This window comes from Drosophila novamexicana, unplaced genomic scaffold (assembly GCF_003285875.2).
Source record: "Drosophila novamexicana strain 15010-1031.04,08,12 unplaced genomic scaffold, DnovRS2.1 tig00000739-arrow-arrow-pilon, whole genome shotgun sequence".
Lineage (NCBI taxonomy): Eukaryota > Metazoa > Arthropoda > Insecta > Diptera > Drosophilidae > Drosophila > Drosophila novamexicana.
The window spans coordinates 2,652,378-2,785,085 of record NW_020824819.1 but is presented as its reverse complement, the minus strand read 5'-3'; the positions used below and the strand labels follow the sequence as shown (position 1 = coordinate 2,785,085).

Here is a 132,708-nt window from a genome sequence, read left to right as displayed (position 1 = left end):
TGTCAAGCATTTTAACTGTGGCAATTTCTTGCCATGTGTGGGCGTGGTCGTGAGTGTGTGGGCGGTGGGCGCTGGCAAACTTTTGCTGTCTTGCATATTTTGTGCAGATTAATTAAATTGGTGGCATGGTGCTGCTGGCAAAGCCTGCGAGTATTTTAAGTATTTTGGGCAAGTGTATTAGGAATAAAGAGCAATTTTATATATTTAATGAGAAAACAAGCTGCGTTCAGGCAACTAAATACTTTTATGAGGTGTTATGCAAATAAATTGCTATGACCGCAATCGTAATTTGAGCTGTTTTATAGATAATTTGATACGACTTACTTTGAACAAGCTACAGCTGCTAATGGTATTTTTTACTTTTTACAAATTATTAAGTCAAATACTTTAACAAAGGAAAAGTTTTGTGTTTTGCATGATAATTGTTGGTAGATAATATTTCTATTACCTCTCCATTGAAATGGTTTCAAAATGAATGGCAAATATCCATCTACACATTTTTGAATTTTTTTTATTTTTGTTAACTAACTAATCTAACATTAATTTTTAAGTCCAATACGTCGTTTTTGCTATTCGATTTTTGCTTATATCAATCCAAGTATCCGGTTTGGGATATCGATGGGATGGATCCTGCGAAGTATCCGTCGTCATCTTCTGCAAAGCCTTCTTGCCAGTATATTTGGGTGAGCAGAGAGGCGGGCCACATAGCTGGTGGACTGCTGTCGCAGAAGGTCGCCCAACAAGGGTCCCTTGCCAAGGCCCGGCTACGGATGTAGGGTGCCCTAGTACTTAGACTAAGCAGCTTGGCTTGGCAGACACTCAGTTCTCTCCAATGCGATTTTGCTGCCGTTGCGGCTTGCATAGCGCAAACTATATTTCGTTTATCTGACCCAGAGACAATATTTTAAATGTAACATGTTGCTATTGAATAATTCGATTCAGTATTTCTAATTATTTTATCTTTATGAATAAAACTGTCTATGAACGTCAACACAATAAGAGGCTGGCTTAACAAAATTCCACCTGCAAATATGGAAAATTCTTGGGAAAAAAACCATGTTTAGTGCAATCGGTTTCAAAACCTGTTCTTAAAACATTATATTATATTTTATATGTACAGGTGTGTGAGTTAACAACATGAATTCAATGAATGCAAGTTCCCGCCAAAGACAATATTAATATCCATTAAGTATTTACTCCATTTTTTGTTTAATTATTATTGTTTTTTAATTTTTTCACAAAGAGAAATAGTTTTACACGTGTATTTATTAAATAAAAATTATTATTATATTTATTAACAGGCTTGGTTACCTTGCGACCTCAAAAACTTTCTCTTAAGTCTTCAATTATGCTTAAGAAGTGTCCTTACATACACAGCATTTTCTTCGTAGTCTATAGTGTCGCCGCTAACAGCAAAAGAGAAAAGCAACTGCGCCTGCATTTCCCCTGCGCATGCTAACAGTAACAGTAGCTAACATTTCCGCAAGTTAACAGTATTTGCTCTTTACTGTTAAGGATACTCCAGTGACGTGGCTTAAGAGTTCTGTAATGTAATGTCATAAGTGTTAACAGTTGTAAGCGGCATCTGTTAAGAGTTGGCCCGAAAATTGACGGCTGCAATTGCAACTGATAAATGCATTAACATACAGCTACAGTTGCAATTGTAGTTATCAATCTGCTGACTGCAATAACATTTAATTGTAAAATGTTAAAATATATTTTTGTAAGAGATTACTTTACATTTTTTAAATCAGTAATAATTTTGAAAAATACCATTTTGTAGGCATTAAAATAAAACAACACTCGAATTTTTTTTAAAGGCATAAAATTGAATTAATGGCACATTCAGACTTTTCTGTTGTTGTGGAAAATGTTGTAAATACCTAAGAAATACATAAAATAAAGTTTTCAAATAGAGGCATTGCCTTGGTAAGATAATTGATGGAAAATCTGTATTAAAAAAGAGTTTGGAGAACAGAGATTCAGATTAAGCGATTTCACGTGGAATCGGCCCAGATTAATTGGCAGCAATAAGTCTGACCAAAAACTGTTTTATTGTTTTGTGTGTTAGATTTTAAATATTTAAGGCAACAAGCTAATTGCAGTGCTTTTTAATTGCTTGCCAGGGTCGTGTTCCCCATAATTATGACCCACAAAATCCTTTTCAGTTGCACGGAACCGCATATCCCTTTGCATGCACACAGGCGCCAATTGTCTAGCCGCTGGCGTTTGCTAGCAATTAAATATTTGCACTTCAGGACACATTTTACACCATTCAAGTGCCCGGCCAAAGCTCAAGAATAAGAACAACGCTTAGTACTGCAAAAACAATGGATTTTCCGGCAGAACTAATGCCACAATGCGCAGCGGAAAAACCCAAACTGAAAAGGATCTTGTCGACGACTAACAACGAGTTATCCTCTTATGGGTCTGGTCTAATATTTGTCCCTTCTCATTAAGATAGATCGGATCCTGCTATGTATTAACCGGGGGGAACCATGGCTCAAATGAGCCCCAGTTTTGTCTCAAAAAGAACGCGGCGTGGGCTTAAAAAATATTTATGCCTAGTATTAATTTAAATGTATTTAAATAGTTTGCACTCTTCGCACTTTTTCATCACATTATTATTATTTATGTCACTGTCACGAATTTCACGCAGTGAATTTCTGTTCAAAATTCGTTTCGATTATAGATTTTTATACCCTGAACCCATTAAAAATGGGTATAAGGGTATATTGTATTTGTGCGAAAGCCAAATGTATGTAACAGGCAGAAGGAAGCATCTCCGACCCCATAAAGTATATATATTCTTGATCAGCATCAATAGCCGAGTCGATCTAGCCAAGTCCGTCTGTCTGTCCGTCCGTCCATCCGTATGTATAAACGCAAGGATCTCGGAACCTATAAGAGCTAGAGACTTGAAATTTTAGATGTAGATGCTCCTAGTTCCCGCGCAGATCGAGTTAGTTTCCGATAATCGATAACTTACTCCGTTTCCAAGCAATCGATAAAAATCGATATCGATATTCTGTTTTTTGGGCAGTTTTGGTAAATAATAAGAGCTAGAGTCACCAAACTTGACATATAGCTTCTAAAATAGAATATATATATGCATTTGATGTTGGAAGAAGAGGGTTCAGGGTATCCCCCAGTCGGGAGCTCCCGACTAGACCTCTTACTTTTTAATTATAGTTCAACGAATACTCAACCTTAACATTATTTTCTTGCTTCTTTTTATGCATTCTATATATTGTTCACATTTAAAATCTTTGCCAGTACTCTTATTTCTTTTCAATAATGTGCTGATCTGTGCTAAGACAAATAATTGGAGCAAATGCCAAAAAGAAATTGTTAAAGAAAGAAATACTTCCAACCTAGAAACGTGGTCAGAAGGATGAATAATCCGTCATCTCAAAACATAAGCACAAAACTTTATATTAGGCGAATAAGCCATATTTAGGAAGGTACCAAATTATTACATATAAACAAAAAGTTATAAATATTGCTATTGCAAATAAAAATGTTTTGTTTATTATTGTACAACTCACGCTGATAAAAGTTGCTAAAAGTGAAAAGTAACAGAAAATTAGCAAAAATAAAAGTAACTTAAACCGAAAAAAAAAAAAAAAAAAAAAAAAAATTATTGTACGCCTGTATAGGTTAAGCTTTTAATATATCTGTCAATAAGTCTCTTTACTCACGCATTGAAAATGGTTAAAAAGGGTATGTTTTGTGCAAATGTATGTAACAGGAAGAAGGTATTAAGTGTATATATTCTTGATCAATATCAATAGCCGGATCGACCTCGCCCTGTCTGTCCATCTGTTCGCCTGTCTATAAGAGCTCGGAAAATGTTGAATGTAGGTCTTCCTTCGATAACGTGCCCAGTTTCCAAGCAATCGATAAAAATCGATATCGAAAACCTGATTTTGAGCTAATCTTCTGGGTAGGAACACCAAATTTGGATTGTAGCTCCTATATAAGTATATTTAGTTCTTTCATTTCACAGTTATTGAAGATATTCAACTATTAAGATTCCTTGTTTGCGTTTGGTGTTCGGAGGAAGAAGGTGCAGGATAACCCCTAGTTGGGCACACCCGACCAGAGCACTCTTACTTGTTGTATAACAAACTGATGCCATTTGGAACTGAAGATAATATATGTGTCAGCCAAGTAGTATCCATTGTTTTAGTCGTCCTCTTTGGCACGTTGAACTGCATTTCAGTTTAAGCATCAAATAAATTTGGCTTTCACCTAGAACTGAACGGTTTTCACTTCCGCTGTCGCTGCATTTTGGGAGCAGCTCATAAGTATGCTGTCTTTCTTTTCGCCTGTTGCTTTGAACAGCCTCAGACTGCGCCTAAATTATAGGCACAGCCGCTGCGACACTCAATAAATTATCAGTAAGGAGTCGTAAAAACAGGATGCTTAATTGCTGTTGGTAGCCATGAGACGACTGAGCTTGTGCCGATGCCACCGAGCTGATAATGCCATGTGGAGAGAGATGGGTTGATGGGTCGCTGGAGCTTGAAATATTGTGACAAAATCGGTTCGGTTCGGTTCGCTTCGCTTGGCGTAGCGCATAAACAGAGCTGAGCTCAGAGCTCGCATTCGCAGCTGTGTTTACCTTAAAATTTTGGTTTTCAATAATATTTGTCTTGGCTTCTGTTTGTGTGCGCTGCTTGTCCATATGTCTTTCTCCAAAAATATCAAATGCAAAACTCTGGTTACACACAGGGAGACACTTTCACATGCGATGGCAAAAATGGCGATGCTTGCCTTATCTTTGCTGCGACAGCCATATTTACCTGCCCGCCTGCCAAATATATATAGGTGCGCATGTGAATGTTAGCTACTTGAGCTTAAGGCAAACATCCGTGCATTTTTTGCATCTATAGATATGGCTTGGCAGGCGCAGTTCGGCAAACAACTGCATTAGGCGACTTTTCAATGCCCTACACTGACTGTGAGATACATGTGTGACATGTGTGGGACGAGTATGCCAAATATGTGTGATCTGTTTTCCCGATAATATCCGTAAGTGCAGCGATCTTCTGCTTTCCGCACTCGATCTCCAGTCGAGCTGCCTGTAATTAGCAGCCGCGAGTACTCTTGCATCCTGGTCGACGTCATGGTCCATTTGTAGCCTTGCCTGCAAGCTCTGCCTCCTGCCTGCCTGCCAAATGCCACATTAGCTGCCCTTGCCCTGCCAGCCACAATTTGGTTTGGAGTACGTCTGCGTGAGAGTACCCCCTGCCATTGTATGAGTTTTTATACGATTTGCTATTTTTTCCGGATTTTTGTTTGCCATTGTTGCCGCTCGTCTGCGGCATTGGTCCCACTCTGGTCCGCGCCTTACCTATTTTGCTCGCTCGTTGCGTATAAAAGTGACGCCAAATTTCTTTGGCGTCAGCCAATGCACAACACTCACACACCCACACACTCGCACACACTCGCACACAGATACGGACTCCCACACAAATGTGTTTCCCCCACAAGCCCAACGCTGCATTCATTGCTGCTGTTGTTGTTGTCTGACTCCTCGCGTTGGTTGTGTGTCATGTCTCTGACTTTTTCGTAGTTCGATTTTTCGGTTACGGCGTACAAATTTAAAAAATAAAAATAAATGTTTGTAAGTGTGTGTGTGTGCGCGCAGTTTGTCAGTTTCGCACAGCCCCGCCCCTTGATTCCACCTGAGTTTTGTGCAACAAAAGTTTTGCCTCCGTGCATATTGGTAATTTATTGGCATAAAATGCCAGCAACGCGTAAACAATGCACACAAATTTGTTGCTTCCTTGCCTTGGACAGCTAACAGTTGAATATATATATTGGCAATATATATATATTTGTTCGATTTTTGGATATAACTTTTTCATCCATATCCCGCCTGCAACCTACTTAAATATATCCGTACTATAACTCCTAGTCAAAATTTTATTTTTAAGTATAAGCGAATTTAGAAACGAGAAAGAAAGGCTATCTTCGGCAGGCCGAAGATCTAATACCCTTCATAATGCTTATAGTGCCCGTATCTAAGAAGCATAGGGAAAATAGTTAATGCCGAGTTTGGGCTAGATATCTTGATAAACAAAATGTTTTTTTATACAACAACTTAATTTTCGACCGATCGTTCCTATGGCAGCTATATGATATAGTAGTCCGATCCAGCTGGTTTTCACATATGTGCTGCGTACAACAGAAAGGCGGACTTCTGCAAAATTGCATTAAGATAGCTTTAAGACTGAGAGACTAGTTCGTATAGAAACAGACAGACGGACATGGCTCTATTGACTCGGCTGTTGATGCTGATCAAGAATATTTATACTTTATGGGGTCGGAGATGCGTTACACATTTCACGACAAAATTATAATGCTCTCTGCAAGGGTATAAAAATAGTTGGACTCCGCCCATGTCAGTCTCTTGTTCATTCCACCTTTCACTCGCATTTATCCTTAAACAAATGTGAATTCTATGAAAAAGGTATTAAATGAATTTTCCCTAAGGTCTTTGAATATGATTTTCAGACAATTCGATTGTAAATAAAATAACTTTCATACAAGCATGATCCACCAATTTTCCATAGTTGCAAAAGAAATTTTCAAATTCGCTTTGAAAATAATTTTGAAGCCAATCGGTCATAACTGAAAACTGCCCAAAGTCGCATTTTCCATCGAGAAAGTTTAGATTCTGCGAAAATTCAATTGTATTGAAACCTGAAAATGTACCCTCCAATTTCTTGAGCCCCATTCCCACCAAGAAGGACTGGAATTTCCGAAAAGTGTGAAACACCCCTCAAATGAATTTGAGCACAGAAAATGTCATGCAACTGTTTTTCACGATTCTTCCACACTTGCGGGTGGAAATTCTAAATAAAGGCTTGACGTGCACATTCACCACATAAGGTTACAATAACCAAGCAGTCAGTCAGTCAGTCAGCTTGTTTGTTTGTCCTTCATGACTGACTGATTGACTGACGTACATTTGATCAAGATCGTTTAAGAAACACAGAAGTTATCAAATAACACTTCTGGTTCGATTGGCAAGCCTCGTGGCAGCACCTTCGAAGCTTAAGAGCTTCTGTGCACACATACATTCATATTCTATAAATATACTTTCAATTTACTTCAGAGTTCTTTTGGTACGGCTGTGAGGTATGAGACGATGGCAAAAAGTTCGGCCGGTTGAAGGTAGTTGCAAGTTCGACATCGGCAAAGGGATTTATTAACAAGTAAGAGGCTCTAGTCGGAAGCTCCCGACTAGGGGATACCCTGAACCTTCTTCTTAAAACATCAAATATATATATATATATTCTATTTTAGAAGCTATATGTCAAGATTGGTGGCTCTAGCTCTTATCATTTACCAAAGTTGCCCAAAAAACATGATATCGATATTGATTTTTATCGATTGCTTGGAAACGGAGTAAGTTATCGATTATCGGAAGCAAACTCGATCTGCGCAGGCACTAGGAGGACCTACATCTAAAATTTCAAGTCTCTAGCTCTTATAGGTTTTGAGATCCTTGCGTTCATACATACGGACGGACTGACGGACGGACAGACAGACAGGCATGGCTAGATCGACTCGGCTATTGATGCTATTCAAGAATATATATACTTTATGGGGTCGGAGATGCTTCCTTCTGCCTGTTACATACATTTGGCTTTCGCACAAATACAATATACCCTTATACCCATTTTTAATGGGTTCAGGGTATAAAAAAACTTAAAGATATGTATATGGTAGAAAAAGGTTCAGGGTATCCCCTAGTAGAACACTCCCGACTCTAAGCACTCGTTCTTGTTTTTATAGTTATTTACTTTAACTTCATTTTAGACTAAGACTTCTACCAGCGAAGCCAAGTGCAAGGACAATATGTATACACATATGTGTTCAATGTGGCTAAAAATATGTTTTTGTGTTGGCTAGCACCTCAGCATAAAATTCATTTCCCGTATATTTGAACGTCGCTCAAATGTCAGAGGATGTGGAAGTGTTTTTTACACGTCGCCACAACGAATTGACAAGCCCTTCCGCATGCGTACATGCATCCTGTTCTTTTGGCCCCTTAACCGACCCATTGAACTCCATCACAGCCGCAGACTTATACTAGGTTGGCCTTCCCGCTGTGGAAGTTCAATATTTCCGTTAAATGCAGTTCGTCCGGCGATTTCCTACTCGATTCACATTTGACACATTACGATGGGGCCACGCGGTACGTGATGTTATTTTCACATTCTCTTCACAATATGCTCAATATATTCGCTCGAAGGTCCGACTGTCCGTTTGAGCGTATTCTGATGCCAGAGACTATCGCCGTTTAAGATAAGCTGTTGAAAATTTATTGGCCACACCCAAATTTATAAAGAGCTAAAGTCAAACAGTCGATTACGGATTAACAGGGTTTCAGCTCCAAACTCACAACATGTATTTCTTCCACATGTTTTCAGGTTTTCAACACACAGATTCATGCAGATTCATGAGTATCAGAAATTGAATTGGAATTTAAAACAAACGATCGGAATCAAATATCTGTGTTAGACTGTATAAGAAACGATTTCGGAAAATGCCGCTCAAAGTTTAAGGAACAAAAGTTTATTTTTCGGTTGTAAAGATTCCCCCCACAATATTCGATAAACCGTCAAGATACCAGGATTTTTTACAAGCAGAAATAGCGTGAATAAAACATAGATGTTGAGCACAAAACCTGTCACGGGCAAGGCCGGAATATACCCGGAATATACCCTAGTACTAAATATATAGAGCTAAGATATAGTAATGGAGAAATTTAGTAGCCTGTTCGGCAAGCTATGTTCCTACTCATAGCTGGGCGTGGTCAGTAAGTCCTCGAAGGTATCCCAAGAGCAAATATTTGAATAGGAGCAGGACTGCAATTTACTCCCAAAAAGGTCTATTCAAGAATTATTTATATAGATCTTTGGCAGTTACCTGCTCGATTAGTCGGTCATGGTTCATACGATTGGATGTGCATGTATGCGACTGTCTATGACTGAACCTATAAATAATTAGCCATTCGGTGGCACAATCAACAAAACAGTCCATTTACATGCGCTAAAAAGCAGGGCACACAAAGCACAAAAGCATTGCCTACTTAATGGCGCTCGAAGGGGCATGGCGCTAAATGGTCGCTTTTGGGGCTGATGGGGCTGATGCTGGGGCCATCAGAACTGAAATTGTTTTAATTGAAATGGAAAACGCGTAAATTTAAGTGCTGTGCGTGCGTGTGTGTGTTTTTCTAACCCAAATTGCAATGGACACCGAAGCGGACCGGGCCAAAGGGTGCATGTGTGAAGGAGCAACAACGAGCAAAGTGTTTATTAACTTTGGCTGTTTGATCCACTTTGCATGTCAGGTCCTTGCCATTGTTGTTGTTTCTCTGTTTAAGGATATTTGCCATCTGCTCTGTGGCAGGCAGCATCAGCAGAAGTGCCACAAAAAGAGCCCCACACGAACGCAAGCCATGAATGAACACCAGAACACATCAGAGCGAGATAGAGTGAGAGAGCGAGAGAGTGAAAGAGGGAGATGTCCTGAATGTGCGAGCCAGCACAGAAAAGATAATTCAAATGTAATTTACAAAAGCACTCGTTTGATTTGTTACTTGTGCAGACGGTTCGCCCAGCATCTGCATCAATGCATCTCGGCGCGCCTACATCTGGCCGGGATTAGGAGTCGAGCCCTCAAATTCGTTGCCGCCGAGGGTGGCAGCAAATGCAAGTACATAGCCCAAAGTTGGGTCTGTTTTTTGTTTGGTTTTGCTATTGCTCCAATAATTATCTGCTAATTAGATTTACCTGGCTTCCTATGCTGCAGCCGGCTAATTAAGCGCGCAAGCTTTAAAAATGTTGGGCCAAATGAAAGCTCGATATTTACCCAACAATTGAAAGGAACCCAATTTAAATGCGAGCAGGTCAAACAAGATTCCTAAACTATATTAGCCAAATTAACGTCATTTCATTCCTTAAACAAAACACACCTTTAATGAAGGACATGCCTTAAATATGCACAGAAATATTGTTGGTTATGGATAACTTGTCTCGCAGCTTTTAGATAGTCGCGAGTGCCCCACCAAAAACTGTCTCCAAAAGACATTCTAAACATTGCCCTTGCTGCGGAACTAGGTTTGCGGCTTCTCCCTTAGTCCCACAGTATGTGATATACTCCCATGTTTTTAGTCCGATCCTTATGATCCTTACCAATATAGCATCAAAATGAGGGAAATTCTAAGCCACAAGACTATTCCTCTTAATATACGTTTTTTTTTTAATTTTTGCGCAAGAAAAGGAGGATCCAAAAAAATAAACATTCTGGTATGAGCTTACTTAACGAGAGTCTATTGCCAAGCTTGGTGTCTGTAGCTTTCAAAACCTTTGAGTTATCGATTCTTATCGATTTCGTGGAAACAGGTTAGTTATCAATTTTTAGAAACAAACGCGAACTTTACATTTTCAAGTCTCTAGTCTCTAGCTTTTATGATAGATAGATAGATAAATAGATAGATAGATAGATAGCTAGATAGATAGATAGATAGATAGATAGATAGATAGATAAATAGATAGATAAATATATAGATAGATTGATAGATAGATAGATAGATAGATTGATAGATAGATAGATTGATAGATAGATAGATATATTGATAGATAGATAGATAGATAGGTAGATAGATAGATAGATAGATAGATAGATGGATAGATAGATAGGTAGATAGATGGATAGATAGATAGGTAGATAGATAGATAGATAGATAGATAGATAGATAAGTAGATAGATTGATAGATAGATTGATAGATAAAAAGATAGGTAGATAGATAGATAGGTAGATAGATTGATAGATAGGTAGATAGATAGATAGATAGATATGTAAGTAAATAGATAAATAGATATATAGGAAGATAGATAGATAGATATATAGATAGACAGATAGATATATATATATATATATATATATATATATATATATATATATATATATATATACAGACATTTCGAAATCCTTTCGACTAATGATGCTAGGCATATACTATATAAATATCTATACTTTTTGGGATCCGAGATGCTTCCTTCTGCCTGCCACATTTATATAAATGAACCCTGTTTAAAATTCATATATAAATGTTATATATAAGATAAAATAAATAAAAGCCGAATATTTAATGCAGAATTATGCGCTCAGTAAAATTGTGCATAATTTAAGACTCCTAGTGTAATACGATACAATAATTTAATCTTTAAATCGTTGAAAGTATTTTTGTTGTTGTTGAAGTGTATGCAAATGACTTTACATTTTATATTGGGACATATTTTCAAGATAAATTTATTTTGAATAAAATATTATTATTGTCATAATATTAAATCCAAACTAACATTTTTAAACAGCTTTGGTTTCTGTCACTGCGAATCCGAATTCTGGCTGGTTCGTTGCGTTTAGTGAAAGTTAAATAATGTATTGGCTTATGTTCCTTTCTATATAAACATAATTCAGCTTCACGCAAGGCACGAATGTTTCATGCCGCTAAGTTGAAAGGGAAGCCGGACAAAATGAGACAACACCTGCCCACGTGAAACATGATGGCAAGAGGCCAACTGGTAGCTAGATGGGGGCTGCAGTTGCCAAGCTCAAGTGGTGTAAGCTTGGCAAGAACTTTGCCTTGCATTGGTGTGCCGTCTGACTGACTTACTGAATGACTGACATTTGAATTACGAGAAGCTTCAAATGGCAAAGAGAGAGAGAGAGAGAGAGAGAGAGATAGAGAGAGAGAGAGAGAGTCGGTAGCTCAACCAACGAACTCTCAACACAAACTCAACAAAGTGACACGACTTGAATTGGCTGCCAAGCGTGAACGCATACAAGTTGGAGTCGGTCGAGCCAGGACTTGGCCAAGAAAGAGAAAATAATAAAAAAAAAATTGCCAGCTGCATTAGGAAGGGGCCTGCTTAGTCAAAAGTTGAAGTCCTTTTTGCAGTTTGCCTATTTACTTGGTCGAAACTAAGTGAAAAGTCTTACAGTGAACTTTGAGAAGCCTCCAATCAAATTGCAGTAAACAAGGCATAATTTATGTGCCACATTGCCAATCAACCGCTTTAAGCTGCAGCATTTAATTCCAATCGAAGAATCATACAAAACAAAATGTTTTAAAACAATGCAGCTTCAACCATTTTGAGCACTTTCCCGACAGGTCGACGATATTACCAGACAGCGCAGGGCGAGGACTGGGAGAGTCCAGATGGAACAGCAACAGCTCTTGGAATCTCTCCAACAGCATTGTTGGTAATTGCAGATTTATGGCCCAAAATATGTCGACAGCTCTAGTCAACACAATAAAAAGCAACAATCGCAATAAAGAGCTGGGCATTATTTTATGAGATATATTCAGCATACTTAGATCCATGCATAGTTAATCGCGCTCATCAGGAACTTTTGTATCTTAAAGGGTGCTTTGATTGATTGATATTATCCAGATAATGTTGAAATGGAAGATACAACCATGAATTCGACAAAACGTTTCGAAAACTTATGTTCGAAAATGTGTAAATCCCCTTTTGAGGGATGAGATACTGGCACGACTGATTATAATGAAAATATGGAGGGGGGCGATTACTGCACGACTTATTAAAACGATGAAAAATGAATACACCACGTTCATGATGATGAAAAACTTACGTTACCTGAAAAGAAGAGAACCTAGAGTATGCATAGCGAATTTTGAGGATTGCTTTCTTCTACGATGAATAATTACCGAAAAACAATTCCGATGAAGAAAAAAAACTGTGTATATGATGTTCAGATTTCAGTCTTATTTCAGACCAAAGTCTTAAAGTGTTTTTTTTTTTTTTTGTTAATGATCCCATGAAGCATATTCCTTTGTGTGTCCGATTTGAACTACTTCCAGAGAGACTACCAGAGAGACTACCATAGAGACGAACAGACTGCTAGGAGTATCCTTATCCCTATCGTTTTTATACCCTGAACCAATTAACAATGGGTATATTGTGTTTGTGAGAAAGCCAAATGTATGTAACAGGCAGAAGGAAGCATCTCCGACCCCATAAAGTATATATATTCTTGATGAGCATCAATAGCCGAGTCGATCTAGCCATGTCCGTCTGTCTGTCCGTCCGTCCGTCCGTCCGTATGTATGAGTCAAAGGATCTGAAATTTTAGATGTAGATGCTCCTAGTTCCCGCGCAGATCGAGTTTGTTTCCGATAATCGATAACTTACTCCGTTTCCAAGCAATCGATAAAAATCGATATCGATATCCTGTTTCTTGGACAATTTTGGTAAATAATAAGAGCTAGAGTCACCCAACTTGACATATAGCTTCTAAAATAGAATATATATATGCATTTGATGTTGGAAGAAGAGGGTTCAGGGTATCCCCTGGTCGGGAGCTCTCGACTAAAACCTCTTACTTGCTTCACATTGGAACCGATTGTGACATGAGAAAATCTTTGTTTGATGTCCAGAAAATTGACTAACCTTGCAGGCATGTAGTACTACACGATATGATTATATTGTATCAACCAAACACGTCCCCTTTCAAATACTTTTTCTTTTGACCGATTGCTTCAACGGGCTCGACAGGCTCTAACCTCGATTATCTGTTTTGTCTTGTGTCTTTGTCCATAGGCAAATCCAGAAGGTTCGCTATTTCTATCTGTTCCTGTTAAGAGCTTAGCATGTGAGTCGAGAGTACGAACAATTGATATCTTTATTATATAGTACACATATTTAATGAATATAATTTTGGATAATTAAGGTAGCTCTTGACCTATGTTGGCACGTTGTTGACCCAACTCGCCAGCTCACACCGACAGGGAAAACTATTTCGAACTCATGGCCGATGAACCTGTTGAGCCCACAATGTCTTTATCCAGTTCCGGCACAGCTCCAAATATGGGCTCCACAGCCTATAAAATGCTGGTCAAATGGAGGTCAAAGGAGTTCTACTGAAATTACAATTACGTGCCGTCCTGCTACCATAGAGCATTACGGGCACAGCATGTTGATCGGGCTGAGTTGCTCACCTCAGCAGAACTACGTGCAGCACTTTGCTCCTGGCATTAATTAAACTAGACCCTGCTGGATGGATGGCTGGATGGTGGCCACGTTGTGTTATCTATAGCTCCACTGGGCAAGGCGCAGTAGCGCGGTTTTTAATTAAGAATTGCGGATGAGGGCAGCGCTTATAAGCTCGCCTTTATGAAAGTGGCACGTGGCGCCGTTTAACATCGATCTGTTTAAGTATAGCTGCACACAAAACGTATACAAATACGAATACGAATAGAAATCAATCTGCATATTGAACATTTGCAAAACTACCAGAAATATGCACATAACTTGTGCTTGGTGGCCAGCAAATATAAGAGCCGCCAGTTCGGGACGCAGAGTCCTTGTCGTTTCTCTTGGTCGGCTGCTGCACAAAGCAAAAACTTCGCCCTGGGTCCTAGCAGCTTTCGGTTGTTGTTGTTGTTGTTGTTCAACAACATGCAAAGGCAAATTGAAAAACTAATTTTCAACAACAAAAGCAATGCGCAAGGCGCTGCTCCAAAAATGGCTTGCATAAAATTTCCATAATACAATTTCGATAATTTCACAAGTCACAAAAAAAATGCAGCTCCCCTTGCAGCTGACAGACAAACTTGGCGCTAAAAAAAAAGAAGCAATTCCCAGTCCTAGGCCCTGACAGCCCATCAAAATCGATTAACATATAGTCGGCGGGATTGCAACAATTGCAGGACTAACAAGAATTGGGCTTGATGAGGCTCGCCCTCAACAGGGCGAAAGTCCTTGATGGTACCTTCGCTGGCCACTCCGCCCTTGCCTGGCCCAGGTCAGGATTAGTTGTGTGTTAATATATTTACTCTACATAAGAACGTCAATCTTGAGTACCCTTTAAATGATGTATGCCGCTCTTTTAAATGTCAAACAGAGAAGCTTGCGAGATATATGCAACATCCACAGGACCTTATACAAACGGAGCTGGAACCGCAGACGCTAAACTTTAACTTATGTACGTCAGACATTTTTCTTGAAACTTTTTTCACATGCCAACTTAGCTTCTGGCTTTGTTTTTTCTTGACATATGACAAATGACGTCAGCGCATCCTTTGGCCATGCCACGCCCACGGGCGTGACACAAACTAACCCAAACGCTGCGTATAAATTATGTGTGCATATATTCAAAACTTTCGGCAATGCAGGGATTGATTATCACGATTGAAATGCGTTGAGCAATATCCAAAAGTCAAATCCCAAGTGGCGAGGTCGACGTCTAATATCCTTCTTGCGCTTGAACTCATATGCTTATCTACTTGCTCATGTGTTGAACTATTGATTCAATCAGAACAGGAAAAAAGGAATTGTTTTAGTTTATGAGGACTTGATCCATATTTCGCCGGCCAGCTGATACACTCTTTGGGTCTCCACTCGCATCCAAACCCATGCCTAGATACTCTGCCGAAACACTTTGGGATATCAAACACTTGATCAGAGTTCACCTGGTGTGAATGGCCCGTTCCGATTGAGTACCTTCTCTTGTGACACTTCCGTATGTATGCTGCAGCTTGATGTCACACAGAATTTTCCCCAGGGCCTTTGATACGAGTTCAAGAAACAATATGGCTCGGCTTACTACTCCTTCGAGTCTGCACGTCCTTTCATCTAATAACAATTTAAATGTCTGGATAAGAGTGCCGCTTTAAGTTTGAGTTATGTTTTCAGATGCTCACATTCATGCAATTGAGAGAACTTTTACAAGCTCAATCGGTTCGGACAGCTGATCCTCTCCAGGAATACTTGGGAGCCGAACTTCCTGTTCGCAGTCTCGACTCAATCGCAATGTTGACTAGCTTAACAATTAAGCCAGTGTCCTCTACCGTCTTTATTTCGCAAGGATCATACCTTGGATATCCTATATCCTATAATCAATACTATCCGAAATGTGTGTTAGTATAATAAAGAAGTTTACACATATCTAAATCTTTAGTCATACGCGTTATTTACAAATTTGAGTTTGGTGAAGATCAGTCAGAAACACCGAAGTTCTTAAGAATGTAATGCTTTTGGGTGGGGCTGAGGTAAGAAATGCAAGTGAACAGCTTGTGATGTGCGGCAGAAGCATGCTAGTTCCATGAACTCTTGCTTTGGCGCAGGATAACAGGATAACTTAAGAAACACACGCTTCCTATCTCAATGTAGCCCCTTATACTAGCTAACCTGAGCACAAAGTGTGGTGAAAGCGAACGGCAAAGCAGGTAGAAGCCAGGTACCAACCAGTTAAGTTATCATAGAAATGAGATATTCGTTAGATTAATCTACATAAATAAGCACAAGGATATAAGCCCGGCCAATATAAAGGCAGACGCACCAAGTCCAAAAGGACCGACTACAAGGTTGCAGTCAGAGGCCGCGAGCATGTAATCAAGAATGAAATGCACGCCAAACAAGCAAGTGTGCCCGACTAGCAGATACTCTGTACACAGCTCGGTGGCTTAGGCTGTGGCAACATGAAAATCTCTTAACATTCCAATTATCCGTTTGCAATTTTTGCCAGTTTTGAAAGGAATACAAGGCATATAAACATTTATATAGACGTGAGATCTTATACAAATGGGAAATTAAAGAGATATGCGGAGGGTCGACTTCATTTTCGGTGGGCACAGGGCATACAAATAAAACCCAACCGCCGAGGCAGGCCACAAAGTACGAGGGAGATGCAACAAAAACAAGACTCGAGCCATGGACCTTATCGCTGGGAGAGAGGCGCTTGCATAGTTCGAATCGACCGGAGGAGTCCTAAGTGCAGCGTCTCAGCTAAAGGCCTACCCGACGAATTTCATTATCAATTGGAGCCCAAGGCCAGAATGCTGGAGCTGACCCGATTTAAAGTTCAAGCTAATGAGTTTGTCGGACTCGGCGGGGGCTGCCACCAAAATGTCAATTGGCGCATGCCTTGGGGCAAAGTAATTATGTTTGATGACTTGGCGCTCGGTTATGCTGCGCAGCACTAAAAGCAAAAGCAAATCAACCGGATGGACGGAGGCGACGGAGTCGTGCTCAAACAGATATAAGTAATATTGTCAAAAGCCAAAGCCCCACAAAGAGTATATAAATCCGTAATATTTCAGCATTAATCGTTGCTCTTCAGCTGGCTTTTCGCTCTTTGAAACGTCTGAAGCTGGCGGCTTGTTAATGCTGATCGTCCTGACTCGCTCACTTGCTCAGAGAGCAAAAGGGAAAGAGAGAGTCACATCATTATCTCGTCAGTCCTTATCTCGCTCCCACCACAGGCAACTGCTTTGACTTCCTCTCAGTGCTCTCAATTCTCTCTCAGAAATGTCAACAGATCGTTTAAATGTATTGGTGGTGTGTCCGTCCAGGGTACTTTTTGCGTCGGCCCTTTACGCACACTTACACAAGTTTGTATATGAATACAAGCATTTATGCATTTGTGTGCCTGTTGTTTACCTGAGTGAGAGCAAGACACACGATGCACATGCATGCACACAAATGTCAATGGGCTGTAAGGAATTTAAAAGAAATATACATATATTTGAGCTCTCGAGGATCGGCGTTCACAACAGAAAATTTGTCAACCATTTTCTATTTGAGTTCATTCAAAGCGTCTATCTAATGTATGCCTCGTGCAACCAATGACCTAGTCTAAATCAAATAACTAATGTTTAGTCACAGCCCACAAGGGGTTTTCAGGCTGACTGTAAAGTTATTCTTGTTTTTCAAGTTGCATTTCCAAATAACATTTTGCGGTCCTAGAAACTACTCCTTTTTGTTAGAATCACGCCACCTGGCTTTCAGTAGGAGAAACTGCCTGCAAAGCAGTTAACAAATATGTTTATGGCACACTAAATTTTAAAACATAGAACAAACAAAAAAGATAGAAATACAACATCGAAAAATTTAACATAGTCAAAATTATCAATTGTGGATAAATAGTTATGCTTCACAAAATCAAGCAGGTAGAGAGCGCCACCTATCGTGCCAAAGTGAATTTTGTATACCAGAAACATAGCACAACACACTTACTACCATACAATTAAAGCGCCATCAATAGGTATCATCACCACATATGTGGAGAGTACACTTTCTCTACAATGGAACGTAAGCACCACTTGTTTTCGACAGAAATGTCACGCAAGCAGTGTGCTAAGCGCACAGTGTGCAAAGAGAAACACATTAAATATATTTTTAGTTAAGTCTAAACAGCTAATTTGTAATAATTTTAAATTCAAATTATAAATGTTTGTGGCAGTCCCGCTCAAAAGGTATCATTAACTCTATGTCAGGCTTCCCATATAATAATAATAATAACATATTTCTATTATTAGCTATCTCACAAAACGTGATCGTTAAATAGCGCCATCTATCGATCTTGGGAAAACATAGCTTAGAATATAGAACGTTGAGCATAGACATCAACTTTTTTAAATCATCAAAGAACTGAACGACAAAGAACCATATTTTGCTTACATCGCAACAAATCTAGAGAAAACAAATCTACAGTAATACAAGCAGTGCGCGTTTGTGTGGAAGCACGTACTTGGTAGCAGATGCTATCAACATGCTCCCTAGACACGAACCTCTGTATATTTAATGAGGCCATATATGTGTATCCACATCAGTATATACAGACACCATTGCCAAATGTGGTACAAATGTACCAAAACGGTTACTCTTGGTAGCTCGGATCTGGTTTTTTCAACAATGGATGGTTTTTCATTTTAATAAAGATCTTTTATAATTACTATTTTGTAGTAAAATGTTTTAATGGTAGGCCTTATTTTATATATGAAAGGAGAAAATATGAAGTCAAATGTGGTACACAATTCCTTGTTGAATTGTATAACAATTATTGTACATGCAAATGTACCATATTTGTACTATATGTACCATCGGGTCAGTAGAAGCGGCAGCAGCATCTGCAGGTTTTGTAACTTCCAGATAAATTACTTTTTTCACATGTTTTTTTGAGTGCATTAACTTTCACACTTTTTGTCAGATTGCCGGAAAAAAATGCATGGGCAGCACTGGCCGGCTGCCATGGCAACAATTGGAAAATGCAAACAATATGTTTCTATGTCATGCGTTTACCACAGTTTTTGTACAAGTTGCATGCGAAAATGCAGAGGATGTTTGAGAAGGGCAACGAAAATAGCTTAAGTGCAGCTGGCAGCATACAGGAGATCGCCGGTCGCTTGGCGGAGGAGCAGGAACGCCTGCGCCAAGTGGAGGCAGCCATCACTGCGCCCAAGGAGCGCACATTGTTCGTTCTGGGCAGCAAAGGTGTGGTAAGTGGTCGATGTGCAACATGATGCGATTTAGATAACCGAGAAGGGGATCTGTGCACAGGGCAAATCGACGGCTATAAACAAGTTTTTTGACCGGGATGAGCACACGACGCGCCCGACGGTGGCCCTGGAATACAGTTATGGTCGCCGCACGGGCACCGGCAGATCCCCCCAGGTGCTGAACGTGTGGGAGCTGGGATCACTGGACAACGCGGAACAGCTGCTGGAGGTGCCCATGCGCACACATGGACTGCAGCAGCTGTCCGTCTTCGTCGTAATCGATCTGTCCCAGCCGCAGCGTGTCTGGGCGGACCTGGAGTGCGCCTATAAGGGACTGCGGGATACGGCCCAGCGGCTGATGCAGCTGGCAGCGCCACAGCTGCGTGAGGATATGGAGCGACGCTCCTTGGAACGTGTGAAGCACGTCAAACAGGACTTGGGCACACTGGACTTGCTGCCCTTTCCCGTTGTGCTCGTGGGCGGCAAATACGACGTCTTCATGGACTTCGAGCCGGCCCTGAAGAAGCACATTTGTCGCTGCCTCCGCTCCATGGCGCATCTTGTCGGGGGCGCCGTGTTGTTCTATTCCCAGAGTGTGCCAAAACTGGCCAAGGTGCTTCGAGACACCATCAGCCATCTGGGCTTTGGCAGTCCCACCAATCCGTTTCGCGCACATGTCACCGACTACAATGAAGCCCTCTCCATTTGGTTCGGCACGGATAGTTGGAGCCAGATCGGCATTGGAGAGTCTGATCGCTTGAGTGTGGAGCGCATTGGCGCGACATTGAGCTTGGAGGTGCCACAATTGCAGCTGGAGAAACAGAAGCAGGAATTGCCACAGGATCCGGCCAGAGATGTCGGCTTTAGAGAATCGCTAATCGATGATATGCGTGCACACAAGGACGAGGAGCTAGCCGCCATTATGAGGGATCTGACACTACGCGGAAAATTTGAAAGTGTGCACAGCTAAATATAGATATGACTTACTCACCTATCTCAGATGTAGTTTTGTAGGATTAAAGACTTTTTAGGACACATTCAAGGTTGTAGAGAACAATTGTTTTTATTATCGGATACGGAGTGTCGGAGAGTCTGGCCAAAGCCAGTTATGGAACCTTCATTCCCTGTTCTCGCTTGATCTTTGGAAACTAAAGCGGCTTGAATTGGGAAGGATTATGGGCCAGTCTAATGGTATCTTTCGTAGCCCAAACACCACTAGTACATAGACTAGTTATAGTCGGTTCTAGCAGTGATATCCGGTCGAAAATGAACCTGTCGTCAATACAATCTTGGCCCACATTATCTACTCAAATAAATCGACAATTTCTTCGAAGTGTTATGTATATTTAGAAAAGTTGTGTCGTTTAGTTCAGATCAAGTTCAATTGAACGGGTCATTAAAATGAACTACTGAACTTATTCAGTGGTTCGTGAACTAAATCGGTCATTTAGTTCAGTCGTTCAGCTATATAGTCGGTCATGAACGATACATTCTTGATACTCGTTCAGTCGGTCATGCAAGTTGTATGCAACTCAGCAGTTCAGCCGTTCCTGAACGATACATTGTTTTGAGATGTTCAGTTCTTAATATACATAAAAGATAGCGGGATTTTAATTTCACTTTTGATTTGACTGCATAACTGAACTAAGCGAATAGTTCATGACCGACTGAATAGCTGAGCCGAGGTCATCGTTCATGACCGACTGAATAGCTGAACGAGTGAACTAAATGACCGATTTAGTTCACGGCCAGAAAATGAACAAATGAACTTATTCAGCAAATTGAACTAGAAATCCCAGCTCTAATATTTAGTAACGGTTAGTTACGTTCTAAAAATCATATTTATTATTTATTTTCCGACCTATAACAATTAATATTTTATTATATTAAAAGCATATATTTTTCGTTTCTCCGATCAAGTCTTTTCCGCCAAATATACCTCATTAAAAAAAGTTGTATGTCGATAATTTTAAAATCGAGAGACTTGGGAAACTTTTAAGTTATAGGATATTGTTGCTTGTATTCACAATATAAATATGAATATTTGAATAAGGCTGTATTCATTAATGATTAGTTAATCCTAGCTGTCCGATTTCGATGTGTGTAAAGTCAAGACGCATTTTACATTTCTCAATGTTTAGTAGGCCAATACATTAGTAATAATAATCTTTGCGCTAACTTTCATATCATAGAGGAATTTTGTAAAATATCTAGAGCATGGAACCGCCCATCGCCCCGGCCAGAGTCGTTAAAGTCCTAGGTCGCGTGGGGGCACGTGGCCTTATGACTGCGGTGCGTGTGGAGTTGTTAAGGTTTCCGCGCATTCAAATGCTCAGAGCCGTTAAAGGTAAGTGATTTAAAAATGCATGCTTTATGTTAATGTTGTTGCCCAATTTTGCCCTATTGCAAGGTCCTGTTCGGTTGGGTGACATAATCAACATTGAAGAAGCTTTAGAAGATGTTCGGCGACCAATGTAATTTAACAATTTGTTTATATTTACATAGTTTTTGGTGAATAGACGACAAAATTTATAAAGTAAACAATATTCCAAATTATTTAAAAGTGGCGCTTTCACATTTGAAAAAGCTTGGCAGCATCGTCAGACAGAGCTGCATTTTTGCTAGGCATTCACAGCTCAGCTCATTGTACCGTTACCGCTACCGTTGCATGCCGAAGAAGTTGCTGCTGTCAAAAGCTCTTTCGAAATTCGAACAACGCTCAGCTGAGCGCGCTTAACGCAAAAGTGCTCCCCTCAATCCGGTCTCCCAGCTCCCGTGCGAAGCAAGCCCGTGTCAGCGTCGACGTCGGGTACGTTGTGTTTTATTCGCTGTTTCGTTTTCGGCTTTGGTTTCGGCTTTGGTTTCGGTTTCTGCTCAGTTGTTGGTGCGCGCTCGCCTATAGCGGTTGTTGCGTTGTGGAGGGCGGCCGACGCCAGTGTTGTGTGTTTTACATACATACATTTATGTGTGCATGTGTGAGTTTGTGTTGGTGCTGTCATTGGTGTACATTTCGACAAAACTAAAACTCCGCCAATCGACTTCAGCTAACAAATTATTAAAATAAATGTGCTAATGCGACCACAAGCAGAAGCAGAAGCAAAAGTAAAATAATAATTAAAACAGCCCGAGATTTATCGGCAGCGCCTTTTCGCACAACTCCGTTTCGGACCGTGAAGTTTTACGTTGGTGTTGTGTAATCGGACCAAGTGTACTGGAGTTAAAGCTGTGCATGCCTTTTTTGTGTGTATTTGCACTGTACGATTGCCCGAAACAGCAGCACACACACACACACACACACATACATCTGCATACGCAGGTCGGCGGTGTGTTTCAAATATCTTAAAGCTTTTTGAGCTTGGTAAAATTTTTGCGCGTGAACTTCAACTTTAACGCGGAGCCAAAAACAAATTAACGAGTAAAAACTCAAGCTGAAGCAAAGTCACAAAGTCCATTAAAACAGGTGAGTTGGCTTTTAAACAGGCAATTATTTATAGGCATACATTTGTGTTCCACAAGCAAAAATCTGCTCCAATTATTCGCGCTCCTCTCCATGACACATTTTTTGGTGCCAGAAAAGAAGCCAAAAGCCAAAAAAAAAGAAAAAAATGCCGTACTATTGATTTTCCTTTGCAGGTCTGCGTTGGCGCTTTTATTTCTGCCAATTTCGTGTGCACGCAAACTTACATACATACACACGCATGTACATGTATGTAAATACTTATGTACGTACATCTGCATGTGCTTGTAAGTTTCATCAACAACGAAACATTTTTTGCTGCTCCGTTTCCGTTTACATGAAACCTTAAACGGGGCTTTTTTCTGCATTTGCTTTTCTGTTACACGTTTTCTCTCTGTGTACTTGTGTGCGTGCGTGTGTGTGTGCGTGTGCGTGTGGCTTTTTTACCATATGGTCGGGATTATCGCTCGTTTGCTTTGCACACTGCATCCCCTGAATATTTACTGGTTCGTTCGGGCTTCCGCGACCTTTCCCATTGTCTGATGCTGGTCATGGGATTGCCGTCAACTAGCTTGCCATGACCTGATTAGGTAAGGTTAGTGCGCGGGCGGGATCCCACTCCGGAGGTACGCAGCTTTATCTTGCTAGCATATAAGTAGAATAAGAAGAACTCTCTGCATTTAGCTAGTATTTTTCTTTTTTATACCCTGAACCCATTGAAAATGGGTAGAACGGGCATATTGTATTTGTGCAAAATGTAAATGTATGTAACAGGCAGAAGGAAGCTTCTCCGACCCCATAAAGTATATATATTCTTGATCAGCATCAATAGCGGAGTCGATCTAGCTATGTTCGTCTGTCTGTCCGTCCGTCTGAACGCAAGGATATCGGAACCTATAAGAGCTGGAGACTTGAAATTTTAGATATAGGTCCTCCTAGTGCCTGCGCAGATCGAGTTTGCTTCCGATAATCGATAACTTACTCCGTTTCCAAGCAATCGATAAAAATCGATATCGATATCCTGTTTTTTGGGAAATTTTGGTAAATAATAAGAGCTCGAGTCACCAAACTTGACATATAGCTTCTAAAATAGAATATATATATGCATTTGATATTGGAAGAAGAGGGTTCAGGGTATCCCCTAGTCGGCAGCTCCCGACTAGAGCTTCTTACTTGTTTAATTTTAGATTATGCAAATGTACAGTTGGTCTGCTTAGTCGCAAAAAGTTAGTCATGAAATGAGTTGGACTTCTTATTAACCCCTTCGTATCGTTATTTTTTATAGATTGAGTAGAATTTCAGCTTGCCAATTCATAAATAGATTTATTCGCAATTCGTTCTAAAATATTTGTAATCTAAGTAACCTGAGCTCGACTAAATGTGTTTTATATTGCATTAGCGTGCATTCCCCGGCCTTGGTCGCTGTAAGTTTTGAGCTCAATGTTTTAGATATAACTTTAGTTACCGCCTGTGGAAAATTTAAATCTACCCGTATTATCTATAACTTCGTGAATATTGAAAAATATACAGAGTCTCTTGAATGAAACACCAGTTTCCTCCCATGTCTGATGTCTTGTGAAAGTCTGGAAAAGCGAACAATAAATTTTCGTTCGTTCAAATTTCGACCCGCAATTTCCATTCAAGAGACGTTAATTTTGCAACAAATATTCACAGATTTTTAATCCGATCGGATTGTAAACCACTGTTTCGGGTGGAATTTTTCGAAATCTCTGAAACAGGTATTCATTATTAATGAGATAATTAGGAATCAAAGAAAAAACCTTAAAAATGTGCAATAAACTTATGATCCACTTTTTTATTAACAACAAGTTTAAGGTTAATCGGATAATTAAAAATATATCTTACAACTGTTTTCCGTTGTTTTTCCACACATGCGGGTGGAATTGCGCAAAACCGCGTCTTAGTGTTCAACCCCTTCACAATAGGTAACCAAGTGCGCTGAGCACCTGGTCACGGATTAGTCAGTCAGCCAGTTAGTCAGGAGAAACATTTATATTTATAAAGATTAAAATGTGTGCAATATATATAAGGTATTGAATCGGTTGCGATTTCAAACTTATTTAAAAACTCGAGTGTTTTGTAATGAGTCTCAAAACTCGCTCAGATACATTGACCTTAGTGTCGGAAATGATAAATAATGCATCGCAACCGATTTACACTAATTAAATCGCCAACCGTGTTTAAAAGAAAACAAAAAAGCAAAAAAATTGCTAATTTAAGCACACAAAAAGTTTTTACTGATGATTAATTAAATATTAAAAGCCTTGACAATCAATAAAACTTGTTGCACAGGATTATGAAATTCATTTGAAGCCCGATTGGAAAACAAACGAGAAAGAAAGGCTATCTTTGGCACGCCGAAGATCTAATACCCTTGCAGACCCAACCTTTTCATAATACTTATAGTGCTGTTCCCGTATCTAAGAAGCACAGGGAAAAGAGTTAACGCCGATGTTTAAGATATCTTGAAAAAAACTGAAAAGTGTTCCATGCAAGAACCTACTTTTCGACCGATCGTTCGTATGGCAGCTATATGATATAGTGGTCCGATCCAGCTGGTTCCGAAGTTCTTCTGCCAAGTTTTATAAAGAAAGCTTAAAACCGAGAGATTAGTTCGTATAGAAACAGACAGACGGACATGGCTCCATCGACTCGGCTGTTGATGCTGATCAAGAATATATATACTTTATGGGGTCGGAGTTGTCTCCTTCTATGCATTACACATTTCACGACAAAATTATAATGCCCTCTGCAGGGGTATAAAAAATGTGCATTCAAGACTTTTCCAATTTTAGCGGCCTACATAGCCGGGCCAAATTCCCGATTTCCCTTCCGCGGGAAAAATTAAAGAGACCCACGACTAAAATAATGTATCACATAGTTATTTGAATCCATGTAAATCCATAAAATATGGATACTAGAGCATGTTGAGCATTTGCTTGTGGTCCTTGGCAATTCCATTGCTAGATTACAGTCTAAACTTAGTATGAGTTTTAAGTAAGGGCTAATAAATGAATGAATTATTGCTGTTCAAATGTTAATTCCGCATTTTATGCATAACAGGCGAAGTTTCGGCTAGCTTTGACAATCCTAAAAGTCTAGTTTTGTCAATAATATAACATAAAATTTGAAGTTTAAACTTGAAGGCGATTTCAGCCCTGTTTTCATGTACAATTTTTGTGCACTTCAGGCGTGACTACATAACCCCAACTGTTAGTTTGTGGACTCGAAATCACAGTCAAACGAAGAAAACAAGAAGAATTTCTGGCAAGTAAAGAGCAGAAGAGTGGCTCGACAATCACTGAAGCGTCAAGCACAGCTCTGATTGAAGCTAGGCATTGCACTCCAAGTGTGTGCGTGTATCTTTGAGATACATGCACTCGCTCACTGCCTCTACGCTCTGTGCTCTATGGTCATAAATGAGCAGCCAAGCACGACAGCAGTCGCTGCGACAACCACAACCCCTCATTTAGCCGGGTTCTGGGAAGGCAACACAACTCTGTCGAGGCCTCCCCACTGTCGTGGGGCTTACTAGATGCGGAGGTGGGGTATGTGGTTGGGTGTGTGCCTCTCATAAGGTGTACACAACTTGTACTTAGTATCGCAATCAACGCTACTCGACGGACGACTTGTCAATTAATAAAGCCAATTAGATTTTCTAGCGTCTTGCACAAGTTTTTAATGGAGGTCATTGAAGCTCCTGCAGGTGCATCGGCAAAAGGTAGTCTTCTATAAATTTAGAATCTCACAATTCGAAGCAGAAGCAAATAGTTTGAAAGTCGTTAAATTAGTTCAACAACATTTGAGAATTGTGGCGGCAAAATGCATCTTGTTTCTAATAGGCTCTTAGCATTTAATTTTCATAATTTGAGGTATTAAATACTTAGAAATACACTCGTTTTTGTCGACCAATAATAAATAAATATATAATAAATCAATTGAAGAGCACAATGAACCACTGATAAGTCGAGACTGTCCTCTTATTCGAAGCTAACTTCTGATTGTAATATGGATTCCAAATATTAAATTCAAAATCATTTTGTTATTTGGGGCGAACGGATCCAGGAAATACATATTTAGATGAATTTGTTGATTTAGTCCTCATTTCAAAATCACGGACTTGTCAATTTTTGAACATAATTAGCTCAACATGTAAATTAAGCTGCGAAGGATACCCAAGACTTCTAGCATAACTGCACAGATACTACCGCCTGCTGTCATTGTGGCTTTAGAAGAAGTCTATCAGATTGTCAGGGAAATATAGGAAACTAACACGAATGCTTCACAGCAGCTAATCCAACAGGCTACCATCGATAGGTAGATAATTAACATTGACAAGCGTTGATAACTTTGCAGAATATATTTGCTTATTGACTGATCAGAGTTCGACTCATAAACTGGATAGCTCGGCAGTCGTTTATTGGTGGTGGTTGCCGTTTATGGGCTAGAAATATGCCAGTTAGCTGCAAATAGTTAGCTAATGGGACTAGCTCGAAGTTAAATTGGGCCAGCAGGGTAACGAAAACGAAGGAACTGTCAACAACAGGCGACAACTAGCAGGAGACGGCACGAAGGTTTGTTGTAGTTCTTTACGACTCGTGCTCGGCACGTTTTTGCATGACTTCCGTCTGCGGCACACCCACCAACCACCACCCACCACCCACCAACCACCCCAGGACGGGGCTAACAACCCCAAGTTAAAGGCGCGTCCACCGATTGTTCGACTTGACGTGTGGCGCATTATCCTTTAACGTCGCTTGTGTGTGTGTGTGTGTGTGTGTGTGTGCCCCGGTACAAGTGCAGCTTTTTGTGGTTTCGAGAAAGTATGGAATCGACGCGCGTGCCAGCCATATTTCCCGTGGGAATCTTTAGGATTTCATGGCTTGGGCGTGCGAAAATATGTTGCATATCCCAAACTCTGGCCAGGTTGTGATCTTAATCAAGAATCAGAAATTGTATGGAACTGAAGGTGTCACTGCCTGTATATTATTATAATGCACTCCCCTGTTTCACAAGAATCTATATATATCGGTTTATTAATCCGTCTTCTTCTATTTAACGATATTTCAGAAATTTTAAGGGCTAGCTTCAGCCAACAACAAATTTTGGTACAGCATAGACCAATCGAAATATTTAATTTAATTCTATTCCTCACAAATAACGTTTAAATTTTAGAATAACAAATAAATATCTTTATATATAGTAGGTATGTGTAGTTTTTATATTTTTTGACATAATCCACCAATTATTTACTTCTGGGTATCTGCCTGCCTCAAGACATATGTTTAATTTAAATTGGGAGATAGCAGGACTTAATAATGGTAATACCTACACTTATGTTTCTTTATCGGGTCTGAAATGCCTTCATCAATAACAACATTCTTAATCATAATTTTTAACTTGCAAGATAGCTTTAAACCATGATTTGGGCTAAATTGACTTCTTTATTAATAGTAAAATAATGTCGAGGGCCTCTGAACGATGAAAGTTATCTCAATGGGCTTCAATAGATCCTCTGCGACGCATCATTGAATTCAGGTCCATTAGATAATTGCGTCATTTCGAGTTTTTCTTTTCTCTGCTGACTTAATACTCTTTCAGCGTTTGTTATTTTATTTTCAAGAACATCTTTGAATACAAGAATAATCAACTTTCTATATATGCTTGTGCACAATTTAAGTGACATACGACTTATATTATTTTAGTAGTAGTAATTGCAATGTGTTTTAAAGAAGCACCTTAAGTGCGATTAAAAATAAGCATAAAATAACATTCATAGCAAACTGGGCGATTGTAAAGGAAATGACCTGGGCGTGGGCTACATGGCTGTAAGAAAATGTGTGTCTGTGCTTCTACAAGTGTGTGTGTTTAGTGTGTGTGTGTGTGTGTGTGTGTGCAGAGGCTTGCTAGCAAACGACGTGGGTGTCGGGGTTAGGCCAATAACTTTAGTCACCTTTATAGCCGTCATTTATCTTGCGGCATGCTCGCCAAAAGTACAATCAATGTAAGCACGGTTCGGGGCTCTGCCGCGCCTCCATGATATTGATTCACGTGGGCCATGAAAATGTTATGGGAACTACGACTGGAATTGAGACTGCGACGACGGCAAAGTGCAAATCTATTTTTTACGCAATCGTGTGATAAGCCCATTAATCTTATAATCATTTTAGTTGAAATGCAATTAATGCAGGAAGTACGGGTAACAAGGTTAGAATCGTATTTACTGCCTAAGTTATCTTCAGTCAGAAGAACTATTGGGATAACCATATATTGTCACTCATTGGAAATTCAATTTAAATAAGTTCATTTACCTCAGGAACAGCTTTATATACCGTAATCTCAAAGTATACACATCAAAATCCACAGATCTGGGGAGCATTTGTCTCTTCTGTTTAGTCGACGATTGTCATTTAAATTTGAATGTCCCAAAAATCATGAATTTACAGCTGAAGTAATCGTAATTCCTACTATAGATCCACAGCTAGCGGTTTGATTTACTCGTGCTATTCTCCACTATAAATCAGAACAAGGGGCTCTAGTCGGTAGCTCCCCATTAGGGTTAAGCTGGCCGGTACGAGCTCGTTTCAAAATTAAAGTTCCCTCAAATGGGCTCGATCTAGCTGTAAAATGAAAGATACTGTGGTGACTCTAGTTGACTCTGTTGAAACCTAAGATATTAAAAAAGATTAATCAAGAACAGGATTTCGATATCGGATTTCATTATTATTCAGGGGCTTACTTCCACGGTAATCTATGCCACAAGTGGAATATAGTACTGTGAGCCAAGGCAATGCGTTTAACCTCAAGAAAGACGCTTCTCCATGCTTATCCAGCATCCCCTTGGTACCGCGCGAATAAAGGTTGCACAGACATTACATTCCCGCCTTGTTAGGAGGTGAGGCCAACCAGAAACTTCAGCTAGTCTGTTGATACAACACCTGGTTACTACGCAACTTCACGCCGCGCAAGGCCCTACCTGTGTATTTGGATATAAACCTCAACCAACACCTTACTCCCATTCTTCCTAATAGAAAGTTATTGTTGAATATGAGAAATATGCGGATTTAACTTTTTTATCAAGCAAAATTTCGATTAAAAATCTCAAGCTTGAAAAATCTTTTTATTGTGGCTCTTTTTCAAATTTTTGTCGATGTAAATATGCGCGACTAGAGCACTGTTCCTTCTTTAAAGACATCGAATGGGACCAAATTTAAAATCAACAATCTCTTAGAAAACTGAATATATCACAATGCAGTTCTCTTGCTCCAATTTTAAAGGTTTTACGTTTAAGCAGTAATAATTATTTAATATTCATAATCACAAGACAACTATTTTCGTTTGCTAAGATTAAGGAGAATAATATACATTTGTTGATTGTCTATGAAAGTCCTACTAGCTAGAAATCTTCCATTCTCACATATATGTACATATTTAAAAGTGCCTAAAAGTATGCATTGGTGTTTAAATTAATATTTCCCCAACAAGAACTTTGCGTCTCTTATATTCTTCTTTAGAGAGGTTTCATTTGACATTCTCCAGTAGCAAATGTTCATAGGAGGCTTATATATTTTTGTAAACAGTAAAATAAACAAGAAATACGTCTATGTTAACTGAAAAAAACTGAATGCTGCCTCGCCATAATAGAATTTTTAGCTAGATGTGACAATTTGCACGTTGTAATGGGGTGGATTAGAGGTCCAGGTCCCACTTACAGGATAAAAACCCACTTAAAACACGATGTCTGATAGTTCACACGCCTCGGTGTCGCCCCTAATTAAATGCCAGATAATGCCGGCCTGCGCTACGGAAGGTTTTTTATGCAATCTATCGTTAACTGCCTCTAAGCTGTTAAATTGTTTTTAATTGCATTAAATACTAGTGCAGGCACTTGAAAATTTCGCGGGCGAACGCAGTTTTTTATTTACTTTCGAACATTGTCGGGGATTCTGCAACCCTTAGCTAATTGCCTGGGCGATGGGTGTGAAATGTGAAATAGTTGAATTCGCCACCACCCAAGAAGTGAGAGCTAAGTAAATAACAATTATCTATATATAAATATATATAATTTAATAAATTGGCATTAGTCCCATATTCTATATATGCTAGCAAATGAACGGGTCTGCAAATTGTAATATCTTTAAATTGACATATGGTTTTGCGATTAAAGTTCATTGAACCGCGTTCACAAGCCAAGCTTTAACTGTTAAAGAACTCTTTGGCATAAGACTCAGAAACAGCCGGAGAGAGCTTTGAAAGCCACTCAAGCTGTGCTGCTCAGACTCCGTGCGTCTCAAGAAGCACTCAGAGAACCTGCTGCATGCTTGCCCGTTAATCTTGGCGTATATGTGCATGTATGCATGCACACACATGCATGCATATGCACACATGTATGTGTCGTATGGAAAACAAATTGTGAACACGAGACCAGCGATGCTTTACGACCCTAATGACTGTGAGAACTTTTTGTAATTGTCGCGCTTTTGAGTACCTACAATGTCGCAGGCATTGCCGAGCTCTTAAGTCACATGGTATATCTAAGAGCATGTTTATAATTGTCTCAGTATTTACAATTGTTTTTGCTTTGTTTTCTACGAATCTAAATATCTCTCTTCTCTCTCTTTTCAGAGCTCTACGGTTAACCTTTCAGATCTAGGTAAGTCTCGTAACTCTTTCATAGTTAAATTTCAGCAAAAGAGAAACAAGTGCCTACCATACGAGCTTTATAAAATAGTCTTTGGTACAAATGTTCTTCATGTTTTCAGGTATATGTATGTATATACTGCCACAAAGATTTTTTGTAAATAAAAGTGATAAGTTCTAAACGGGTGAATAGAAAATATCAAAGTCTTTTAGGTTCGTTATGCATATAATGCAAAGCATTTTATTGTGCTTATTCATGTTTTTATCTACTTTATATTGTGCAATTCGCGGTCTGCATTTGCGTACGTATTTTGATTGAATTCCTGATTAGTTTAACATGTGGCTTTTGTCTAGCCATCGACATTGGTTTCTCAGCTTGTGGCCATTGCAAAACCCATTCACATTCGTGGCGTTGTGAGAGTAGCTTATCTTTTGTCCATCCAACGGGTAGCTGTAGGTGTGTAGGGGGTCGCATTAGGTATTAGGAGCACCCAGTTTTCTTTAGAAATAGAACACCAAAGCGACTGACAACTGCAGTGCAATTTAGTTGGCTTTTTACTAGCTCGGCTCTTAGCTGGCTTTTTCTGGACTTTTTGCTTAGATGTTTGATTGATGCAAACGCTAATCAAAATCGGTGCTTTGCAGTATTCTTGCTACTAAATTTTTATACCCATTAGATGCTTAATCAAAATTCGTTGCTTTGTATAGCTCTATGATTTGCAGCAACATTTTTACCTGTCTGTACCCAGCTACCTAGCCTATCTCCACTCATTTCTGCGCACATACAAACACACATACATGTATACAAATGTGCATTGTACATATCTTTAAGCCGATGCATTGCAATTTTTCGCACGTTCCAATACTGAGAGCCATGAGTCGCTCTCTCACGCTCTCAGATGGTTTCGACCTTTCCATTGTATAAGCACAACAACAGTTTAATGGATTTGTCTCTCTTTGGTTTTTTATCTATTTTTCTCTTTTCGCAACGACCTTGTCTTATTGCTTTGTTCGATCGATCATTCGATATTATTGTCGATTGGAATTCATGTTGGGCACTTTAACATTACAAGTCGATCAGTTGAATTGTTGATCATTTGGCTTAGTTAATCAGCTACTGTCATTCCATTGCATAATAATATTTGTTAACATCGATCCCTAAAAGTGTTTAGTCTTTGATGTATCACTCTTTCTATTTTCTCTTACATCATTAAAATTCTCTTCGGTTCGTATTCATTTGCTGCCAGTGTCAACTATTCAGACCCGGAGTTATAGCTGTATGTGCTCGTAAGCAAAACTGGCAGCTGCAGACCTAACAACTGGTTATGAATGCCCTACATTTCAAACATAAGGGCATATGTGTAATTGGAAGAGTCTATATACATAAATCGTCGCAAGTCGCGTAATATTTTCAAAAACCTTCTTATTTTGGATGAATTATTTTTTAACTGGTAGCATCATCAACCGACTGAAATTGCAAATGTTTTTTGATATCTCTAATTTTGTATCTAAAAATATAAAAATGATCGATAATAGTTATTTTGGTTATAAATTTAGAAGCAACTGAAATTTGTTTAGAATTACATTAAACTTATTCCTTGTGTGCTATTTATTTATGAGTCTTTTTTTGGTGTAACTTGTGCTCTTGATAAAATATCTTCACAAAACGTTGAGTTGTCGATATATGGAATACAACGGTACAATTTGATCAATGCACTTTGTATAAGTTCTTAAATAAACACATGCATACAAAGCCAATTCTAAAGGTTTTTTGTTTTGTAAATTTAACCAAGTTTTCCTACATAATTATTAGGTAATTGTTGGTGATCGCGCACAAGGTAGCGCATTTGGGAATTTAGCTGGCCGATGCCTTTCGGCTGACTCCACAAAATCTACGGCTGAACAAAGCGCGTCGCAATTTTATCGGTGTCGCTCTCGGTCCCGAGGTAACTGTCGTTGTTGGTAGTAAATAATACAATGGCACTGAGGAAACTCACGCACACAAGCGCGCTAAGAGCGTACGGCACTAACACATGCTCACACATATCTATATATATATATATATATATGGATGTGTGCATGTGTACACAGATGCACACAGTCGCCCTGTGTACAAAGCCAACAGCTGTCAGCAACACGCTCTTGTTCTCTTGTCTTGTTCTCTCCCTCTCTTTTTCTCTCACTCTCTGGGCAATTGAGTTTCGAACCAGTCGGTACCGCGCCAGTACAGTAGACCAATCTGAGCCGTCGAATCGAGCAAACCTCTCTGGATAGCGCGTCAACCGTTGACCGTCACGTTCGTCAGTCTGCAGAGTCCACTGGTGCTACGTAGAGCCCATGTCCGCGTAACTTTTAATGCCAAGTCGGGGGGGTTACGTTTTTCTGGTACTGGTTGTTTTAGTGGTTCGGAATCGTGGTGTTTCACAATCATATTCGCTGCCGTGAAATCTGTTAAGTGCTATGTTAAAAATCAATGTATGAAACACGCTAAGAAAAATCGGTACATATTATATAATGCCCGAAACCGGTTTGGTGGCCTAAACAAAAATAGTTGACCGTGCCAAATGATAGCCTAAACAGTATATTTACTGCTGGATTTAACTGCGCCTGGATAGAAACCGAACAGTCCACCAAAACATGATACTTTAATGGTATGTTTTGCCAAAATGTCAAACGATAATACAAACAAAGCTACGTAAACTCGCAACAACACCTTCAAAGCTTATGTTACATATACACATGTGGATGGTACGGACACTGAAAGACTTTCGATTCAATCCGAAAACAAGTTTTTGCATGAAATGTAATCATTTGCATACAATTCTTGGATTCTTAAGTCACATTTATTGCTGTCGCTCGGTACAGGTTTTCGGATTGTCTCGTGTGATTTGGCAAACTTTGACGTTTCTGACATGCATTGAAATAATAGTTAAAAGGCTGAAGTATAAGTAAATTGCTAGATCTTAACTGAAATTTCATCAAGAAAGTATTTCTATAACGAACAGGAAGTAAGTACAAAGAACTAAGATGGCCGCTAAGAATCTTTGCAGAACACACTTAAGCACATACTTGTAGACTTATGTTTGTGGATATGGCTTCTTTCTCTTTTGACATACAGCTGACAGCTGTCTAAACTGACTGGGTATTGCTAATACAGAGGCTGACACGGTTTAGTTTCTGAAAATATATGGGTATTGCTTTACCAATGACGATTCGATATAATGAATCTGGAAAATTGCAACTATCAGGCATCAAAGACACTTGCAATTAGCAGCCTCATTACGGATTTAAATATACATATATATATATAAGATTAGTATCTAGTATTGCCATCTTTCGCACGTATATAAAGATGATTCATTGCAAAGATGTGTCTGACTAAAAGCAGCTTTTTGTTTGGTTCGGGCTTCGTATGACCGTCACCTAAGTAAACATAATGATTTGTTGCAATGTCGAAACATAAATATTGAAATGTAAACTTTTCTCTAGTGAATTTTATTGTAATTAATGCTGTGAATTCAGTGGCTATGAATAATATTAAATGAGTTATAAACTAATGAAATTAGCGAGGGATAAGGTCTCCTTAACAATAGATGACGGAGCTCTCACCCACTCAATATTATTTCTACATTTTCTCCGAATCCATAATCATTTTCACTATTTTTTTTGACAGTACAGTAATTCATAGTTTTAATATATATAAAGAAGTAGGCAAGTGTTGTATTAACATTAACATCTTGATTCCGGATACCGCCCATGTGGAAGAATCTTGAAACTGAAGAACAAGCTTTCGTTCATTAAACCTTTGGTTAGCATTTTCCAATCAAATAAATTTTAACGAAAATCCCTGAAAGTTACCTTGAAGCGAATCCGATACGAAACAAAAAAGTTGCATGCAACAGATTTCCCCTACATTTCCACGGTTGCGGGTGAAATTTACAAAACCAGTGAAAGACGAAACTTAAAATTCGCCAAACAAAGTTTTATTCATGTTAAATGAATTTTCATAAAGATTCTTATAAATAATTAGTACCCAACACATCCCCCACCAAATCTCTGACTTCACAAAGAAGGGATGGAATTTCCAATGAACTTGAACAAAGATATTTGAAAGTGAGTTGATGCCGATCAGAGGGTAAACAGAAAAGTTTCATGCAAACGTTGCGATTTTCCCACACTTGTGGGTGGAATTTCCCAAAACAACGCCTTTGCGTGTACCTCCGTATATTATATATACATATGTATATACAATATATATTTCCAGTATTTTTAAAAGATAAAGCTTTAAATGAATCATTGGTCAAACTGCCTCAACTATCCGAATTGAATATCTTGTCTGTCGGAGTAGTGCAGTCGCTCTTAACAAGCTTAACGATTGGAGTAGAAAATGTTGGGGCTACAAATTCACAGCCGAAACTCAAGAAACACAAAGAGCTTTCAGCCCGGCCAGAGTCGCACCAAAACCGGTAACAAGCCACGGCAAAAAGTAAGAACATCAGGCCAACAAAAACACAAAAAAAAAAAATACAACAACTGTTTGTGCCTGGTGCAATCGCTTGAAGGAAACCAGTTTCTGTCGGCAAAGCGACGCCACTTTTCTCACTTGCCTTTCGATTATGCCAAACTGCATTCTTATGGATCTGGCTGCTGTTGGCTTTTCCGTACTGAACATCGTGCTCGTCTTCGGCGTAAGTTTGGACTCGTGGGGCGCTGTTGCAGTCGGCATGGGGCTCTGTTGCCGGCATACATACGACTTTCGTTAAATTTTTTCATGCAGTCGATTAACAACAGGTAACTCAGATGATGATGACGCTGATGGCGGTGTCAGAGCTTAATCGCAGTAATTGTAGCTGCGTAGTCATCGTCTGAGACATGTTTCTAACATCTGTCAGAGAATCTTATATTTACGATACCTCACATTATTACGAAGCTTAATTATAAACTACATTGGAGACGTCATAGGTTTGAATTGTTTGGAAAAGAAATTTTAATCTTACAGGGAATCCAGTAAAGTGTAGCCCAGATCGATCATCTGATTTTTATTTGCGTGAAATGAAATTGATTTACGAATATCCCACTTATACAAATATCCCACTTGTACGAATATCCCACTTATACGAATATCCCACTTAGAATATCCCACATCTTAAGTACACACTGACACTTAGATCGAGTTGTAAAAAAGCTCTGAGTCAGTGTTCGAGCTTAAAAAAAGAAAACAGTTTAATTTAAGACTTTTTGATTCATGATTCATTTTCAGCTCTTTTTAGAGCGCGTTATGCAAATCACAGAATTGTTGCCGGGCTCTGCTAAAAATGTAACTAGATAGTCAAATGTAATAGCTTTTCTTGGAGGATCCGAGCAACTCATTCACGTGTGGAGTGTAAAAAGGTTTTCCTTACCTGTCACCATTCTCAGTGTGGCTTACTTAGTGGGTTCTTTTCCAGCTAACTGGGAGCACACATGTCGGGCTTCCGCCCGTAAATAGATTTCGGCTCTGTTTGCACGTCGCGCCACTTTATCGATTGCCACGTTGGACTCACCTGCTAGGTAAATCATATATTTAGGCGCCTGGCTGAGTGGCAACATCTGTTGCGAGTGGCAGAAGTTGTTTGTGCCAAATAAACAAATTGTTGGAGGGAGCTAAGCATTGGAACTGCGAGCGATAAAACTGTCACACTCTCGCGCACAATTAAATTGATTTGGTTCTAAAAGCCAAAATGCCCCACGGCCCAAAACCGCCCACCGCCCACCGCCCATAGCTAGCTTCCCGCTAACAATAACAATCAGAGCAGAGAATGGGGCTCAAAGCACCTGAAATAGCAGTGAAAAGTGTCAAGCTTCGTTGGCTTCGAATATATATATACGCTGGCTGTCACGTTCAGAAATTGTCGGAAAGTGTGGCTTTTCAAATCTGAGTGATAATCTGCATAAGGCACATACTGCTCGTATCTAATAGTAATCGCAGTTGAAATTAAAATAACATCTTTGGGACGTTGCACGAGGATTATAAAACTGAATTTATTTGGCTCGCTGTCAGGCGCCCTTATCTGAGCAAGACACAACAAAATTTAAAAGCTAAAATGTTTAACTAATATGCCAGATAAAGTAGCAGCAATGTTTGCCAATGTCATCTCGAAATGTTCAAACGCGTAGTACGTAGATTTTGGATACATGCAAAACTTCTTGATTGGATAATCAAATTCGGCGAGCTCAACAAGTTTGCTTAAGACGCGCAATATAGTTCTCTGTAGATCTAACAGGAGTATAATTATATACTGAAAGTTGAATTCTTACCATCTTTCTGTTCTTCAACAGGAAAAGCATTAAAAGGTCGTTACTGCTCAAAGGAATGTTTAGGTTGGGACTTTTGAAATTCTTTTGCATAGTATTTATTTATGATTCAGGTGAATTAACATAATTTTGAATTCAACCCGCATAAGAGTATATTGTATGCATATGAGCTATGCATGTTAAGGCATTTATGAGTGAATGTCGGATTTTAATGTTTGATTGTTATTGATAGCTCGCCCGGCTTCAATCAGCTGCATATGATTATGATTCTTACACGAGTCTAACTACTTGCTCCAAGTGTAAATATGCCAATTGACAGGCAAACGAGTTGTGTGCAAACAGGTTTTCCAATGAGTGAGTTAGCTCTGTCCGTCTGTGTGTGTGCGCTTGTTGTGCCTGTATGCAACTGAGTCATTCTGTCATTTTTGTTTGGTATTCGAAACAGAGTGAACCACTTCATACTCCTCAAGCACTGTCGCTACCAGGCACTTCCTATGCCAGTAACACGCAGATACAAGCGCAGATATCAGCACAGCTGCTGCACATATCCGTGCAGCTATCGTCGTCATCCACCAGCCAGGCAAACCGTTGTTTTTTCTCTACCTGAAAGGCAATTCAAATCATTTACTAAAACTCCGCAATGGACATGTGGCTGGTTGTAGCTGGTTGTAGGATTCCAGCTCTGAATAGAACCCAAAGCCGTGCCACGTGCAACAAGCATATGCCAGCCGCATTATTATCGGAGCATGGCTTTGAGTCTAGACCGATGGCAGATGCGCCCGATTGCAATGGCTGTCGAACGAATTCTATTCTTTTGGCATGAGTCTCTAGTTTCCTTCCTTGCATGTGTTAGTGTGTGTGTGTGTGTGTGTATCTGCGGGACGGACATTCTACGCATGAACGTTCATAAGAAAATGTTTAAACTCTGCTTGCTTGTCTACATAAATGCTGTCATATTCTCTGTTTTCTCTTTGACTTCCGTTTGTTTTCCTTCTTTTTCTCAAGTGGTTTGTATTATCTGTACTTTTTTTTATACTGATAAAATTAGTGTCCTCTTGATTAATGCACACATACGTTAAATACCAATTGAATAAAGTTAAAAAGGATTTCTAGGCATTTGCTATAAGGAGATTTGAGCCAAGGAGTCTCAGGCCTAAATATTTTTTCAGCTGCAAGCAATACAACAGAATGCCGGTCTCGTACCAATATTTGAATGCCGATAGATGCAACCATGATGCAGAATTAGTTTTTTTCACACATCCCATTCACATCGATGGCAGCAGTTCCCATAAGGCGCCGCTCAGGTAAACTCCATGCTGTCGTGATCAACGCCCAATTTACAGCTAATAATTACGCACTTCAACAGCAGAAAACGCGGCAATGCAGCTGGAAAATAGGGCCGACTGCATTGGCCTGGGTGCATAGAAATGTCTACCCTCTGCCCCCTAGGCGCGCCCTTGCCTCCTTTGTTGTTAAGGGTGCCTTTTAACGCCGCCGTGTGAATTTTTCTATGCGCGCTCGGAGCATTCGTAGCATCAAACGGAGAGACGCTTTGTCTTCTTGAGCAGTAACAAATCTTACGAAAAGCTGACTCTCTGCTAACCCTTTCTACTTTGCTCAGATTCCGACCGAGACAACTTGACACGCGGGAATTTTGTGTTTCATTTCGTCTTATTTTTACACTAAATCTTCAACTCACATCCAGCTTGGTGTTTCCTTAAACTTGTAACTTAGCCAGCATTGAAAATGCATGTGTAGAACCCAATTAACGTTTTTTTTTATCAGGAAAATATTCTTAATTACAATTAGTTATTAATTTACTAAACGTTCTCTGTATCCTGCTCATATATATATTCCTATGCCATATTTATTTAACATTCGTTTTTTTTTTGTCGAAAATTCTCACGACCACCAACACAAGCAGCGAGAGAAAAAATTCAAAATTCCGACACTCTGACAAGCAACCCTCCCCCTGATAGGCTTCACACAAAAAACAATATACGGTCTCTTCGCTAAGGACGACGCTTGCGAAAAGGACGTGGTCGTGGTCGTGAACACATTAGGCTTCAGCTGTGGTGGTTGGTTAGCTCTGAATACCCCTCTGCCGTAGCCAGAAGACAATGCGCAGGGCGGCATAATTATAATTGCATATTAAGTACTCACAGGAAAGCTGGCTGAACGAAAAAAAAGGAAGCCATAAATGTAGTATATCCTTTATTGTCCGTTCTGCCCGGGCTACCATTAAGCGTGTGAACTCCCGAATGCATCCAGGAATGCAAGTTCACATTGTGACACTGTGTCATTGAGTCGACAATTAAAATGCCTTGATAGATCTATTCGCCGATGAGCTGGGTCTGATAGGTTCGGCTTCAGGAAGATCTCTGTATTTAGTGGGCATACGTGCATAATAAGCTTCAGAATTGTCTTCTTTTTTAGGCTTAACTAGATTTCAGCATCTTCTTAGCCATTATACTGTAAACTAATTCTTGGCTTCAAGTCATTAGGCGAGTATAATCCGTCGAATATGATGTGTTTAGCTTAATCCGACCGACAATTTCAACTGGTACTAATCCACAATTTATCCCTGCTTGCTATTCATGTTCAAGTTAATGGCAGGATCTTTTGCAAGTTGGCGTTCCCATGGAAGGCCAAATGCACAGTTGACCAAAGCTGGATGGACGCAGATGTGTTCAGTCTAGAGTATCATCACTTGGCAGCTGGTGGGCGCCAGCTTGATTGTAGTTATACAACTTTAATTATAAGCATATATAGTACACCCAATATCTTGCGATATATGTACGTACATGTAAAGATATAGATATAGACATGCGTCTAGTTCGGTGTCATTGACTGCGCTGCAATGTGGTCGTGAGGGTTAATTGTTTAATGGAGTCTAAAGGCAAAAATTGCCATTTTCAGTGGCACGCTAATTTACAGTACTTCATTATTTAATTATGTCATGGAATAAAGCCATGTGCTACAGATCAGCGACATACGATTTAATCACGTACATATATCTTGCTAGTCTGCGATCCAACGAATCGGTTACTCACATGCTTCGACAAAGGGTATTCAGACTAAGTAGAAATAGAAGTGACGATGATTATAAGATTATAAGTCTTGCATCCTTTTGAATCTGGAAATAGCTTTCTACTATATAAATGAAAAGTAAATAAGCAAAACTATATGAAGTAGTTAAGTAAAGATTTATCACATCCACACGTTGATATACTTATAAGTATATATTGCGTATGTAACTCAAGCTCTATTTTGATCGAGTGGAACCTGTTTTTTGGTCTGTTGGTTGAATGAACCCCCTTCAGATGATGTTCACTTTTGGTCCAATGTTAGTTTTTATGCGTGACTTAATAGTCTTTTTAAATTCTACAGTTTCATTGACCATTTTTTTGTATGTGTAATACGTGTTATTTAATCAGTTTCTTGGCGCATGAATCACACTTTAAAATGAATACAATTTTATTGATAGTAACAAGGTAGCACAGTTATCTTCGTGCGTTTCTAGATTAAATACCCTGCCCGACATTAAAGCAGATATAAGATATGCCGCTCAGCGGTAATTTTATTGAAAAATCAATTATTAGTCTAAAAAATAATTCGACTTTCTATTGTATTTGCCCTTCAATCCGTTAGGCATTTCGTGATCAGAGTATATATGTATATATATCCTTATACCCAATATAAGTTCTGAATATGGTACATGACGCTTATCGTATAGTCTTTCCCTGCATACAATAAAAGTAAATATATATATTCCAAGTATATATAGGCGTGTTACACTCTCTTTTGGACCAACTTCTTTGGGACTGTAAAGTGTTTGTGAACCTATTTTGAAAAGCGAAACACAATACACTTAGAATGACCCACTTTGAACAGCAGCAGCCATGGTCAACACAAATCTGAATCTCACGGCTTAGGCCCATAATTCGATTAGCTAGCCGACCCTTTCCCAAAGTCGCAGTCACGCCCAGTTCCCAATAAAGTTGCTTCTGGCCAAAAATGTAGTCAAACAGCAACCAGCAGAATGGACCACGTCAATGCTACAACAATCAGAAAGCAAAGCTTTCAACTCTCGGCTCGGGTGCCCTTGTGGAAGCGACATCCCCCGCCCCCGCCCCCGCCCCCGCCCCCGCCCCCGCCAACAGCACCAAGAACCACCAACAGACAGTAGAACTGGGCGTTAGGTAACAAAGAGCTCAAACCTGTTTTGTAACATTTACAGTTATGAGTGGCACCTCTTAAAGAAGAAAGCTGCTTGTTCTTTCTCAGTCTGAGCTGGCAATGCAGTTGTCGCTGAACTCCCAGCCACATTTAATAGAGATATTTTCTGTCATTTCATTCAGTATTTTTTAGTACTTCGTATGCTGTACTATCTATAAATACTTCCGCTCCTTAGAAATAAATTTTACCTAAGGACTCAGATCTTATTTTACCTCAAAGTGCACTTTTTATGCGCGCGTTGATTCTGCTGTAGGCAAGTCGACGGGCGAGTCGGGTAACTCGCTTGGTTTGTTAACTGGGGGTGCGGGAATTACGTTTAAATTAAAGCACACACAGTTTACCGCAATATGAGACATGTGATAAAGTCACAAAAACGTCAGCGTAAGTCGCCGCAGCGCAAAGAAAACAAAAGCCCCACAAAGTATAAATAAATAGGAGCGTTGAGCAAAAAGAAAAGCAAAAATTAAAAATATGAACAAAATAAAAAATAATATAAAACTAAATATGTGTAAACAATTACGTGAGACAGGCGATAAGCGAACTGGGCCTGGGCCCGGACCCGAACCCGTTGCCAACGTGTTTAGTCTGGAGGTTGCTCGGGCTATTCTCACATGGTCTTTGGGAGTAGCCGTAGGCAGTAGCCAGTTGAACTGGAGATTCTCGGGCAGGAAGGTTGGAATTGTCGTTGTCGTTGTCATTGCCTAGTCATTGCCCATCGTTATAATACTAGAATACTTAAATAATTGATGGGTTCCGATAGATATGTCGTTTTAATATTGGGGGCGTTACCACGTTCGACTCTCACTCGATAGGCTGAGTGTGAGTCACAGTCGGAATGGAATCAATGCGTATCAGAAACGTCAAACATCAGCTGCTCGATAGTGTATGTTGTTGTAGTGTAGTATCGGGTAGTTGTGCCCCTAAACAGTCTACAGTCTTCACTCGTTTTGAATACATTGCAGATCGCATGCGAGCAACAGAAAGTCGTCAATTAATTTAATCAAAACCCATAAATCAAATTTAATGAACAAATAAATTTGCGCACGCAACAAGCCAATAAATAGATCAATAAAATAAAATACAATAAAAAACAATAAAATAATATAAAATACAGTATTTATATATCATCTATCATCACGAGAGTGCCATTTACAAGATAAGCAAAAAAAGATAGAACAATTGAACGAGAGCGAGAGAGAGAGAGAGGGGAATACAAACTGCAAGCAGCTGTCATCTGACATCTGGCAACGCCGAGGCTGTCAGTTTAAAGCCGTAACGGTTATTGGCAGCATTTTACTCACGCAAAAGCCAACGCCAAACCGGCTAGGCACAAGAGTTAGTCAAGAGAGACAAGGACAGCGACAGCCCAGCTATACCGTGAGAGGGAGAGAGCGAGCAGACCACAAGCATGGGAAACTCTTCGTCACACACGCACGAACCACTGGAGCGCGGCTTCACACGTGGAAAATTCGGCGATGTCAAGAATGGGGTAGGTAACAACAACAACAACTCCAACAACAACAACACAGGGGTTGATCGCGCCGGCACTTGTTTCTCTTTACTGTCTGGCATAAGGCACCTTATATGAATCCGTTTCCTAACATATCCATTCGCATCTATAGAAATCCGCCTCGTTTCGGTTTAGCAAGAAGTCGCCCAAGAAGATGGATCGACTGCGACGCTCGTTCCGGGACTCCTTTCGTCGCCGCAAGGATCGAGTGCCTGAGTCCTCCAAGCCACACCAATGGCAGGCCGACGAGGAGGCCGTGCGGTCCGCCACCTGCTCCTTCTCGGTTAAGTACTTGGGCTGCGTGGAGGTGTTCGAGTCGCGCGGCATGCAGGTCTGCGAGGAGGCGCTCAAAGTGCTAAGGGTGAGTCAAATGGCATACGATCAATTCTGAAACCAATTTAGACACGGCCTTTTTCAAAGATAGCAAAATACCACACTTGGGATCCATATAAATTGTCATTGAAAACTTGAAGTTGCACTCATTTCCCTTTCTTCATATACTAATGGAAGGTACATAGATTTGCAGAAACGTTTGAAAACGAGCATATTAACTCTTCCGATAGTTAAGATATCTCATTTAAGAGTCTATTGGGCTTGAAACTATGCATGAGCAATGCAGGTGTTGGAACTAGCCGCATCGAACAATTAGGACGAAAATTTGATCTCTGCATAAAAATCTTTTAAGAAAATAGATTGATATTACTTCTTCCCCCACTTCCGGCCGTGGAAATTTAAACCTAATATCTTCATTCCTTGACCTGTATTTTGAAGCAATATCACGAATATTTTTGAAAATTGGTTTGAAGCCGATAATAAATATAAAAGTGCCAAATTTTCCGTCAAATTTCCAGCACTTGCGGGTCAAATTTCTCATACCATCCTCTTATAATAAACCTCTTTAAATATATATGTGCTGTTTATATCAGTACAATTAGTCGAATTAGTCCAAATAGAAGTTTTTCATATATATATATTAGGTTTAACAAACTTTCAGGGGTATAAACATTAAATCGATTATTAAGTAAGAAGATAATGAACGAAGTCTCCAAGTTTCTTAACAGTAAATAAAAAGAAATAGTCGTACTTATCCAATTTTCTCGAATTTAGCAAGTCTTAAATAGTAGAAAAATCTGTAAACACAGTTTTCTTTTTGGATCTTTAATTCTTAGGGTAACTATTTAACGTAGTACTCAGATATACTTTAATGAGTGTATATTAAATCATGTTGTGTTTATTGGTATCAGATTTTAAAATTTTTACTGAGCTCCTGTTAAATGGGCTTCTTTAAGGAATCAACACGTTATTCAACAATATTATTAATTCTTTTGCAGCAATCCCGACGCCGCCCAGTGCGAGGCCTTCTCCATGTGAGTGGAGATGGGCTGCGTGTTGTGGACGATGAGACGAAGGGGCTTATTGTTGACCAGACCATTGAGAAGGTGAGCTTTTGTGCGCCGGATCGCAATCACGAACGTGGATTCAGCTATATTTGTCGCGACGGAACCACTCGCCGCTGGATGTGCCATGGCTTCCTCGCATGCAAGGACTCGGGCGAAAGGTTATCCCATGCTGTGGGCTGCGCGTTTGCCGTTTGTCTGGAGCGCAAGCAACGACGCGACAAGGAGTGCGGCGTAACGATGACCTTTGACACAAAGAACTCGACGTTTACGCGCACCGGCTCCTTCCGGCAGCAGACGCTCACCGAGCGCCTGGCCATGGCCACTGTGGGCAGCAATGAGCGCTCTGTGGATGGACCCGCGCTTCCCGGACCGCCTGCCGCCACGGTCAAGCCGTTCAATCCGTTCGCCATCGAGCGGCCGCACGCCACACCGAACATGCTGGAGCGGCAGAGCTCCTTCCGGCTAAGCACCATTGGCAGCCAGTCACCATTCAAGCGACAGATGTCTTTGCGTGTCAACGATCTTCCGTCCAATGCGGATAGGCAGAAGGCCTTCCTGGCCGCTGCTGCCGGCAACCCGCATCCACATGCGCTGCACACTCCACAGCGCAGTGTATCGCCCATTGCGGAGGTCTCGCCGGTCAAGAGTGGCAATAATGCTGTCGTCTTGGCGGCCGATACAGTTAGTCAGTTGTGCCAGGAGCTCAGCCAGGGCCTGTCGCTGCTCACGCAGACGGACACGATGCTGGCGGCCGGTGACGATCTGAACTTTAACAACAACCGCAGCATCAACCAGAACATCATTGCCGCCGAGAAGCAGCAGCAAGTAATCTCGTACAGCACCAGTGGCAGCGGCAGCGCCAGTGGCAGCGGCACGCCCACAGCTCAGGTGACGCCCTTTGTGGCTGGTGTTCCGCCAGTGCAGTCGCCAGACGTTGATGCTGTCGAGCTGCCCAATGCCGAACAGTGGCTGGGCCAGGTGGTGCGCACCACTTCGCCCGCTGTGCCGCCCAAAAGGCCCAGCTACTTGGCCAATGTGGGACGCGCTCAGACAGTGTCAGCGAGTTCCACGGTTGGCGGTGCAACTGATCCCGATCCCTTCGATGCCGAATGGGCGGCCAATGTAGCAGCCGCCAAGAAAATGTCGCCGGATGTGCTGGGATCAGGCACAGGAATTGGGGAAGGAGCTGCTTCAGGCACAGGAATGGGCACAGGCAGCGGCAGCGGCAGCAACAGGCACAGCACAAATCCGTTTATCTCGCCGCCCAAGGCGCCAGCGCAAACATTCCAGGTGCAGCTGTAGGCAGTGCTTCAGCGGGGGGACGAGGGGCTGGGCACGAGGCGATCCAAAGTGTGGTTCACTTGAAAAACGTAACTTAGTGTAATGTGGCAGACAGCACAGAGCGTTAGATAGTTTAAAGATAAATAGAAAGATAAAGATAAACATAAAGATAAAGATATTGCTATTCGATTCCAGGTACTTAACGCAAACAAAACAATTGTTGAAATATACTATTAAAGTACATAAACGGCTAAACCGTTCAATTTACGCTACGCATAAAGTAAAGTTAACTACGCATATAAGCAAAACACACACACACACACACACACACACACACGTGTACACCTGGGCACGTGTTTGCATAACACGCATATTTAACAATCAGCACGCCGAATTAGACCAATCTACCAGGTTACCCACAAGAACACCTTAGAAAAATCAGCAACAACAACAACGAGTGCACTTCTCCATTATGCTTAGTATTTACCTACACAAATGCACCAGCATGCACCTGCATGCACATTCATATGTGGTCAATGTTTATAACTGTTATTCTTGGATGCAGCCTTCCACAAGTTCTTGATCGATGACATTCGAGAAAGTTTCATATACATATGCTGACTACCATACATATCGTACATACTTACATACATATATATATATATAATAAAGCTTGTGTATATGTATATCAATAATTCTATATATGTATGCCGAGGGCCAATGTTTTGTCTGTCAATTTTGGTTTACGCGTCTATATAAATATGTCAATTTTTTTAATTTAATTTAAATTAATTTTAAATTGTACAAATGTATTATACTTAAATTTTAATCTTAATTTAACAAAAATAAACTTCAAGTTAATTCACAAGCGCTTTCTATTGCTCTTGGATTCTGCAGGCGACTAGCACTGGCAAAACATTCGATTCAAATTCAAACATGAAATGAGGTTCTTACATTTAGTTTATCGCAGCGCTATAATTAAACATTCTTCTCTTATCTCTTATCTTTCTAACAAACGCTCGCTGCCGATCTAGGCGAAGCCAAGAAATCGTTCTGAGCCACAACCAAAATCTTTTATGATTAAGATATATTCATCTCGGTCAATAAACGCTTTATGACGTGTTCTTGCTGTAAGCCAAATTGTCTCTCTTTCATTCAGTTGCTAAAATTGGACGGCCTGTGCATAAACAAGTAAGAGGCTCGAGAGCTCCCGACTAGGGGATACCCTGAACCCAAGTTTGGTGACTCTAGCTCTTATTATTTACCAAAACTGCCCAAAAAACATGATATCGATATCGATTTTTATCGATTGCTTGGAAACGGAGTAAGTTATCGATTATTGGAAACAAACTCGATCTGCGCAGGCACTAGGAGGACATACATCTAAAATTTCAAGTCTCTAGCTCTTATAGGTTCTGAGATCCTTGCGTTCATACATACGGACGGACGGACGAACGGACAGACAGACGGACATGGCTAGATCGACTCCGCTATTGATGCTGATCAAGAATATATATACTTTATGGGGTCGGAGAAGTTTCCTTCTGCCTGTTACATACATTTGGATTTTGCACAAATACAATATACCCTTATACCCATTTTTGATGGGTTCAGGGTATAATCATCGAAAAAGTTTTGATTTTCGCACCGACCTCTATTTTGAAAAAAAGCGTGATGATTTGGAAGGTCATATCTCCGCGTGGAGTTATGTCGTTTTGGAACGTCATATCTCCGCGCGAAGCTATGTCGTTTTAGAACGTCATATCTCCGCGCGGAGTTATTTCGTTTTGGAACGTCATATCTCCGCGCGAAGTTACGTCGTTTTGGAACGTCATATCTCCGCGCGAAGTTATGTCGTTAGAATCATCTTTTCTTTGAAAAGAACAAAACCTGGAAGAATACATAAATTAGATATCTTAAGCGTAAGAAGGTTCGACCACTATCTGTATTATAAATGTATAAACTTTTCTGTTTTGTTTTTTGAAACATCATTGGCTCTTGCTGGCTTGAAGAAGTTATTTAATCAAAGCAGGCTTACGAATTACTGCAATTTACTCATTTATTTGTATTGTGTGTTTAATTTAATATTATTATATTTTCTTATCCGTCCCATTTAAGCTCGTTATTCACATAAATTTGTAGCAGGCTGCATCGACTGCTTGCAGCATCATAAAACTGCTTGTTTATCAGATAAGCAGTGCACTACAATAATAGCTAATACAGAAACCATTTCTAGATACAGCTATTTAACATTGACACATACCTTTGGGCGGATCCGAAAACAAGATTTTAAAAATTGCAAGGTAAAGGCATTGCAAGTCAATTAATCAAATTTATAGATACTTTTTAAACAATAGAAAGTATATATGTATATTCGTTATGAGTCGACAGTCATATCAGCTTTCCGTTTAATTCGATAGATTAGATAGAGTAGGGCAATGCAAAAGTAAGGGTTAAAGATAGAAGAAGTATTTTAATTTATTTAGCTCATTATTCACTTTGGAAAACTTGCATTTTTGAGGAAAGCTGAGGTTGCCCCGCTTTTCCAGTTCGATTTAAGATGCCTGATCAACTGATCAGTTTCCCTGGGGCGTGCTCTCTGATGTCCCCAATAGTCATTGTGTGTGCCCTATTAAGCCAGCGAGGAAAAATGCTTGAACGGGCTGCTAATTTATGACTTCCAAGTTCTCGCACGAAAACGAACTCGGAAACGTGAACAAAACTGTGAACGGGAACAGACCTTTTGGCTTTTGTGCGGCCCAACTGCCGCAATTTACGATCAGTCCATGGAGCTGCTGCACCATTGTCCGCAATGTTTATGCAATGTAATGTGATTTTATTGCAACAGCTGAAGCTTGTAGAGCTGCTGTATTCCGCTTTCTTTACGGGCGTTGGAGCATGCCATCAGGGCGAAGCATAAGAAGATTGCGATCATTCTTCTTGCATCTTTCCCAGAATCCTCTCCCCGCACAAATTGTTATAGTCCTTAAAAAGAAGCCTGTTACAATTATGGCACGTGAGACGCAACTGAGACTTCTCCTAAATCCTTGAAGATTTCCCAAAGGAGAACTTGGTCACTTGGTCCAGCCACTGCCTGTCACTAGCAGAGGGCTCCCCGAGGCTCAATTTGGAAACATTGATGCTGCCACGACGGAGCATATTAGCTTGACCTATTCTGCCCGTAACTGATCAGCCGGGCAAGTTGTGTGCCACTTTCGGTTTCCAGACTCAACAATTCCACATGTGAATTGTGCAGAGAATGTATGTTATCGGGTCTGTATGTTAAGCATTGCCAGGCCGAAACTCATGCCAAGTCCCAATCGTCTGAATGTGGCACAAACAGTATCAATTACCAATTGTTTATATTACAACGTGTTATTGATGCTGCCGTTGCTACCACAATTGCCACAGTGCATGGTGTTCGGTCGGTCTTTGTTTGTGGCCTGGTTGGCCAGAGCTTCGGTCGGAAACTTTGTAAATCCATCAATTGGTCGTTATCTTGATCAGGAACACCGCGCTCTGTCTGCAATTTGTTCAAGGTTTTGCAGAATCTTTTCGTTGTTTGAGTTTAACAAATAACGATTTTCTTATGCGACTCTTAATTTAACTAATGTCAGTTAGTCTCATACACGTTTATAGAAAAGGAAATGCAATTAAAATGAATTGTTTTAAGGTCATGATCTTTTATTTATCGAGGTTAAGTGTAGAAAATGGAAAGTTAGTTACTTGAATGCATTATAGACCTATCAATCTAATTATTTTCTTTTTTATTTTTTTTTTTTTTGTTATTAAAGCGTTCAACAGTTCATGACGAAAGTAAAATATTTGCCACACAATATTACAAATATGTGTGTCCCAAAGATATGTGAGCTTTTACAATAAAAGGTTTGGAATAAATTTTTTAATTTAATAAAATGCTAAAAACAACACTATATTGGGAACAGCAAGTCAAAAACTTGTCGATACACAATATTTTTTATTTATTTCTTATTTTGATATTGTAGCAACAATCAGCCGAACCTTCTTTTACCAACTTCTTAAATTTTCTTTTCTTACAATTTTTATAAAAAGAATAAAATCTATTCTTTCAAATATATATGATAAAATATTATTAATATGTACATTTCGCCAATATTAAATTAAAAGTACATTTATTTTAGCATCTGATCAGAAAGCCTTTAGCTTGTCAACCAGCCATATAAAACTACACAACGTTGATGTTCATTGAGTTGTATCCTTGAGTGCAATACTTCCTTTAAGAATTATGTAGGCTATATCCCCAATAAAGTTATAACTCCTTTCCTATATAGATCAATATGATATAAGTGTGGCGTGATGTAGCGAATCTCCACGATGGAATTGCATAGTCAACGCAATATCTCCCAATATTCACATGTTCAGCAAATTAATCGGTGGTATAAGTCTTTACCTATAGTACTAAGTTTGAAAAATATTAATTTTTGGGTATGCTTTCAGATATTTTTTTTCCACATTCGACATATTGTCTAAATACTTTAATTATTATTAAATTATAAATGTACCAGAAATTACATATATTAGGTAAGGTAACACCAACAGTCCAAAAATTGAATAGGAATGGAATTAAGAATATGAAGCGTTAAAATTAAATTGAATGTAAGCTTCTTTAAACCGAAGATATAAATATAATATGCTTTAATGAAAAAGGCTTTTATTAAAAAAGCTAAATTCATAAAAAGCTTTTATCTACTGCTCTGTTTAAGTACCTTTTGTTAGAAATTGTTTTTCGTCACCGAATGGAACATCGGCTCGTTGGTCTAGGGGTATGATTTCCGCTTAGGGTGCGGGAGGTCCCGGGTTCAAATCCCGGACGAGCCCAAGTTCGTTACTTTTTATTTATGTTTTATTTTGTCGTTATTTATTGAAAAAAAAATAGATGTAATTCATTTGGGCTCGTCCGGGATTTGAACCCGGGACCTCCCGCACCCTAAGCGGAAATCATACCCCTAGACCAACGAGCCAGTTGACTAAAGTCAACATTCTTAAATTTAATAATAGTGTTAGTGTTTTCAATTTTAATTTATTGGTTATTGGTTAAATCATGATTCAGCGTTAAAACTTCATATAATGCAATTAATTCGGTTGTTATTTATATGCAGTACAAGAAAATACCTGTTATCTACTTTTACTGAACCAAATAGCTTTGTTGGCACGAAATCGTCAGCTGGCTCGTTGGTCTAGGGGTATGATTTCCGCTTAGGGTGCGGGAGGTCCCGGGTTCAAATCCCGGACGAGCCCAAAGAAAATAAACTTTTGCGGAATTTAACTTCAAATTATAAACAATTTTGCATATTTTTAATTTTTTTTTTTTTCACAAATAACGACTTAATTGTAAATACAATAAAAATATATTTTATTTGCCACGAACGTGACCTTATTAAAATTGCATCAGTAGTAAAATATTTGAGTAATACCAATGGTTAACAGAACAAATAGAGTTTAATTTATTAATATTTATAATGCACTTACATTTTTTATATGTGATTTATATATTTAGGTATATATTTCGCAAAACAATTTTGATATTAAAGACAAAAACCTAACAAGTTACTTATATGCACGTAAATTCATACTGACAATGCCATATGTGTATAAATAGTTGAGCATAACATTTATGGTCTGTTTTTCGATTGTCCTAAATACTACATAAGTAAATGACACATTTAATGGACATAGAAACTTTTGGGTAAATGTAACAGATACAATACGATTATAGAATAACTGATAAATACATTTCGTCAAATAGAAAATTTATTTCTTGCCAATAATTGATACTTTAAATAGTGGCTAGTTTACGATGATTTTGTTGTAAGTGTTATTGGTGCTGTAGATATAATGATTAGTTTTTCCATTGCTCAACGTCCTTTCCAGCTAACGGCGGAAGGGGGCGAACATTTGTTGTTGTTGTTAGTATAACTCAATCTTTTTCTCGTTCTCGGTCTTAGTTAAGAGAAGCTGCTGCAACATCACCAACATCATCTTTATTAGCCATGTTTATATTTATGTATTTCCGTACGATTTTGCATTTGGTTTAAGTTATTTTTATATGTTAAATATTTATAATAATTTATTTATTATTAGCACTAATTATTCTTTGGTTATTCCACTGGTTTTGTTGTTGTTCGTTCTTGGTTATGGTTTTTCTTTCAACTGTTTTGTTTTTCGTTTTGTTTTCCATTATTTCATTGTTGTTCATTGTGCTTTTTCCTTTTGTATTGCATTGTCGGGGTTGTGCTGTTGCTGTATGTTAATGACGGCATCTGTTTTATATATTCGTTTGTGACTGGGTCCCTTTGAATTGGGCAGGCTACTAATACCTGATGCTGATGCCGATGCTGATGCTAATGCTGATGCTGATGATGATGCTGGTGATGTTGGTTTTGCAGTGGATTTTCGTAAATTCTTTCCAAACGTTGAGCTCGGCTTTAGACCTTGAAAAGAGACACGGAAAATTCATGAAAGATACTTTGGTATATGCAAAATACAATGTTACGAATAAATGTGTTGATATATGTGCTTGTGTGTGTGTGCCGTATGTTAATGGAAAACAACATTAGTTATATCTTATACACCAAAAAATAATAGATCACGTGGACATATATCGTTGCAGTAGGGAGAGATAAGAGATTAGATAGATAGAGGGCGACAGTGAAGTACGTGTATACAGTGGAAAGAGATTCTTATGCGGCGGTGCGCAGACCAACGTAATAGGAAAGTGAAATGCATTTCGTTTACCTTGAAAACATAAACGATTCTGATATATGGCAAATATATCGCAGGGCTTGTAGCACGGCTCATAGGCTAGCTCTTCGCCAGTGATTTCGATATCGTTGCCGGAATCAGAATTGCTTGTGGCAGACGTTTGGGAACGACTGAGCTTATTGGAGGGTATCACAAACTGGTTTTGCTCCATTTTGTCGGGGGCTCTCGATGCCGTTACGTGGTCTGTGTCTGGGTCTATAGATGCTGTTGGATTGATTCTTGTTGTGTTTGGTTCAACCATTTTATGTGTTGGGCACTGAACAGGCTTTGGTTGTGATGTTGTGTTGTGGAAGATGGTAACAAAGTGTATTAGTTTTTGTTTTGGTTTTTGTCTAATTTAGTGTTAGTCACAGATATTTGTTGCACAGTGTACTATATGTTTTGTCACAATTTCTACCATTTGGATGTCAATTCCGGTAAAAGCTGCGCTTAGTTATATATCTATCTAACTTACGATTCCAAAAAACAATAAGCAGGGCTTACCTCGCTATCTTGGCATGCAGCGTCCTCTTTCGAGCCTGTTGTCAGCCCCTGGACAAAGTGCACATCGCTTCCAGGATCATCTGAGGCCAAGTGTGCGCGAAATTGTCTATTTCTTTGATAGGAGTCAGATGAATGAGCTGTATACGAACATGTACTTGTAAAGCGTTTACCTCAGCTCCAGCTGTTGCATTTGTTGGAAGTGCCTCAACTTGCCGTTGGCCAGGTGCAGTTTTTCCTCAAGCGCAGCGTTTTCCACGCACTTGATGGAGTACTTCTCGGAAAATGACAAAATCTCTAGCCGCAGCTCATCGAGCTCCTCTCTAAAAAGAGTGTGGGAATAATTTAATAGTGTTCGAGCTGGGCAGACTAGGGTCACTCACTCCTTCAGCTTAGCGCCATCTCCACGCATGTGTTCGCCTCGCTGTACCTGATGCAAAAATTCCGCCTTGAAGCGTGCCACTTCGCGTTGTACTTCGCTCTGGTGGGCCTTGCGCATGGCATCCAGGGCGGCCAATGTTGCCTAGCGTTAAAGGTGTTGAGATCATGCTGGAAGCTAATGCAGGTTGCACTACATACCTGCGTTTCCTCAGCTAAAGCGGTTTCCTTCTCCGCCAACAGACGCTCAATTTCTTGCTTGTGCTTTTCTTCCATATCGCAGATTAGTCGACGATGCGATGACTCCATTGCGCTGAGGCCCTTCTCGCAGAGTGTCTTTAATGTAAATAATTAGATATAGCTTTAAGAATAAAGTGACTTGAAGATGGAGACATACCCTCAGCTGTTCAATTTCTGTCTGATACCGTTTGCGAAAACTCTGCTCATCGGCGGCATTGGCATGTTCGTGTCGATACACCTCCCTGAGGCATTCAAGCTGTTTGCCGTGCTCTCTTTCGAGCAGATCGAGACGTTTCTCCATCCGTTTGCAACGCTCCTGCTGTCGGCCCAGCTCGTCGCTTAGCTCGTCTCGCTGCTTCAACAGCTTCTGCTGCTCCTGCTCCTGGCTGGCGCATTTCTCCAGTGCAATCGCCAGCTCGTTCTCACGCTGCTCCAACAGTTGTTCACTTCGCTGGAGGTCCGTCTCGGTCTGTTGATGAAGTGCTGTCAGCTTCTCGACACGCTGCCGAAACTCGCAGCACTTATGGCAGGAATCCTGCAGGCACGAGAGTTCCATTTGCTCGCTGACCATTACGCAGGTCTCGGTAAGAGCACGCTCCAATTGTCTGAGTCCGTCCTTGCGCTCATTGAGGGGAGAAACGGATCGACGACTGCGATGGCCCGCGCGCAGCAGCTGCAGCTGGTTCAGACTCTGTTCTAGTCGCTCCTTACTGCTGAGCAGAACATGTTCTAGACTATGCAGACGCTGCAGCAGATGGGAGTTTAAGGGCGATGATTGAATACTGGAATCGCTGCTGGACTCGGTGCTTGGGACAGTGCTAGCTGCAGGCTTGCGTTCCACTGTTTCCCTTTGGAGCTCAGTCAGCTTGAGCTCCAGCTGCTCCTTGCCTTTCAATGAGAGTGAACGTCGTCGTTCGGACTTGGCCAGTTTCTGCTTAAGCGCTCGCACCTGGCGCTCTGAAGTGCTGTACTTGATCGTCAAATCTTGAATCCGTGCAGCCATCAATTGCAGTTGGGCCCCATCTTCCATCTGGCTGCGTTCCAGTTTCTGCTGCAGTGCCGTCTGGATCAGTTCGAGCGCATCGTACTGGTTCTGGGACTGTTTAAGCTCACGCTTCATAGCACGAATTTCATTTACCGCCTTCTCAAAGCGGCTGCGCAGCTCATTGTACTCCTCGGCCAGCGAGTCCCGCTGCAAGCAATATGGATCTATATCGCTTATCGTGGTCAGATCACTGAGCGAGTCCATGCGCTTCATTTTGTGACGCTGCAAGTTGCTGAGACTGGGCACCTGGCTGTTGTCCGCCTGCAATTCGCGCAGTCGCTTATACAGGCTCTCGTTCTCCTCGATGCCCTGCGCCAGACGATCCTCCAGCTGCTTAATCGTACACTGACTCTCCGTCAGCTGCACGCTCAGGCTATGCACCAGCTCCGCTGCACTTTGCTTGGCACTCGCCAGTTCACCGTTCAGTTGCTGCTGTTGTTCCTGAAGCCGGGCCGTGAGCTCCTGCTCCGTACGTTGCAGTGTTGTGAGCAGCTCCGACATGCGTGCCTCGCGCAGCTTGGCTTCGGTACGCAACGTTTCGCATTGTTGCTTGAGCTCGCGGTCTGGCCGCATTTCCTCGGGCACGGCCATTAATGGCAGCTCATCGCTGGCCACACTATCGACTGTACTTCGGCGCGAGCTGGGTGGAGAGCTGCGGCTGCGCTTATGCAGACTAGCCAAACTGCGATTGCGCAGACAGCTGCGTAAGACAGGTGGAGAAGGTGACAGCGGTGAGCCCCAGTCGAGGCTGTCCCGACGACCGCCCTCAGAGGCCGTGCGATACTCCTCATCAGAGGAGAAATGCGGTGCATTTGCCGGGGTTCCAGGCGTGGCCGGACTAGAGCTGAGCGGGTGCGTCTGAAGCTGTGCCTTAATAAAGTCCTGTTCAATTTCGCTTTGCTTAATTACGGATGACGTCACCGTCGTTGGCGAAGTCTCCAACTGTTGCGGTAGCCCTGCCGCACTCCTGAGTGCGACCAGCCAACTATTGCGCGAGCTGGGCGAGAGACCGGCTAGAAACAGACGCTGCTTGTCCCAAGTAATCAGTTGGAAGGCATGCTGTTTGCTGGCGCTGGGCTCTTCCACTACATTCGAAAGGCTGTTGACATCCAGGACGCCATCGAGCACGCCTCTTTCCTCGCACAGCGGATCTCTGTAGTAGAAGAGCGCTGCGCCACATAGCGTGAACCAGTGCTTGCTCCACTCGCCCGTGCGATTATCCAGCTTCATTAACCAGCCTTTTTTGGCGTTAAGCGTATCCTTTAGGCTTTTGGCTGACGGCTTGTTTGAAACTGTGCACTTATTGGCCTTGCTCGCGGGTCTCAGCTCATCCGCCTTGGCCAGGTAGTTGGCGCACAGCTCGTCCAGATTACAACCGCCATCGGGATCGCCACGTTCGTGCTGATAATGCTTAGCGGGTTTTAGCTGCAACTGCAATCGGGCGCCACCTTTTCCGTTTTTTGCGCCCTCTACCCCTTGCTTAGGTTGTTGCTGCTGTTGCTGTTGTTGTTGTTGTTGTTGCTGGGACACCAACACTGTGGGTATCTTTTTGACTATTGCAGATACAATTGCTGGCGTTGAATTGGCCGCCAATGGTAATGACTTTGGTCTCAGATTGACACTCGTTTGCTCGGAGCTAGCGCTTGTCGATTTGCCGGTGGACGTCACTTGGAAATCGGTCTCATCACGCGATGTCTGGTACTGGTAATGATGGTGATTATTTAGGGCATTGTTGACAGCCGTAGACCAACGCTTGTTCTGGTGTTGACTTAGATTTGTGTTAGCAATGTCCTTGATGGATTTCTCATCTCGTCGCATGTCCTCGATCAGCAAACAGCCCGTGGGTTGAGACACTGCAAGCAGAATTATTTTTGCAAGTCAATTATTGATATCAAATTGTTGAGCAGACCCTCTGCCTAGACCACATGTCTTTTCTTCCCAAGGAAAAAAGTTATAAGAGCCCTCGATTGGTAGTTAAGTGCCCCAAGTGTTTGTTGAAGAAGCGCTAACATAATACGCATAAGCATGTTGATTGATCATAAACTATTCAGTTATCAGGGCCATTTATTAAAATTGGTTCTAGTCTTGCTTGAGGATTCCATTTCCCTGGAAATACTTGTGCCATCCATAGAGCCATAATCCGATGTGCGGTAAGTTATTTGTGTGCAAATATAGGAAAATTATAAAAACGAGTTGAATGGTAAAAGGATCCCTGCGAGAAGATGCTCGATAACATGGTAAAACGTTCTCGTGAAAGAGTGACGAGATAGCTAGTGCCATAATTTTATTAACACCCAAACGAGCAAACGATGCATTGGCAACTATCAGCGGCATTGCTGCTGAAGTTGTCCCATAAATATATGTGATTACAAAATATATATTTTGAAGGCCTCTTGGCTTTGCTGGACCCGTTTCGCTTTATTATGATAATCATAAAAACTTCCAACTCGCCATTAAAACCAACCGTGTCTGTGCTTGAGTGTGCCTCAATTCGGTCAGTCGAACAGGTTGAACTCTTAGCCAACTTTTCGGGCAGTCGAACTCCCTGCGTTTATCTTGATTATTTAGTTGTGGGCCCGGCACAAAAAAAAGAAGACTTCTTTCTCCGTAAGCTCAGCATCTGCTCCAGCATCAGTTGGATCACGACGCTCGCCTTTGGTTGAGGGACTGACTCACTAGGCAGGTTCAAGGTTACTGTGCTAAATGGTGGGGCATGCCTTTAATTAGCCAACTTGTCGGTCTCAGTCGCTTAAGAAGGGCAGCGACCACTGCGTAGCCGTTGATTACGCTCAGCTCTAAAAGGTAAGCATGTATGTCTGTAGTTGAATTTATATAGCCTATAATATTATAAATACAAGCAGACAAAAACACAACAGACATACACACAGACCAGCCTAAGCTGTCAGTTTATTTCGCATTTTTTATCACACCCCGTCCATTCGTACTAACTATTTATTACCAATCCAATGCAGAAGAAATATTAAGCATCAAAACTGTCGAGACTCTGCTGCTTAACTAATAAACTAAATAAAGGCCAACCTAGAAACCCATTACTGATATGCTTCTCAAATGCATGTAGCTTTATATTAATTGCATTTCTTCAATTAAACAAGAGCAAAAACACACATATTTTACAATTGTAATAATTTTATAATTTAATAAGAAAAGTATTATAAAAATAATCTACTGTTTTTAAACTTACTCGAACCCCAAAGTTGTCCATAAAAAAATTTAAAATTGCTGCGGGATTCGTGCTCAGCCTCAATCCGAAAATATTCCCAAATGAAAAATTCAGCTAAATATCTTAATATTTGGACTATACGTTGGTCTGGACAAACTCTTTAGTGTATATAGATACACGCTATACTCAGCCATACTTCTTTAATTACACACGTTTGATTAATTAAAACTGCAATTTAGCCACTTTAAACAATCCACTCAGTCATGGACAGCTTCCTATCCGCGGACGAGTTAACTCCGCCTTGGTATAATAAATAATCAAATTCCAAGTTCATTTGCCAGTCCGGGTACATCTTTTGGGCAATACAAGCTTGGCCAACCAGGCTGGCAGCCTAAGGCAAGCCTTATACCATGACTTTGAAAAATTTCTAACTGATTGGAACGATGGCATAAACTGAGCTTGGCTTCTGCCAGTAAACGTACTCGTTATACTTATGAATATTGATTGATTATTGGTGGTCCAAGTCTACAGTACTTAGTATCTTGCTCTCTCACTCTCTAACTCTTGCTTGGACAGTTTTACAACCCGCATCGTCATATGTTTCTGCCCCTTGTTGTTTTTAGCTAGACATTTAATTTTTCCTGTCATTGTGCACTCTGCATAATTATCCACAGCGCATCAATAATAAGTTGGTTAATATGTCAGGATATATTAGGTATTAATAAAAAGCTTTTGTTGATTAATTATACCCTGAGCCCATTAATAATGGGTAAAAGGGGTATAATGTATTTGTGCAAATGTATGTAAGAGGCAAATGTATGTAATATGCTGATATATCGATATCGATTATCGGAAAAAACTCAAACTCATACTGCACGGGAACTAGAAGCACCTACGTTCTAAATTTCAAAAATTGTCTCTAGCACTTATATGTTCTGAGGACCTTGCGTTCATTGTATGGACAGAAACCATTAATTCCAGCTCTTGGTTCTTATATCTAAAATGCTATGCAGGCACGGCCGGGGAATACCTGTTAGTTATGTATATTTGTTGATAATATATCCGTCCACGTTTTTAACAACTGCGCTCTGGTTAATTAGCTTATCCTCATTAAAATTGATTTCAATACATCTTTAGTCAAGCACTTATTAGCTTATTTTCTGAATTCTTTCGTTTTCTTTGCCGGTTTTAGCTAGAATTTGCCACTCGCCTGCAGACTCGTCATCAACTGGCAATTTATCAACTAAATATTGAGATTTGTTGTATGTGGCAAGTCCTAGAAGATTGTCGAGGATCAAGTAACGGCCTGAACCTATGCGTGCATGTCTTTGTGGGCCAACAACCCCGAGTAGCAACAACGATGCAGATACACTATAATTTAAGCGTGAATATCATTTTTCCATGAACAAGTATCCTACAGCAAGGCATGTGGGAACATTCACAGTAACTGCAATTACCAGACTGAGCCTAGAGAGCCCACAACTCTTAGGGACTGCAAGCCTAAGCAAGGGCTGGAACAAGGGCAAGGGCAAGGGCAGGGGCCATTTGGCCATTGTATGCGTCTGGTGGATCTAAAGAAAATTTATGAAGCCTACCATTAAGTAGGAAGCTGGAGAAAAGGTGGCCTGTTGCTGCACGCTTGTGACTTGAGTTGTTGTTACTGTGTGAATTCAAGGTTAATTTTGTAGCTGGTTAAAGACTAGCTACACGCACGGACCGCAGCTCCCTTCTCCACTGGTCTGCACAGCCGTCGCAACGCATTGCCTCCCTTATGCCACCCAGCTCAGAGTCTGTCTGGGCTGTGCTTGATAATTTTGATTGCTGCAAGCCATAAATGATCATAAAAATTATAGCAGCCGATACAAAGAGGGCAGCTAAAAAGAAAAAACAAAAACAAAAACAAAAAAACTACAACATGCCTCGATAAGGAAGGGCGTATAAAATCACAATCATAAAACAGATTGTGCAAATAAATGCTTTGAGGCGAAAAGTAAAAGTCACTTTATCATCTTTATAATACCAACGTGTCGCTAACATGCATACATACATACATACATACATTAGCTGCTGTTTATGTAGTACATCAATGACTACCGAGTGCCAGATAAATGCTATGCCAAAATGTGTGCGTATCAAGTCTGCTCGTAAAGAGGGACAACTTGGGAAGCTGACTAGTGATTTTGGTGTTTATACACTCATAACTCGGTATTGCATAAGTAGTCTTCAAAATCAGAAGACATCCAGGTATGGTAGATCGCCTTACTGGATTTGATTGGTGAACAAAAACTTACCTCGATTTGTGATCTCATTGCCAGCATTACGATTGTTCTCGTCCTGTCCGCCATGGCAGCTCGATGAAGACGATGTTTTTGTCTTCCTTGAGGTTGAAACTTGCCGCTGCTGAGTCTCGTCTTCGTCCTCCTCATCCTCGCCAGTCTCGACCCCATCGTCCTCGTCGTCATTTGCCATAGCAGTGACTGATAGACTAACCGTGGTCGGCGAGCTGGAGTCATCGAGACTACATAACAGATTGCCGGCCGACTGCGAAGACGTTAGCGTGTCCTTGTGGTAGGAGCTATGGCGGTTGCCCAACTTGACTGCCATGTCCACATTCGAGGACTGCCTTAGGCAGCTGATCTGACCGCCTGGCAGTGTGGTGCTGCGCTTGTGACGGCTTTTGCATTTGGGAAAGCCAGTCAATATATTGAGCCACCACTGCGACTCATCTGGACTGATGCCCTTGACGAAGGTCACGCGGTCCTGTGCAGTTATGGCAATCGAGTTTGTATGGCCTGTAACCTCCTCGGCACTGCTCACTTCGAGTACTTTGGTCATATCAATGCAAGCCTGTGGCACCGTCTCGGGCTGCAAAACAAGCGAAATCTTAGAGAGTTCTGACAATTAAGGTGTAAAATGTTTCCCTGTGTCCGCCCCTGCTGTGAAAAGACGGATATTAGATAGGTAGACCTGGCTAGTCAGATGTGACTTGACTTGATAGCCGGACGGATATTCCGCTACAACAAACATATTCTTTTCACTTTTCGAACAGATTATAAGCTTTATTATAATTTCATTTGGAATACTGTGACCGACGGCACAGGTAAAAGCTAGAGCTATGTCGTAATTAGTTTCTTTAACGTGATAAGCATTCTGGGACTACAAATATTTGTATCTCTGACAGCACATAAGTTTTTATTTTAGCAACGCCAAGGTACTTACATAATCATCCACTGAATAAGTCAGCTCACCATCGTCGTAGAGAACAAACCATCGTCTTTGCCAACGCTATTAGGAGTAAAAAATAAAATATTCAGTTTTAGCTTCGATTAATAAAACTAGTTGTGCAAAAATGGTACATATTTCTTTTATGGATCTTATGCAAGTCTCAGTAGAGATCCTCGTATAATAAAAAAAAAAATATATAATAAATATACATATATTATGTTATGTGCTATGATCGTTATGCATAAACCTATGTGAACAGCTCGGTCTGTCAATATTATATTGCAATTAATTTGATTTGCGCTCAACACTTCCCACGACTCATTGACATGTTCTCAAGTTAATCCAATACTTAACAAAATGGAATTACTTTATTTGCTTCCGTGTTCATGGGCAGCAATGTATTTGCGTGTCAGGCATTTGCGATAGCCCCTGCTTTGTCGGATTATTAACATTTTAGTCTACCTACGGCTGGTGTTGATGGTAAATTATTGCCATTGGCCGTGGCCGTAACGCCCCCTTAGAAGGAATCACAGTTCCTTAACATGTCGCTTGGGTAGTCGCCGTCATCCCTGAAAAAATTACTATCCAATGCCTTGGCATTTATACTGGTTCCTGTTACTATTGTTGCTCGCAGATGAATACAGAAATCATAACAAATGCATGTCATCAACAACATGGTAGAGGTGGTACATCTACCCGCAGACACATGCTCTGCACGGGCTCCGGTGATATTTATGGTGGAGCTCGTATTTATGCAAATTGCTAAAAGTCAAAGCAAATTAAGCCGAAGCTTCAGGTAGATGCCGAACCCCAACAACTTGTAATACTTTTATATTATCCCTGCAAAGACAACTATTGTAGTAAATCGTGCATGAGGTGTGGCAGGTTGTGCTAGCTTGTGCAAGTACTTAAATATAGATTAAGTTCCCAATTGAATCCCTTCTTATATAGTGAGAACTGAAATAAGTCGTCTAGCACCTCTTTGAGAGGAAAGTGTATTTACGGTAACTACATTGAATAAGGGAATCTAAAATCCAGAGTAAACATTTGATGTTGAGTCGAGTTTTGGGGCGATTGACGGACAACACTTACGGTAGGTTTTAAATATAAACGATCCTTTCTTACTTTATTTATCTGTAATGTAATTAACTGCTTGTCCTGAAAGACTGAAACTTGATTCGTGGACCCAGTATAAGACGTAATAGCCAAGAAAATGGAACCTTACTGACTGCGTTTTAGAAAGTTCCTCCCATATGAGAGTTATTTTATTTATTATAATAACGCATTTTTTTGCTGCACATCGATTTCTATCCATTTTTAACATTCCACTTAAAATCATTGAAGACAGTTCCCAACAATTCGAAAAATCCACCTCAACGCTTGAATGGGATAAAATTGGAAAAAAATGTTGGTATTCGGCCCGAGTGTTTTTCGCGATAATTTATGGAATATCGTATCGATGTGATCAAAAATTCAAAAGTTCATGACCACAGTCTCTAAAATTTCAAGTTTTCCAAATCTCGCAAAACTTTTGGCAGGAAAACCCAAACTTTTTTGGTTTTAAAAGAGTGATATTTTGTGCCATTCACAGATAAGTAGAATATACATTTTAAATTGCAAGTCTTAAGGTTTTATAGCTCAAGAATATAAATTCTTTATGATGTCAGATATGCTTTCGTCTACCTGTTACATACACCAGTAAAACGCTTATACCCATTTGACTGTGGTTCAATGGGTGCAGGGTACACACAATATATCAGTTGCTGGCTGGCAGTGGCAAAGCCTACATGATTATGTGTACGTTATCGTTGAATGGAAATGTTTTATATTTAAATTTTAATCTTCAACTTCATCCACTTGGGAGAAAACCCAATAACTTCTACTGATTGTTTGAGTCGTCCAGTCAGCTTCCTAGCTCTTATGGTTTGGGCTGTGTACTTTTTTAATTAGGAAATCGCAACCTTTTTAATTAAGATTAACAATTACGATTAACAATTAGCAGAACGTGTCATGAAATATTGAACCCCACGACAGCTCGAACGTCTGCCGATAGACGTTCTTATCAGGCTTTTACAGCAGTCCAGCTTATCAGTAAATTTACGAGTGGTTTGTTATAGTTAAACATATTCACAAGGTAGCAAAGAATACTGCCCCATTTTAGCATATTTATTTTAAGAAAGTTACCTCAAGCATTTTTATCAAAAAATGACATGACATAATATATTTTTTAAAGAGAGAATCGGAAGAAGATTGTTTGCCTGAAAACACATAAGAACATGTGAGAACGCTGTACTCGACCGCAAAATCCAATGTATCCCTCAGTCAATATAATATTGTGGCTTCTAACAATACGCTTTGAACCCTTCAAGCCACAAAATATAGCCCCACATGAATTCCGAACGAGTCGAGCTCCAATATTGTGTAGTACAGCTCAAATAAATTATTTTAGCAACCGTGATTAGAATAAGAAATTTAAATAACATGATTTGAATTCCACGTGCAAAGTTATATTTTACATAGATGTTTGATAATTAGTTTGAGCTCCATTAAATAGAGAATCCACAGTTAATTCACAGTTTTTAGCCCGTCAATTTATTCCCGAGCATTTTTCCCCCGGCAAGCCGTTTGATTTCTGTCTTAATGGGCTCTGACTCTTATCAGGCTCTATCACTTTTCGAGAATAGAATAGCTACGTTTAAATATATTAAAATTAGAAATGCTTAAACCAAAAGTCATCAGTTGAAGTGTACTTTTTAATCGATAAGTATGTAAAATATCAATAAAAACGTTCATTTACTTGTAATATGGTTATATAACAAATTACTAGCAGGCATTACCCGAAATTTTTAAGTCTATGAGTTTTTTTGTTCCCGTACCATACTGAACCTATATCTTATTACATTTACAAACTTCATATTCTGCCATATGTGTATTTATGTGTTTGTCTCTAGATTGTATGTTAAGGTTGACGCTGGGTTCAGGACTTACTCAAGTTTGCCCCTCCCGAATTGTACTTTGTTAATGTATGTGTTTAATTCAGATTATGAGGTCAAAAGGCTATTACTGTAACCTCGGCAAGCGAGGTGAAAACTTGTTATTTTTAATAGTTATTGGTTTCATTTTTCTTACATTGTATAGCTATACTCTATACTCTATACTCTATACACTATACTCTATACTCTATACTCTATACTCTATACTCTATACTCTATACTCTATACTCTATACTCTATACTCTATACTCTATACTCTATACTCTATACTCTATACTCTATACTCTATACTCTATACTCTATACTCTATACTCTATACTCTATACTCTATACTCTATACTCTATACTCTATACTCTATACTCTATACTCTATACTCTATACTCTATACTCTATACTCTATACTCTATACTCTATACTCTATACTCTATACTCTATACTCTATACTCTATACTCTATACTCTATACTCTATACTCTATACTCTATACTCTATACTCTATACTCTATACTCTATACTCTATACTCTATACTCTATACTCTATACTCTATACTCTATACTCTATACTCTATACTCTATACTCTATACTCTATACTCTATACTCTATACTCTATACTCTATACTCTATACTCTATACTCTATACTCTATACTCTATACTCTATACTCTATACTCTATACTCTATACTCTATACTCTATACTCTATACTCTATACTCTATACTCTATACTCTATACTCTATACTCTATATGCCTGCAATAATATGTACAATATTACTTTAATCAATGCAGTTGGGCTGAGACAGTTTCTAGCCGAGACATTGCTGTTGAGACTTTTTAATTGAGATATTATAATATCCAACTTTTTTTTCGAATGTAAATGCACACAAATGGCGAGATACTGAGCCAGGCTTGCGGTTGCTCGAAGGGCACAGAGATTATTGTGTTAAAATAAAAACGTGCCGGTTAAGGTAGATAATTGTAAACGTTCTTCGCATGCGGTGGGCTTGGTTTCTTGCTTAATGGAACTCGTGTTAAGCAATTGTTGACCCAAGTATGATAATTCTATTCGGAACGCCCTACTCGGCAGATTCAAATCAGCCGATGCTCAATTTGCGACCATAAAAAGCAAACATTTTGTCCACGTATATTGCTTTGACATTCATTGAAGGTCGAATCTCCTAGCGCGCTGCGTTCCGTGCCTCTCTCCTATCACAATACTCGATGTTTCCATACAAGTACATATATACATACATATGAGCACACGCCCATTTGTTTTCGTAAATTTACACAAGAGCATTACATTACCTAGACACCGAACGTCTCCGCGACATAGACAGAGGCTTGGAATTGGACTTACAAGTATTTAAGGGGCTACTCGCACGGAGAACAGTGTCAATCAGCACAGTGTAATCAGGCAGATCGGATCAGTTGCACGTTCCTCATATTATTATTTCTCGACCGCAAAGTAAGTTGTAGTGTGTAATAACAGAAAAATAGTAAACAGCCAGGGGCACAAATATATGTACATATTTTCATAATACTGTGCAGGCTAACAACGATTTTGTTCATATATTCTGGATAGCCCTATTTACTTAGTTCGGACCTAGGTCCTGTGCCGGAGAGGGTATCTTATAGTCGGCCATCTGTTAGTTATGTTCTTAAACTTGTTTGTTCTGGTTTTCTAATTTTAAATAAACTAGTCAAATAGCTGCGCATGCATGATATTGTGAAATATTTGAAATCTTAATTAATATTCTACCAACACACAAAGCACACGCACAGCCGAACGAGCATACGAATCTTAAGCAAAACAGAAAATAAATAAACAAATGTTGCGTCTAAATTAAGCACATACGTAAATTCGGCAAGACTTGACTGGAAAAAAACCAAAAGAAAACGCAACAAAACAAAACACGAACAGTTCTATCAGTTTCGACGTCGACTTCGCTGCCGGCGCTCTTGATAAGCCCCATAAGTTTGGCCGGCAAGGGAACACTAAAAAAAGCCACCGGCTGCGCGGTTATAAATAGTAGGCATAGACTTGAACAACTTAGAAACTGTTGTTCGTTCTTCGTCTGAACAGGTGAACCGACTAGAAAGCATCACTAAGAGGATGGCGATCGCTAATAAGAACATTATCTTTGTCGCTGGACTGGGTGGCATTGGACTGGACACCAGTCGGGAGATTGTCAAGAGTGGACCAAAGGTGTGTATCAGATTTCTGCAAGATGGAATAGTATATTCATAAAAACTGTATTTGCCTAGAACCTGGTGATCCTTGACCGTATCGAGAACCCGACAGCTATTGCCGAGCTGAAGGCACTCAACCCAAAGGTGACAGTTACATTCTATCCCTATGATGTAACTGTGCCGGTGGCAGAAACCACAAAGCTACTGAAGACGATCTTTGCCAAGCTGAAGACTGTGGATCTGCTTATCAATGGCGCTGGCATTTTGGACGATCACCAGATTGAGCGTACTATTGCGGTGAACTTTACGGGCACGGTGAATACCACAACTGCCATTATGGAATTCTGGGATAAGCGCAAGGGCGGCCCAGGCGGAGTTATTGCAAACATTTGCTCGGTGACTGGCTTTAATGCCATCTACCAGGTGCCTGTTTACTCCGCCTCAAAGGCAGCTGCTCTCAGCTTCACCAACTCACTGGCGGTAAGTAATAACAGCCATATAACAAACCGAATGTAAAATACCAAATCTATTTAATCTGAATAGAGACTGGCGCCTATTACTGGTGTAACGGCCTATTCCATCAATCCGGGCATTACTAGGACACCCCTGGTGCACAAATTCAATTCGTGGCTGGATGTCGAGCCACGCGTGGGCGAGCTACTTCTTGAGCATCCCACTCAAACGACTCTGGAGTGCGCCCAGAACTTTGTTAAGGCCATTGAGGCCAACCAAAATGGAGCCATCTGGCAACTGGATTTGGGTCGCCTGATCTCCGTTGAATGGACCAAGCACTGGGACTCTCATATCTAAACAATTCAAATCCGAGCAAGACACATCTGCATTTAAAAAACCCATAGTCTCTAGGCGACTAATATCTGATTCAACGTACAAGTTCGTAATTGGTAAGGGTTGAATCTTACGGAACTAAATTGTTATAAAAGGCTGAACATATATCATTCAAATCATTCTGATGTACGAATTCTCACGCACATATTGTGTAATATGGAATTCTGAATATAACCAAAAAATAAAAATCTGATTTAATGAATTAAAGAAGTTTGTATTACATATAAGCTGATTGTATTTCGTTACGATTTTTAATCTGTTGGAATATTTGATTATAAAAATGTGGTTGGTTGCTTTTCAGCTTGTTCTATAACAGGTTTATATAAAGCACCCAATCTGACGAACAATACGATCAGGGCTAGTAATCAATGATTGCTATCGATAAAAATAAATCGACCTACTTTGCAAATTCGATTACTCCAGTTTTATAAACATAGTTAATAAACTGCACGTTTATTAGTTTATACAAATTAATATAAGACTGCTTTTGCAGAATAAAATACTAGGTGAATATTAATATAATGGCATACATCGAATGTATGGAAAGGCAGGGCAAAATCATATCTCCATTATTTCTGGGCACATTTTGGCAACTCTAATATCAAGCAATTCGTAGTAAGATGCATTATAAACATATTAAAGGATATTCATTAATAACAATTTAACAAATTTAACAAAATACATATTGTTATTGAGCCAAAATTAGTATTCCATCGTCACAATAAATTGACACGCATGAAAGTATGCAATATTTCCTTTCACTTAAGTATTCTCTCCCGCCGTACTAAAATCTTCCTTTTGCAGGTTACCACCAAAATGTTCCGTATTAAGTTTGTGTATATCAAAATTTTGGGCTTTTCAAATCATTTTCACCCAAATCAGCATTTATGAGCTTCACTATTTTCACATATTTGCAATACCGTACAAAAGGGTATTTAATCTTCGACGTGCCGAATATATCTCCTCGTTCTCAATATATGAACATATATAAAGAATTTGATGTATAGTATGTTAAGTAAATGGTATATGTTAAAAATAATTTACATTATTTTTAATGCTTCGCTTTTTTTTTCATTTTCGGTATTTTCCCAATGCATATATTCTCACTACAATTGGCCTTTATATTAGGATCTGTTTTTTTTTTAAAAGACATACAAATGGATATGACAGTGTACCGATTTATGATATTAAGAAGCTGCATTAAGATTCTTTGCACATTTCATGACAAGATGCTATTGAGGAATAAGACCAAGGGAAACAAGTGAAAGCTAGTCGGTAGTTTTCGACTATGATTGCAATAAATTAAAATTCATATTATAGATATATAACATATATGCTACATGTATCTAGCCCTTTATACCTAAGAGATTTGCTTAAAATAAAAGGAGAGGAAAATTCACTCTGAGCATTTATTATTCAAGCAAGATAAAAAATCGATGTATTACCAAATAGGTTGAAATTCCCTTTCTTGCTGGTCCAAAAATTTAAAATTATAAAATTAAAAATGAACAATGAACATTTATTGTCTTTGAATTGTGTGCAACAGCAGCAGCATGTTAGCCGTAGTTGCTGCAAAATGGCCAGAATATTTTGAGAACGAGCTTTTCAGATCAAATTGCCCTCTATGTCTAGATATTACTGAATGGCAAGATTCTAATGCTTATTCTAATAGAAAAGTTCTGTAACACCTAAAAGTATGCACTTAATAGACTAATTTAAAAGAACGATTTAATTTCTGACGGAACGATTGTTGCGGATCCTATCCGATTTTTACATTCGGCTGGCAACATTATTATTGGTGAAAATGTATGTCAAAATGGTAACCTCAAATATCCTATATAGACATAGGTCAACATTTCCGATTTTTACGAGGGTTGGCTCCTTGTGCATGGTTTGGCTTCTAATCAAATTGGCATCCAAGCCTGACACCATCTTGGTCAAAATTCGAGTGATATATCAAATGCTATGCAGACATAAAGCCTGGATTCTGCGAAATGTGTGAGATAAGCTTCAAATGATTCTTATAAGGAGCCTTGGAAATTAATTTGAATGCGAAACATCGACCACGTTTGGAATGGATTTTTCGAAAAGAATGAGCCAACCCTCAAATGAATTTAAAGAATGATCTTGGAAATGAGTTTAAGGTCGACTGAACACGACTTTTTCTTAGCCTTAGCGTGCACATCCATCTCAAAAGTTAACTACAGTAAAAACTTCAGCTTTCTAGGTCTTACCATTTCGGCTGTTCGTTGATCAGCAATCATTAAGTCAGTCAGGACAATCAGTTTTATATATAGAGATAAAGAGAGCAACGGGCATCTCCTAATTGGGCAAGTTTTTAAGGCTTGCTTAAAAAAAGATAGTGGAAATCACTGAGGCACAACAGAACCAATCAAAAGTTGCGTGTGTTGAAGGCAGTATAACCGTTAAATGGATTGTGAAACGATTGGCAGCAGCGACCGGCGCGCTTAAGTAAAAAGTGCCAGGAGGTGGCTATGCTATGTGAAACACAGAGAACTATCCATGTCTTAGATAATTGTAAGAACACACACACACGTACACGCAGACATCGGGAGGCACACAGCCATAAATGGGGACCACAGAATGCGGCCCAAAAATAAAGTTATCGACGCGCTGGATATGTACGCGTAACGCCTCGAATCTCGTGAGTAATGTTGCAAGTTGCAAGTTGCAAGCAACTAGCTTGGAAATGGCGTATACCGCAAAATGCATCTACCGTTTGCTGGCTTCTGCTGAAAAACTCATTCAGTCATTAAGTGCCGTTATTTGTTGATTACACAATAAAAGCGACCATAATAACAACAGCAGCAGCAACAACAACAACAATAGCAGAAGCGAGAGCAGAAGCAACAGCTGCTGAGCGCCTAAAGCTAAGAGAAAACAACGACAGCAGCACACAATAGCTAAGAACAACAACAACTGCAATAACAATAATGGTTTTCAGTATATGAAGTAACATTTAGAACATCTTTGTTGTGGGCTTCAAACAGCAGCAGCAGCAACAACAACACCAACAGCAGCAGCAGCAACAGCAGCAACAGCAGCAGCAACAACAACAGCAACAGCAACAGCAGCAGCAGAAAAATTAGCAAGAGCAACAAGCACAGCAACAATTTTGAGCTGAGAGAAGAAGGCGCTCAACGATGTCAGAGAGAGATGGGGCTGGGCTCGGCAGATGGATACGGATGGATTTGCTACGATTGCTCTCTGTCATGCAGGTCTTTTTGTGCGTCGCCTATCACCCAGGCAAGTATCTACGCAACTGGGCGATCCAACACACACATTTCGATCGAAACTCCTCAAAAAAAAAAAAAGAATACAGTGGAACGAATGAATGAGTAAAAAAAAATACCTGATAGGATAATAAATTAGAAAATGTATTTCAAAGGGTATCAGGTTATTTTAAGCATGCTTCCGTTTCTAGTTTAAATATGCAACTATCTTTTGCTTTACAGAACACGATTATCTTTAGGAAACACAGAAGATTAAACACTTTTTTAGACGAGGACTAGTAGTCCGAGTTAGGAACCTAATTAAAGTACTATTGGAATAGGTGCCTCTTTAGTTTACTACATCGATTTAGCTATAGACAACATAAAGGGGCTAACAGAATTATGTTGATCAAGAATGTATGTCTTCGCTGTAGAATAAAATGCGCTTTTCACCCAAACAGGTTGCCATTTCAGCTAGCCGAAAATAAGAGCGTCCAAATGTTACTGCATTCGATTGGTTACTAAACTACAACTATCTGTGGGGTGCCGAATATTAAAATCGTTTATATGACATTTAACATATTGGCGACATGTTTTTTTACTCAACCACCCAGCTGAGTTTTCCTTGAGCTGAATTTGCACCTGAAGTGAAGAGTCTACTTAGAATATCGTAGGTTAAACAAACTTATTTTAACGGGAACATTTTATTTTTGGTCGGAGTTCCTATGAGGAGTATATAATGCTATTTGGTACCTTTTGTTTTTGTGGCCAAACGAACATACGCAATAAAAACAAAAGCGCAAGAATAGATAATTCATTTATATTCAGAAATTCAGTTATTCAATTATTTAAACTTCGAAAAACACACCAGTTGTCTGCATGTAAGTAGACGAACAGCGAAATATTGTATTTGTTTCCATGGTATTTTTAAATTTCCTATTATTAATTCCCAGATATTAACTCTGAATCCAAGGTATCTTCCAGTCGAGTACGCTCGAGAGCGGCATTTTTTTTGTTTTTAATTTTTCTCATACAAAAATTGAACGTAACGAAGGTCATTTATGTAGTATGTATCTTTTGTTGTTGCTTTGGAGCTATATGACCAGACAGCGAGGCGCAAATGCCGACGAGTTGCCAATGTTTAGATTAATTATGAGGTCCCCTCCCAGAGCCCCCGCTCGCCACAGAACAAGCGGATTGAGTCAGTAAAAATATTGAAAAACACAAAACAAATGATATTTAAGAGCACACTAATTGCTTCAATTAGCAGCAGAGCCCAGAAGCAGGTGTGCAAAGCCCCAAACAAGTTGCGCACTTGTCAGTCAAAAGAAGTCGACTTGTCTTGAATTCTATTGTTCTGAAAGTTCACGATATTTGCGGTCACACCTCTGGGATGTCAATTATAATGTGGCTCGGCCTTGGAGCCGAGCAGCGTATCTACTTACTTAATTATTGTGCCCATGGGAGTGCAGCTTGCATATTGAGAGGCTCTCAATTACTCACCAGAAAAGGTAAAATATAAACAGTCATTAACAACTTATATTGCTGCAAGATGTGGGCCCAAAAGCCAAGCAGAACACTTCCTCATTGCCTAGAGCCGGCTAATCTTACAAGCCATTAAAAACAAGCACAGTATCCAGTCCGGAGACCTTAGGCCTGCGATTGGACTGCATGAAGAACGCCTTTAGAGCACTGCTCGCTGGCATAATGAATTGTCAATCATTATGTAATCTTCGAGTAAAAAATGATGCAGCAGGTTTTTGTTTTTGTTGCGCCCGTTCTCTTTGGCTGTCGGAATGCGTGGGCTGCACAAAATTCAGACAGCAAAACAGAGAGCATGCGTTTTAGATCTTTTGCCGTGGCATGTGGCGCTACGTTAGCTCTCGAGGAAATGTTAGACCATCATTTATAACACAGACAGCAATAGCAATAGCACCAGCTGCAGTTTCCCCACAGGCAACTTTGTAACTTGGAAAGGTTAAGACGCCCTTCGTCTTCGTCTCTGCACGACAATAAAACAAAGCGCTAGCGCCCTTTTGGTACATCAGATCAGACGCAAAGTGATGAATGCCACAATTGGACATGATAAATCGAGCTTGTTTGCGATCTGCAGACCCGAATGGTCCTACTGCATTCACTGATTTTGCCAGTTGTACATATCCGTTACCTTGTAGAATGATTGTAAGAAAAACAACTAAGACTGTCCTAGTCGGATTTCGACGTGTATTTTGTACTTATTGGAATTTGATCTGTATATACCAATCGTGGAGACACGCGACAAGAAATTTAGAGACATGATCAAGAAATAGTATTCGAATTTTATAGATTTCCCAAGAAAGATACAAGTTTTCGTTTCAAGTCTGTGGCTTTTATTGTTTCTGAGATCGACGTCTTCATAATTACAGCTTCATTCTGCATTTTACACAAATTTACATCAATTGTCAATGGGCCTAGGGTATACTAAGTAATAGCATTGCAGTCGAAAGAACTCTATAAGAAAAAATCTATATATAAAAAAAAAGCGGGTATTCTCCTTTAAAGTAAACAAAATGAAACAAGTAAGTGGCTTTCCGAACTAATTCGGATACATTTTTTCAGTATATTACAGCAGGGAAAATGTTGGCACTCAAGATAGCTCCAACATTTTTTGGTCAACACTCCCGAAACCGAAAAACTGGAGGCATAAAAATTTGTTTATATAATACATTTGGATATATTTCTCAACTAGCGTCCTATCCCCTTAGTTAAATTCGTAAAAATAGCGCAACCATGAGAAGTCTTTCGTACAAGGTTAAGAAAGAGGTATCACTACTCGTATATTCTTACTTGTTTTTAACAATTACTTAACTGTAGCCGAGAAATACCCTGTATTCTGTACCATTTGTCTCTTCATTCTCTTTGTTCTTATGCGAAGTCAGAGTCTGCCTAATTCTATCCGTCTATTTGACAGTTCCTCAATATAGCAGCATATACCCAGTTACCTTTTAAGTTGGTACACCCGGGCCCCACGCAGCTGGCCGAAAAGCCTTGGTCCGTTGGTCAACGACAATAATGGCGTGGTAACCAAATACGCTGCTCCACGTTAACGTCATCTCGGTTAAGCGTGGAAATTTCGTCAGCATTCCGTTTATGTAATGGGAAATAAGAGGAAAAACGGGCATGCGCAAAGGCGCGAACTAGACGCGTTGTTGTCATATTGAAATATGACTGTAAGCAATATGGAAGTGCATGCTTTCGTCAGAGTCTGGATAAAGTTGTGCTCTCTGTGACTGACAGTCTGGACTGGAGTTGACTCCTAAGCGAATAGTATTTTTCTGAATTAGTTTTTTGCTGCTCGCGCAAAAGCCATGACTGAGAAAGACAAAGCGTTGGCGGTCCACGGAATGGTGATTATCGTTTAGGACCCAAGAGCAATTAATTAGCCCACATCCAACTCCGCCCAGTTGCTGACTGCTGCCAATCCATTTGAATCATAATAGTGTAATTGTCGGAATTAGCCGTGGGCTAATTTGCAGTTGTGTCCGTATTAGAAATTAGCATATTAATTAACATTGCATTTCGCATTTTTATTTATGAATGAAACCTGAAAGTTCTCTAGACGAGCTTGAATAGCGTCAAAACACATCTGCAGAAATGCATATATTTATGTGTATACAAATATAAAAAGGTAAATGAATCTCGTTGCCTAGCCAAGGTCAGTTTGGGCTCATTCCTAAGCCTGGCCCGGGTTGGCAGACCATTCCCCTCCGCTTCAGCATCTTGGCAGTTTAATGCAAAGAGTTTAGCATGCCAAGATGTATCAGCATGTTATTCCAATTGCAATTTATTAGCAGCGGGAATGTGGCTGCCACAGCACAAAGCCAAATAGACAGAACGACAGACGGTCAATCAGTCAAGCACTCTGCGTCATGCTGTCACAGCTTCCATATGCAAATTAGTTGTATGTGCTTAACCCACTTGCGGGTTTGCATTGCAAGCAGCACAAATATTTTTAAAAAGTACGTGGCATGTCAAACATATTAGTACATTTATCAACAAGATAAGAAACCAAAATAATAAATAAAATACTAAAGAAGGTTCAAATAAATAATGTTGACAATCGAGTGCTAAACTTAAATTGCATTTCCACCCATTTCTATGTGTTTGCAAAGTACACTTATGTGGCTCCGTTTGCAGTTTTATTTTTAGACCCTGGCAGAGCATATTATTATTTGACAATGAAATGTTTAACGCATAGGAGAGACCACTACGTCAAACTGCCATGATTGCGATCGGTCGAAAAGTATAATATTGTGGGAAAACTACTATATTATATCATTACATCTTGACCAAATTCGGCAATTATTAGTTTCACTATGCTGCTTTTCTCTCTTTTATTATATAGCTTTATTGGAAGAATCGGTAGAAGAATTAGTTTTTGTATGGGAAAAAATTCTATTATCGAAGATAATTTTTACTATTCCTTCATTTCTGCAAAGCCGTAAGGTAAATCACTACAAGGGTATACGATTATCCGTACTTTTTCGTTTATGCAAACATTGACCATATAAGGACTCGAGCTCCTTGAGTCAGTCAGGAGAATATTTTTTATATATCAGTCAGAAATGATATAAAGATTTTTAATTTAACCTATGTAATAGATATTTAGATTGTTGTATCTAAATCGTATGATTCCGTCATTTCTTTAAAGACAATTTGATTCCAAAACCACACTCGATTTTATCAGAAGACTATCACTATACTCTTCATATGTTTCCAAAATACAGTGATCGCACTCAAATTCTTGCAATTTTGCAATTAAAGTAAGACACAAAGTAAGAAACAAGTAAGAGGTTCTAGTCGGGAGCTCCCGACTAGGGGATACCCTGAACCCTCTTCTTCCAACATCAAATGTATATATATATTCTATTTTAGAAGCTATATGTCTACTTTGGTGACTCTAGCTTTTATTATTTACCAAAATTGACCAAAAAACAGGATATCGATATCGATTTTTATCGATTGCTTCGAAACGGAGCAAGTTATCGATTATCGGAAAACTCGATCTGCGCGGGAACTAGGAGCATCTTCATCTAAAATTTCAAGTCTCTAGCTCTTATAGGTTCTGAGATCCTTGCGTTCATACATACGAACGGACGGACGGACGGACGGACAGACAGACGCACATGGCTAGATCGACTCGGCTATTGATGCTGATCAAGAATATATATACTTTATGGGGTCGGAGATGCTTCCTTCTGCCTGTTTCATACATTTGGATTTTGCACAAATACAATATATAGCTTCTGTGTTTGTTGTCAAATAGTTCAAATGTGAGTATATATCAAAAACTGCGCTTATGCTCATTATATATGCATTAATTGCATTTCCTATGCTCCACCTACACTATAAGTCACGGCGTTCCGTTCCGTTCCACTTGGTTCGCCCACATGCAGTCTGCAGTCTGAAGTCTGGCGAAACGTGAAATTCCATTGTACCTCCCCGCGTTCCCGTATCCGTTAACGACTCGGTGCAACTGTTATTTGCTACAAATGAACTTGTTTACGTTATTTGGAGATTCAAAACGTGTTTCAGTTGTAATATTCACCTATAAAGGCAACAAATATTCATTCTCTATCTAGCTGCATCCCGCTCTGACGTGTAATTAGTTTTTCTAATCACTTAACAGGAAATTAAGACAACTCACTGTGGGCGTATCGTGAAATAGCCGAAATGGCTGTTAAGCTTTTTATAGTGAATTCTGCCATGGAGCAGACTATAAACTGAACCGCCTCAAATCGCCAGAGCGAAGGCAGCAATCATGACGAGGACAACAGCAATCACGACGACAACAACAACAACAATATAATACGCAACATTTTGTGTGATCTTCATAACGCAGACCATTTCCTTAATAAAGGTAAGTCATTCAGTCAGACAGACGGTAGAAAGACGCTCCACTAATGCGTGCATAATTTTTAATAAATATTTCAAGTTCTTATAAATGACTGCAGGTCAGACTGGTGCCTGGGCCCAGTCACTTCCTGGTTTAATTAAAAAGACATAGGCGAATCTATTGCCGGTAGAGGTCTCTGGACTCGCAAACCTGTCAATCAACAACATTTCTGGAGAGTAGCCAAGATGATTGCGACTATCATCTACTGCATTACTCGGATTTGCGACCGACCGCAGTCGCTGGCCAATTGCCTAGCAAACACTTCCGTTTCGCCGGCCGGGGTCGTTGAACTTGTTCAGGAGCTAAAATTGGTTTGTTTATCCTTCACGGCAGGCCCGTTCCAGCCTCGCCCGAACCCGTCTGCATAATGGCTTATCGGCTGCTGCTCAGTCAGCGCTTATATTGCCCACGTGTTGTGTCTCCGGTCGTCCGTACTCAAGACTGTCTTTCCGTTCTGGGTTGCTCGGCAGGTTTTCTTTGCCGCCGTCTCAAATGAAAATTGTGCACTTTGTATGCAGAAAACTTGGTGCGCCGATAAAAATCTACATAATTCTTAGCTGTACGTTTTATAGTCGTTGCCTAGCGAGTTAATAAATGCGGCACAGAGGGGGAAAGAAGAAGCTAGTCGCCCTAACCTGTTGGCACCAGGTGTTGCAATGGGTGTCCTGAAGGGCCATGCTTTATGGTTTTAATGCATTCCAAATTCTAATTATTGTCAAGTGAATTGATAAATTATCTAAACCAAATTACTCAATTTAAGTTATCAATGGAAATTATGCATACAAAATTTGTAGTGCACCACATCTTAATATATTTTATTGCTAGTCAGACTTTTTTCAGTCGGCTTCAATTTGAATTAATGCATTGCCATTATAGATAAGAAAGTCGTTCATAAAAATGTATCAAGTGTTTAAAAGGTCCAATGCTATTAAAGAACGTAAATTGCACACAAGAAATCGTATACTATAATTTTTTAGCCATTTAAGAGAGTTTATCAACTCTAATTATTTTGTAATGATACAAAATATATTCACATGTTTATGTATAATCAATATCAAACAAGTAACAGGTTCTAGTCGGGAGCTCCCGGCAGGCGGACAGACAGACAGACGGACATGGCTAGATCGACTCGGCTATTGATGCTGATCAAGAATATATATACTTTATGGGGTCGGAGATGCTTCCTTCTGCCTGTTGCATATATTTGCATTTTGCACAAATACAATATACCCTTTTTACCCATTTTCAATGGGTTCAGGGTATAAAAATCTGTGACACGAATTTTCTTTTTAAGATGGTTGGATTTAGCGAGGAGTATGAAACACGTCTCAAATAAGTCTTCATAAAGGCCCCTTAATAATAGTTTGAAGCCGAAACTTCACCCAACAAATATTTTACATTCATTTCCAGCAAAGAGAAATGGATTTTGCAAAATGTACGAAAAACTTCTACAACCAATTTGAACAAATTTCATTGCGATTGATATTAAAGCAGATCGTCTAGTAAAGAAAAAACACTTGCGTAAAATAACAGGTTTTACGCTGATTACCAGTCTGTCAGTCAGGACAAACAATTTAATATATAGAGTTAATATATATAAATCTTAAGACAACAAGTAAATTGAGTTAGAAAAAATAAAACTAACAGAAATAGAAACTTCCAGTGAAACCTACTATTATTTTTTACCTTAGTTACTTATTTGATTTATCTAACCGGGAGATCGAGCAAGTGTGCTCTGTTAAGTCTTCTTACTGCTAGACTATTATTTGCTTAAGGCTAGATTATTTTCATGGTTGTGAAGTGTAACAATTCATTTTTTATAAACATTTTATTATTTCTCCTTACACATAAGGCATTTGTAAAAACGTAAAAAGAGGCATTGACTATGTTAGCAGTAATGTATATTTGACAATGAATATACAATAAAATGTTTTTGAGTATATATATTATCAATATCAATATTAATATTAGCCAATATTAATATTTTGCCACCAAAGGGAAAGCCCTGGATAAGTTTGTAGCTTCTGGCATTTGCAAAAAGTTCAGAATTGAGGTGCGGGCACTTCGACTGAATAAATAAGATTCAAAGAGGGGCATGGGCTCATACAAAATGGCTGCACCTAAAGCACTGAACTGTGAAATGCAATAATTGCTCAATTGCACACAGCAAATTATGGCCCAAAGGGCTTGGCCAATAGATCAAAATGTATTAACAGGCTCTTTCGATATTGAATACCAGGTCAGATGCAAGTTGGTTCCTGGATACTACGCAGATAAATCTCTATAGATAAACCTGCTTGTCTTGACTGACTGATTGGAGTTCAGCGCACAGTGCAAACCCTAGGAGCTGGAAGCCTGATAATTGCATTGAAGATACCTTATAGCATGGAGCTGCTCGCTTAGTCAGGGTTTTGTAAACTTCCTCCGCAACTATGAAAAATTGTGAAAATCGTGTGCATACAACTTTTTTGATTTACTATTCGATCGGTCTTAAGCTAATTTTCGAAGATCTTTGTACATTTTGTGATAAGTTCTTCGTGAAATCCAACGTTCTTGGATGGAAAATGATTCAAACTTTTGGATTGACTTTGAACATATATACAAAAGGTAAAGCACAAAGCTTAGAATGGACACGACCAGGGAATACCCGGTAGTACTATTGTGAACTGGGGGTAGAGATCTGTCTATTTAACTTAGCTTTTATTAGTAATCCCTAACATGTCCGGTAAATTAGCAATTTTTGTAGTTGACTCCAATATGAAAATTTTGCTCCTCTTAAAACTACTTGCTTGGTTGGGTGATTTGATTTCTCTGCAAACATATACATAAATAGAAAGAGAAAGAGAGAGAGAGGCTGATGGAGGGAGGGGAGAGAAAGAGAGGCATGCACACATCCGGTTGATACTCTTGATGTGGATCCACGCAGAAATTGTTAATTAAATACCTGTCCAACCATTAAAAACATACGTAAATTTATGTTGTTAACAAGGAAGTGCGCAATGCGCATGAGTACACTTTTATTATTAGCATTGCCGTCGCCGTCGTCGTCACCGTCGCTGTCACCGTAGACGTTAACGTCGCATAAGCTCCAGTGGACACTTGTCCATTTCTAGAAAGCCTCCATTGATGCTTCCCTCAGCTGGTAACCGCTGGTTTTCAGACATTTGCATACAAGTATTTCGCGGACGATGGCGGATTTAACGATGCGCTGACTGCCGTCACGTCGCTACGTCATTCGCTAATTGGTCGAGATACGAATCGGCGAGAGAGGAAAAGGCGTTGCCTGGTCCACACCAGCCTCAGCTGCTGTGACCGTACGGGTTGCGAGTACGGATGCCAGTGTCAGGGACGTACCGTTCTTATGACGGTTCTTATGACAGTGGCACTTTCTTCAGTCGACCAAGCCGGACAGCCAAATATTTGCACAAGTGCTTTAGTTCAAAGCTAGCTCTTTCATTGACAATAAATCAAGTAGCATATAAATTTTTATATTGATCACAGAAAAACATCACATACATTACAACCACATACCTTAGATCAAATGCTCTTATGAAATGTGGCTTACAATGATTTTGAAATGCTTTTTCTGACTGACATGGATATATAAAGACAACACAAATGATAATTCGGTCAGAATACTTTCATTCATACTTCTGTCATATAAGAACTTTTACCCGACCGTCTGTGTAATATTCATGTCAAATGCTTTATCAATATGTATTCTTAACCACTTAATTAATAATTCTATAGAAAACTTACCTTTGTCCTATACAATGGATTCGAAAAGTCCCAATCCGGCGCAACAAATAAATAGCCACATTTGGAGACTTTACGCGATGCCTGAAGAGGAAAATAAATTACCATTAATTATAAAAAAACACAAATTGTGAGCTAAAGAACAGTCAAATCAAATTGTTTTAAATGATAAGCGAATAATGATAAGCACACGTAAAAATATTTCGAAATTTGTGTTGTGTCCAACAAGTATTAATGCTTTAGTACTCAACAAGAGTATGTATAACATGTTTTGTTTCATTTTTTCTTCCGATCGGTAACAGTAAGTTCTGCTTTTGATAAATTTGGATGCCTACATTACATGGGATTTGTTTTTAGATATTGAAGCCTTAGGCACTCATGACTAATACTTACGGCATGCGGCAAATTAACTATCTCTGAAGTATTTGCTATTTTTTAGGGCCGTGCAAATACTATAAATTATACACATGCTTAAAGTATTGCCGACAAATAGATGCAATGTCTTATAACTCGCCGCCTTTATTTCAAGCCGTGCCATAGCAAAAAGGGGACAAAATTTGGAGGCTAAGCTGGCACCTTTCGGCCATTAACACGTGCCGCCTGATAAGAACTATGCGACAATTGGTTTGCCCCGAGTACATTTCTTCATTGATCACTTGTCGCGCCAGTCAAAGGCAAATGTTTAATCTTCATTTAGGTGTTAGGTAAATAGCCTCGATAAGACTGCACAGTTGGAGAAGCGTACAGTAAATTGTCAGATTGGTTCGGTGTTAATAGATAGAACAAGTCGAAGACTGTTTAAGGAGAAACAAATCGATGTATTGTCGTCAATTTTAAAGAAAACTTTCTGAGATATTCATTTTAAAGTTTGATTGTGGCTCTAGGTATGCAAATTTAAAGGAGGTTGACAAAAATGGACATCAGGAAGACAGACCTGTCGCTCGTCTGACTTTTCGTTGTCTATTTTCTCACAGAGCATGTGAGAGAGAAAACTAAAGAACGGAACTCCGACTCCATAAAAAATATGTTTTTGATCAGGAGAAACGGACGCGTTTTTTTTAATTGCATGCATTTATCTATAGAAGAAGGGTATGTCCTAGTATAATAGCATATTATTTTTGTGCAACATCAATTTTTCTGAAAGCAGCAATAACACAGCATAAAAGTCTTAAACTTCTGTCATCAGCCCAATAATCAATAAGACTTTTCGAGGGATTGAACGGCTAATTAGATGAGAACAAGGTAGTTCACAGTCGGTTACACCCGACAGCGACGTTAACAATTGTTTCAGAATCAGCCTCCTGCCAGCAATTTTCTTATATAAATGACCCAATTGATATTCCTAAATAAAGAAGTAGTTTAGGTTGTTTGTTGTTTAAAACACAATATGAAGAGTAGCTTTTGTTTAACAATACAAATATTATTTTGAATGTCACTTTTTGTTGTCTTATTGTGCTCTTTGTTTTTTTGATATGGAACGATTCCCCCTACTTCACATGGAACATACAAATTGTTCTGATTATTATTTTAATTGCTTTTGTGTTTATCAAAATTGTGTCACATTTCTAGATTGGGCTCCAATTATGAATTTTATTTTAAAGATTCTTTTGTGTCTCATGTCAGACTGACAAATATTCATATACATGAATATGGCAGAGTTCTCGTTCCGTCTAAACATTAACCTCATTTTCGCGACTTGCAGATCGAATCAGAGATACGTCAAGTTCTGAGTCTTCAGTTTTAAAAGCGATGAGAACAGCCAGACTTACATTGCCCGAAATGAATAATAACTTTTTCGAATTGTGTACGGAGTATTGTAGCGTGTTTTTTCTTAATGTCGGCAATTCGAAACTAGGTAAAAGAAAACTTGATATTATTAGGAGCGTAATTTAAGCAAATACTTAACAATGCACATGTTAATGTACAAATGTTTATAATATAAATTGCAACAACAATTTCAACAATAAGTAAATTTAATTTCTGAATGCAAATAAAAAGTTTTTGATTTCTAGCAAGCTTCCAGGGCCGTCATGCAAACAGAGTGCTGCATGTCATACACTACTCGACTGCCAGCTTAAAGAAGACATAAACAACACCAACAAAATGCTTAAGTAGAGTACTTACTGTGCCTGCCAGAGTCGCTGACTGTTGCGTAAGCGTGCAGATACAGATATAAAGTGCAATCGATTAGTATTAGAGTATAGGTATGCATATAGAATTGGGAGGGGAAAGGGAGGAGACATTCGCTGTGGAACACCATGATGCATGGCATTAAGCCAGCTGGCAGATGACATTCAAGTGACGTGCCCCAAGATGAGCTCTACGGCTTGCTCAACCAAATAATTCAAATTACCGAAAACTTGTTTTCGATTTAATTTGATAACGAACCATCTAAGTCATAAGAGACTGCAAAATGTCAAATCAAAATCACGTTTTCAGCGGAGCGCAGCCTAGTCATTAACATGAATATCATAAATCGGGGTGTTGCTGAGAAATTTCACTTTTCTTCGAGTGGCAGCAGCTGCAGCCAATGCCGATTGAAAAATAAACAATTTGCGGCACACACAGCTTGAAATGGACTAACACACACGAGTACACGCACATACTAGTGTGTGTTAAGATACCTGCTTAGGCTTTGCGAGACACTCACGCTCACGTGTACGTGTCCAAGTCCAAATCAAATCTATATCCAAACTTGCCACTGTGGTTGGAAAGTTGTTTGCAATGTCGCTGTTGCTGTCGCTGTTGCTGTTGTTGTTGTTGTTGTTGTTGTTGTTGTGGTATCTCTTTTGACTCAATTTGAGTCTGGAATTGTTGCTTGTTTGCTCGCTTGTTTGTTTATACGCTTGTATTTTTTTAATGTTGGTAAGTTTCAGGCAACCAAGGCAGCGGCCAAAGCGATCCACAACAGCAACAACAGCAACAAAATCAGCAAAGACTTAATCATTATTAACCGCAAATACCGCAGAAGCAACAAGATTAATCAACCTATTACATGTCTGTGTGTGTACGTATACTATATACCCTGCTTGCAATAGGTTCAAAGACTATAATAGTATACTTAAGTTTCGAAGGCAGATGAGATATTTATGTTTTAGGTATCTCAATTTTGAGCATATTCGTAATGCTTTTTAATTGCAAACATTTAGATTGTTTTGTTTTTCTTTCTATTTTCAATATAATTATATATATACCTAGTTCTGCTATACGATAAAGCATAATAGCATCGCCGAGAAAGCTAAATTAATATTGAAACTTCACAGTTTTCGAAAATTCTTTTCGGAATAGAGGTCAAAGGTTGTATTCAAGGTTAAAAACACGTGTCTTAAATGTTAATTCCAACTTTTGGTTCGCAATTCAATGGGTTTCATACTTATTTTTAAATATATAAATATAAATATCTGATTAATAATTTTAAATATATCTGTCAAGGGTAAACTCGTTGCAAGTCTTGCCCCGCGTTTCTTTTGATTAAAGCATCAAAGTGCAATCGATAACCTGTCCAACCGAAACGTTAACTACTGTCATACCAGAAAAGCGTTTTCATTTACTTTACACGCTGTTAAGTGGGGTAGAGGGAACAACTGAAATGTGGAAATACATGCGTTTCTTGGGTCCACCGTGTGAATATGATGCATGAATGAAACTTTTTGATTTCGGAATCGAATATTGACGTGGGGCTGCACGTGTGGTCGTCAAGTCTGGCATCCGACGATAAATTGCCATAAAAAAAAAAACAGCCTTATAATTAGTGTGTGTGTGCGAGAACAACTTTCCAATGATCAATGACGGGGCAGCCGTTGTGACTGCGATCGTCATCTCCGGTATGAATCCGACCATGACTTGAAATAAAAAAAACGAAAGTGGTCGCCCGCCAGTTGTTGATCAAGGGCCACCATCGGTTATTAGCCGCGATTTAACCAGTCGAGGCTAATCTTGGCACATTCATAAGTAACACACACGTAAGTCGAGACGTCTTCAGTCGCGGCTATGATGGGTATGATTAATAAGTTTCGCACGCTTACTTATAAATCTCTCTTCCGAGGTCGAGAGTATCTGACAAATCTTTAATAAACAAAACGGACGATTGACAATAAACAGTTTGATTGACGTTGACTTTGAATCGAAATAAAAAACATTATTTATACCTGTAAAATTCAAAAGAAAGGAGTAAGTCCTCTTCTTCAGCATCAACAGGCAATCTGTCCATCGATCTGTAAGATCGTGGGGATCACAGATAATATAATGAATTTAGACTTTAAATTTTGATCAAGCTTAGTTTATATTATCGATAACTCCCTTATTTCGCCCTTATCGATAAAAGTTTAAAGCGACCTCCTGTTTTTTTAAGCATATCTCGTGTAAGAGTTTAAGAGGCACCAAAGTTATATATGTGCACATAGATATAGCCTTTGATATTTACTTTGATATTTATACAGATTAAGACTGTATTTGAATTTCATTCATATTCAAGAATGTGGAACGTTTTTTGAAAATTTCCTGTTATAAGTAGAAAGTAGTTCACAATCTTGTTTATGTGAAGTATATAAACTAATTACTATTTAATAGCTTATATTTATTTTGCTAATGATCGTGTTTTTCTCCATTGGTGAGCTGCACTGTCGATTATACCCTTGTATTGTTTCAAGGGTATACAATCGAAAGCATAAAAGAAATCGAAAGCGAATGGGAATGGGAACGCGAACCGAAAGTGCTAGCCGAACATCAAGTGCAACAAACGAATGAACCGATGCGCACTGATCGCGGCAAGTGCATGCCAGATGGCAAACTCCGGAGAGCGAGAGAGAGAGAATGAGTGAGCGAGAGGGAAGTGAGGTGTGGATCGAAGTGGCACGCCATGGCACGGCACCGACTGCACTGCACGACACGGCTAGTCGCAAATGCGACTGACCAGCAGACGCGGCTGCAGCTCAAAATGAAAGCGAATGTCGTCGACGCAACGCGACGTTGCGGTCGCTCTTTGTGGTCGTTGCCCCGCAGTGCGATACAGTTGAAGCTCCATTAAAAAATGCGGAGCACTCGGAGAGCTGTATATATATATATTTTTTGTCTGTCCCGATCGATGTAAGCGAGCGATCAACTAACCGACCGATAAATCGGTTGACCAGTTCTTGTGCATGCCAAGAATACTGCCCCTCATCTGGTCACTTGTGCCACTCGCGGAGTGGGTAACTTTTCGGGTCCTATATGTTGTCTTGTGTTGTGTTGTGTGGTTGTCTTTCGTCTCATTGTCTCATTCTCAGCCTCGCGCCGTTTAAAGGCCTTGCCCATTGTGTAACATGCGAAACAAGACAATAAAAACATGTCTTTAGGCACCTTCAACTGGGAACTTGTGTCAAAAGCATTTTCACTTTCGTTTGTGAGCTGAAGGAGCTGCATGTGCATAGCAGAGAGTTGATGGAGGAACCAGCTGGATGGTCCTGCCAGTGTAAGGGTCGCTTGGTAAGCTGTTGGTTAGTTTGGTTATGGTGAACTTTTTTATACAAACTAATCTATCAGTTTTAAAGATATTATGGTAATGAAAATAAAGATATATCTACTCTATTATTGCAAATATTAAATATTTTATTCGAATGCATTAAATGTACTTTTTTTCTTTCCAATATTAAAGGCGGAGTACTTCAAAAGAAAACTAAAGCCCTATGAGGATAAGTTTAGATATTTTTACAAACATATTTAATCTTCGGTACTCCGGTAACCGATCATAGTTTTAAAGCCAATAATAAGAGTCTTGATCATCATCGTTGAACATCATAATGTTAGTGGTTTTCCATGTTGTCTGATTTGAACTGAGCCCATTGAAAATGGGGAAAAGGGTATATACATATATATTCTTGATCAGCATCAAAAGCCGAGTCCATCTTGCCATGTCTGTCCGTCCGTCCATATATATAAACGCAAGTAGCTCAGAACTAATAAGAGCTAGAGACTTAACTTTCCGATAATCGAAAACTTGTCCAGCTTCCAAGTAATCAATGAAAATCGATATCGAAATATTGTTTTTTGAGAAAATTTCATAGGTTCTAAGAGCTAGAATCACCAAATTTGACATGTAGCTTCGAGAAGAGTTTTTATTACAAATTTGATCTCTTAATTTCAAAGAAATATAACGATCTAAATTTCTTCATAGTTAAGGCACGCACTAGTTTTAGTACTAAAAAGGCGACCGCATTAGCATACTTAGCATATGATAATCAGAAGCAATATTTAATGCACAGCTTTATTGTGTCCGAGCTGGATACAATGAAAGAATGGAAATGCTAAGCCCCCGCCTACATTGAAAACTATTGAAATATTACATACAGTCGAAATATATAAAAACTAAAACGTCATTGCTGGCCACACATAAAGACATTGTTTGAGTAATACCATAGAAGAGTTGTCAAAAATTGATTTTTTAATGGAAATTGGGGAGTCAGTGGAACAATTATAATGAAACAATGCCAAAAGTAGAGACCACGTCACACTTGACGGAATACGAGGGCCCACGGAGGGAACAGTCGGAATCGGACCTAGGGCGTTTTTATAGTGTAGCTTTATCATCTTATCTCGGCTCTTTACGTTTTGCGTAAAACTATTGTACAATCATGGCTGTTGTTGTCTGTCGCTGTCGTCTCTTCATTTATGCCATTTGAAAGTTGGCATTTGGAATCGACGTTTGGCTGCTCTGGCGGCTGCTGGCTGGTGGCTGGTGGAAAATCGTGCACATGAGCCTTGGCAAGTAAAAGTAAAAATCACCTCAACTGCTTTATTGTTTGACTGGTTGGATTGTTTCTCTGAATTTGGGCGCCACATGTGTTTTGTGTTTGCATTTGAATTTTATTTTTGCTGCCCCACGTGAGCATGCAAGTTGTGTGGAATGGATTCGGTTGGAGGTCGGAGTCGGAGCAGCCGTCTCGATGGAAGCTATTTGGCTCTTGGAAAAAATAGATAGGCATCGCAGGTCGTGCCTGGCAACGACGACTACGACTACGACGGGCGACTCATACAGTCGTTCATATTACAATTCATTTAGAAATGCATTTAAAAATACATAAAATACTTTGCCAGTGTTGCGCTCCAAGTGCACAAAACGAAAGTGAACAAAATGCAAAATGAAAAGGAAAGTTTTGCAATCGCGAAGTGTGACCACCTTGGCAAATGGATTTCCATTTGGCCAGACACTAGGTAACATTAAAACATTTACTATCATTGATAATGTGCAGTGATACATGATTACACTGCACACACATACTGTTCACACTGCACCTGAAATTATATCATACTTTAGGAAAGGTGACTTCTCCGAATATGTGAAACACTGTTGAAGTCAAAGTATTTACAAATTCCTTTAGGTCAATCAACATTCTTTATAGCTGTTGTATCAACTGTTTGCCAAGGTAAGCCGGTGAAAAATAAATCATCTAAAAGGGATCATTCAAAGTCCCTAAATAAACAATAAAGCACTTGTGTGTCAAATTCACCATTAAATGTCAACTCTTTGGGCGCATTTATGCGAAAGTTTGACGTTTTGGAAAACGGAAAATTAGGTACGTTTATCCCAAAAGGTCAACCACTCGCTGTCAATTAAGTAACTTAATAAGGTGGCTTACGGTCAGAGGCGAAACTAGAAAGATTAGCAAGGTAGGCCCAACAGAAAGTAAATACTTATTAAAAACGAATATATTTTAATAAAATTTATCTTTTGTAAGAGAAATATTAATTATGAAGTAAAAATATAAATATTTAAGGGGTAAGAATTTATAAAATATGCATGACAAGCGTTGATTCAGGTTATTACGTATGACAGGGCTCTTTCTTGTGCATATAAGAAAATCTGATAGATCATTAACTATACACAATATACACTCCATCCAGATTACTTTTTTAAGCAAGTATGGCTATAATAAGAAGATAGCCTGTCGGGTATACAAAAATATAAGAAACTGGACAAGACGGCTCGTCATAGAGATATTTTATACGGCGGATACTTAAAAATATACGGCCAATTGAAAAATAATGGGAATGTAAGGATATCTTTGGCACTCTGAATATTTAATACACTTGTGAAGCTCATAAATACTCAGTTTAATGAAAATGTCTTCGAAAATAGAATATTTTGCCACACAAAATCTCAATGTTCGATCGATTTTTCGTATATAACGATATAATATAGTTGTAGGATATTGATGAGATTTGGCTCATAAGTAAGTATCAACATGTATTGATAAACAAACAAGCTATCCATACAAGAACCTTGTTTTCAACCAATTGATCATATGGTAGCTATGTGATAAAGTAGTCCATACCGTCTGTGTCTGAATTATGTACTGCCTGCTACAGAAAGGTGGACCTATGCAAAGTTTCAAGACTGTAATAAGGTTATTTGCATTGCCGTGCTTTCCGACCGATCTTAGTCAAACTAAAATGTTTGTGGAAAACAATACCTTTAAGAATTTATTTTTTTAAATTTTGACGAAAATGATGGATATGTCCAAAAAGGAGATGTTGTCATCATGTGCATACTATACAAGAACATATATAGGTATTTCTAGCTTTTGTACTTTTCATTTCATGCTCAAAAACAATGTCTTCAAATGGGTATTTATAGATATTTTGGGATAAAATTTCGAAAAAAAAAATGAAAAAGTCGTAAATCGTAAATAATAAGAGAATATTCACATATTTCCGATTGCCAATGTCTAGCTGTCTAAGTTTCCCGATCGACTAAGTTCGTTGTCCTGATTAGGAATCTTTTTACTCTATACGGCATTCGGCCTGTTACATACACTTGCTTAAAACGATTACACCCCCCATTTAAGTTATTTGCAATGGGTGCGGGGTATACAAAAAATTGCGCGACAGCATACATTTTTGCTGACGGTCGAAGGCAAAGCGACTTTCGTTTTCAATATAAGGACGGAGATGGAAAAGCGGCTGTACAAACCGGCAACAAACCTTCGATAGGCAAAGTCAAGTCTTGCACATAAATTTTGCGGCAATCGACCTGTGGGTCCGTTCAGGGATGGGGTAAGCGGAGCCGAGCTAAAATGCAATGTTCGCTGCGATGAAGATCAATGATTATCAACGTCAGCTGCAGCTGCAACTGCCTTGTTGACACTAAGTGAAAGTGAACATGATGGGACCACGTCGTCGATGACGATGTCGATGTCTGCGTCTACGTTATTGTCATCGTCATCGATTCATGATTGTTCGATGCTTTAAAGAGTTTTGAAGTCTTAAATCACTGTGATTGTTCACCAAAGTTTAAAGGGGAAACAGAGGTCAAATACATTGATGTAATTGGCTTGCCCTGCAGTCCATATATAACTTATACTCCTTTAGTTTGTGTATTTTCTTTTTCTGCGTTATTTGACTTTATAATTGGAAGTTATTATAATCTAAGAAAACTGGCTTTATCTATTTTGCATAACAAATTCTGTTAATTCATCAAGTTTAGCCTTTAAAATAAGGTCTCAGTCATAAGATCACCTTCATGCTTATCAGTAACCGGGTACCTACACCTCGTCCTTGGCACATTGTAGTAGCATATCGCTTGGACTGACACAAATGAGCTTTATGAATGAAGTTATCGCTGGATTTTTCCAGTTAAACGTTGCTTACCTGAAATGAAATATAAAGGAAACAAAAATTAGGTGGCTGTCTTAATGAATGAATGAAAGTGCTGCAAGCGGTCACAATAGGCGGCCAGCGGACCGTCCGACCATATTGAAAAACTGGCACAAATGTCTTTATTCGAAGCATTACCCAAAAAGGTTCGTTTTGACCGCCTAATACTCGCACAAACATGGCCCGCTGATCCGAAGCCAGGCCACGGTTTTGTTGTAATTACAAAATTGGCTGCCGCGTCTGCATTGAAAGTTGAGCCTTCTACGACGGCGTACAATTTTTATGAATGAAACCAAATACAAGTCGGCCCAAAGTCTATTTATGGATGCGGCATGACTATATCGGTTAGATCGGATTTCACATTTCATTTACTATAAAATCGATTGATCAATTAGTGAGAATCGAAAAGTGGAACATTGCGCGCTCGCTTCTCCCGCATCGACTTCAAGTTTGCTTTTATTATGACTACACCTTTACACTATGCTCGTCGCGGTTCTTTGTCGTATTAGCGCTTATATCAAAAACAGTTTTATGAAGTAAACTTGAAGCGCACTAACAATCGTCAAAAGCATAATTTTTGATGCAGGGCTTAACTGCCAGAAAGAGAAAATAAGTCACATCACACCACAGAAAATTTAACAGAAAGAAGACGGATTTCTCAAACGATGATCAGAATTAGCACAGAAGTCAATAAGTTATGTCTTTCGTCTAATTTGATCTAAAATATAACAACGTAAGGTTTTGGAACGTAGGTCCTCCTATGGCAGACGGATCGAGTTTATTTATAATTGTCTCGATAACCGTCCGTGCTTCCAAGAAATCGATATATATCTATAGATATTTATACCTATTGCAAATGTTTAAAAATGGTATAATGTGTTTGTGCACGCGTTGATTTCAAAAACTACAAAATCTGTTCTCAGTTTCGGAAGCTTGATTCACTTGAGCTTATAAGATTGAAGCTGATCGTAACAAAATTAGATTTTTAGTACAAGCCTGGATCGCATTGAGTAGACCTTAGTTACCTTTTAGTTTTTTTCGTATTCACCTTATGTTATTTCATTACTACAGCGTATAATCATGAAGTAGGCTTTTGTTAAAATTCTTTCATGACTTCCGTCATTTACATACACGGAATACAACATGACAGCTGACTTCTGTCCTACTGTCAAAACGAATGCCAGCCCCAAAGATCACTACGAAACCACGTCAACAACATTCATGTATGCACATAACTGTGCGGCAGCGAAAAAAAATGCAAGATCGGCAGGATTAGAACATTGCGACGTCCAAGGCGCACAACATAAAACGTTTATCTGTAGAAAACATGGCTTAGAGCTTGTTCTGCATTAAACAGGAAACCGTTAAAGTATTACAATATCTGATTTTGCTTTTATGCTATATTGATTTTTGGCTGATAATCATGATTATTTAATGCCCAACTGGGTCGGTGCTATTACTGGGTGGTGTCCTGTTTTAAATGGACGAATTTGTGCTCCAATATTAATTAATGAAATGTCAAACCAACGCAAATCCATTATGGATCAATGTGTAGCGAAGTACTTTGATCCACTATTAATGCACATATTTTCAAATTGTCTTATCAATAAATAATACAAATTCCATAAAATCTTGTGCACGTACACAATACTAACGATCACTTTATGGACTGATCGAATTAGGGGGAGAAAATAAATTTGTACCTCATCTTTACAACCTGAGCCAATTGAAAATGGGCAAAAAGGGTATAACTTCAAATAAATGATAATCGACTCATCTATAATGAAAATAATGGAAGCACAAGTAAGAAATTAAATAAAAGTTTTCTAATTGTTATTAATTCACGCTAATTTTGTATCAGGAATCAGAATCAGCCACCTTCACTAGAAAGATCAGAGCAATAATTAAAAGTGATGTTGGTAAATGTGACCTTTGTCTTGAGCATATGTATTTAGATGTTTTTGCAGCTCCGACCTCCTAAAGTATATATTTTTGATCAGGACACGAGCTGGGCGTCGTTGAGTGTGTGAGTATTTGTGCATATTAGGAAATTCAGGATATCCATAGTCGAGCACTTGCGATCAGAGCAATCTTACTTATTTACCGGTAATTTTGGCTACATACATTTGTATATAGTTGTCTATTATTTGGGACAACACAAAACTAACTTTGGAACTAACTTGCAACAGCCAAGGCAACTGAAGAATACGAAAAATAAACAGTAGAAACTTCAAGTCGAAATTACCAAAACAAGAAAAAGAACCTGCTACTTCGGCTTATGACCGTATTTGATATTGCCTAATGGTTGTTGTTGCCGTTGCTTTTCTCAGGCAGAGCAAAACAACTTGGCTACTTTTCAACTAGAAGTAGGAGTTGTTGACTGGAATTGCTCAATTTGTGTGTGCGGCTACGGCTGCGACTGCGACTGCGACTGCAACAGCGGCTAAAAAACAAGCCAACAGATGACGAGATGACGGAGACGGAGACGCAAACGGAAACGGAGATGGGGCCGGGGTCGGGGACTGACGCTGACGACATGCCAGCCAACTATCAAAGCCGCTGGGTGCACTCACAGTTGCAGCAACAGCAGCAACAATATCAACAGGCAGAACAAAAACAAGTCAAACAAACACCAACGTCGCGCGTAAAACAACAAAAACCCCCACTTTTGTTGCGACTTGTATAGTTAATTCTATTTTTGCTTTTTTTTTTTATTACTAAACTTGTTTCCATTATGGATACCACACAATTTTTCATCTTGTTTGCAACGCAACGCAATATGAAATGTGTCGAAAACCTATTTGCCACATTTCAGATTTTGAACAAGTTAGATAAGATATGTATTCGCTGTGAAAAATTTTAAAACACAATGTTAAATATCATCATAAGCATTTATTTTTAATTAAAAGATTTTAGTTTAACCGAAGCCACATTTTGTATCATCAAAAGGCTTCAATGGGAGAACATAAAACTTTTCCGAAGTTAGCAAACGTCTCGAAATTACATTTTTTCTTTTTTAATGTCACCAGATCAGCGCTAATTCACAATTAAAGTGACAACTTGAGCCCTGCAATTAGTTGCTATTTAATTCTGCACAGTTTTTGAAGAGTATTTTATAAGCGGATTAATTTCATGCGAGTCTTTTGATACCCTTTTACCCCCAAGCCCAGTAAAGAGGGTATAATATGGGTGTAATTACCCAAAGAAAGCACCTCTGATTCCATAAAGTATCTATAACATTATTCATCTGTTCGCCCGATTTGAGAACGCGTCTATCTCGGAAAATACAGGAGTTACACTTTTGAAATTTGAAATATACCCTGAAAGCTCCCCTTACAGACAGCTCCCATAACCAGATAAATTTCGTCAGAGCAAGCTTTTTTACCAATATATTGTTATAAGAGAAATAAAACTAAAAAAATATTTAATATAAAGATTATATAAAGAAAATGATATTGCGTGAAATTGCAGAGATGTTTCTTGTTTATAACATGTCATTGCATCTAACTTTTATTTTTAAAGGTTCAAATTTGACAAATAGCAGGACATATAAATTAAAAATAATATAGATAATAAAACGAGTCTATAAACTTTTGAGATATCTACCCTTGTTTGTATAACATCGATAAATAGCGATTTCTAGACATTCATTTTCACAGCTGTAACGTATGTTCTCTTTTAGTATGCACAGAAGAAGAATATTTCAGTTTCTTAATACCTTCCCCATTCCATCCAAAATTGCAAAAACGAATTCTTGGAGGTATTGCTACTAGCACACAATTCTGTGCGTGAAGCAAAGTGTGGAAGGTAAGGTGTGTATAGGAGGAAGCCATAAAGGCAGCTTAGCGAGGGGTTGAGGGTATTACTTAGTCGGGCATTCTCGACGTGAGCACTCTTACTTGTTTAATTTAAAATTGAATAAAAAATGTTGCTGCTTCTGTGGTCGTTGGCGCAGATCGATTCAATGAATTTAAAATGCATTTAAGTTGAAATTTAGGTCAAAAGTTGTTGCTGCTTCGGTCGTAATTGTTGCTGTTGTTCTAGCGGCTTGTGATGTTTTTGTTGTTGTTGCTTTTATTGGCATTACTGTTGCTACGTATGCTGGTTACCGGTTGCGAGTTGCAAGTTGCAAGTTGCTCGTTGGTACTTGCTAGTTGCAAGTAACTTCTTGTTGCTGCTTGCAGCCGCGGCACGTTCATCAAGAATAAAATATTCTTGCATGGCATTTGGAAAACAACTTGCAGCTTAGAATTACTAGCTTGGACTGCCTGCCGACTGGTTTCGGTGGAAAACTCTGATCCGAAGATTGCGTAGTGTCGGTAAAGTGCGACTGCGACTGCAATTGCAACTGCGGCTGCGACTTCGACTTCGACTTTGGCTGAGACTGGCACTTGGACTGGGACCGTGAGCTGCCCTACGCCCCCGCCCGCCCTCATCCCGCTGAGTGTTGCGGCTCATTCTAATTGCACTTTTAGCACAGCCTTTACCCACCAGCCACTGAGCAGCAGAGAAGAAGTCCGAGTCTGTGTCCATTTACAGCTGGAAAACTAGTTTGGTCAGCCACTTGCGAATGTGTTGGCTGTAAATATTTATGAGTTAGACTCGAACTCGGACTCGGACTCGGCTCGGACTTGGACTAAGACTAGCAATATGTCTCAAGCGTATAGCGGTAGCCGACCAGCCATAAAAATAAATCATCTAATATTTAGCTGATTTTCAGCAATCCAGCAGCAAAAATCCGTCTGTCACTAGCTACGCTTAATTAGACGAGTTTTCTGTTCTTTTTGTCATAGCAAAATAAAAACTAGAGTACCAAATCAAATATCTCAACGCTAATTAGGGGTATGCTGGAAACTTTCACACTTTCTAGTTTCACACTTGGAAATTAATCAAAAAGCCAAGCTGAGCCCAGCCGAATCTCTTTCAATGCGACAGAATGTCTGAATGCATCATTAGTAACAATAACTAAGACTCTCTGACTAAAGGGTAAAAGCGTATAGCCAAAAAAGATTCTAGTACCAAATTCCCTTATCGAAAATCAGCCTTGGCCTATAAGTGCATTAAATTTTTTGGAAAAATCTACCTGCAAAAGTTTTAAATGTGAAGTGTCAATATTTTTCGGCGACATCGATTTGATTTACTTTTTGCTAAACGACAAAGAAAACCAACGAACTTTAACTCTGAAAATGAGCTCAGATTAAACACAAATCGGTAACTAATTTATTATCAAAGTAGCCAACGCTAAGAGATATAACTTTTAGAATCTCATACTGATATTCCTGACATCCAGAATCTATACAATTGAGTGTGCTGCTTTGAGCGCGCTTTGAACTGAGCTTGAACAATTGACTGTAAATGTAGAGAGAATGTAGAGAATTGGGGCGTGTAGGGGGCAGCAAATGTGCTGTGTATCGGTCCAAGTGGGTCAGTCTCACTAACTGAACAAAAATCGCGAAAAAAAATGTATTGAGCTCGGCCCTCAGCCGCAACCAGGAAGCAAAACAACTTCCCAGCATAGAAAAGATCACTTTTTTGCCATGTACATTATCAAAACAGTAAACGGCTGCTGAATTTAGCTGCGTATCCAGCGACGATGTTGACGAACCGTCTTGTCAATCAAACGATTGACTTTTTCACAAAATCCAAAGAAAATCTCGATGCAGTCGTTCACCCAACGATGATGATATCTGAGCTGGGCCAGTCGAGTCTTAGTCACAGTCGTAGTCGTAGTCGCCCCGGCCCAAGCCAAGGCCCAGTGCAGGCAATGGCATGTCCAATCTAAAAGCAGTCGGCTCCTACATGGCATTTCTTGGCCTGGAGCGAAAAAATATTCCTTTGCCTAATTTGGTTAAAATGGAAATTCCGCACACCATATTGTACTGAGCACTTTAAATGACAATGATGGTGATCACAACCGCAGGATTGTTGGTCTCTCCGGCTGAACTATTTTCTATTTTTATCTAAGCTCTTCCAGACAAGCATTCGACTTGCGTTTGCTTGGCATCACAGAGATGGCAACTAATTACATTAAGTAAGCTACATTTGAGTAAACTATATACCAATAGTAAATTATTGAATAAATAATATGCATTATGTTCGAATATCAGCAGGCGATGCCCAAATATTAAAAAAAAAAGTAGTTTTATATGTCCTGTACACTCAACTGATAATAAGATTGAATTTAATATTAATATTTAATTTTAAGTTCTCGAATGAATTAAATATATTTAAAACAAGACAGAACGAAAAGACGAAGATAAAATACCCTTGTAGACTTACAGTTTAGATGTGTTTTATTCCAAACTGTTAATTCCTTTCTAAAAAAACATTATTCTAGCTTCGACCGTTGCGTAACCACGAATATATTATGCAAGTCAAGTCAAAATTGAATAAATACGCATTTGGATCCTCATAAAACGAATTAAAATTGGGCAAGCTGCCTGGCAAGGCAAACAAAAGTAAAAGTAGTGCCAAAGTTCCAGAGCTTAAAAAACTACAGCCTATAAATTTGTGCACCCCAGACCTCAAGACAGATTGAGATACCTTTATATAGAAAGGATGAAAGACAGACCCAAGCCCGGTCACGCATGTGGTAAGGCACATTTGAACTTTAACACACAATCTGGGACCAAAGACGAACGACAAGCAGCGGTCGACAACGATAAAGTACAATAAAAATTTCAAGTTTGCCAGACGGGGGCCACATGGGCCAACACATGGCCTGTCGCCAGATCCGCTGAACTGGGGTCAACAATATAAAATCTCTGCGGCAGCAGCAGTCGGCGGGACAGCAACAACAACAACACCACCACCACCAACAACAACAAAAAAGCAGCAACGATCGCATAATTTATGACCAACTGCATGGTGGCTGCATAAGTTATAGCCCAGCCATAGCTGGGCTGTGACTGGAAACGAGCCTGGGACTGGGGCTGGAACTGGGGCTCCGAGTCCGGCTCCCGGTCGGGCTTGGGGTGTTAACTGCCTGATCAGCAACTTCAATTGCAATTGTAATTGCAATTACTGCAATGGCAATGATCCAAGAAAAACGATGACGCACAGTCTGCGTCTGCATTAAATATTCATTTCTGCCGTTGCAGACGAACTGTCCTCAAGCATGACAGTCCTCAAATTGACCATGGGCAGGGGCAGACTGTAGGGGGTGTCCAATGGGAGCAACATGGGGCAGCAGGGAGATTGCGGATCCCAGCAGTGCTTCCTGCTCTCTTTTCATATTATTATTACCTGTGTGAGTAGGGTATATTGGTATTCTGCAAGATCCGTCTCGCTGTCCGACTCTTCGTATAATGCAATTTGCTTGATTTGAAATTAAGAGCTTTCAAACTGCGAATATGTCGAGGAGGCTAGCCTCACAATTTAATCACAATTTATTTCAAAAGAATCATAACGGATTCAAGTGTTATCTTTAAAAATAAATACATTTAATAGAAAGAAAGCTTAAAGATTCAAATTCACATATTAACTAAAATATTTTATATAAATTGAGCGCTAAAATAATATTTTCTTATACAAATTTCTGCCAATAAGTTTTGACATATTCCATTCCAATGAATTCTGATGTAAGTGCATACGTTTCCAACATTGCACAAAAGTATTTTTATATTTTTGCTTTTGTTTTACAAAGCTAAGCGTTCCACAAATATCTACGCAAGAGATTTATGACTTCTGGAAACACATACAAAATGCAGTGAGAAGTCACTGAAGTCTAGCGTTTCCATTGGTTAGGTAAAAGATTCAACAAAAGCAAACTCACAGAGGGAGAATGTTAAGCAAACGGCATAAACAAAATCAACTCAAAACTAAAACTCATGCACAAACTCATGCTATGAACGCAAATGGACCGCGACGGAAAAGTGAGAAAAATGCGAAGCGAAAATAACAAGGAAAAATGCCACAACAATTCGGAAATTTTGTTAGTTGTCTCGCAGTTGTCTGCAACGCTTATGAAATCATATTGTGCAATGCTTGAACGAGAGACGGAGGCAACCAAAATGTATATATGTATATACACAAATGTGGCATATTATAGCATTTGACTCAGCCGATTTGATGAGCGCCGCATGTGGGTTAATTAACAACAACGAACCGCTTTTCACATTTTAAATCTGTGTCAACGGGATGAGCACAGAGCTGATGCCAAAAATAATCGCAACAATTCAAAGTGACAGTTTAAATTCTGCCAAAGCTAATAAAATAACCACATTTAAGGCAAGTAGGACTGTGACATTCGGGTGAAACCGATGGCAGCATACTCTGTTCACGAGGTACAAGAGCTCAACACTCTTGAAAAGAATTTACTTGGCTCGATCTTAACGAGAAGGTGCTTAGAAGTCTACCTCCCGAATTTAGTGACAAGATTTTCCAGGTCTGGAATCCCTTCGATAACAAAAATATCTGCAACAGGGCTTTTCAAAATATTTCTGCAGTTGTTAAACAATTGGAAATTCTTAAGGTTGTACTAAATTTTTAAAATGGAAAATTGCACATGTTAATTATTAAGATAGTTGTTACCAAAGGCAGCATTTGGTCTGCATTAAATAAATGTGCTTTTCATAACATATGTTCAAAATGCATATTAAAATGTCACACGATGTCTTAGGAAAGGAAGGCTTCTTTTACCAAAAAAAAAAAAAGAAAAATAAAAGATATAATAACAACAAGCACAACGACAACAAACGACTGTCAGCTTCTTATGGCCGCCAACATTTTTGCAAAATTACCAAATTTGGCAGCAAGAGGCACAAGAGAAAACACAAGCAAAATGCCAGAATAAATAAATAAACAAATGCAGGTTGAGTTCGTGCCGAAGTCTGAAAACCAACCAAGTCTTTGATCCCAGATATCAACGGTTAGGAGGCGCTTCAGATGCAAGAGAGTACCAGGAAGAGGAGCAGCAGACGCCTCTGCCGTTGGCGCAAGAAGCCATTGTCTGTCCGGTTATTTGGTTATATGCATTGGGTGACAACCAATTCTTGAGTAATAAATTAACACTTATAACAGCTACAATTAAACCTTGTGATAGGCAGCTGCACAGATTTAATCAAAACGATCGGAAATACTCAACCCAAACTATGCCACAGAGTTGCTTGGGATCTTTATGCTAGCATCAGGGTTACCAAGCCTTACCGCATCCAGTCCAAAAGGAATTCCACATGGTTTTAAGCTAGCTGGCTCGAGTTGACTTGAGCTTGGAAAAAACCATCATCAATTGAGAGTGGACCGTTACGCTTTGGACAGTGACATGATTGGCGAGCCGCAGCTTTAGGCCTTGTGGACAGCTTGGCCCGAGGCCTAGGCGTCGACTGAGCAGCGCCCAGCTGTGGGTCTTTTGGCGGCCAGCTAATCGGCTCGCATAAATCTGGATTTATATTTCCGCAAAGTCGCGTAATCGAATGGCGAACCTGAATCGCAATTCGTCAGCTTTTGGTAATAACTTTGGACATTTTCACCGTAAGCGAGCATCGCTATGTATTTAACCTGTTGCATTAGGGGCCTTAATTTGGCCGGGTTGGTCGACAGTTCGCTCGATCGGGTGTCAGATTTACGTCTTAGATATGAGTTGCGAGATTTTCGCATGCGACGTGAGCGCATCTCCACTTTTTATGGCATAATAATTGTCATTCATGAATCGTACGCTGGTTATCTACAATTCAGGTCTTCAGATAATGTTTGCCAACTGCGATTCGCATGCGTTCAACGGTTTATTTCCCGATTAGCTGTTGCATAAACTGCAATAAAGCGCTTAAGTACAAACGCTGAATCTCGCGAGTAGTTATATTTTTATACCCTTGCAGAGGGTATTATAATTTGGTCGTGAAATGTGTAACGCATAGAAGGAGACATCTCCGACCCCATAAAGTATATATATTCTTGATCAGCCATGTCCGTCTGTCCGTCTGTCTCTTTCTATGCGAACTAATCCCTCAGCTTTAAAGCTATCTTAATGAAATTTTGCAGAAGTCTCTCTTTCTGTTGCACGCAGCACATATGTCAAAACCAGCTGGATCGGACCACTATATCATATAGCTGCCATAGGAACGATCAGTCGAAAACTAGGTTTTTAATTAAAAACCTTTTTTGTTTATCAAGATATCTTGACCAAACTCGGCATTAACTATTTTCCCTGTGCTTCTTAGATACGGGCAAAGCACTATAAGCATTATGAAAAGTTTGGGTCTGCAAGGGTATTAGATCTTCGGCGTTTCGCAGATAGCCTTTCTTTCTCGTTTTAGATCGAGATACACCTTCGATATTAGTACACTTGTACTTCACAACTGTTCAGCTATATTTATATATATAATGCCCGCCAAATGATTATCATAGAAAAGATAATGCCTCAAGTGCAATTCTGGGGAGCAAGCGCATCCCAATTACACAATCCGGGGGAACTGTGAATGTTCAAAGGTCCAAAGCATTTTTTACATATTTGCTCAATGCAGAGCTATCTTATTAAGTAAGTATTAAGCTGCCAGGTTTTTTAAGAGAGCTGAATTATTTTTTTTTTTGTAAGTTTCGATGTGAAAAAGAGTCAAGTAAGGTCGGGCCCGACAAAATGCGGTCGGGACTAGTAACGACTACCTTCAGTCGATTGTTTTTTGTTTGTTGTAGTTGGACTTGTTGTTGCTTCTGTAGTTGTTGTTGTTGTTGGTGCTGCTGCTGCTGGTGTTTTTGTTGGAGGCTGATGTAGTGGCTGTGATTTTTTGCTTGTATTTTAAATTGTTACTGCATTTATTTTTTGCAGCTTGTAATTGTTGTTATTATACAATTGCCCCCTCGAAAAACAGAAAAAACAATGTAAATGCAAACGACACTCCGGCAAGTTTTTGTATTTTTTTGTTTTTGTTTTCATGCTGCTGCTGCTCATTGCATATTTGACATTTTACTTGTGCAGCTGAAATGAAACGCTTGGCGACTCAGGGGGGGACTCGAGGAGCATCTTTCAATGATATTTGTGCAATTTTTCATGGCGAAATATTTAAGATGTTGGCTGCCAGATTGGCGTACTCTAAACGACCTCTGTTGTTTTCGAAGGCTTTGTTAAAAACTGCTTTGCTGGCTGCGGCACTGATTTATTGATTTTTCCAAAAAGATAATGTGTGATTTTTCTCATAGACTTGCCGCTCTTGCTGTTGCTGTTTTCCTAATGTGAGAAACTTTTTGCTAGTATGTCAAGATCTTTTGTTATTGTTGCTGCTGCTACAGCTGCTAATATTGCATAAGTTTTTCAGGGCCTGGCAACGCCAATGCAGTATTGTACAACTATGTCCATTTCGCCCTCAGTTATCCACGACTAATTATAGATAATGTTACAAAACGTTTAGGCGCTTCGCTTTTAAAAATTAAAAAATGTTATCAAATTGGGCTTATTGTGTCAGTCAGGCGTTTAAATAATGTATTAAGATCAGTTAACGATATGCCTAATGAATTGCTTTTTCCCAAGTACTTCACATCTTTGTCTGACCTTTCCTTTCTGACTGAAGTATATTTGATATGTTCTGGCCAGAAGTTAAAATTTGCAATTAATAAGGGTTGAGATTTTTTGGACATGTTCGCCCGAATGAAGCAGAATGTTGCAATACAACGCCAGCTTGCGGTTTTAGACTACGTAACAGCCTAATTTTATCTTTCACGAAAAACTTCTTTAAGCACTTTCTGGCATTTACAAAATACAATTGATGTTAAATTAAATTTACATTTAATCTCATTACCGCCTTTAAAAAGCTGAACGCCAATGAATATTTCTATTAATCATTTTTACACACATTTCAACTTTAATTCTTAGGCTTGCAATTATATACATTTTATGATTTTCTGCGTTTAAAGCCCGACGAAAACACGAAAAAATTTATATGTTTTTCCTCACACCAGTATTTACATAATGGCATTAATTAGGCGTCGATTAATCATCGATATTAATCATTAAGTTCTAGGTAGAGTCGGCTGAGATAATGAAGGTTATAGTCATGTTGTCTCGGTTTCAAGGTTGTTAAACAAAGTTATGCACATACTGAAGGTGATGTACTAGACTAATTAGTTATTAATAATAAAATTATGAATAAATTGGAGAAAACATGTCACTAAAATACCATTTCCTACATTCCCTCTTTAGGTAAGCTTAGCGATGAATAGAACGATTAAGCCAACAAATAAAATCCAAGTTGCGACGGTACCGACAGGAGGCTCTTACTTGCTTTAAATTATATAACCTTTATATATTACTTTTCCTTAATTTTATAAAATCACGAAATACCGAATACGAATGACAGGAAATAATTTGAAATGTTTAATAAATTACTTCCCAATGTTAACAATTATTAAAATATGTTTATATAAATATGTATATAACTAACCACATTTTACACTTTTTTAACAAGACAGTCTCATCATTAACCATTACTACTCATTTTCTGTTCATGCTGAGGATTTTTCAAAATTGGTGTAACAGCTATTCATGTATTTGTAATGGGCTTTGCAAATGAATGTGAGGCGCAACTGTAATGAAATGTTGCATAAATCTAAGTGAGTTTAATGCGGGTTGGAATGCAAAAGCGTTCCATACAACAGTTTTCCGTTTACAATATTATCCGGCCAAAAAAGCTCTCACTATTAGCATTAAAATATAACTTTGTAGCCGATCGGAATGCTTGAAATCTTTACTAAAGACATATATACATATGCATGTCTAGGGGATAGAGTTTACATAATATTAATTATGTTTGTCGGTCTTTCAGTATGGACGCAATTTTTTAAGGCGCTACTAAAGTTATAGACTACATTTTCGTGGGTGAAAACTGAGCTATCTAAAGTTCGTTCTAAGAATATTTTGATTACAATTGTTGAAATTTGAACGAGCTTTACGCAGGCTGTTGCAACCGGCATTCTTACTAAATTATTTTATGCAAATATCGACAAATATTTGTATTACTTGATTGGGTCTGGCCTTCAGTTAATCTTCTTTACAGGTAAAACTATTGATACCTTTCACCTTTACTAGTATGTTAACACAACAAAAGCACTGCACTTCTTTTAGTTATAGCTCATGTTGTTGCCAAACTCAAGGCCTCTAACCATCCGCAACTAAATAGCTTGGCAACGTTAGTGGCCGCCATTAAAGACAAGATTTAAATAATTTATAATTAAAATTTTTTTACGTGCTATTAGGTTGAAAATTTTGGATGAGAGGTGAGTAGAGATAGATATAGGGAACACTATACAACGAGAAAGAAAGAGAGAGAGATGGAGAAAGACCCGTCGAGTAGGTTTTGCAAACTCTTTAGGCATAGGTAAATTTTTCGTTTATTTAAATTAGATTTTTAAAGGCATTCACCAGCAGGAAAGAAGTTACCTGCGCCCATTCGTTTGATGCATTCGTAATTAATTAATTCGCTTCAAATTTACTTTTGTATTTAATTTGAATTCAAGACTTTCAATTCAAGAGGCGGCAGCTTTTCTTTGGTGTTTGGCAATTACTCTGGCAAAATGAAGTGAAAGTTGCCTTTATTTCCAATCGCACAGATCGATTAAAAACTTGAGTAATTTAAAAAAAATTAATAAACAAAACAACGATTTTTCGTAGGCTGCTATCCAAAACTTTTTAAGACTGGCAGTAAGGCAATCAAAACTAAGAACAATAACATCAAGATCCGATTATTTTGAACACTTACAGGTGGTATACAAGTTTCGTCACAAAATATCGCATTGATAAGCCAACTCTTTACCAATAAAGCATACACACATACTCCTGTAGAAGTCTTCAAGCCAACTTAATATAGCCGTGCCTATATCTGTGACAACTAGTCTATCTAGAATAGATCGCTCCAAAAATGAGTTTATCTATGAAATACTTTTCGGTTTTTCAATATCAGTAATTACGCTTTGGGCAAAAAAAGTAATTTGTTTTGTTTTTCAGTCAGGTGTATTGCATTGAATCGTAGTGTAAAAAGTGTGGTTAACAAATGGGCCATACCCACGGTTTAAAAAAAAACGAATGCCTTATATAACAATAGGTACATTATTTAAAAAAAAAATATTTCATATTGCTTCTATTGTGACTTTAAAAACAATAAGTTGCTTACTACTGTAAATGTAAATAATTACAAACAGAAGCCATGAAGATCATCTGATAATCTCGTATATTTTATTAGGCGGGTAAAAGCTGAAAAGCAAATTTGGAATGTATTGTAGCTGCGCCAGGCTTTACGAATATGGAAATGCAAAGCTCAACAATGGTGAATGCTTTTCTATTATTTATTGCACCTACAAAAGTCGGCGGCAGTAATTCAATAACTCATTCATTGCATGTGAAAGTGCAGTGGCGAAAGGCCTAAAAAGCTAATTAGTATTGCCTTGCCTACAGCAACTGTAACAGTAACAGCAACTGAAACAGTGACAGCAACAGTAACAGAAATGTTAACGGAAACATCAACATGAACTCCATTGGTAAATAGTCGCTTTGGAGCTACTTAACTGCAGGTACTACACATTGCAGCCAAATTTGGACAAAAAGTAAATGCCCGAAAACTCATTTCCAAAGCACTGCGACCGTCGAAATGATCAGTGGGTGTTCCCCGAAATGGGTCACGGCAACGTTTGCGCTGCTCTAAGCAACCCAACAATAGCTTTGCTCGGCTAAAGATTGCGCCTAGGTTTGGAGCTGAGACCCAGAGAAGACCACGCACTCATCACACCCGCCCTGACACACTTTACGCTGCGCTGAGATCGTGACCTCGGCCTGGAAATCCGAATTGGAATCGGATCACAGCCGTTAAGTAAATTGGGACTACTTATACGGGAAAAACAAAGAAATGGGTGAAACGAACATTAAATGCTCTATTGATAAATATTATTGATTGATGAGACTCGGAAATATATTAGATTTTGTGGAAGGTATTTTCTTCTTGATCAAATATCTTTGGTTTGGCTACACAAAAGTATAATGACTGGCAATAAAGTAAAAGCAAGTGAGCATAAAGACGAGGGCTAAAATATCATTGATATTTCCCTAATACCTAATGCCACCTCACTCACGGGCTACTCACTCTTTTCGACTGCACAATGCATTAGATTGAATAATAAAGTCCAAAAAATGGCAAAGCTAAACAAAAACAACGGGCAACGCGTTTTAAGGCAATCAACAAATACTGCCAATATAAATACGGCAAAATACACAAAATAATGAAAATAAACAATATAGTTACAATTTTGAGGAAATTACATAACATATGGACGAGGGTGCATGCGACGGAAGGCAAGAGTCGTCGCGCGAGTTAATAAAGTGGAAAATAAACATTATCGTATTCGTATCAGACCGCGGAAACAGGAGCCTGGTACACCCGGACTGTTCCCGTTCAAGGCGTTGTTAACAGCGCGAAAAATTAAATTAACTAAAAAGAGTTAACGACAATTTTTCAGCATTGCATAACATTTAGTTGGCATTAGGGCGTCAAGGTTTTCTTGTAATTTTCCGTACACCTTTGTTTCTGGTCAGTGGCCCCAGTTGTGTGGAGGTTGCCGACTGGCGCTTTCCGTCTTCACGCTTGTTGTTCTAGCCAATTGTTCATCAAATTACCAATGTTACACTCGTTAATGCGTTACGATCTGCTGAACTAGAAAGTTGGCGCATTGCTAAAGTGGCCTCGTAATTCGACGGCATCCACGGTGATTGCCATCAGGCCAAGATTAGGTAATACTTTGGCTTAAGTGTTAACTTTGGCTCTCATTTGCGCAAAGTCTACAAGCCTACAAGGATATTTTTCAACAAGCAACGTACCCTCTATCTAAAAGGAACCATAGAATAATAGATTTGGGTCTGCTGCTTCAGAGTACATATTAATTTCTATATCTAAGCCATTTTCAAATCCATCAGCCTTTTTCGAAATTTGCTAGCTTAGCTAAGACACTGCCAGCCGGTCAACTGGTCAGCTGGTCAGCTGGTTGACTGGTCAACGAATTCAGCCAATTGACACGAGAAAATGACACACATTTCAACACAATTGAGCAGAGCAGGCGGTTGTAGTAATTCCCACAGTGCCACATGGCAGACTCTTATGACATTCGCTTTTTAGCAGTAAATTACTTATGCATATTGTATATATTCTTCATACTTTTTATACTGATACAAATTTTATACAATATTTTGCGAAACGCCAATGAAATTAATAGCAATTGACGGGCGCAAGGCATTTGATTTATTGCCGCGAAAACTCAGCTCAGCTCATTCAGCCAGCCAGCTGGAGAGGCTGTGAGGCCGCGTAACAAGAGACTCACAGATGATTTATTGACACGAACTGAAAAATGTATCAGGCAAGAATGTGCAAGGGGCACACACATGGTCGGCTAGTCCCAATCGCAAAAATCCTCATGCTGCAGGAATATTGCCCTATTATTCATGTAATAATAAAGTACTTCTCTTTTATTATCCATGTCTTCAGCTCCTTTATACAGAGTCTACTTCTAAGGCGATTAAACACTTTAACTTATACACATTTAAAGAATAACGCAAGTCCGACAATTACAGCCGAAATGTATAATTACAGATTTGATCAATTCAAATTAAAACTGTGACTCAGTGTGTGTAAAAGTTCTTTAAAGGACGTCAGAAGTTAAGGTTTAATAACTTTTGCGGTTTGATTTCTGATATCGTGGTAGTTGAAAACAAGTCAGAACGCTGGGTTTAGCTCTTCGCTAGAAAACCCCCTCTACCCCTCAGTCAATATAAATATGAATATGAAATACAGGGAGTTAATAATGAATTGATGGACAACACACACACTCATGTGCGGTCACCTGTGGAACTTGCGCAGCTTCTTCTACCTGCGCCACACTATTCAAAATTTGATGTCGATAATGACGATAATGAGGTATCCAAAAGTGCAATATGCCTAGTCTGTGTCTAGTAAACTCGTTCTGCGTACTATAGTTGAAAATAAGTTTCAAATTTCAATAATCTGGCTCTAATAGTTTCCGAAATCAACGTTTTCATTCAGACGGAACGTAGACTGACGGAAAAGTCGATTGATCTCGGCGGCCTGCTTAATAATATATGTTATATAGTATATAATATATGATTGGATATGCGTCCTTCATATCATATGTTATATATTTATGAGTATATACATTCTCCTCTTCCCTTACACATAAGCATAAATAGAAGTCTGACATCGATGTAATAGACCTGCCGCGTAAAGTATCCTATCTTAAATTTTCATGTTTTCAAACTCTTCTTTACATAAATCGAAAGGTTCAAGAAGCGTTACCTTTTAAATTAAACCGAATAATAAACGAAGTTGCCGACAAAAAGCAGTCAAAAGAGTTGAAGGCATCTAAGAAACACGGATAAGACTTAATTGCCAAGTATTAAATGCTTGAAGATAGGGCTGATTTTAATTATGGTCAAGAGAACAATAAATTCTATTTTATTGTCTGCATTAGTGGACCGAATTAAAGGAAAACTAACAAGTCGTTGAATCGCCGCCTGATAATGGAAGATACATTGAATTGAGAGGTTTGAATTTTATTAAGAGTGAACGTAAACGGTTTTTATGCCTTTGCAGAGTAAATCATTAATTTCTCCCGGAATGTGTAACCCATAATATAAGTTATCTTTGAGCTCAAACAATTTCAAAGAAAGAAATATAAGCGTTGCGTATGAAAAGTATTTCAAATATTGTTCCTTCTCTTGAATTAAGACAATTTCTTCTTGAGACTGAAATACTACCATAAGTTGTTTGCCTCGAAGCAAAAACCAAAATACCGAGCTCGTAACCTATCGCATCTTGCGTGCAGCTAATTATTATGCAAATACGCAAAATTCTTGCAGCAGGCTATAAACAACACTTAATTATGAAAAACGAGCCCTTTTCACAAAATTGTCTTATACAAGCTGGCAACAGCTTACGGTCTTCATAAAGAGACGATATTTGGGTAGCGCCTTTTTGGATTTTTACAGCTGTGAGGGTATTCCAGTTCGGATATTGGAATTTGCACAGTAGCAAAGAAAGAGAACGCGAGCTGTGTGTAAAATAACAGTAAAAATGTGTGCGCAAACAAAGCCAAAGAGCGAGTGGAGTACATAATAATAATATAATTTTCTATAATAGAACTCAATGCTCGAACTGTGTGAGATGGGAAGCCGAGGGGCAGCGACGGGAGAATGGGCACAAAATGAGCACAAAAGCCAAAGCACAGCAACTGATTGAGGGAACAAAATTGAAACCGAGTTGTACAACAAGTTCAACAACCTTTCGCGGCGCGGAGAACGAGAAGAATACTTACAACATTTGAGGCCAGAGCCAGGCCAGGCCAGAGCCAGAGCCAAAGCCAGAGCCTGAGCTGCTCTACGGCTTGAGTCGCAACTACCGATTACTTCACACAGATACACACACACACTTACACTCTGCCATACAGAAACACACGCAAGTTAGCAACAGCTTCGACAAAGACTGTCGATGCCGATGTCGATTTCGATGATCACGATGAAGACGGGCGAGAATCGCCAGCAAAGGGCGCCAACGGTACATGAAAAAATATCTTCATGTAGAGTTCTCATACTCATTCTCATTCTCATTCGTAGTGTAATTCTCACAGCGAGTCCCCATCAAAGTCGCAGTTGCGGCAACTTTACGAATCGAATCAAAGTAATTTACCCGCCGCATAAATTAATTTATACGCTCACCAAACTGCAGATACTTCGCAGTTTGATCATGTTATGAGTAGGTGAAGTTGTATCTGTATCTGCGTGCATTACGTTGACCCACAACAGGATTCATAGATAATTATTTGATTTTGGCAGCACGCATATAAAGGGAGTACACTACATCGGAGGTTGGTAGCCGTTTGTTCTGTTCCGGGAAAGATGTTTCATTTACGGAGCTATAAAACTATCCCCAGATTAGACTGTATATTGCCCAAGGGAATTTCCTTATCAAAGCTACTTTCGAACTTCCGAACTAAATAGTTTGTGTGAATTACCATGAACCGCGCTTTGGTTTCGGCTACTCTCACACTCATATTCACTGTGTCAATGACGTTGGCCGCGCGTGCGAGCACTGTGAAAGAAATCTGAATGACAGCCGGTCCAAAGTAAATACAAATTCAAATTGAAATCCGTAAGGCAATCAATTGTCCGGCGCTCCAGAGCTGTCTGCTTGATCGAGGGTCTGTCCCAGCGGCTGCACCTAGACCTTGTCAATAGTCAAAAGCGACTTCAAATGCGACTATAATGAACACAGAAAAACAATCAGAATTGATTTTAAAAAGATACAATTACCCATGCACATAACACATATAACACATATACTCTAGGCAAATTGAGTAACCCAATATTTACATGGCTTTGGTGTCTACCTTGAAGGTGATTCTCCTTAATTTCGCAATGCTTCTACTATAATGCAACAACTGCAACGGGTGAAAATGTTAAGTGAAACTTTTCTTTTAATTAAATGTCTATCATTATGTCTATAATCTAAAAGAAAGCCTTCTTTCTCTATGGTATTATTACTGTATATATTACATATTTTATTCGTTTTTCAGATAGGGTATTTTATTCTCAACATGCTCAACTGTTGTGATTTTTTCTTTTTATTGCTTCAACAGACCCATTCCGTAAGCTGAACGAGTGGAATGGAAATAAAGTGGGCCAAAAACATAAATGCACATGTACATACACACATACATCCATATACATATATATAAAGACTTGCATACATGTATGCTTGTGCGAGAATTGTTGTTGCTGTCGCATTTGTCAACTGAAAGGAAAATGGTTAAAACTCATTTAAGTGATTTGCCGTGTGTGGTGCAGTTCAATTAACAATCGATTTGGCAGCGAATCGATATGGAAGGTGTCCCACTTATCAGTTGGCAACGCGCCACGCCCAACGCATCGCATAGGAAATGGAAAATAATTTAATTAATTTAATGAAAATTACTTAATTCGCGGGAAAATGCAAGACACGATGTGATGAGATGCGATGAGACGAGTCGACTTTCACACGAAGTCACATTAGCCCAATTTGCCATGATGATTTATTATTTTTTTTTAGGTTCTGTAAATTATTTTTACTGTTCTTTTTTCCCCTTTTTTCTATACTTTTTCTTTCCCTCTTTCTTTTTTTTTTTGTTTTTTATCATTTGCCATTGCAAATTAATTTTTTTTTCACTGCTGCCGGAAGTGGGTTAATAAGTGATAACGTGGCGAAAATGTAAACACGGCGAACAGAACGTGAAATTCGCCACAAAACGTTGAACAGTTAAATGGCTAAAGTGTTCGAAAAACGCACAACTAGAAAAAGAAAAGAATATTAAGCTGCCGAGCATCCAAACAACTTTGGCACAGTTTCCCCCAACTGTATACTCTCTCAATTCGACAAACGGGTCTCCACGACTCTCAGTTCATATGCTCCGCCAAAGCAACAACAACAACAACAATAACGGCCGCCTTTTATGTGTGGGCGTAGATTTCATCTTTAGCTCTCTTTGAAACACATTTTTTGGGCATTGGACATAATTAAATTAAATGTTATGGACAAACAAATAAAATTCAATACCATAAAAATTTGTAAAAAAAAAAGAAAAGAAACAAAAACAATAACAAAATGATGATCGACATTTGTGAGCACCATGCGAAGTCGATGACTTCTGTTCGAATTTCGATTTCAATATACTTTTTTTTTATTATTATTATTTTGCCATCAAATCCAATTAATAATGCCAGCGTGTGCACACTGATAACAGGTGAGATACGCGAACCTCTGGTCACATGTTTTAATTGTCGTTTTGATCAGCATCGTTTTTCTCTTAACTTTCCTTCTGCGTACATTTACTTGAAAATGTACTTATGACGTTCGTCCTGTGATGAAGTTCATCTAAAACATGTCCCTATTTTCTTTAATATCTCACTGTACAAGATTGTATCGATGGAGAACACAATCGTAAATGTCGCTGAACAAATTTACATGTTTAAAATAGCATCTGAAGTTTATGTTCTACATAAACAACATTTAATTAAAATACAAATGTATATGCATTAATTTAAATACTTAGTAAATATATACATTCCTAATGAACTTTGAACTTTATAGTCCTATATTTATAAAAGTTGCGGGCTTTATGATTAGTAATGCGGGTTAATAATTAACAGTAGGACGCATCCAAAAAGTAATATACTTCTGATCCGTTTACTCTATAAGAGCCCACATTTAAAATCGCGTGTTCCAAATTATAAAATCAATGTTTGTCGATGTCATTTGAGTTACCGATAAGATTGATATATGCAAAAACGAGGTCTTCATCTTTAAGTTTACAGAATTGCTGTGCATGGTGCATATCCATTAACTTAATTTAGCAACAAGACAAGAATCTCTCTTATTAAATTCTTCAGGTACCAAATATATTGTAAATACGTATAAAAAGAGAACATTGGAAAATATATAAGTTGATCGTAATATCTTTTAAAGCTAAAACGGTGCTGAGAATTTAGCAGCTATTCAACAAATCCATTAGCTTATCGTTGGTAAGTATTACAAAGAACTTTTCATGTTATCTGTTCGAGTCAAGCCAAATGGTTCATAATTGGCCAATACACTTTGAGCTTGGGAGAACAAAAAACGAAACAAACTAGCAAATTGGCCATGCGCAACGCGGGGGGTTGTAAAATGCTTGAGGCGAGCTTTAGAAAAATCAGGTGGCACCGCAGAGTCGATTCATTGCTGAAATCTTTGGCCATAGAGGGGCCAACTACAAGAAGTAGTACATATATCTGAGATATCTTTAATTAAAAGTACAAACGTACAAATTATGCAAGACGTGCTCAAATACGGCAAACACCTAAATATTTTATGAGCTGAATTCCTCGTCGCTCCATTGCGCTCCACATCAACTCATGCGCGCACACACACAATTCCATAGGTTCGGCTAAGTTCGGGTGTGTCTAGCGTGCCACATAGTCTGTCTGAACCACATTCAGGTGTGCATGATCGGCTCGCAAAGAGCTCGCTTAAGCCAAACAACAGACCATAACCGTAGTCATAGTCTTATAGTCGTAGCTCATAGACAGAGTCACAGTCGGAGCCACAGTCGGAGCCACAGCCACAGCAATCGCCATCGCCATCGCCATCGGCAGTGGCATAGTTATTTGTTTATGGCTGTTTTTGTCGCTGGCAACGGCAGCATACTTCGCCATATTTGACGTCGACCCACGTATAAGAGCCAAACAAATCGGAGACAAACTTAAACATTGTTGGAGGTGGATAAAACAGCAAAGGCAGCGAGGGAGTCGTAGACGCACCACCCACCCGTTGCCGCAGCATGCAGATTGGAAATACCTTAAAAATTGTATTTTCTTATACTGCAGTTGTGTGCACTCTGTGATCCACAAAATGACATTTGACTATCTTGTGAATCTTCACAAGAATATATCAAATCGAGCAAGAAAATCTATTGATTTAGTCCGCGAGAAGAAAATAGGAATAGGAAAATAGAAAATTAAATAAATAACAGAAAAAAACGGCTTTCTTCTACTTGCCAAAGATTAAATACCCTTGCGGCAATATAGCTTAGACCGAGTTTTATACCCTTGTAGAGGGATAACAATTTGTTCATGAAATATGTTCTACATAGAAAGAGACATTTTCGACCCGATTCAGTTTAAATATTCTTGATCCGATGGATCCGTTTGATCCTGTTCGTTTTCATGAAAGTCTTAAGCCTATCGTCATCAAACTTTGCGTAGGTCCGTCTTTCTGCTGCTGTGAGCACCTTGGTCGGAACCAGCCGAATCGAACATTCATCAAGATTACTGCTGGATTTGAACCGCGCACCTCCCGCTTGCTAGTCCGACTATATGACTGAGAAACGCAAACTTCTGGAAAACTTGCTTTTGGTTCTACTTTTTTGCACTAATAACTATATTGATAAATGAGCTATTGCCAAAGGGTCTGTTATGCTAGAAGCCGGAGTTGGGACAGGCCTAAATCAAGAAAGGTATCTGACGTACCAAATCCAAATCCAAAAATTCTATTTACCGTTCACAAATTGTAGTTATAATAACATTTAAGTATTTCATAATTATTTCAATTAGCGTTACACGAGCTATGCAAATTTAGTCGACACTAAAAAACAAGTTTAAACAATGAGAAATGGCAGCTTTGTAGAGCAACCCCCTTTCAGAGGCCCCTCTGAAAGTTTTGCTGGATCCTGTGGTAGCTCTGGGGCCCCTGCATTAACATGACTAGGTTCGCGTCTCAGTCCAACGCCCTGTTGTTTTTAGTTGTCTGGGAAAATGTATAGTAATTGCAGCTTGGGCTGTTTTTAGGCAGCAGACAACAAATTTATTTTATTTAAATAAAATGTGCCTGAGGGCAACGACTGCGACGGGACGGGACGGTAGGGGACGTTGACGTCGACGTCGACGTTGACGTTTCTGCTGCTATTTTTGGGCGCGACTTGGAAATCTGTTTTTGATTTGTCTGGTTCGGCTGGAGGAACCTTGGGGCTGGCTGGCTGGGTCTCTGGTCCACGCTTACGCTTGGAGTGTCGATGTCTGCAGACCGAAATTATCGTGTCCACCTACATAATTTAGCATATGTTGTTGCCGTTGTTATATGGCGACTGTCTAAATTATTGGTTGTAAACAAAAGCAATGCCTTCGCTGAGGTCTTTGTTCGTTTTGTCTATTTCGAGACGGTAATTGGCGCACTTAATAGCGAATTCATATTGGAATTAATAACTGTCGCCGGATTCTGTTTCGTCTTGTGTTTGGCTCGCCGCAGACAGAAACTGGAATGTGGTTTCTTGTTTCTCTGTGCTGGGCACGTCCCAATCAGATTAACAAATCTTTAGCTTCATTCATTCGATATACGGCATTCTTCCAAGAACCCAATCGCAAAACATTTCACGCATTGCGGCAATCAAAAGAACAAAAAACAAAGCAACGATAAAAACCACTATCAAATGCTAGAACGCCAAAAAAGCGATGCTTTTCAGATGATTTATGTGCCTTGCGAATATCAAACAACAGCAACGCACAGAAACGAGATTTCTTCCTGGAAGTGTTAGGTCCATGTCTAGAACTTGGTCTGTCACCTGCCTTGGGTCTCGGTCTCTCGACAGCTTCCAGCTCACTCACCTTGACCGTACAGCAACAACAACAACAACAGCAACTACAACAGGTATCATGCAAATTCGATTTAAGATGTAGCCAAGGCGATAGTTCGTCTGTTCGATTCATTCAATGGCAAATAGTTCGTCAGAGCATATTTCAATAAAATTCTCAAATACGTTTTCAATTCAGTATTTTATCGGAAATGTATCGGATGGCTGGAAATCCAGCGCGAGCTATCGGTAACTTTCATCGCTCTTCAATTAAACGGTCTGAAAATTGCTGCTGATGCCCGCTTCAGTATCACAATTATCAAGTAATCATCGCGGCACCAAGATGCCCTTCTCAGCACGTCATAATTTCAAGAAATGCCGTCCTCGCAATCTTTAGCCATCTAATGCGGCGGGCAATCTTCTTTCAGCAGTAGTAGTTAAAGCCAGTCTAGGTGCAAGTCTAAATGCTGCCATAACTCAGCGGCGTTTGCGCAGCAACCTCTTTGCCAGCCCAGTGCTACTCGGGGCCTTGGGGCACAGCTAGTGCTGAGTGGGGAGCAAAAAGTGCTGAATAATAAGAATAGGTGTTCAATTATGCAACAGAATGTCGCAGAACCCGGAAAAACAAACGCCACGCTAAGGCACGGGCAGCTTGGTGTTTTTGATTACTCAACTTCTTGGCCAGCTAAGATTTCTTGTTCCTGTTGATCTTGATATACTTTACTTGGCATTTCAGCACGCTTTCAGAAAGTATTCTTATTCCTGCTACGCAATGTACTACATATTTAAGGAAATATTTCAAACTATATATATTTAAACTGTATATATTTAAAATTGAGCAGCAAACTGAGTAAAGGTCCACTTGTCGGACTTTCATATATGAACAAGTCCATTTTGCAAATCGAACAAGTTTATCCTCTAGCTGTTATTAAGCTACGTTGGTCCGAAAACAAGAAAAGTTTCGTACCATAACTCTGTTAGATTCTGTGTTCAGATTGGCTAAGTATTAGTTTTCCTTTATTTACCATTAACAATAGATGTGTTAAGAGAATTAAATGATTCAAAAATCATCCTGGCCTAAGACCGTAGCTGTCTTTTTGCACATTTGTCTTTTTTGATAGGATCTAAGGCCAGGGAAGAGCCAAATAAAAATTACACTGTTTGCGTAAAGAAGTTGATTTAACTAAGCTTTTGCTAGACTCTTTATAGAGTCGTTGAGCCGGATTCTAATTTAATTGATGATTTGTAGTTCGTGTGGCATAATAGGGCTGACTGCCGCAGGCAATCGTCAGTTGGCAACTCTGACCATTGTGTGGGGCAACCCTGCTCATGTTAAGTGACAGAAAGGTTTGCGCTAATAGGGCATAAAGTCAAATTCGAAGATGAAGTGGACTCGTAGCTGGAGCCTCTGCTAATTGCAGCAGGAGAATAAAGCCATTGGATAGAGGCCAACAAGAGGAACAACATAACTTGACGATAAGCATACTGTTGTATGCGCAGAGCAAAAGTTGTATCTTATCTAAAGACTGCGCATAGAATTCAACGCCTGAAGTGCTTACTGCGATTATCTGGCGGCAGTTAGCCGTCTGTTCTTTGGTTCGTTTATCTGTGTAACTGTTTTTTAGTTATTTCGCTGGCACAACTGCACACAGCATGGACTTGGGCACAGTTTATCTTTAAAAGTGTTGACTTTTGTATTGCTTTATCGTGTATGAGCTTAGATAAAAAAAATTCACGAGCTGCGAGATGACTCAAAATTACAAAATTACAGCCCGGCTCTGTCCAGGCGGGCTACGCGCCAAAGTTCAACGGACCTGGCCAACTAATTAACCTAGAAACAAGCAAATATCCGCACAACAGCCACGCAACACGCCCACTTTAAGGAACAGCCAACAATTTGAAGCAACAACAAACAATCAGTCAACGCTGCAGCAACAACTAAGTTCACTTAAGCACGTAGCTTGGAGGGGCCAAAGCAAACTTTAAGGCTCTCTCACAGCGACACACATGCACACATGCACACATGCACACATGCACACATGCACACACGCACGACTAGGAAACTGGAAGGACTGTCAAGTCGCATGAAAAGTGGCTAGGGGTATTATTTATTATGTGTATATCTAGCTGACAAACAAGAGAACAGAACGGCGCACAGCCACCTCGAAGGGCCTTCAAGGATGGAGTAGAGGGCGGAGCGCAGAGGACGAACTCTGCATGGAAAACAAGTCCAGCTGAAGCTGGCGTGCTGCTAATAGCACAATAACACCCCGGGGATCAATTGAGATCTTTTTGAGGGATAGGCCACAACGTCGGATGCCCGACTAGCAAACGCAAACACAAACACTAAAGAGAATGACAACGAGAAAAGTGGAACCAAGCTAACTCTAATAAATGAGAGCAGCCAGTAATACCCGGCCTTGCCCGTAGAAATATGCACATTTTAATCAAATCGTCTTTAACCCCATAAAGTATATGCATTCTCCATCAGGACGACGAGTCGATCTAGCCATGCTCATCGAAAGCGCTGGAAATATATACAACATATTTTTAAACATAGATCTTGAGCATGGTTCGAAGAAAATAAAGCAACAGAGATGAATATGTCGATGTTCAAGGAAATTCTTGATTTTTAGTATACCTTAACCATTTCCCTACTCCATAGCTAATATTATGTGTTATTATTATAATCTTGCTTTTATGAATATTTTTTAATTTTCCCTTATATCACATAGTTGAGACTTTATTGATTGCTATTCTAGATACTTTTTCCAAGTAACTGTTTTTCCTAATGTGGGTTAGATGCTGACCTGATGGCTGCACTCTGCCCTGCCACGACAATGTAGACAGCCTCTGACCTGCTCATCATTCTGTAATCCGTGATGCTGGTCGGCATCATTAGGAAAGCTTTAATGTCGCAATATTAAATGCAATTACAATGACTACAGTAGACAAATGAACCGCGGACTTAAAGGTGCAGAATAATGAAAAGTTAGCTTAAGGCTTAGACTTTGCGAACTCTTAAGACTTGAGAAGGAGTCACAGTTGGCTGTTCTTCTGTAGGTCGTCGGCTTTTTGTAGCCCGAGAGCAGCGTTGGGGCAACTAAGAAGCCTTCGGATTTCGAGGCAGGTGCAATGCAACAATTATGCTCACATTATGCGCAGCGACAAGCAACGAGAACATAAGAGAGCAAACAGCGAATCAACCCAACGACTGAAAAAGAAAAAAAAAAACAGAAATAACTAATATAAAGTGATTCTAAATTTAGAAGTAATGCCTAGGGGGACTGGCGAGATGGCCCCACTCTCAATATCTGGGGTTGCTTTTCTAGGTGATTAACCGCACAGGCCTCCAGCTCCCCTCTACGAGATGTTGTCGAGATGCGATGCATCTTCGGACGACTTCTAGTTGCAGCCCAACGCGAGCGAAAGGCCTGCGACATCTATTTATACCCTGCACCCATTAAAAATAGGTAACAACAAAGGGTATATTGCTTGCCTAAGTTATACTCTGAAAACTACTCCCTTGGGCGGACACCTCAATCTAACAATTATTGTCCGGCTAACAGAGAGAGAACTTATTGAAAATCGACGTAACAGTCACAGCTAGATATCGAAATAAAAATAGCTTCAAAATTATATCTGAGCATAAAACCACATTTATCATAATTGTTAGATTATTATATGCTATAATTTATTTAAGTTCTTTATGCATTTATGACTTGTATAAATAATAAAACAATGAGACTCTGTAAAATGGAATATTTTTTGATAAACAAGAAATAGAAATATTCTTCATCAGAATCGTGCGTATAAAAGCGAAGGAAGTTTGCTTTGAAAATAAGGTTTATTTTATCTTATTTTCTGTGTAATTATCTATGTCAGATATACGTGGACCTATCTATCTCTAAGATATAATTGAAAGCCATGTTACCAAGCGATATTAAGAGAATCGGGAAAATATCGAAGAAATACGTCAGCCTGCTCTCGTCGTCTGATCAGGATATATATAGAGTATTGGGTCCAAGACGCTAATTTATAATTAGAATGTAAACTCCTCTAACGGACACTTCACGGCAAAATAACCGACGCTTCAAAGACTGACATAAAATGCACTCTAAGAAGTACTAATAAAATTCGAGGCTTCCCTGAATAAAGAAATATCAGAGCAGAAGCTTGGCAATACTAGTATGGTACTGAAGATGAGGTACATTCAAATAGCGCCGCGTTAATAACACAATATGAGTATATCAACCAATTGTTGAAAGACAATTTAATTATGTTTGTATATTTAAGAAATTTAGAACGGCATTTACCAAATAGACTATTGGTCCCTGTAATGGATCATGTTTAAGTTGAGCGCAGTTAACGCTGCGGCTGCACTGCGGGAACTGCTTTCGTTACATGCATCGGTGTTTATTGTCCGATCTTTATGAAATCTTAAGGCTGATCAAAAATTTAAATATTCTCGGGAGTAGCGGAAAACTTAGTGTCTCTAGTTGAAAGATATGTCTAAAAAATTGGATTTAGACGCCTAATAAATTTAAATGTTACGTAAAAGTTATTAGCTCGAATATTCTCTGATATCTCCAAGTTTACTTATACGGATGGATGGACTGAGATCGATCTTGTAATTTTACTTTAATAAAAAAATGTCGAAAGCTCCATTTCATTTATAATATTCTCTTATTTCTTATTATTAGCAACTTATTTTTAGCAACTGACCTGATATATTTTTGTTTTTGTTGCTTTTCTCGTTTCAGACATTTTGTGTGCACTGTCCGTTGACTTTATCTATTTTTTTTTTTATTGAGGCAAATTGAAATTTTAATGGCAAATTTGTTGTCACTTTTTCTTGCATTGACCCGCAATTAATTTGATGTGTCTTAAAGTTGAAAATTTGTATATATTTTGCTTGTTTTTTGGTTGTAGACTTGCGGCAAATGGCATCATTTTAATTGATGTGAATTGCAGCTTATAATAGCCTCGAGGCAATTTAGCTCGCCGCGAGACGAAATGCTTTTTGTGGGCTAAGTGTAGAAATCTATTTTGCCGCAGACAAAAAAACTGTTAGCCAAACGCTTTAAACGTGTCCATGAGTAGAACACTCGACGAGAGAGTGGCACATCGACTCCGACTCCAACTCCGACTCCGACACCGACTCGAACTCGAACAGAATCAGCGGATGACCCCCAAAAATTTGCGCAGCAACACCAATCGCGGGCTGCTATTGAGGAAGTCATAGACCCCGAGGCCTTTATCGGAACAGCCGTGAAACCTGGCACATGTGACCTGTTGAGCTCTTTGTGAGTTTTGTGTTTGCTGAAATAGTAGCTCCGTCGCTGCTCATCAGCGTTTTCTCAATTTACAAATAGCCAGATATTTATTTACATGCGTTTGAGCTAAGCACATATACAGCCCGATTAAATAGAAACTCATTTGAGTCAACACCTGACTCTTGAGCGCAACTGTATCAACAGCCAGCAAAGCAGGTGACAAACAGAATAACTAATAGTATTTGTTAGTTAATTGTTGACAAGCGGATCACACTTAACCCAGAACAGTTGGGCTCAATTAATCTCTCGCAACTTTGAACTCAAATTTATTATTGAAGAAAAAATTTCATATTTTTGTATTATAAATAGTTGACTGTGACCAATTTTTATACCCTGAACCCATTGAAAATGTTTAGAGAGTGTATAATGTATTTGTGCAAATGTATGTAACAGGCACACGGCAGAGTCTCCGACCCCATAAAGTATATATATTCTTGGTCAGCATCAATAGCCGAGTCGATCTAGCTATGTACGTATATCAGAACCCATTAGCACCAAATAATTGAAATTTTGAAAGTAGCACTTCCTAGTGCCTGTACGCAGTGCGAGTTTGATTCCGATAGTCGATAATTTGTCCCTTTCCAAGCAATCGATGAAAACTGATATCTAAATCTTGTTTTTAAGCTAATTTCTTGGATTTTAAGAGCTAGAATAACCTAATAGTTTGTAGTTTGTAGTTTGTAGTTTGTAGTTTGTATTTTGTAGTAGTAGCTTGACTCTAGTATCACTCTAGTGTTTTCAAACTATGTCTACTGCCGCCCGAAAACCAGCCACCATCGCCATAAGTCGAATAAAAGGAAAGAGGAATTTCAGCTACAACTAGACTCTTTTTGTTTTTATGGAATATACAAATATTCTATAGCACAATTATATGCACTACAGTAAAATGCATTCAGATTGGGTAAAGAACAAAAAAGATATTAAGTAAAACGATATATTGGCAATGCGAGAGTTTCAGTATACACGTGTCGGGCTCTCCCGACTAGATCAACTTTCTAGTATTATTAAAGAAGCTCAATTATATGCAATAGTTTGATCCCATAGTTAATTAATAATTATAGCCAATAGTTAGTCTTTCAACTAAGCCATTAATAAACGTATATAATACATATTTTAATATATACATGGTTCGCATCAGTTAAAGGTTCCAATGTTTAGAGGTTTAAGGTTTGCCTCGTAAAAGGGCAAATTATTAGTTGGAACCGGTTTTATTGAAAATCGTCTTGCAGCTGAGAAATATATTCAACTTTTGTTCAATCACAGCTTTGATGACAACCTATATAAGCTTGGCGGCAGCACAAAAGAAAAACTCTCCCTTTCTCGTTTCTCCGCAAGAGTTTCTTATAAAGAACCGCTGTTTGGAATACGCCACTGAAAACTAATTAAAATAACAAAAAACAATGCAAGCATAGAAGCTGAAAGCCCACAATATTAAACATTTATTCGAGAATTGGAAAAAGTGAAAATCGTTTGACTGTGTCACAAAATTAACGACTAACTTAAGGGAACCCTAATCCGTGTTTATATTGTAATTCGTTTATTATTACGTTTTTGATGCTGGAATTTGTATTCAAAAAAGATAAAAGTTTCGCTTTTAATAACATAAAATCTTTAGATGTATGCGCACTAGCCTAAAAATATAAAAAACGCTTTACACGTGGGCCCAGGAAAATTTTAAATTTCCGTGAAAGTCTCCGACCCGACACCTTGAAGAACTTTTTAAATGGGAACACAGCATTTTAGTTAAACAACAAAAGTTGTTGCCGTTAAGGAACTGCACTTGCTTTTAATTCAAATGAGAAATTCTTCTAGAATTCAGTTTAAAACATGAAAGAGGTTCTAGTCGGGAGCTCCCGTCTAGGGGATACCCTGAACCCTCTTCTTCCAACATCAAATGTATATATATATTCTATTTTAGAAGCTATATGTCAAGTTTGGTGACTCTAGCTCTTATTATTTACCAAAATTGCCCAAAAAACAGGATATAGATATCGATTTTATCGATTGCTTGGAAGCGGAGTAAGTTATCGATTATCGGAAACAAACTTGATCTGCGCGGGAACTAGGAGCATCTACATCTTAAATTTCAAGTCTCTAGCTCTTATAGGTTCTGAGATCCTTGCGTTCATACATACGGACGGACGGACGGACAGACAGACGGACATGGCTAGATCGACTCGGCTATTGATGCTGATCAAGAATATATATACTTTATGGGGTCGGAAATGCTTCCTTCTGCCTGTTACATACATTTGGCTTTCGCACAAATACAATATACCCTTATACCCATTTTTAATGGGTTCAGGGTATAATTAGGTCGATCTATAGTTCTACTTGCGAAGTGGCATCCCACTTTGCAAAGGCATTAACACGATTTTCTTTAGATATTATATTCGCCTTGAAAAGACACCAAATTTTCAAGAAAAGGATGTGCTACACGACTTGAACCAAATACTTGTACCTAGGTTCAATTCGTAATCCAGGTTTACCATGCCTTGGGGCACAGATTTTTTTCAAGAAATAATGGTGCAATCCATTCGATTCCCCTATTTGTACATTTTTTCAAATGCAAAATTAGTAGAAATAAATATAGATAAATAAATGCAATGCTTGGGGTCCACTTTATTGATGCCTGGCGGCTGGTTCTTCCTAAAACTCAGTATTCTTTTGAACCAAATATTTGTTTTTAAAAATATGGTAAGATTTTGGTTCGGTTTTCGACAGGTTTTAGATACATTTTATTATTCCAACCAGCCTTGCAGCATTTCATACACAAATAAGTGGAAACTGTAGCTTACAAGTTCTGACAGCTTGGGCTGTGCGTTGATCATCATTCAATCAGTCCGTCAATCAAGACAAACTCAAAAAGAGCTCAAAAAGCATTTGATCAAATATATCTATATTCATGTACCAAAGGTAAGTAAATTGGCGTGGATACCAGATCCGATAGGAACAGCAGCAGCAGCATCTAATTTGAGCAACATAAGAAAACCATTATGTGCCATGCCGCAAGTCTATAAAAAACAACTTACAAGATATACAAACTGCATCTAACGATAAATTTACACAATCAGAGAGTCGCAAGATGAACGAGGGGGAGAGAAAGGGAGAGGGAGTGAGAGAGAGAGCGAGAGAGAGACGGCAGACGGGCACACATAGCCCCCAATTTTGTATATTAATTTGAGAAACGCACACACACACACACGCACAGACACACACACAGGCACACACACACACACCTAATGCGATCACTCACCCTATTGCATTCCAAGGCAGCGGCGCTGTGCTCCTCTCGCTGACGAAAACAATGGCTGCATTTGCTCTTGTTGAATATATTTGGTGAGAATTTACGGCAGTCGGCAATGCGTCCGCTGCTCGCAGTTGGCGGGGGCGACGCAGCTGAAGTCGATGCTGTGTTTGCTGTTGCTGCTGCTGCGACTGTTGTTGTTGTTGTTGCTGCTGCTGTTATCGTTGAAGTTGACATTTTGGCAGTTGGGCTGGATATTCGCTCAGCCGCTTCACGTTTTCAACTTAGAATCTGTCGACGAGCTTTGCACTCTGCTCAGCGTTGATGCTCGGGGCTTAGCGCCATTGCGTTTACACACTGTTTCGACTCTCTCACCCTCTCTCTCTCTCTCTCACACACACGTACGTACACAAATATAAGACACTGAGAATGGCCTGAAAACGACGACACCCAAAGCCAATTTAAACAATTTTGCACAATTTACTTTCTCTTATATTTTTCGACACTTGATAAAGCAGACGCAACGGGAGTTACGGCAACTACAACGGGCGCGGTCCAGGCCGGGCAGCCTTACATATTTATGCAAATGCGCCCCTCACAGACACGCAGTTGTTTTTGTTGGTGTTGGTTCCTTGTGGAACACAGACGCAGCGGCGCAGCAGCCGGCACTGCTTGAATGTTCTTGTTGTTGTTGTTGTTGTGGTTGTTGTTGTTTTTCTTTTCTAATTGCTGCAAAATTAGCAAAATATTCGCTGAATCAGCTGCCTGTCGTCGTTTGCCGTTTCAATTCACGTTTGGTTTCAATTTCCTTCGTAACTGTTATGCACTTCAGCTTTGCCGTTTAGATTTTGATATCAAACTTTATATTTTTGGCATGGCAAGCAAATAATACGAATACGAATAACAACACATACACATACACGTACGCACACAACTCACACTCATTCACACACACGCGACACACTAAAAAATTATTCAATTTTTCTTTGCACTTGGCTTCTCCATTGGACGGACACCAACAAAACACACGGCTGAAGTTTTGCTAGACGCTGACGCGCGCTTTGTAAATATGCTGGCTGCTCTCGGCACAACGAATCGGTTCGAATGCATACACGACACTGACACGCCAGCCCCAACAAGTCGCGCCGCAACCAGTCGAGCGCCAAAACCAAAACGAAAGAGCGAGAGAGTGACAAAACCGGGAGAGCGCCAAGGTGGCCAGAGTGGCAGCTAACGCAACATTTAAACTCTCTTTCGCTCTTTCGCTCTTTCGCTCGTTATGAGATATGGTCTAAGAATTCAACACTTATGTTATGAATTTGTATGGTTGGAATGTCTCTAATTCGCTATTTACTGAAAATGAAATTGATATTTTTGATAGCCAAACAATTTTGATAGCATTCTCAAGAGGTACAATACATACTTTCTATATGTGTTTATTTTATTTATAAGAAGGTTATGGTTACTTATGTAGATGTATGTACATACCTGTTGCTTCTTTATAAGCAAATGCTTCAGAGTACTCTGACATCACAACAATGCTCTCTTATACGAGGCCGCTGAGCATTCAACAACGAAGTTGTTGATCAGTTCAAACAGCTGCTTCTGGTGTTTCCAACTTGGTTTGACAGCAAAACTGCTGACTGTTTAGCCGAATTTCAGCTTGAAAAAGCTAAATGCTTTATGAAGCTCAAGAACAGCGAACGAAATCTATAAGTTAGGATTATTTTGGAAGCTGGTTATCATAATTTTTTTTAAAATATGTACTATCAGTTAATATAACACCCTTTGTTCTCACTAACTGATACGTCATCCATGTACAGCCACTCCGTAAAGCTAGGAAGTTGCAATATCTAATGTTTATATTATGGGAAATTTTATTATCATATCTTGTTTACCATCCGATCGATCTGAGGCCCATTTTCAAAGAATTTTATGAAAATTAATTCGAAAAGTGTTTCACACTTTGTGGGAACCGTACGAGCGAAAGATTTTCTCGTCTTTAATGTATAATGCCTGTTTTCTTTCATAAATAAACTTTTTACTCATGTGCGGGAATCTAAAATGATAGGCAAAAAACCTAGCCCCAGCAAGGCCAGGAAATACCCACCAGTAATATAAATTATATACGATTGACTTTAGGGTAATTCATTTTTAAACTAGAGAGTATTTCGACCAGCCCCCCGTCACGAAAAGTATCCCAAAATGATTAGTTTATGACAACCAGAATATCAGCAGCAGCAGCAACAACAATAATGCAGCAATAAACAACAATGAACTGTGCGGTTCATTAGCAGCCTCGGACAACCTATTTTGGAGTGCGCAGCAGCAGTAGGAGAGAGGCATCGAGAGAGAGCAAGAAAGAGAGATAGCGAGAGAGAGAGAGAGAGAGATAAATAGACCGAAACGAACCCTTTTTATGCAACAGTAACAAAGAGAATGGAAAAAAATTGATTAATTAGGTTCGTATGTTTGTTCAGATGAGGTGAAAAGAAAAGCCAATGGAAAGGTGCGAAACGCATTCGACTTGCAAGCACGGCGCAACACTCAACCAAATATTTTGACTCACGCCCTTGGATCATGGCGCAATCAGGGGTAATATATATGTATATATACACCTGCATACGTACAAAGCACACACACATACACATATGCAAGAGCTCGCACAAATGCATTTTTGATTATTTTGGGTCTTAGCTATGTTCCCTTAATGAGAATACAGAGCGCAAGGATACAAATTTACAAATGAAACTTATCCCAATCTGCGGGAGTGAAGGCAGGTAACCAACAAATTTCACAGCCAAGTTTTTGCCTTCAAATTTGAAAAATCAGTTTTTCATTAATTTTCCGCCCGTGGCCATTTAAATCTACCCGCATTAGCATTGAACTCGACGTCTTTGCTTCGATTCTAAATAGTTATTTGAAAAACAACCTAAAGCATGATGCAACATTTTCCTGCTCTTGTTTGTCTCGCAATTTCCATATAGAAAAGCGTATCAAATCAATTTTCACAGAGATCTTTGAATATAGGCTAGAAGCTGACAACCAATTTATCGATAACTTATCATAGAGCGGGCCGATAACACACCGGATAAACTTAGAATCCAGTCGATCGGATTGTAAACAAATGGAATTTCCGAATGGAATTTCCCAAATCGCGGAATCTTGTATTCATTAAGTTCTTGTGTTGAGCTTTGAAAATAGGTTTGAAGCCGATCGGACCAGACCTAGAACTTCGTTCAAAAATATTATTGGAAATTAATTTGATCCAAAACAGAATGGAGTTTCTGAATGGAGCTAGATTTTTGAAAATGAGTGCAATTTATCAAAACACTGCTTTTTCAAGTAAATTCAGTTAGGATTTCGGCCTAGCCATCCCCTGTTGGTCTTTGGGTTGATCAGCGTCAGTCAGTCAGCGCAAAAAGTTATATATAGTCTATATAGACGCACAAAATATTATGAAAAGTTTGTCAAGCATGTATATATTGAACTAACAAGTCTCCGTTGAGGCATATAAATTATACATTTCTATCTATTTTAGTCTCAGAGATCGACGCAATATATTGCATGGATACCTCTATATCGTTTTGCCCCATTTTCGAGTTATATACAAATTAGACCTTTCTTATTCTTATCCCTACGGGAATACATTTGTCCGGCAGAAGTAACGCCCCTAGCTACCTTTTAAATACTAAGCACAGAACTAAATTCTATTTCCCTTAAGGTATTGCTCAGGTAATTGTGGAAATACCTGCGAAATGCATTACGGCATATTGATTTCTTTTGTCGTTATTGCTGCCGTTGGCTGACGATCGTTTTTTCATTTTGCACTCTCATTCAAATGTCAAGCGAGTCACGCGCGTCTGTGCCCCACACAAGCGGAGGCAATGTGAACTCTACATAGTTCCCCAGCTATTTATACCCTGAACCCATTGAAATGGCCGTAAGGAGTATAATGTTTTTGTACATATTTATGAAACAGGCAGAAGGAAGCATCAATATAGATTCACGATATGGCCGATAATCTAGGTCGATCTCGGTCAGCAATCGTAGCTGTACTCATGTTTGAATCTATGCGGAATCTATCTTTGTTTGTGTATCTTTAAATGGCATCTCGCAGTATCAGTATTTATGTCATTCGTTCATGCTCGTCATGCTTTCTATATATTTTCGATGAGACCGATAATCTAATCCGATCTCGGTCTGTATTTGTAGCTGTTCTCATCTTCGAATCTTCCTGACTCTGTCTATGTATCTGTATCTTTAAATCTTGCAGTTTCAGTACTTATGTCGTTCCTTCATTAAAAAGCCAGACTGAAGGTACCGTCATGAATTTATATATATAAACAGTCTCGAAAGGGCCGATATTCTGGTTCGATCTCGAACTATATTTGCAGCAGCTCTCATGTTTGAATCTGTCGTTGTATCTGTATCTTTAAATGGCATCTCGCAGTATCTGTATTTATGTCGTTCGTTCAGTGATCAAAAAATGAAAAGCCAGAGTGAAGGCATCGTCATGCTTTCGACAAAGTATTTTGTAATTATTAAAAATTCGAGCCCTTTTGACAGCAGCTCGTGGCAGATTTTCCTATGGCTCGAATTCGGAAAACGGGCGAGGCTGAAATGCAGCACATGCCAGCCAGATACAAACTTGTTGTCGCAGTTATTGTTGTTATTGTTGTTATTGTTATTGTAGTCGTTGTTGTTGTTGTTGTTGTTGCCGTCGCCGTCGCTATATATTAAATTGATTGCAGCTGCAGACAGCACACAACGGCCCGCCGAACACCGACCCCGATCACACTTTCACTTTTCTATGCTAATTTATAAATAAAAAAAAAAAATAGCTCGAAACAAGCAAACACACAATTTTTATAAGGCGCATTTTCTGTTTTCGGATTGGTCCTTTTACAGTTTTAGGTGCATTGACTTTACAGGTATATGGAAAACAATTTAATTTTTATGGCTGCCACTTAAAAAACGCCTTTCATTGATGGCATTTTGATGTTGTTGTTGTTGTTGTTTTTCGTTGTCTTGAGCTTTTGGCCACGTTAGGGTCGCTTGATTAATTTATTTTAAAATTTTAATGCCGCTTTGGAGTATTTAATCAAAATATTTGTCTACTCTTCGAAATTCGGATTGCTCAAAGCGTCGGTATTTTTGAACTTCAGTAGACGAGCCGCTTTTTTTTTTACTGCCACAGGTATTTACAGGTATCGAGAATCTAAAATGTGAGTGTCTTCATTCAACGGCAGCCAGAAAACCAGCCTTGAGGAATGAATTTAAATTAAATGGGCCTCTCTTTTTATTTTTTAAAATAGCTGCAAGCTCTTTCAGAAATAGAAAACTGGTAAATATTGTGTAACCAAAGCCAAAACAAAAAAATATTACACGATAGATTTGTAGAAAACGGTTTTGAGTCAGCAATAATCAATTTCAAGAAGACCCCTTTCGATTCGAGCTGCTGTCACATAAGAACAGAGCATTCCACAGTCTGCCTTCTTATTTTTTACTAATGTATTTTCTGCGACTTCCAGCTCTGCATACATATGTATATATGTACATATATGGCACTCGAGTATGCTCGCGTTACTAAGTAGCAACTGTATAAAAGTCTCTAACTCCAGGCTTTTTATAGTAAAAGGCAGTCAATAGAGGTCTTCAGGTCTTAGGTAATTTTGAGGTGCAGCACTTGGTGAGTTTCCGTTTAAGACGGTAGTCAATTAAAAAATCAGTTCCAAAACTTGATAATCAAAAACTCATTGGCAGCAACACTTCCTCGATGAGGAAGCACTGTCAAAAAACAAAAAACAGACATGGGCGTTAGCTCAGGCAGCTCAGGCAGCTCAGGTAACTCAGGCAGCTCAGCCAGGCCAGTCAGCCATGGCCTGAGCAGCCAAAACGAGCTATGTATGCGGCAAAGTAGCCAAGCGACCGATCTGTGACCATTTGCCTGTCCGACGGCAGCCACCTGCAAACAATTTCCCATAGGAAAAAAATAAGCTAAAAACTCGTGAAAAACGCCGCAAATCGACGTCTGACAGTCTATGGCTGGTACCAATTTGCCGTCGATTCGCGACTTGCGCCAGGTCTTGGGCGAAGAGAAGCGCATAGAGGGGCGCGGGCGAGATACGTGCCACAAGAGGAAATCGGGGAGGCGTACATAGACCTTTTGTGAAAGTGAAAATATTTGCAAAGTGTGTGCGCAACTGCAGCGGCAGCGGCAATGAGTGCTACTTTGTTTCGCCTGGAATTTAAGCAGCCTGATCGCACATTAGATACCCTAGCAAAATGATGAATCCAAACTCAATGACAGACTAGACAACTATATTTTCTGTGTGCCATACTTAATATATTCACAGCTATGGCTTAAACTCGTAGAGTATTCAAAGTCGGCTTGAAACTAACGCCCATCAAGTGCGGCACTTTGATAATGGACTCCAGGCGCGTGAATAATAACAAGCAGCGGTCAGTTAGGAAATAGCGTTTCATTAACATGGAAAACGAAAATTGAAAAAAAAAACAACAAAAAAGTAAATGTTAAATTGAAATTGGAAAATGTTGCAAAAATTGTTAGCCGAAAAAGCTGAAGTAAAGAAAACGGCGCCTGACATCTGACGTGCGCTGGCAGCCACTTTGGTAACTTAACCAGCTTTTGGCTACTTAACATTGCGTATACGTATTGCGGTTTCAGGTTGGGTTGGCTGAGTCACAGGCTGGACTTGAAGCTGGCGCTGAGCTTGGGGCTTATGTCTCTGCCAATTGACATTACCGGTTGCTCGATTTCTGGGAAAGTGCAGCGAATCGGCGAATCGGCGGACACACTTATGTTTCGGGCAAGGCGACAACAGCATTATTTACCGTTAGCTCTTCATCATTCACTGGAAAAGCTGGAAAAGCTCACATTTTGAGCCAACTCAACAAACAGCAGACACGCAGCACGCAAAGCCAAATCCGAGTGCTGATTTCCTAGTCAGCCGCCTTTTTTTATTTTCTTATAAGTATTTTGGGTATTTGGCGTGTCTTATGATTTATTTGACATGACAGTCAAATGAACAGAAATTTATTTTTCATTGCTGCATTTTTAATGATTTTCTGTTCAGTGCGAGGCATTTCAAATTGAGCCAGACCAAGATTGAGACACAGACAGAGACACGCAATGGCCGCCCAGTCGAGTACATGTCCAGTCTCCTCCACCAGGCACCCCGTCCACAGCGACCATTCCATTACACAGTATACACATTCGCACCCGGTGTCCACGGCTCGGTGCCCAGTTCTCTGTGGCGGTGTGTGTGGGTTGCAGTAGTGCAGCTCCAATTTGTGCACCTGCTGGCAAATGCAAAAATTAATTATAAATCGTTCGAGCAATTTTAAATCAAAGTGCAACTGGCCAACATGCAATGCAAAACAAGTGCAACTACTCTGGTCGCAACTAGTTGATACCCTGTATTCAGGTCTACTGTGGAAATGCTCACATGCACACACTCACTTTACATAACTTCAGAGCATGGCGTTTGTATTATATTTGTATATCTTTATTTTTTCGACTTCTTCACATCATATAGTACCTCTGATACCTATGATTTAGTAATAAGCCATATTTCAGTCTGTTTTTTCTTAGATTGTTTCAAAGCTCGATCTTCAAAATCGGTAGATAGTCTTTTTCAGATTCGAGATTAGAACTACATTGAACTCAGTATGTAGCTCCGATTTTGAATAAATATTTGGATTCGTGGCCTTGCGGCAAGATACAAATACAACTTTGGAGGCAATACGTAAGCTCTACAATTTTTCTTTAAGATCGGACAACAAACACCGAAGTTATTGAAGAAGGCACAAGAGGGAGTTCATATTTTTGTTACAGCAGCTAGTTACTGGCATCGATTGTATACTAGGTAATAAGAGTACTCCTTCTTGGTTTTTGGAACTTACAATTTGCTAATTCGAGCAATATATGATTAATAATATATATAAGATTTCACCCAGTTTGCGTTATACGTTGTAAAATCATCCTAGCCGATTTATGGAAGGGAACTAAATATTAATTTCACTTTTGGCTGCACTTGACCCACTCTCTTTTAAAATGAAGGCGAAGTGCGAGTGCGTCGTCAGAGCAACAGCTGCGCCTATCAGAGTTGCAAATAAATCATAAAAAAAAGAACTCAGCGGGATGTTGGTCAACAAGCTGACTAACTCACCGACTCAGAGTCAGGCTCCGACTCCGAATGCGACTCAGACTGAGATGCCTCAGACTTTAGTTTAGAAACGCAGACTGGCTCGCTGGTTATTGCTGCTTAGTCACGGATAACAAAATTGAAAGCCTTCATAAAATCGCACAGAGAGCAGAAATGACAAAAAGAACCACACCAAAAAAAAAAAAGCAGGCGATAAATACGCGGCTGTAAAACAAATTCAATTAAGTCACGAGCGATATGGAAATGCAAAGTAAAAGTCTAAGAGTCTAAAAGTGTGGGCCTTTAAAATGCATTTCGTTTGCGTATTTAATTGGATTTTTATTGCCATTCGAATCGGGAAAGTACAAGAAACCCCACTGCAAGCCCATGCCAGCCAGATGTTATTACCAATCCGTAGCCAGTTAACCTTCTGACTTTACGTAAGCAAAGTGCACAATGTGGCAACCACATTTAAATACAATTAGCAGTTATGATTTTCACTTTTCTTATGGCTGCAATTTACCATTGTTGCCGCCACACTCGAGCCCATGTGGCAATGTGCAGCAGCAACAACAATAGTCGAACTCATGGGTGCAATGGCCAACGGACACGTGTGTCTAACTTCGCCTGGGATGATTGCCGGCTGTTGGGATGTTGGACGGCTGGACATGGTAATTTCATAAGGCTGGCGATCAGCTCAGCCCGAATCATTTTCGATTGCAAAACGGCAACAGCAGCAACTGCAGCAGCAACAACAATAGCATGTTGCACATATTGGCCAAAAGGGCAAACAGCCAAAATGAATGCGCAATGATTGGCATGCGAGTTGCAACAACAATGCCAGAGGTGACCAATTGCTCAAAATATAAAATGAGTGCACTTAAGATATTCATATGGCAGACAAATCTATGATTATGTTCTAACATCAAAATTGCATGCTATACGAAAAGCCTAAAGAAATATTGCAGATGCTGCAATGCATTTTATCTACTTTTAATTGAAACAGTTTAAAATGGTATTAAATAAAAATAAATGACAAATAAGTACAAGTAAGAACGTGGCAGTCGAGTGTGTCCATGCAAGTACTCATAGAAAAGTCGAATGCTGATCAAGTTTTTCTCAGATTCATAAGTACAGTAGTTTTTAGGGATTGTTTCATTAGGAACGTCCTGGTCTACAAAGGATTTTAAAAAAATAAATAAAAATAATTATACGAAACATTTTTAAAAATATTAAAGATTAAATTACACACGATATTTTACACGCCTGCGTATAATTCAAGAGAATAATTTTAATATAAATACACTCTTCTGTATATAAAAAGTGCAGTCAGTTTGTTTAGACGGAAGTCGATAGCACCTGCTTTACAGGTGAGCAACTTTCTCTATTATTGACTTGTGTCGAACAACCAAAATAAATAATTGACACCTTAACCGCATCAGAAATGTTGTATTACACACTTTCAAGTGATAGAAAATTGTTTTATTCACGGCCTGCCACGGCGACGTCAATGTTTTCGACGTTGTCGACGTCGTCAACTTGACCCAAACACCTCACTTAAAAATGTTTACAAATTACGACTTAATCGCGTGCTGCTTGAACCCTACAACAACCACAATCACAACTACAAGTATAACACCAGCCACAACCAGCACAACAAGCGCAATAACAACGAGAAGAAGAAGAGGGAGAAGAGGAAGAAGTTGCGACGTCAGCTTCAAGTTCAAAGTAAGACAGAAA

The 132,708-nt window shown here is 39.3% G+C and overlaps 5 protein-coding genes and 3 non-coding genes across 11 annotated transcripts; 6 read left to right on the top strand and 2 right to left on the bottom strand.

Annotated features, from left to right (window-relative positions):
* Positions 1 to 18,880: 18,880 nt before the first annotated feature.
* Positions 18,881 to 20,301, top strand: LOC115763422 (cytoplasmic dynein 2 light intermediate chain 1). Its single transcript, XM_030705981.1, has 2 exons — positions 18,881 to 19,331; positions 19,393 to 20,301. The coding sequence occupies exons 1-2, from the start codon at positions 19,101 to 19,103 to the stop codon at positions 20,299 to 20,301; spliced, it is 1,140 nt and encodes a 379-aa protein (XP_030561841.1). The 5' UTR covers positions 18,881 to 19,100.
* Positions 20,302 to 21,477: 1,176 nt separating this feature from the next.
* LOC115763352 (40S ribosomal protein S28) lies at positions 21,478 to 21,825 on the top strand. The gene is made up of 2 exons (XM_030705873.1): positions 21,478 to 21,678; positions 21,742 to 21,825. The coding sequence occupies exons 1-2, from the start codon at positions 21,549 to 21,551 to the stop codon at positions 21,807 to 21,809; spliced, it is 198 nt and encodes a 65-aa protein (XP_030561733.1). The 5' UTR covers positions 21,478 to 21,548; the 3' UTR covers positions 21,810 to 21,825.
* Positions 21,826 to 22,736: 911 nt separating this feature from the next.
* On the top strand, positions 22,737 to 46,440 carry LOC115763351 (protein numb). Of its 4 annotated transcripts, none has more exons than XM_030705872.1 (4): positions 22,737 to 22,791; positions 31,435 to 31,462; positions 43,605 to 43,853; positions 44,824 to 46,440. In XM_030705872.1, exons 3-4 carry the CDS (start codon positions 43,647 to 43,649, stop codon positions 46,192 to 46,194), a joined length of 1,578 nt encoding a protein of 525 aa, XP_030561732.1. In that variant the 5' UTR covers positions 22,737 to 22,791; positions 31,435 to 31,462; positions 43,605 to 43,646; the 3' UTR covers positions 46,195 to 46,440. The 4 variants fall into 4 exon arrangements, with proteins under 4 accessions (XP_030561732.1, XP_030561729.1, XP_030561731.1 ...); XM_030705869.1 differs by lacking the exons at positions 22,737 to 22,791; positions 31,435 to 31,462 and adding exons at positions 33,721 to 34,100; positions 42,945 to 43,471; XM_030705871.1 differs by lacking the exons at positions 22,737 to 22,791; positions 31,435 to 31,462 and adding exons at positions 42,588 to 42,865; positions 42,945 to 43,471.
* A 4,518-nt stretch (positions 46,441 to 50,958) lies between these two features.
* Positions 50,959 to 51,030, top strand: Trnap-agg. Its single transcript has one exon. It is a non-coding gene; the product is annotated as a tRNA-Pro (tRNA).
* A 71-nt stretch (positions 51,031 to 51,101) lies between these two features.
* Trnap-agg lies at positions 51,102 to 51,173 on the bottom strand. The gene has a single exon. It is a non-coding gene; the product is annotated as a tRNA-Pro (tRNA).
* Positions 51,174 to 51,378: 205 nt separating this feature from the next.
* Positions 51,379 to 51,450, top strand: Trnap-agg. Its single transcript has one exon. It is a non-coding gene; the product is annotated as a tRNA-Pro (tRNA).
* Positions 51,451 to 52,564: 1,114 nt separating this feature from the next.
* On the bottom strand, positions 52,565 to 123,714 carry LOC115763323 (protein outspread). The gene is made up of 10 exons (XM_030705823.1): positions 122,807 to 123,714; positions 80,477 to 80,557; positions 61,518 to 61,583; positions 60,590 to 61,163; positions 54,230 to 56,970; positions 54,034 to 54,168; positions 53,838 to 53,977; positions 53,628 to 53,777; positions 53,458 to 53,569; positions 52,565 to 52,643 (listed from the first exon to the last, which is right to left on the bottom strand). The coding sequence occupies exons 1-10, from the start codon at positions 123,032 to 123,034 to the stop codon at positions 52,638 to 52,640; spliced, it is 4,233 nt and encodes a 1,410-aa protein (XP_030561683.1). The 5' UTR covers positions 123,035 to 123,714; the 3' UTR covers positions 52,565 to 52,637.
* On the top strand, positions 65,886 to 67,751 carry LOC115763324 (alcohol dehydrogenase). The gene is made up of 4 exons (XM_030705824.1): positions 65,886 to 65,978; positions 66,597 to 66,719; positions 66,779 to 67,183; positions 67,247 to 67,751. Exons 2-4 carry the CDS (start codon positions 66,627 to 66,629, stop codon positions 67,511 to 67,513), a joined length of 765 nt encoding a protein of 254 aa, XP_030561684.1. The 5' UTR covers positions 65,886 to 65,978; positions 66,597 to 66,626; the 3' UTR covers positions 67,514 to 67,751.
* Positions 123,715 to 132,708: the final 8,994 nt, after the last annotated feature.

What these genes read in the sequence shown, in the direction of transcription:
- LOC115763422 (XM_030705981.1), top strand. Translation starts at nt 19,101, where the DNA reads ATGCAAACAATATGTTTCTATGTCATGCGTTTACCACAGTTTTTGTAC. An exon ending in TTCTGGGCAGCAAAGGTGTG is followed by an intron (nt 19,332 to 19,392) that starts GTAAGTGGTCGA and finishes ATCTGTGCACAG; the next exon opens with GGCAAATCGACGGCTATAAA.
- LOC115763352 (XM_030705873.1), top strand. Translation starts at nt 21,549, where the DNA reads ATGGAACCGCCCATCGCCCCGGCCAGAGTCGTTAAAGTCCTAGGTCGC. An exon ending in AATGCTCAGAGCCGTTAAAG is followed by an intron (nt 21,679 to 21,741) that starts GTAAGTGATTTA and finishes CCCTATTGCAAG; the next exon opens with GTCCTGTTCGGTTGGGTGAC.
- LOC115763323 (XM_030705823.1), bottom strand. Translation starts at nt 123,034, where the DNA reads ATGTCAACTTCAACGATAACAGCAGCAGCAACAACAACAACAACAGTC. An exon ending in CTGCCTTGGAATGCAATAGG is followed by an intron (nt 80,558 to 122,806) that starts GTGAGTGATCGC and finishes TTTCCTCTTCAG; the next exon opens with GCATCGCGTAAAGTCTCCAA. An exon ending in ATCCATTGTATAGGACAAAG is followed by an intron (nt 61,584 to 80,476) that starts GTAAGTTTTCTA and finishes TACTCCTAATAG; the next exon opens with CGTTGGCAAAGACGATGGTT.
- LOC115763351 (XM_030705869.1), top strand. Translation starts at nt 43,391, where the DNA reads ATGGGAAACTCTTCGTCACACACGCACGAACCACTGGAGCGCGGCTTC. An exon ending in TCGGCGATGTCAAGAATGGG is followed by an intron (nt 43,472 to 43,604) that starts GTAGGTAACAAC and finishes TCGCATCTATAG; the next exon opens with AAATCCGCCTCGTTTCGGTT. An exon ending in AGGCGCTCAAAGTGCTAAGG is followed by an intron (nt 43,854 to 44,823) that starts GTGAGTCAAATG and finishes ATTCTTTTGCAG; the next exon opens with CAATCCCGACGCCGCCCAGT.
- LOC115763324 (XM_030705824.1), top strand. Translation starts at nt 66,627, where the DNA reads ATGGCGATCGCTAATAAGAACATTATCTTTGTCGCTGGACTGGGTGGC. An exon ending in TTGTCAAGAGTGGACCAAAG is followed by an intron (nt 66,720 to 66,778) that starts GTGTGTATCAGA and finishes GTATTTGCCTAG; the next exon opens with AACCTGGTGATCCTTGACCG. An exon ending in GCTTCACCAACTCACTGGCG is followed by an intron (nt 67,184 to 67,246) that starts GTAAGTAATAAC and finishes TAATCTGAATAG; the next exon opens with AGACTGGCGCCTATTACTGG.